Below are 144,179 nucleotides of genomic sequence, written 5' to 3'. Positions count from 1 at the left end.
GGGTGTAGGTTGTAGATTATGTATTAATGTATAATTGGATTGCAGGAGTTGGTAAGACGTGATCGGGGCTAAATAGGAAAAGTCACATCTGATTACCTTTGTGAAGTTGCAAACACAGAGATTTGAATAATTTTTTGTCTCTATTATGATCTTGTTTACGGTTAAGAATTCACAAACCGTCTTCAAACATACACAATCTTCGTCAATATATATAAGTACTGTTTTAGGATTTTCATTGGGATGGACCTCAAAGTGACAAATATTTTGTTCGGTATCTAAACAAATATCTTGTGCCTCAATTGTATTGTCTTCACAAATGAATCCTTGTTGTTCCCGTACAATGTAGGACTTTAGATTGACAGTTTGCCATTTTTCGTTTACCTTTTGGGTCCATACTCTATGCTCAGAAGGATAGAGTATGGTTCTGTTGTGATTCAGTCCTAATGCAATGATAGGATAAATTTGGTATATGGTGGTATTGTAAATAGTGAGTATAAAGGTAGTAGCTGTGTTTGTGATGGGGTCATAGGTAAAGTTTACCAGGTTCCACCAGGATTGGAGTTTCTTTTTAAAATTAGTAGCACTGTCTCAAATTATTCTCCGAATTTCAGTAGGAAGAATACCTTTTTCACCTTCTCTTATAATTGAGGCAGCTATCGACTGCATCCATATTTGAGCCTGGATGCAGCTGAGAGCTAAAGAGAGGTTATTTTGAAGCACACTGAGTGCATCTGTAATCAATTCATGATCCTTTATATTTACCTTTTCCCCTTTTGGTAATATATTCGACAACAGCTACTGGTTAGCCCTCAAAGTCAATAAGGAAGATCGCAAAGGTCTTTGTATATTAGTTAAATTACTAATTGAGGTAGCCAATTTGTTTATTATCACCTCCGAATTAATACTATTTAAAACTCCCAATCCTGTTCCCAAAGCACCGGTTAAGTCTCTCTGCGTTTTTTTTGTGTGAGGAGTTTGTTTTTGTAGCCAGGTTGTTCATTCCTCGTAAGAAGTCTTTAGGAAAGGTGAACATGCTGGTTGAATATTTGAAATATTATTTTGCATTAACAATTCAACTTGTTTGAGAGACCACGCCGGGTTAAACAGCATTTGTTGTTTACCTGTATTTCTAATTGCATATGGTTCAATTTTAAAAATTCTTGGGCTAAGCACGACTGTTGGTTGTGTTGGAACAGTATGAGTAGTCTGAGTAGTCTCTTTGGGAGTGTGGGTTGTGGTTGTTGTAGTTTCTTCCTGTATATTTAATGGAAATCGGAAAGATATAGTTTGATTTCCTGACCTGGTTTCTCCCAAACAAATTATGGACACCGGTTGGGTTGCAGTAAATGCATACTAACAGGTTTCTGACTTACAACGGGTTTGAGTTATTTTAGATTTCGTTTTGTTTTTGATAACGATTTGAGTAAAAGGGGGTTGACGGACGGTTTGAATTAAAGGGTGCTGACTTATTATCACATTTACATTGAATACTCTGCAGCCTATTTGTATCTCATCTCCTTTTTTAGCTGTCTAGGTATGGGATGAATTCTCCCATTTATATGTTTGGAGTGTTAGGTTATTGCTTAGTATGGCAGTTGTTAACTCTGTCCCATACAAATCTGTATCCATACTTCTTGTATGTCCATAATAAGCATCTGTCTAAGGCCATATAATTTGATTAGTTAGGGTATGTTCAAAAGGTTGGTGGGATTGGTTAGTCGTTCTAGCCCATCTTGGTAGTGTATTCATTGTAGCTAATACACCTAGTCAGACTATTCAATAGTTCCAATAGAAGGTTGACGGGATTTTATAGATTTGTATATTTTTTCTTAGTCTCTTTTGTATTGGGGTGTCTGACACTCTCGTCTGGCCCTTCTCCCTCAGAGGTCCTTTTTTCTTCAGAGTAGGGCAGTAAGGTTTTCCCCACTTTGATACGTCTCTGCCTTCTCTGCCTATTCTGTTGCTTAGAGCAGCAGGGTGTTCCATCTTCTCGGCAGCAGCCGTATTCTTCAGGGGTACGTTTGCCTCTACTCCGGGACACATAGGTCTCCCAGTTTTTATCTTTGACCTCGGGTTCACGACAGGGGACCCAGGGGATGTGCTTTCTACAGATCACCCTTAGGATCTGAGAGTGTTATTGAGTAGGTCAATTAGAGTGAGTGCACTCTCTTTCAGGATTTATCCCTTTAGTAAATATTTTCTACCAAGTTTTAGAATCTCCAGTTTTAGGGTCTGATTAGTTAATTTCTGTTCTCGTTAATAATACTGATTACAACTAGATTGAAGATTTATTTCATGTGTATTATGAATCCCCCAGCCTTCTTTATATACATTACACTTTACACTTTATGCATATAAAAGGAAAACAAATATAAGTTTCAATTGGACAAAAATATCAGGGTCTCACTCATCGAGTCCTTCGTAGGTTCTTATCTCACAATGTGTAGAGAGTTCTTTCAGGTTTTCCGAAGGGTGACTCGTAGATCCCCAGGAGGGCTGGTCACTTTCCAGGTCGGATCTTGTATAGGTCCCTTTATTCGGTTTGCGTGTGTCCACCCCTTCTCAGCAGTCTGAACAGCAGTTTCTGTAGTGATAAGAGCAACATAGGGTCCTTCCCAACGGGGGGTCAAAGAAGATTCTTTCCATGATTTGATTAGTACTTTATCTCCTGGTTGGATTTGATGTATGGCCACATCCAATGGAGGTCTTTGTACTACCATCCCCTGAGTCTGTAGTTGTTTTCTCTTTGTCATTAGCTGTATCAGGTAGGACTTTATCTTTAATTCTTCAAGTTGGGGGTGATCCGGTGGTATTTCTAAATCATAAGGCATCCCATATAGCATTTCAAAGGGAGAAATGCCTACATCAGTTCGGGGTTGAGTTCTGATATTTAACAAGGTTAAAGGGAGACACTTTACCCATGACATTTTAGTTTCTAACATTAGTTTGGTAAGTTGTTTTTTTATTTCTCCGTTCATACGTTCAACTTTCTCTGAGCTCTGTGGGTGTTACGGAGTATGGTATTGTCACTGTGTACCCAGGGCAGCCAAAGTCTCTTTGGTTACTCTGGATACAAAGTGTGGTCCTCTATCTGAGTCTATTGCTTCTATTGTTCCATACCGAGGTATAATTTCTTCAAGTAGTATCCTTGTTACTGTGTGAGTTGTGGTTCGGGTTGTGGGAAAGGTTTCTACGAATTGAGTTAAATGATCTATAATTACTAATAGGTATTTATACCTCCCTACCTTTGGTAATTCAGTAAAGTTTATTTGTATTTTTGCAAAAGGTTTATGAGTCAATTCTCATCCCCCATATACTCGTTTTCTTATTTGATGTTTATTTACTTTTTGACAAATGAGACATTCTTCTATCACTCGTTTGGTTATATCATATATTCCAATGTACATGTATTTAGTTGTAAATTGATCCACTAATGCCTGAGTTCTCCAATGAGTGTTTTTATGGAATTGTTGCATTATCTTGGTAGTTATGGGTTTTGGGAGAACTTCTCGGTCGTCCGGGAGTTCCCATTTTTCATTAGTTTTCTGTTTAATCCCCATTTGATTTAATTTTGCTTGTTCTTGAACAGTAAAACTTAAAAGTTCATAGGATTTTCCATGGAAAAAGTACCACTTAAACCCTGGTCTTTCACATACACATTCTATATTGTCTACTCCGTATTTTTTCCAGCAACCATAACAGGGGAGGTAATTATCTTCACAATTAACACACCGCTTTTTGTCCTTTATCGGATCATTCAAGTCCAGTGCTGATAGCGCTGCTCTCTTTGTCTCTTGATCAGTAAGGTTATTTCTCCGTACTAAAGGATTTAGCCCCCTTTGGTGTCCTTTTACGTGTACTACCGTAATTTCGTTGGGCTCTCGTATAGTTTGCAAAATTTGTGATATTAACTCCTGATGTACTAGGTTTTTCCCCCGAGAATTGATTAAACCTCTTTCTTCCCATATTTTCCCAAAGGTATGTACTATTCTGAAGGTATATCTAGAATCGGTGTATATAGTTCCCACTTTTCCATTTAGTAATTGTAAAGCCTTTAACACTGCATATAATTCACATGTCTGTGTTGACCAGCTGGGACTCAAGGGTCCTGATTCTATCACCTTAAAAGTTTTTCCATCAATTATGGCATACCCTGATTTTCTTTTCCCTTCTATCACTCGAGAGGATCCATCTATAAATAATTTTTCTCCTTTCCCTAATTCCTCTTCTTCCAAATCTGGTCTTATCTTAGTCTGCTTCTCGATGTTACGGAGGCAATCATGAAAAAGATCTTGACTAGGTTCTCCATACAAAAATTGGGTTGGATTTTGTAACGATGTTGTTTCAAGGGTCAGGTGGGGGGACGTAATGAGGATTGTCTTATATTTTACTAGTCTAGCATCGGTTATCCATTTTTCTGCTTTTTGCTGTAACACACCTCTAATATTATGGGGTGATAGTATCCTTAATTCACTACCAAAAGTTATTTTATGCGCTTCCTCAACTAACAAAGCAGCTGCCACCACAACTTGTAGGCACGTAGGCCATCCCCGACTTACGGGGTCCAGTAATTTTGAGATATATGCTACTGGTTTCTTTTTTCCTGTCCATTCCTGGGCTAATACTCCAAATGCAGTTCCTTCCTCTGTGTTGACAAATAAGAAAAATGGTCTTTTTAGGTCGGGCAAGCTCAGAACAGGAGTATTTACTAATTCAGTTTTTAGTTCTTTTAACTGTTGATCATCTTCCTGAGTCCATTTTAATAATCCATTTTTAGTTATTTTGGTGTATAAAAACTTTATCTTTCCACTATACCCTTCGATCCACTGCTTACAATATCCAAATAGTCTTAATAGCTGTCGGACTTGTTTTTTAGTTTTTGGACTTGGTAGGGAAAGTATTCCTTTTACCCTTTCTGGATCCAATTTCTTAGTTCCTTGATTTAATCGATGTCTTAGGTATTTAATTTCCTTTTCAACAAATTGTAATTTGGATTTTGACACTTTCAGTCCCTTTAAGCTCAGGAAATTCAATAACTTGATGCTTTCTTCCCGAACCCTTTCCTCATCTTCCCCTGCTATTAAAAGATCATCTATATACTGGACTAGGGTAAGGGTATCTCCTATCTGGTAATCCTGTAAAATTTGTTCTAAAGCTTGCCCAAACAGGTTTGGGGATTCAGTGAAACCTTGGGGTAGGACTGTCCACCGGAGTTGAGTTTTCCTGTGGGTGTCTGGGTCCTCCCACTCAAAAGCAAAATAGTTTCTACACTCCTCTTTTAAGGGACATGCCCAGAAAGTGTCCTTCAAGTCTATTATATTGTACCACCGGTTGTTTGGGCTTAATTGACTTAAGAGAGTGTGTGGGTTAGCTACTACAGGGAATCTAGTTACAGTCCTTTTGTTAATTTCCCTTAGGTCATGGACTAATCTATACCCACCATCTGCCTTCTTGACAGGTAAAATGGGAGTATTAAAAGGGGACATGCAGGGTTCCAATAATTCCTGCTTTATTAATCTCTGAATTTCTGGTTTTAATCCTTGCCTTCCCTCCAGAGGTATGGGATATTGTTTAATCTTCACCGGTACTTCAGGATTCCGGATGGTTATTATAAAAGGTTCAACATTTAATTTTCTCACCGTATCCGGAGTGTACCACACTTCAGGGTTGATTTTAGTCTCATCTTCAACCCGTAGGGGGCATAGTTTGATTTCAAGTTTGTGTTCTGTTACTTCTAAATTAATTCCTAATTCAATCATTAGATCTCTCCCCAGTAGGTTATAATTTGCCTCAGGTACTAACAATAAGGATTCCACCCCCACTTTAGAATCTGTTTCAAGGAGTACATTTTTAATTACCGGTACTCCGAATGGTTCTCCTTTCGCTCCAACTATTTGTACTTTTTCTGATGAAATCTTACATCCTTGGGGTAATGATTGAACAGTAGATCTCTCCGCTTCTGAATTTACTAAAAATTCTACCTTCTGTTGCTGAGGACCTACTTTTAACTTTATCAAGGGCTCAGTTCGTTCTCGGGTCCCCAGCAAATAGAGCCCCTGACACCCCTAATCTTCTTTAAACATTCTCTCATCCATCATTCTCCTTCTGCAGTTCTTCTTTGTGTGACCTTTTCTTCCGCAATAAAAGCAGATAATACTCCCTTTTTCTCTCTCTCTCTCCGGTTTCTTTGATCTATAGCCTGTTCTTTGACCTTCTTGTTTTCTCCCAGCACTGTTCACTCTCTGTCCTTCCCTTATCGCAGCTACCATCATTTTGGTATGTTTTTTTTGAGTCTCGTCCTCCCTTCGGACATAGACTTTCTGTGCTTCTCTCAGTAATTCATCCAACCCCCGATCCTGCCAATCTTTTATTTTTTCTAGCTTTTTTCTAATATCTATCCATGCTTTTGCCACAAATTGTGTCTTTAACAATGCTTGTCCCACTGGGGTATTAGGGTCTAGTCCTGAGTAAAGCTGAAGATTTTTCCTCAGTCTCTCTAATCACTCAGTAGGAGTTTCATCCTTTTTCTGATGTTCACTAAAGGCTTTATTTATATTTTGTCCTTTAGGGACTGATTCTCTTATATTCTGGATTACAATCGTTCTCAGGTCTTGCATATGACCTCTATCGATTTCATTTTGATTATTCCAATTAGGTCGATTTAGAGGTCATTTTACATCTGCTGCCGGACCTTGCTGATGCTGTTGATCCCAAATTCTCATTTTTGTTCTCCTGATCATATCCCTTTCTTCAACAGTGAATAGTATAGTTATTATGGTTTGTATTTCATTCCAGGTATAGATGTTTGGTCCTAAAAACTGATCCACCTGCTCCGCCACACCTAAGGGATTCTCCAATAGATTTCCCATCTCTTTTTTAAATTCTCTGACGTCCCCTGAATTAAGAGGGACAGTCACATATCTCATGCCAGGCTGGGGTCCTCCCATCGCAACCTCCCTTAGGGGGTACAAGCCACTATCACCCCACCCCATTCTAGTTTGACTACGGGTTATTCGTCTCGGTTCTTTCGGGGATTCAGGTGGGGAGTCTGAATTCTCTGGGTCCTCCGGCGCAGTCGGAGGAGGTGAAGGTGTCGGAGGTGGGGGTGGAGGTATGTAAGGAGGAGGAGAGGTGGGAGGTTCGTTCTCATCACGTACCTTCTTTTTCTTAACTTTTTCTTTTAGAGGATATAGATTTATTCGGGTATCTGATGCTATCCATATCTGTGTATATTCACTCTCCTCTAAATTAAAGGGTTCCCTTGAGTTGACATAAATGTTTAGGGCTTGGTAGACCCATTCTTCAAAGGATCCAAAAACAGGTCAATAGAGATGATCGCCTCTGATTTGTTTCCCTCCCCAAACTTCCATATAATAATAAATCATTTTTGCTTTGTCCTTACCCCGCCTAGAGGGGTAATCTTCTCAATGGTTTAACATTAAGCCTAAAGGGCTATCTGGTGGTATTTGGGGGTACCTCACCTCGGGTCCCAAATCACCCATGGGATCAGAAGGTTTGCTTTTCTTCTGTTCCATCTTCCGGAGCGCCTTCACACACTCACACAATTCGCTTCCCCCTTTTCGTGACCCAGTCCCTCGCGGGATATGGGAACTGTACTACCGAGGGGTCCGCACTCGCTTCGCCCTGCTGGGCGTCTCACACACCACGCTCCGGGAAACCCAACCCCAACCGAATGGTAACCGGCCTATATTCACGCAACCCTGCGTCTTCGTCCGGGGTTTCGTGTACAAAGATTACGGGGTTATCGGTATTTTTTTTTTGCTTGTTGTCGAGTTTTGGAGTTCGTCGGTAGAGGGCGTGATGTGATAGCACTCAGTCGGGGCCGCTGAACTCAGCGGGGTGCGCCTCCCCGTATGGGGCTTCTCACCAGATTGTCTCTATCCGAGTCACGGCACCAATTTTGTTATAGACTATCTTGCCAAAATGATGCAAGTTAGGACAAATTAGATTTCAATTATTTATTTTAGCAAGCGGCAATAAGCAAAACAGCGCTGGGCGGCCGGGGAGTCCCTGCTCCACCAACGGCGCGCACTCACTTCCCGAGGGTCCGTCTTTTTTATATCCTCCGCCTTCCGTTATCGGGTCTCTCTGAGAGGTGTATCCTGCGTCTGCGCACTTTGCAGCTAGGGGGTCGCTCCATCCGGGTCTTCCTCACGTCACCAGCTTCTCGTATTTCCTACTTTCCTGAGAGTGGCTCACAAAGTCTTTGTTTATATCTTACAGAATATAGACACTACCCCCTTTTTTTTTTCTTCTTCTCCCCTTTGTTTTTCTCCCCTTTGTCCTTCTTCCCTTTCTCCCTCTTTTCAGTCTTTTGCCTAGTAGAAGTCCTTGCTTCAGCATTTCAACTTAGATAAGCACTTACAGTCAGTTAGTCGTTACACAGTGTAATAGTTAAGATTAAGCTTAGGCCAACATAGTTTATGGAATAACATGTCACGAGCTCCCAGTATCTTCAATGGAATTTGATGAACAAACAGTTTACTGTCTATCACAGGCAGCAGGTCACTGGTGGCCATGTCACTATGGGGGCCATGTCACAGTGGGCAGCAGGTCAGTAGTGGCCACGTCACTGTGGGGCCATGTCAAAGTGTGCAGCAGGTCAGTGATGGCCATGTCACAGTGAGCAACAAGCCACTGGTTGCCATGTCACTGTGGGGGCTATGTCACAGTGGGCAGCAGGTCAGTGGTGGCCACATCACTGTGGGGCCATGTCACAGTGTGCAGCAGGTCAGTGATGGCCATGTCACAGTGAGTAACAGGCCACTGGTTGCCATGTCACTGTGGGGGCTATGTCATAGTGGGCAGCAGGTCAGTGCTGGTCATGTCACAATGGGGGCCATATCACAGTGGGCAGCAGGTCAGTGGTGGCCATGTCACTGTGAGGTCATGTCACAGTGTGCAGCATGTCAGTGAATGCCATGTCACAGTGAGCAACAGGCCACTGGTTGCCATGTCACTGTGCGGGCCGTGTCACAGTGGGCAGCAGGTCAGTTGTGGCCAAGTCTCTATGGGGGCCATGTCACAGTGGGCAGCATGTCAGTGGTGCCCGTGTCATTATGGGGGCCATATCACAGTGGTCAGCGGATCAGTGGTGGCCATGTCACTGTGGGGACCATGTCACAGTGGGCAGCAGGTCAGTGGTGGCCATGTCACTATGGGGGCCATATCACAGTGGGCAGCAGGTCAGTAGTGGCCACGTCACTGTGGGGCCATGTCAAAGTGTGCAGCAGTTCAGTGATGGCCATGTCACAGTGAGCAACAGGCCACTGGTTGCCATGTCACTGTGGGGTCTGTGTCACAGTGGGCAGCAGGTCAGTTGTGGCCAAGTCTCTATGGGGGCCATGTCACAGTGCGCAGCATGTCAGTGGTGCCCGTGTCATTATGGGGGCCATATCACAGTGGTCAGCGGATCAGTGGTGGCCATGTCACTGTGGGGGCCATGTCACAGTGGGCAGCAGGTCAGTTGTGGCCATGTCAATATGGGTCCATGTCACAGTGGGCAGCAGGTCAGTTGTGGCGATGTCACTATGGGTCCATGTCACAGTGTGATGCAGCTCAGTGATAGCCATGTCACAGTGAGTAACAGGCCACTGGTTGCCATGTCACTGTGGGGGCTATGTCACAGTGGGCAGCAGGTCAGTTGTGGCCATGTCACTATGACGGCGATGTCACAGTGGTCAGCGGATCAGTGGTGGCCATGTCACTGTGCGGACGATGTCACAGTAGGCAGCAGGTCAGTTGTGGCCATGTGACTATGGGTCCATGTCACAGTGGGCAGCAGGTCAGTGGTGGCCATGTCACTATGGGGGCTATGTCAGATTGGGCAGCAGGTCAATGGTGGCCATGTCACTGTGAGGTCATGTCACAGTGTGCAGCAGGTCAGTGGTGGCCATGTCACAGTGAGCAACAGGCCACTGGTTGCCATGTCACTGTGGGGGCTATGTCACAGTGGGCAGCATGTCAGTGGTGCCCATGTCATTATGGGGGTCATGTCACAGTGGGCAGCAGGTCAGTGGTGGCCATGTCACTGTGGGGACCATGTCACAGTGGGCAGCAGGTCAGTTGTGGCCATGTCACTATGGGTCCATGTCACAGTGTGCAGCAGGTCAGTGGTGGCCATGTCACTATGGGGGCTATGTCACATTGGGCAGCAGGTCAGTTGTGGCCATGTCACTATGGGTCCATGTCACAGTGGGCAGCAGGTCAGTGGTGGCCATGTCACTATGGGGGCTATGTCAGATTGGGCAGCAGGTCAGTTGTGGCGATGTCACTGTGAGGTCATGTCACAGTGTGCAGCAGGTCAGTGATGGCCATGTCACAGTGAGCAACAGGCCACTGGTTGCCATGTCACTGTGGGGGCAATGTCACAGTGGGCAGCAGGTCAGTTGTGGCCAAGTCTCTATGGGGGCCATGTCACAGTGGGCAGCATGTCAGTGGTGCCCATGTCATTATGGGGGTTATGTCACAGTGGGCAGCAGGTCAGTGGTCGCCATGTCACTGTGGGGACCATGTCACAGTGGGCAGCAGGTCAGTTGTGGCCATGTCACTATGGGTCCATGTCACAGTGTGCAGCAGCTCAGTGATAGCCATGTCACAGTGAGTAACAGGCCACTGGTTGCCATGTCACTGTGGGGGCTATGTCACAGTGGGCAGCAGGTCAGTGATGGCCATGTCACTATGGGGGCCATGTCACAGTGGGCAGCAGGTCAGTAGTGGCCACGTCATTGTGGGGCCATGTCAAAGTGTGCAGCAGGACAGTGATGGCCATGTCACAGTGGGCAGCAGGTCAGTGCTGGCCATGTCACTATGGGGGCCATGTCACAGTGGGCAGCAGGTCAGTGGTGGCCATGTCACTATGGGGGCCATGTCACAGTGGGCAGCAGGTCAGTAGTGGCCACGTCACTGTGGGGCCATGTCACAGTGTGCAGCAGGTCAGTGGTGGCCATGTCACTATGGGTCCATGTCACAGTGTGCAGCAGGTCAGTGGTGGCCTTGTCACTATGGGGGCTATGTCACATTGGGCAGCAGGTCAGTGGCGGCCATGTCACTGTGAGGTCATGTCACAGTGTGCAGCAGGTCAGTGGTGGCCATGTCACAGTGAGCAACAGGCCACTGGTTGCCATGTAACTGTGGGGGCTATGTCACAGTGGGCAGCAGGTCAGTGGTGGCCATGTCACTATGGGGGCCATGTCACAGTGGGCAGCAGGTCAGTGGTGGCCATGTCACTATGGGGGTCATATCACAGTGGGCAGCAGGTCAGTAGTGGCCACGTCACTGTGGGGCCATGTCACAGTGTGCAGCAGGTCAGTGGTGGCCATGTCACTATGGGGGCTATGTCAGATTGGGCAGCAGGTCAGTGGTGGCCATGTCACTGTGAGGTCATGTCACAGTGTGCAGCAGGTCAGTGGTGGCCATGTCACAGTGAGCAACAGGCCACTGGTTGCCATGTCACTGTGGGGGCTATGTCACAGTGGGCAGCATGTCAGTGGTGCCCATGTCATTATGGGGGTCATGTCACAGTGGGCAGCAGGTCAGTGGTGGCCATGTCACTGTGGGGACCATGTCACAGTGGGCAGCAGGTCAGTTGTGGCCATGTCACTATGGGTCCATGTCACAGTGTGCAGCAGGTCAGTGGTGGCCATGTCACTATGGGGGCTATGTCACATTGGGCAGCAGGTCAGTTGTGGCCATGTCACTATGGGTCCATGTCACAGTGGGCAGCAGGTCAGTGATGGCCATGTCACTATGGGGGCTATGTCAGATTGGGCAGCAGGTCAGTTGTGGCGATGTCACTGTGAGGTCATGTCACAGTGTGCAGCAGGTCAGTGATGGCCATGTCACAGTGAGCAACAGGCCACTGGTTGCCATGTCACTGTGGGGGCTATGTCACAGTGGGCAGCAGGTCAGTTGTGGCCAAGTCTCTATGGGGGCTATGTCACAGTGGGCAGCATGTCAGTGGTGCCCATGTCATTATGGGGGTCATGTCACAGTGGGCAGCAGGTCAGTGGTGGCAATGTCATTGTGGGGACCATGTCACAGTGGGCAGCAGGTCAGTTGTGGCCATGTCACTATGGGTCCATGTCACAGTGTGCAGCAGGTCAGTGGTGGCCATGTCACTATGGGGGCTATGTCACATTGGGCAGCAGGTCAGTTGTGGCCATGTCACTATGGGTCCATGTCACAGTGGGGAGCAGGTCAGTGATGGCCATGTCACTATGGGGGCTATGTCAGATTGGGCAGCAGGTCAGTTGTGGCGATGTCACTGTGAGGTCATGTCACAGTGTGCAGCAGGTCAGTGATGGCCATGTCACAGTGAGCAACAGGCCACTGGTTGCCATGTCACTGTGGGGGCTATGTCACAGTGGGCAGCAGGTCAGTTGTGGCCAAGTCTCTATGGGGGCTATGTCACAGTGGGCAGCATGTCAGTGGTGCCCATGTCATAATGGGGGTTATGTCACAGTGGGCAGCAGGTCAGTGGTGGCCATGTCACTGTGGGGACCATGTCACAGTGGGCAGCAGGTCAGTAGTGGCCACGTCACTGTGGGGCCATGTCAAAGTGTGCAGCAGGTCAGTGATGGCCATGTCACAGTGGGCAGCAGGTCAGTGCAGGCCATGTCACTATGGGGGCCATGTCACAGTGGGCAGCAGGTCAGTGGTGGCCATGTCACTGTGGGGGCCATGTCACAGTGGGCAGCAGGTCAGTAGTGGCCACGTCACTGTGGGGCCATGTCACAGTGTGCAGCAGGTCAGTGGTGGCCATGTCACTATGGGTCCATGTCACAGTGTGCAGCAGGTCAGTGGTGGCCTTGTCACTATGGGGGCTATGTCACATTGGGCAGCAGGTCAGTGGCGGCCATGTCACTGTGAGGTCATGTCACAGTGTGCAGCAGGTCAGTGGTGGCCATGTCACAGTGAGCAACAGGCCACTGGTTGCCATGTCATTGTGGGGGCTATGTCACAGTGGGCAGCAGGTCAGTTGTGGCCAAGTCTCTATGGGGGCCATGTCACAGTGCGCAGCATGTCAGTGGTGCCCGTGTCATTATGGGGGCCATATCACAGTGGTCAGCGGATCAGTGGTGGCCATGTCACTGTGGGGGCCATGTCACAGTGGGCAGCAGGTCAGTTGTGGCCATGTCAATATGGGTCCATGTCACAGTGGGCAGCAGGTCAGTTGTGGCGATGTCACTATGGGTCCATGTCACAGTGTGATGCAGCTCAGTGATAGCCATGTCACAGTGAGTAACAGGCCACTGGTTGCCATGTCACTGTGGGGGCTATGTCACAGTGGGCAGCAGGTCAGTTGTGGCCATGTCACTATGACGGCGATGTCACAGTGGTCAGCGGATCAGTGGTGGCCATGTCACTGTGCGGACGATGTCACAGTAGGCAGCAGGTCAGTTGTGGCCATGTGACTATGGGTCCATGTCACAGTGGGCAGCAGGTCAGTGGTGGCCATGTCACTATGGGGGCTATGTCAGATTGGGCAGCAGGTCAATGGTGGCCATGTCACTGTGAGGTCATGTAACAGTGTGCAGCAGGTCAGTGGTGGCCATGTCACAGTGAGCAACAGGCCACTGGTTGCCATGTCACTGTGGGGGCTATGTCACAGTGGGCAGCATGTCAGTGGTGCCCATGTCATTATGGGGGTCATGTCACAGTGGGCAGCAGGTCAGTGGTGGCCATGTCACTGTGGGGACCATGTCACAGTGGGCAGCAGGTCAGTTGTGGCCATGTCACTATGGGTCCATGTCACAGTGTGCAGCAGGTCAGTGGTGGCCATGTCACTATGGGGGCTATGTCACATTGGGCAGCAGGTCAGTTGTGGCCATGTCACTATGGGTCCATGTCACAGTGGGCAGCAGGTCAGTGGTGGCCATGTCACTATGGGGGCTATGTCAGATTGGGCAGCAGGTCAGTTGTGGCGATGTCACTGTGAGGTCATGTCACAGTGTGCAGCAGGTCAGTGATGGCCATGTCACAGTGAGCAACAGGCCACTGGTTGCCATGTCACTGTGGGGGCAATGTCACAGTGGGCAGCAGGTCAGTTGTGGCCAAGTCTCTATGGGGGCCATGTCACAGTGGGCAGCATGTCAGTGGTGCCCATGTCATTATGGGGGTTATGTCACAGTGGGCAGCAGGTCAGTGGTCGCCATGTCACTGTGGGGACCATGTCACAGTGGGCAGCAGGTCAGTTGTGGCCATGTCACTATGGGTCCATGTCACAGTGTGCAGCAGCTCAGTGATAGCCATGTCACAGTGAGTAACAGGCCACTGGTTGCCATGTCACTGTGGGGGCTATGTCACAGTGGGCAGCAGGTCAGTGATGGCCATGTCACTATGGGGGCCATGTCACAGTGGGCAGCAGGTCAGTAGTGGCCACGTCATTGTGGGGCCATGTCAAAGTGTGCAGCAGGACAGTGATGGCCATGTCACAGTGGGCAGCAGGTCAGTGCTGGCCATGTCACTATGGGGGCCATGTCACAGTGGGCAGGAGGTCAGTGGTGGCCATGTCACTGTGGGGGCCATGTCACAGTGGGCAGCAGGTCAGTAGTGGCCACGTCACTGTGGGGCCATGTCACAGTGTGCAGCAGGTCAGTGGTGGCCATGTCACTATGGGTCCATGTCACAGTGTGCAGCAGGTCAGTGGTGGCCTTGTCACTATGGGGGCTATGTCACATTGGGCAGCAGGTCAGTGGCGGCCATGTCACTGTGAGGTCATGTCACAGTGTGCAGCAGGTCAGTGGTGGCCATGTCACAGTGAGCAACAGGCCACTGGTTGCCATGTAACTGTGGGGGCTATGTCACAGTGGGCAGCAGGTCAGTGGTGGCCATGTCACTATGGGGGCCATGTCACAGTGGGCAGCAGGTCAGTGGTGGCCATGTCACTATGGGGGTCATATCACAGTGGGCAGCAGGTCAGTAGTGGCCACGTCACTGTGGGGCCATGTCACAGTGTGCAGCAGGTCAGTGGTGGCCATGTCACTATGGGGGCTATGTCAGATTGGGCAGCAGGTCAGTGGTGGCCATGTCACTGTGAGGTCATGTCACAGTGTGCAGCAGGTCAGTGGTGGCCATGTCACAGTGAGCAACAGGCCACTGGTTGCCATGTCACTGTGGGGGCTATGTCACAGTGGGCAGCATGTCAGTGGTGCCCATGTCATTATGGTGGTCATGTCACAGTGGGCAGCAGGTCAGTGGTGGCCATGTCACTGTGGGGACCATGTCACAGTGGGCAGCAGGTCAGTTGTGGCCATGTCACTATGGGTCCATGTCACAGTGTGCAGCAGGTCAGTGGTGGCCATGTCACTATGGGGGCTATGTCACATTGGGCAGCAGGTCAGTTGTGGCCATGTCACTATGGGTCCATGTCACAGTGGGCAGCAGGTCAGTGATGGCCATGTCACTATGGGGGCTATGTCAGATTGGGCAGCAGGTCAGTTGTGGCGATGTCACTGTGAGGTCATGTCACAGTGTGCAGCAGGTCAGTGATGGCCATGTCACAGTGAGCAACAGGCCACTGGTTGCCATGTCACTGTGGGGGCTATGTCACAGTGGGCAGCAGGTCAGTTGTGGCCAAGTCTCTATGGGGGCTATGTCACAGTGGGCAGCATGTCAGTGGTGCCCATGTCATTATGGGGGTCATGTCACAGTGGGCAGCAGGTCAGTGGTGGCAATGTCATTGTGGGGACCATGTCACAGTGGGCAGCAGGTCAGTTGTGGCCATGTCACTATGGGTCCATGTCACAGTGTGCAGCAGGTCAGTGGTGGCCATGTCACTATGGGGGCTATGTCACATTGGGCAGCAGGTCAGTTGTGGCCATGTCACTATGGGTCCATGTCACAGTGGGGAGCAGGTCAGTGATGGCCATGTCACTATGGGGGCTATGTCAGATTGGGCAGCAGGTCAGTTGTGGCGATGTCACTGTGAGGTCATGTCACAGTGTGCAGCAGGTCAGTGATGGCCATGTCACAGTGAGCAACAGGCCACTGGTTGCCATGTCACTGTGGGGGCTATGTCACAGTGGGCAGCAGGTCAGTTGTGGCCAAGTCTCTATGGGGGCTATGTCACAGTGGGCAGCATGTCAGTGGTGCCCATGTCATAATGGGGGTTATGTCACAGTGGGCAGCAGGTCAGTGGTCGCCATGTCACTGTGGGGACCATGTCACAGTGGGCAGCAGGTCAGTAGTGGCCACGTCACTGTGGGGCCATGTCAAAGTGTGCAGCAGGTCAGTGATGGCCATGTCACAGTGGGCAGCAGGTCAGTGCTGGCCATGTCACTATGGGGGCCATGTCACAGTGGGCAGCAGGTCAGTGGTGGCCATGTCACTGTGGGGGCCATGTCACAGTGGGCAGCAGGTCAGTAGTGGCCACGTCACTGTGGGGCCATGTCACAGTGTGCAGCAGGTCAGTGGTGGCCATGTCACTATGGGTCCATGTCACAGTGTGCAGCAGGTCAGTGGTGGCCTTGTCACTATGGGGGCTATGTCACATTGGGCAGCAGGTCAGTGGCGGCCATGTCACTGTGAGGTCATGTCACAGTGTGCAGCAGGTCAGTGGTGGCCATGTCACAGTGAGCAACAGGCCACTGGTTGCCATGTCATTGTGGGGGCTATGTCACAGTGGGCAGCAGGTCAGTGGTGGCCATGTCACTATGGGGGCCATGTCACAGTGGGCACCAGGTCAGTGGTGGCCATGTCACTATGGGGGCCATATCACAGTGGGCAGCAGGTCAGTAGTGGCCACGTCACTGTGGGGCCATGTCACAGTGTGCAGCAGGTCAGTGATGGCCATGTCACAGTGAGTAACAGGCCACTGGTTGCCATGTCACTGTGGGGGCTATGTCATAATGGGCAGCAGGTCAGTGCTGGTCATGTCACAATGGGGGCCATGTCACAGTGGGCAGCATATCAGTGGTGGCCATGTCACTATGGGGGCTATGTCACAGTGGGCAGCAGGTCAGTTGTGGCCATGTCACTATGGGTCCATGTCACAGTGTGCAGCAGGTCAGTGGTGGCCATGTCACTATGGGGGCTATGTCACATTGGGCAGCAGGTCAGTGGTGGCCATGTCACTATGGGTCCATGTCACAGTGTGCAGCAGCTCAGTGATAGCCATGTCACAGTGAGTAACAGGCCACTGGTTGCCATGTCACTGTGGGGGCTATGTCACAGTGGGCAGCAGGTCAGTGGTGGCCATGTCACTGTGGGGACCATGTCACAGTGGGCAGCAGGTCAGTAGTGGCCACGTCACTGTGGGGCCATGTCAAAGTGTGCAGCAGGTCAGTGATGGCCATGTCACAGTGGGCAGCAGGTCAGTGCTGGCCATGTCACTATGGGGGCCATGTCACAGTGGGCAGCAGGTCAGTGGTGGCCATGTCACTGTGGGGGCAATGTCACAGTGGGCAGCAGGTCAGTAGTGGCCACGTCACTGTGGGGCCATGTCACAGTGTACAGCAGGACAGTGATGGCCATGTCACAGTGAGTAACAGGCCACTGGTTGTCATGTCACTGTGGGGGCTATGTCACAGTGGGCAGCAGGTCAGTTGTGGCCATGTCACTATGGGGGCTATGTCACAGTGGGCAGCAGGTCAGTGGTGGCCATGTCAATATGTGGGCTATGTCACATTGGGCAGCTGGTCAGTGGTGGCCATGTCACTGTGAGGTCATGTCACAGTGTGCAGCAGTCAGTGGTGGCCATGTCACAGTGAGCAACAGGCCACTGGTTGCCATATCACTGTGGGATCTATTTCACAGTGGGCAGCAGGTCAGTGGTGGCCATGTCACTATGGGGGCCATATCACAGTGGTCAGCGGATCAGTGGTGGCCATGTCACTGTGGGGGCCATGTCACAGTGGGCAGCAGGTCAGTTTTGGCCATGTCAATATGGGTCCATGTCACAGTGGGCAGCAAGTCAGTTGTGGCGATGTCACTATGGGTCCATGTCACAGTGTGCAGCAGCTCAGTGATAGCCATGTCACAGTGAGTAACAGGCCACTGGTTGCCATGTCACTGTGGGGGCTATGTCACAGTGGGCAGCAGGTCAGTTGTGGCCATGTCACTATGAGGGCGATGTCACAGTGGTCAGCGGATCAGTGGTGGCCATGTCACTGTGCGGACGATGTCACAGTAGGCAGCAGGTCAGTTGTGGCCATGTCACTATGGGTCCATGTCACAGTGGGCAGCAGGTCAGTGGTGGCCATGTCACTATGGGGGCTATGTCAGATTGGGCAGCAGGTCAGTGGTGGCCATGTCACTGTGAGGTCATGTCACAGTGTGCAGCAGGTCAGTGGTGGCCATGTCACAGTGAGCAACAGGCCACTGGTTGCCATGTCACTGTGGGGGCTATGTCACAGTGGGCAGCAGCTCAGTTGTGGCCAAGTCTCTATGGGGGCCATGTCACAGTGGGCAGCATGTCAGTGGTGCCCATGTCATTATGGGGGCCATGTCACAGTGGGCAGCAGGTCAGTGGTGGCCATGTCACTGTGGGGAACATGTCACAGTGGGCAGCAGGTCAGTTGTGGCCATGTCACTATGGGTCCATGTCACAGTGTGCAGCAGGTCAGTGGTGGCCATGTCACTATGGGGGCTATGTCACATTGGGTAGCAGGTCAGTGGTGGCCATGTCACTATGGGTCCATGTCACAGTGTGCAGCAGGTCAGTGATGGCCATGTGACAGTGAGCAACAGGCCACTGGTTGACATGTCACTGTGGGGGCTATGTCACAGTGGGCAGCAGGTCAGTGCTGGCCATGTCACTATGGGGGCTATGTCACAGTGGGCAGCAGGTCAGTGGTGGCCATGTCACTGTGGGGGCCATGTCACAGTGGGCAGCAGGTCAGTAGTGGCCACGTCACTGTGGGGCCATGTCACAGTGTGCAGCAGCTCAGTGATGGCAATGTCACAGTGAGTAACAGGCCACTGGTTGCCATGTCACTGTGGGGTCTATGTCAGAGTGGGCAGCAGGTAGGTTGTGGTCAAGTCTCTATGGGGGCCATGTCACAGTGGGCAGCAGGTCAGTGGTGGCCATGTCACTATGGGGGCCATGTCACAGTGGGCAGCAGGTCAGTTGTGGCCATGTCACAGTGAGCAACAGGCCACTGGTTGCCATGTCACTGTGGGGGCTATGTCACAGTGGGCAGCATGTCAGTGGTGCCCATGTCACTGTGGGGGCCATGTCACAGTGGTCAGCGGACCAGTGGTGGCCATGTCACTGTGGGGAACATGTCACAGTAGGCAGCAGGTCAGTTGTGGCCATGTCACTATGGGGGCCATGTCACAGTGGGCAGCAGTTCAGTGGTGGCCATGTCACTATGGGGGCCATGTCACAGTGGGCAGCAGGTCAGTGGTGGCCATGTCACTATGGGGGCTATGTCACAGTGGGCAGCTGGTCAGTGGTGGCCATGTCACTGTGAGGTCATGTCACAGCGTGCAGCAGGTCAGTGGTGGCCATGTCACAGTGAGCAACAGGCCACTGGTTGCCATGTCACTGTGGGGGCTATGTCACAGTGGGAAGCAGGTCAGTGGTGGCCATGTCACAGTGAGAAACAGGCCAGTGGTTGCCATGTCACTGTGGGGGCTATGTCACAGTGGGCAGCAGGTCATTTGTGGCCAAGTCTGTATGGGGGCCATGTCACAGTGGTCAGCGGATCAGTGGTGGCCATGTCACTGTGGGGAGCTTGTCACAGTGGGCACCAAGTCAGTTGTGGCCATGTCACTACGAGTCCATGTCACAGTGGGCAGCAGGTCAGTGGTGGCCACGTCACTATGGGGCCATGTCACAGTCTGCAGCAGGTCAGTGATGGCCATGTCACAGTGAGCAACAGCACACTGGTGGCCATGTCACTGTGGGGGCTATGTCACAGTGGGCAGCAGGTCAGTGCTGGCCATGTCACTATGGGGGCCATATCACAGTGGGCAGCAGGTCAGTGGTGCTCATGTCACTGTGGGGGCCATGTCACAGTGGTCAGCGGATCAGTGGTGGCCATGTCACTGTGGGGACCATGTCACTGTGGGCAGCAGGTCACTAGTTGCCACGTCACTGTGGGGCCATGTCACAGTGTGCAGCAGGTCAGTGATGGCCATGTCACAGTGAGCAACAGGCCACTGGTTGCCATGTCACTGTGGGGGCTATGTCACAGTGGGCAGCAGGTCAGTTGTGGCCATGTCACTACGGGGGCCATTTCACAGTGGGCAGCAGGTCAGTAGTGGCCACGTCACTGTGGGGCCATGTCACAGTGTGCAGCAGCTCAGTGATGGCCATGTCACAGTGAGTAACAGGCCACTGGTTGCCATGTCACTGTGGGGGCTATGTCACAGTGGGCAGCAGGTCAGTGGTGGCCATGTCACTATGGGGGCCATGTCACAGTGGGCAGCAGGTCAGTGGTGGCCATGTCACTATGGGGGCTATGTCAGAGTGTGCAGCATGTCAGTTGTGGCCAAGTCTCTATGGGGGCCATGTCACAGTGGGCAGCATGTCAGTGGTGCCCATGTCATTATGGGGGCCATGTCACAGTGGGCAGCAGGTCAGTGGTGGCCATGTCACTGTGGGGGCTATGTCACAGTGTGCAGCAGGTCAGTAGTGGCCATGTCACTATGGGTCCATGTCACAGTGGGCAGCAGGTCAGAGGTGGCCATGTCACTATGGGGGCCATGTCACATTGGGCAGCAGGTCAGTGGAGGCCATGTTACTGTGAGGTCATGTCACAGTGTGCAGCAGGTCAGTGGTGGCCATGTCACAGTGAGCAACAGGCCACTGGTTGCCATGTCACAGTGGGGGCTATGTCACAGTGGGCAGGAGGTCAGTGGTTGCCTTGTCACTATGGGGGCCATGTCACAGTGGGCAGCAGGTCAGTGGTGGCCATGTCACTGTGGGGGCCATGTCACAGTGGGCAGCAGATCAGTGGTGGCCATGTCACTATGGGGGCCATGTCACAGTGGGCAGCAGGTCAGTGATGGCCATGTCACAGTGAGTAACAGGCCACTGGTTGCCATGTCACTGTGGGGGCTAAGTCACAGTGGGCAGCATGTCAGTGGTGCCCATGTCATTATGGGGGCCATGTCACAGTGGGCAGCAGGTCAGTGGTGGCCATGTCACTGTGGGGAACATGTCACAGTGGGCAGCAGGTCAGTTGTGGCCATGTCACTATGGGTCCATGTCACAGTGTGCAGCAGGTCAGTGGTGGCCATGTCACTATGGGGGCTATGTCACATTGGGTAGCAGGTCAGTGGTGGCCATGTCACTATGGGTCCATGTCACAGTGTGCAGCAGGTCAGTGATGGCAATGTGACAGTGAGCAACAGGCCACTGGTTGCCATGTCACTGTGGGGGCTATGTCACAGTGGGCAGCAGGTCAGTGCTGGCCATGTCACTATGGGGGCTATGTCACAGTGGGCAGCAGGTCAGTGGTGGCCATGTCACTGTGGGGGCCATGTCACAGTGGGCAGCAGGTCAGTAGTGGCCACGTCACTGTGGGGCCATGTCACAGTGTGCAGCAGCTCAGTGATGGCAATGTCACAGTGAGTAACAGGCCACTGGTTGCCATGTCACTGTGGGGTCTATGTCAGAGTGGGCAGCAGGTCAGTTGTGGTCAAGTCTCTATGGGGGCTATGTCACAGTGGGCAGCAGGTCAGTGGTGGCCATGTCACTGTGGGGGCCATGTCACAGTGGTCAGCGGACCAGTGGTGGCCATGTCACTGTGGGGACCATGTCACAGTAGGCAGCAGGTCAGTTGTGGCCATGTCACTATGGGGGCAATGTCACAGTGGGCAGCAGTTCAGTGGTGGCCATGTCACTATGGGGGCCATGTCACAGTGGGCAGCAGGTCAGTGGTGGCCATGTCACTATGGGGGCTATGTCACAGTGGGCAGCTGGTCAGTGGTGGCCATGTCACTGTGAGGTCATGTCACAGTGTGCAGCAGGACAGTGGTGGCCATGTCACAGTGAGCAACAGGCCACTGGTTGCCATGTCACTGTGGGGGCTATGTCACAGTGGGAAGCAGGTCAGTGGTGGCCATGTCACAGTGAGAAACAGGCCACTGGTTGCCATGTCACTGTGGGGGCTATGTCACAGTGGGCAGCAGGTCAGTGCTGGCCATGTCACTATGGGGGCTATGTCACAGTGGGCAGCAGGTCAGTGGTGGCCATGTCACTGTGGGGGCCATGTCACAGTGGGCAGCAGGTCAGTAGTGGCCACGTCACTGTGGGGCCATGTCACAGTGTGCAGCAGCTCAGTGATGGCAATGTCACAGTGAGTAACAGGCCACTGGTTGCCATGTCACTGTGGGGTCTATGTCAGAGTGGGCAGCAGGTAGGTTGTGGTCAAGTCTCTATGGGGGCCATGTCACAGTGGGCAGCAGGTCAGTGGTGGCCATGTCACTATGGGGGCCATGTCACAGTGGGCAGCAGGTCAGTTGTGGCCATGTCACAGTGAGCAACAGGCCACTGGTTGCCATGTCACTGTGGGGGCTATGTCACAGTGGGCAGCATGTCAGTGGTGCCCATGTCACTGTGGGGGCCATGTCACAGTGGTCAGCGGACCAGTGGTGGCCATGTCACTGTGGGGACCATGTCACAGTAGGCAGCAGGTCAGTTGTGGCCATGTCACTATGGGGGCCATGTCACAGTGGGCAGCAGTTCAGTGGTGGCCATGTCACTATGGGGGCCATGTCATAGTGGGCAGCAGGTCAGTGGTGGCCATGTCACTATGGGGGCTATGTCACAGTGGGCAGCTGGTCAGTGGTGGCCATGTCACTGTGAGGTCATGTCACAGCGTGCAGCAGGTCAGTGGTGGCCATGTCACAGTGAGCAACAGGCCACTGGTTGCCATGTCACTGTGGGGGCTATGTCACAGTGGGAAGCAGGTCAGTGGTGGCCATGTCACAGTGAGAAACAGGCCACTGGTTGCCATGTCACTGTGGGGGCTATGTCACAGTGGGCAGCAGGTCATTTGTGGTCAAGTCTGTATGGGGGCCATGTCACAGTGGTCAGCGGATCAGTGGTGGCCATGTCACTGTGGGGACCTTGTCACAGTGGGCAGCAAGTCAGTTGTGGCCATGTCACTACGAGTCCATGTCACAGTGGGCAGCAGGTCAGTGGTGGCCACGTCACTATGGGGCCATGTCACAGTCTGCAGCAGGTCAGTGATGGCCATGTCACAGTGAGCAACAGCACACTGGTGGCCATGTCACTGTGGGGGCTATGTCACAGTGTGCAGCAGGTCAGTGCTGGCCATGTCACTATGGGGGCCATATCACAGTGGGCAGCAGGTCAGTGGTGCTCATGTCACTGTGGGGGCCATGTCACAGTGGTCAGCGGATCAGTGGTGGCCATGTCACTGTGGGGACCATGTCACTGTGGGCAGCAGGTCACTAGTTGCCACGTCACTGTGGGGCCATGTCACAGTGTGCAGCAGGTCAGTGATGGCCATGTCACAGTGAGCAACAGGCCACTGGTTGCCATGTCACTGTGGGGGCTATGTCACAGTGGGCAGCAGGTCAGTTGTGGCCATGTCACTATGGGGGCCATGTCACAGTGGGCAGCAGGTCAGTAGTGGCCACGTCACTGTGGGGCCATGTCACAGTGTGCAGCAGCTCAGTGATGGCCATGTCACAGTGAGTAACAGGCCACTGGTTGCCATGTCACTGTGGGGGCTATGTCACAGTGGGCAGCAGGTCAGTTGTGGCCATGTCACTATGGGGGCGATGTCACAGTGGGCAGCAGGTCAGTGGTGGCCATGTCACTATGGGGGCTATGTCAGAGTGTGCAGCATGTCAGTTGTGGCCAAGTCTCTATGGGGGCCATGTCACAGTGGGCAGCATGTCAGTGGTGCCCATGTCATTATGGGGGCCATGTCACAGTGGGCAGCAGGTCAGTGGTGGCCATGTCACTGTGGGGGCTATGTCACAGTGTGCAGCAGGTCAGTAGTGGCCATGTCACTATGGGTCCATGTCACAGTGGGCAGCAGGTCAGAGGTGGCCATGTCACTATGGGGGCCATGTCACATTGGGCAGCAGGTCAGTGGAGGCCATGTTACTGTGAGGTCATGTCACAGTGTGCAGCAGGTCAGTGGTGGCCATGTCACAGTGAGCAACAGGCCACTGGTTGCCATGTCACAGTGGGGGCTATGTCACAGTGGGCAGGAGGTCAGTGGTTGCCTTGTCACTATGGGGGCCATGTCACAGTGGGCAGCAGGTCAGTGGTGGCCATGTCACTATGGGGGCCATGTCACAGTGGGCAGCAGGTCAGTGGTGGCCATGTCACTATGGGGGCCATGTCACAGTGGGCAGCAGGTCAGTGATGGCCATGTCACAGTGAGTAACAGGCCACTGGTTGCCATGTCACTGTGGGGGCTAAGTCACAGTGGGCAGCAGGTCAGTGGTGGCCATGTCACTATGGGGGCTATGTCACAGTGGGAAGCTGGTCAGTGGTGGCCATGTCACTGTGAGGTCATGTCACAGTGTGTAGCAGGTCAGTGGTAGCCATGTCACAGTGAGCAACAGGCCACTGGTTGCAATGTCACTGTGGGGGCCATATCACAGTGGGCAGCAGGTCAGTAGTGGCCACATCACTGTGGGGATATGTCACAGTGTGCAGCAGGTCAGTGATGGCCATGTCACAGTGAGCAACAGGCCACTGGTTGCCATGTCACTGTGGGGGCTATGTCACAGTGGGCAGCAGCTCAGTTGTGGCCAAGTCTCTATGGGGGCCATGTCACAGTGGGCAGCATGTCAGTGGTGCTCATGTCACTGTGGGGGCCATGTCACAGTGGTCAGCGTATCAGTGGTGGCCATGTCACTGTGGGGACCATGTCACTGTGGGCAGCAGGTCAGTTGTGGCCACGTCACTATGGGGGCCATGTCACAGTGGGCAGCAGGTCACTAGTTGCCACGTCACTGTGGGGCCAGGTCACAGTGTGCAGCAGGTCAGTGATGGCCATGTCACAGTGAGCAACAGGCCACTGGTTGCCATGTCACTGTGGGGGCTATGTCACAGTGGGCAGCAGGTCAGTTGTGGCCATGTCACTATGGGGGCCATGTCACAGTGGGCAGCAGGTCAGTAGTGGCCATGTCACTGTGAGGTCATGTCACAGTGTGCAGAAGGTCAGTGGTGGCCATGTCACAGTGAGCAACAGGCCACTGGTTGCCATGTCACTGTGGGGGCTATGTCACAGTGGGCAGCAGGTCAGTGCTGGCCATGTCACTATGGGGGCCATGTCACAGTGGGCAGCACGTCAGTGGTGGCCATGTCACGATGGGGGCCATGTCACAGTGGGCAGCAGGTCAGTGGTGGCCATGTCACTATGGGAGCCATGTCACAGTGTGCAGCAGGTCAGTGCTGGCCATGTCACTGTGACGTCATGTCACAGTGTGCAGCAGGTCAGTGGTGGCCATGTCACAGTGAGCAATAGGCCACTGGTTGCCATGTCACTGTGGGGGCTATGTCACAGTGGGAAGTAGGTCAGTGGTGGCCATGTCACAGTGAGAAACAGGCCACTGGTTGCCATGTCACTGTGGGGGCTATGTCACAGTGGGCAGCAGAACATTTGTGGCCAAGTCTGTATGGGGGCCATGTCACAGTGGGCAGCAAGTCAGTGGTGCCCATGTCACTATGGGGGACATGTCACAGTGGGTAGCAGGTCAGTGGTGGCCAGGTCACTGTGGGGCTATGTCACAGTGGTCAGCGGATCAGTGGTGGCCATGTCACTGTGGGGACCATGTCACAGTGGGCAACAGGTCAGTTGTGGCCATGTCACATGTGGCCATGTCACAGTGAGCAGCAGGTCACTTGTGGCCATGTCACTGTGGGCGACATTTCACAGTGGTCAGCGGGTCAGTGGTGGCCACGTCACTGTGGGGCCATGTCACAGTGTGCAGCAGGTCAGTGATGGCCATGTCACAGTGAGTAACAGGCCACTGGTTGCCATGGCACTGTGGGGTCTATGTCACAGTGGGCAGCAGGTCAGTTGTGGCCATGTCACTATGGGGGCCATGTCACAGTGGGCAGCAGGTCAGTGGTGGCCATGTCACTATGTGGGCTATGTCACATTGGGCAGCTGGTCAGTGGTGGCCATGTCACTATGAGGTCATTTCACAGTGTGCAGCAGGCCAGTGATGGCCATGTCACAGTGAGCAACAGGCCACTGGTTGCCATGTCACTGTGGGGGCTATGTCACAGTGGGCAGCAGATCAGTGGTGGCCATGTCACTATGGGGTCCATGTCACAGTGGGCAGCAGGTCAGTGATGGCCATGTCACAGTGAGCAACAGGCCACTGGTTGCCATGTCACTGTGGGGGCTATGTCACAATGGGCAGTAGGTCAGTGCTGGCCTTGTCACTATGGGGGCCATGTCACAGTGGGCAGCAGGTCAGTGGTGGCCATGTCACTATGAGGGCCATGTCACAGTGGGCAGCAGGTCAGTAGTTGCCACGTCACTGTGGGGCCATGTCACAGTGTGCCGCAGGTCAGTGATGGCCATGTCACAGTGAGCAACAGGCCACTGGTTGCCATGTCACTGTGGGGGCTATGTCACAATGGGCAGTAGGTCAGTGCTGGCCTTGTCACTATGGGGGCCATGTCACAGTGGGCAGCAGGTCAGTAGTGGCCACCTCACTGTGGGGCCATGTCACAGTGTGCAGCAGGTCAGTGATGGCCATGTCACAGTGAGCAACAGGCCACTGGTTGCCATGTCACTGTGGGGGCTATGTCACAGTGGGCAGCAGGTCAGTGCTGGCCATGTCACTATGGGGGCCATGTCACAGTGGGCAGCAGGTCAGTAGTGGCCATGTCACTATGGGGGCCATGTCACAGTGGGCAGCGGATCACTGGTGGCCATGTCACTGTGGGGACCATGTCACAGTGGGAAGCAGGTCAGTGGTGGCCATGTCACAGTGAGAAACAGGCCACTGGTTGCCATGTCACTGTGGGGGCTATGTCACAGTGGGCAGCAGGTCATTTGTGGCCAAGTCTGTATGGGGGCCATGTCACAGTGGGCAGCAAGTCAGTGGTGCCCATGTCACTATGGGGGCCATTTTACAGTGGGTAGCAGGTCAGTAGTGGCCAGGTCACTGTGGGGCTATGTCACAGTGGTCAGCGGATCAGTTGTGGCCATGTCACTGTGGGGACCATGTCACAGTGGGCAGCAGGTCAGTTGTGGCCATGTCACTATCAGTCCATGTCACAGTGGGCAGTAGGTCAGTGGTGGCCATGTCACTATGGGAGCTATGTCACATTCGGCAGCATGTCAGTGGTGGCCATGTCACTGCGAGGTCATGTCACAGTTTGCAGCAGGTCAGAGTTGGCCATGTCACAGTGAGCAACAGGCCACTGGTTGCCATATCTCTGTGGGGTCTATGTCACAGTGGGCAGCAGGTCAGTGGTGGCCATGTCACTATGGGGGCCATGTCACAGTGGGCAGCAGGTCAGTGCTGGCCTTGTCACTATGGGGGCCATGTCACAGCGGGCAGCAGGTCAGTGGTGGCCATGTCACAGTGAGAAACAGGCCACTGGTTGCCATGTCACTGTGGGGGCTATATCACAGTGGGCAGCAGGTCACTGGTGGCCATGTCACTATGGGGGCCATGTCACAGTGGGCAGCAGGTCAGTTGTGGCCAGGTCACTGAGGGGCTATATCACAGTGGTCAGCGGATCACTGGTGGCCATGTCACTGTGGGGACCATGTCACAGTGGGCAGCAGGTCAGTAGTGGCCACGTCACTGTGGGGCCATGTCACAGTGTGCAGCAGGTCAGTGATGGCCATGTCACTATGGGGGCCATGTCACAGTGGGCAGAAGGTCAGTGGTGGCCATGTCACAGTGAGCAACAGGCCACTGGTTGCCATGTCACTGTGGGGGCTATGTCACAGTGGGCAGCAGGTCAGTGCTGGCCATGCCACTGTGGGGGCCATGTCACAGTGGGTAGCAGGTAAGTGGTGGCCATGTCACTATGGGGGCCAAGTCACAGTGGGCAGCAGGTCACTGGTGGCCATGTCACTATGGGGGCTATGTCACAGTGGGTAGCAGGTCAGTGGTGGCCATGTCACTGTGGGGGCCATGTCACAGTGGTCAGCGGGTCAGTGGTGGCCACGTCACTGTGGGGCCAAGTGACAGTGGGCAGCATGTCAGTAGTGATCATGTTACTGTATGGGACATGTCACAGTGGGGAGCAGGACGGTGGTGACCATGTCACAGTGAGCAACAGGCCACTGGTTGCCATGTCACTGTGGGGGGTATGTCACAGTGGGCAGCAGGTCAGTGGTGGCCATGTCACTATGGGGGCCATGTCACAGTGGTCAGCGTTGCAGTGCTGGCCATGTCACTATGGGGGCCATGTCACAGTGGTCAGCGGGACAGTGGTGGCCATGTAACTGTGAGGTCATGTCACATTAGGCAGGAGATCAGTTTTGGCCATGTCTCAATGACCCTCATTCCACTGGTGGCCATGTCACTGTGGTGGCCAGTCTCAGTGGGCAGCAGGTCAGTGGTGGCCACGTCACTGTGGGGCCATGTGACAGTGGGCAGCATGTCAGTAGTAATCATGTTACTGTATGGGACCTGTCACAGTGTGCAGCAGGTCAGTGGTGGCCATGTCACAGTAAGCAACAGGCCACTGGTTGCCATGTCACTGTGGGGGCTATGTCACAGTGGGCAGCAGGTCAGAGGTGGCCATGTCACTATGGAGGCCATATCAAAGTGGGCAGCAGGTCAGTGGTGGCCATGTCACTTTGAGGTCATGTCACAGTGTGCAGCAGGTCAGTGGTGGGCGTGTCACAGTGAGCAACAGGCCACTGGTTGCCATGTCACTGTGGGGGCCATGTCACAGTGAGCAGCAGGTCAGTTGTGGCCATGTCACTATGGGGGCCACGTCACAGTGGGCAACAGGTCAGTGGTGGCCATGTCACTATGTGGGCCATGTCACAATGGGCAGCACGTCAGTGGTGGCCATGTCACTGTGGGGGCCATGTCACAGTGGGCAGCAGGTCAGTGGTGGCCATGTCACTGTGGGGGCCATGCCACAGTGGTGAGCGGGTCAGTGGTGGCGATGTCACTGTGGGGGCCATGTCACAGTGGGCAGCGTGTCAGTGGTAGCCATGTCACTGTGTGGTCATGTCACAGTGGGCAGCAGATCAGTTCTGGCCATGTCACAATGAGCAACAGTCCACTGGTGGACATGTCACTGTGGTGGCCAGTAACAGTGGGCAGCAGGTCAGTGGTGGCCATGTCACAGTGAGCAACAGGACACTGGTTGCCATGTCACTGTGGGGGGTATGTCACAGTGGGCAGCAGGTCAGTGGTGGCCATGTCAATATGTGGGCCATGTCACAATGGGCAGCAGGTCAGTGGTGGCCATGTCACTATGGGGACCATGTCACAGTGGGCAGCAGGTCAGTTGTGGCCATGTCACTATGGGGGCCATGTCACAGTGGGCAGCAGGTCAGTGGTGGCCAGGTCACTGTGGGGCTATGTCACAGTGGTCAGCGGATCAGTGGTGGCCATGTCACTGTGGGGACAATGTCACAGTGGGCAGCAGGTCAGTTGTGGCCATGTCACATGTGGCCATGTCGCAGTGAGCAGCAGGTCACTTGTGGCCATGTCACTGTGGGCGATATTTCACAGTGGTCAGCGGGTCAGTAGTGGCCACGTCACTGTGGGGCCATGTCACAGTGTGCAGCAGGTCAGTGATGGCCATGTCACAGTGAGTAACAGGCCACTGGTTGCCATGGCACTGTGGGGTCTATGTCACAGTGGGCAGCAGGTCAGTTGTGGCCATGTCACTATGGAGTCCATGTCACACTGGGCAGCAGGTCAGTGGTGGCCATGTCACTATGTGGGCTATGTCACATTGGGCAGCTGGTCAGTGGTGGCCATGTCACTGTGAGGTCATTTCACAGTGTGCAGCAGGTCAGTGATGGACATGTCACAGTGAGCAAAACGCCACTGATTGCCGTGTCACTGTGGGGGCTATGTCACAGTGGGCAGCAGGTCAGTGCTGGTCATGTCGCAATGGGGGCCATTTCAAAGTGGGCAGCAGGTCAGGGGTGCCGATGTCACTATGGGGGCTATGTCACAGTGGGTATCAGGTCAGTGATGGCCATGTCACTGTGGGGGCCATGTCACAGTGGGCAGTAGGTCAGTAGTGGCCATGTCACTGTGAGGTCATGTCACAGTGTGCAGAAGGTCAGTGGTGGCCATGTCACAGTGAGCAACAGGCCACTGGTTGCCATGTCACTGTGGGGGCTATGCCATAGTGGGCAGTAGGTCAGTGGTGGCCTTGTCACTATGGGGGCCATGTCACAGTGGGCAGCAGGTCAGTGGTGGCCATGTCACTATGGGGGCCATGTCACAGTGGGCAGCAGGTCAGTAGTGGCCACGTCACTGTGGGGCCATGTCACAGTGTGCAGCAGGTCAGTGATGGCCATGTCACAGTGAGCAACAGGCCACTGGTTGCCATGTCACTGTGGGGGCTATGTCACAGTGGGCAGCAGGTCAGTGCTGGCCATGTCACTATGGGGTCCATGTCACAGTGTGCAGCAGGTCAGTGGTGGCCATGTCACTATGGGTGCCATGTCACAGTGGGCAGCAGGTCAGTGGTGGCCATGTCACTATGGGGGCTATGTCACAGTGGGCAGCTGGTCAGTGGTGGCCATGTCACTGTCAGGTCATGTCACAGTGTGCAGCAGGTCAGTGGTGGCCATGTCACAGTGAGCAATAGGCCACTGGTTGCCATGTCACTGTGGGGGCTATGTCACAGTGGGCAGCAGGTCATTTGTGGCCAAGTCTGTATGGGGGCCATGTCACAGTGGGCAGCAAGTCAGTGGTGCCCATGTCACTATGGGGGACATGTCACAGTGGGTAGCAGGTCAGTGGTGGCCAGGTCACTGTGGGGCTATGTCACAGTGGTCAGCGGATCAGTGGTGGCCATGTCACTGTGGGGACCATGTCACAGTGGGCAGCAGGTCACTGTGGGGCCATGTCACTATGAGTCCATGTCACAGTGGGCAGCAGGTCAGTGGTGGCCATGTCACTATGGGAGCTATGTCACATTCGGCAGCATGTCAGTGGTGGCCATGTCACTGCGAGGTCATGTCACAGTTTGCAGCAGGTCAGTGTTGGCCATGTCACAGTGAGCAACAGGCCACTGGTTGCTATATCTCTGTGGGGTCTATGTCACAGTGGGCAGCAGGTCAGTGGTGGCCATGTCACTATGGGGACCATGTCACAGTGGGCAGCGGGTCAGTGGTGGCCATGTCACTATGGGGGCTATGTCACAGTGGGAAGCAGGTCAGTGGTGGCCATGTCAAAGTGAGAAACAGGCCACTGGTTGCCATGTCACTGTGGGGGCTATGTCACAGTGGGCAGCAGGTCATTTGTGGCCAAGTCTGTATGGGGGCCATGTCACAGTGGGTAGCAGGTCAGTGGTGGCCAGGTCACTGAGGGGCTATATCACAGTGGTCAGCGGATCAGTGGTGGCCATGTCACTGTGGGGACCATGTCACAGTGGGCAGCAGGTCAGTAGTGGCCACGTCACTGTGGGGCCATGTCACAGTGTGCAGCAGGTCAGTGATGGCCATGTCACTATGGGGGCCATGTCACAGTGGGCAGCATGTCAGTGGTGGCCATGTCTCTATGGGGGCCATGTCACAGTGGGCAGCATGTCAGTGGTGGCCACGTCACTATGGGGGCCATGTCACAGTGGGTAGCTGGTCAGTAGTTGCCACGTCACTGTGGGGCCATGTCACAGTGTGCAGCATGTCAGTGATGGCCATATCACTATGAGGGCTATGTCACATTGGGCAGCAGGTCAGTTGTGGCCATGTCACTGTGGGGGCCATGTCACAGTGGTCAGTGGGTCAGTGGTGGCCATGTCACTGTGGGGGCCATGTCACAGTGGCCAGCAGGTCAGTGGTGATCATGTTACTGTTTGGGACATGTCACAGTGGGGAGCAGGTCAGTTGTGGCCATTTCACTGTGGTGGCCAGTCACAGTTGGCATCGGGTCAGTGGTGGCCACGTCACTGTGGGGCCATGACATAGTGGGCAGCGGGCAGTGGTGATCATGTTACAGTTTCGTATATGTCACAGTGGGCAACAGGTCAGTGGTGGCCATGTCACTGTGGGTGCTACATCACAGTGTGCAGCAGGTCATTGGTGGCCATGGCACAGTGAGCAACAGGCCACTGGTTGCCATGTCACTGTGGGGGCTATGTCACAGTGGGCAGCAGGTCAGTGCTGGCCATGTCACTATGGGGGCCATGTCACAGTGGGCAGCAGCTCAGTGGTGGCCATGTCACTATGGGGGCTATGTCACAGTGGGCAGCAGGTCAGTGCTGGCCATGTCTCTGTGGGGGCCATGTCACAGTGTTCAGCAGGTCAGTAGTGCCCATGTCACTGTGGGGACCATGTCACAGTGGGCAGCAGGTCAGTAGTGGCCATGTCACTGTGGGGGCCATGTCACAGTGGTCAGCAGGTCAGTGGTGGCCATGTCACTGTGGGGGCCATGTCACAGTGGTCAGTGGGTCAGTGGTGGCCATGTCACTGTGGGGGCCATGTCACAGTGGGCAGCAGGTGAGTGGTGATCATGTTACTGTTTGGGACATGTCACAGTGGGGAGCAGGTCAGTTGTGGCCATGTCACTGTGGTGGCCAGTCACAGTTAGCATCGGGTCAGTGGTGGCCACGTCACTGTGGGGCCATGACATAGTGGGCAGCGGGCAGTGGTGATCATGTTACTGTTTCGGATATGTCACACTGGGCAACAGGTCAGTGGTGGCCATTTCACTGTGGGTGCTACATCAGAGTGTGCAGCAGGTCAGTGGTGGCCATGTCACAGTGAGCAACAGGCCACTGGTTGCCATGTCACTGTGGGGGCTATGTCACAGTGGGCAGCAGGTCAGTGCTGGCCATGTCACTGTGGGGGCCATGTCACAGTGGGCAGCGGGTCAGTGGTGGCCATGTCACTATGGGGGCCACGGTACAGTGGGCAGCAGTTAAGTGGTGGCCATGTCACTATGGGGGCCAAGTCACAGTGGGTAGCAGGTCAGTGGTGCCCATGTCACTGTGGGGGCCATGTCACAGTGGTCAGCGGGTCAGTGGTGGCCATGTCACTGTGGGGGCCATGTCACAGTGGTCAGCGGGTCAGTGGTGGCCATGTCACAATGAGCAACAGTCCACTGGTGGCCATGTCACTGTGGTGGCCAGTCACAGTGGGCAGACGGTCAGTGGTGGCCACTTCAATATGGGGCCATGTGACAGTGGGCAGCATGTCAGTAGTGATGATGTTACTGTATGGGACATGTCACAGTGGGGAGCAGGTCAGTGGTGGCCATGTCACAGTGAGCAACAGGCCACTGGTTGCCATGTCACTGTGGGGGGTATGTCACAGTGGGCAGCAGGTCAGTTATGGCCATGTCACTATGGGGGCCATGTCACAGTGGGCAGTAGGTCAGTGGTGGCCATATCACTATGGGGTCATGTCACAGTGGGCAGCAGGTCAGTGGTGGCCATGTCACTATGGGGTCTATGTCACAGTGGGCAGCAGGTCAGTGGTGGCCATGTCACTGTGGGGGGCATGTCACAATGAGCAACAGTCCACTGGTGTCCATGTCACTGTGGTGGCCAGTCACAGTGGGCAGCAGGGCAGTTGTGGCCACGTCACTATGGGGCCATGTGACAGTGGGCAGCATGTCAGTAGTGATCATGTTACTGTATGGGACATGTCACAGTGGGGAGCAGTTCAGTGGTGGCCATGTCACTGTGAGGTCATGTCACAGTGTGCAGCAGGTCAGTGGTGGCCATGTCACTATGGGGGCCATGTCACAGTGGGCAGCAGGTCAGTGGTGGCCATGTCACTGTGGGGGCCATGTCACAGTGGTCAGTGGGTCAGTGGTGGCCATGTCACTGTGGGGGCCATGTCACAGTGGTCAGCGGGTCAGTGGTGGCCAAGTCACTGTGAGGTCATGTCACAGTGTGCAGCAGGTCAGTGGTGGCCATGTCACAGTGAGCAACAGGACACTGGTTGCCATGTCACTGTGGGGGCCATGTCACAGTGGTCAGCGGGTCAGTGGTGGCCATATCAGTGTGAGGCCATGCCACATTGGGCAGCAGATCAGTTGTGGCCATGTCACAATTTGCAACAGTCCACTGGTGGCCATGTCACTGTGGTGGCCAGTCACAGTGGGCAGCAGGTCAGTGGTGGCCACGTCACTGTGGGGCCATGTGACAGTGGGCAGCATGTCAGTACTGATCATGTTACAGTATGGGACATGTCACAGTGGGGAGCAGGTCAGTGGTGGCCATGTCACAGTGAGAAACAGGCCAATGGTTGCCATGTCACTGTGGGGGCTATGTCACAGTGGGCAGCAGATTATTGTTGGCCATGTCACTGTGGGGGCCATGTCACAGTGGGCAGCAGGTCAGTGGTGACCATGTCACTATGTGGGCTATGTCACACTGGGCAGCAGATTATTGTTGGCCATGTCACTGTGGGGGCCATGTCACAGTGGGCAGCAGGTCAGTGGTGACCATGTCACTATGGGGGCCATGTCACAGTGGGCAGCAAGTCAGTAGTGGCCATGTCACTATGGGGGCCATGTCACAATGGGCAGCAGGTCAGTGGTGGCCATGTCACTGTGGGAGCCATGTCACAGTGGTCAGCGGGTCAGTTGTAGCCATGTCACTGTGGAACCATGTCACAGTGGTCAGCGGGTCAGTGGTGGCCATGTCACTGTGAGGTCATGTCACAGTGTGCAGCAGGTCAGTGGTGGCCATGTCACAGTGAGCAACAGGACACTGGTTGCCATGTCACTGTGGGGGCCATGTCACAGTGGTCAGCGGGTCAGTGGTGGCCATATCAGTGTGAGGCCATGCCACATTGGGCAGGAGATCAGTTGTGGCCATGTCACAATGAGCAACAGTCCACTAATGGCCATGTCACTGTGGTGGCCAATCACAGTGGGCAGCAGGTCAATGCTGGCCATGTCACTATGGGGGCCATTTCACAGTGGGCAGCAGGTCAGTGGTGATCATGTTACTGTATGGGACATGTCACAGTGGGGAGCAGAACAGTGGTGGCCATGTCACTGTGAGGTCATGTCACAGTGTGCAGCAGGTCAGTGGTGGCCATGTCACAGTGAGCAACTGGCCACTGGTTGCCATGTCACTGTGGGGGCTATGTCACAGTGGGCAGCAGGTCAGTTGTGGCCATGTCACTATGGGGGCCATGTCACAGTGGGCAGCAGGTCAGTGGTGGCCATATCACTATTGAGGCTATGTCACAGTGGGAAGCAGGTCAGTGGTGGCCATGTCACAGTGAGCAACAGGCCACTGGTGGCCATGTCACTGTGGCGGCTATGTCACAGTTGATAGCAGGTCACTGGTGGCCAATTCACTGTGGGGGCCATGTCACCGTGGGCAGCAGGTCAGTGGTGGCCATGTCACTATGGGGCCATGTCACATTGGGCAGCATGTCAGTGGTGATCATGTTACTGTTTGGGACATGTCACAGTGGGGAGCAGGTCAGTGGTGGCCATGTCACTGTGGGGGCCATGTCAAAGGTGTCATCGGGTCAGTGGTGGCCATGTCACTGTGAGGTCATTTCACAGTGGGCAGCAGATCAGTTGTGGCCATGTCACAATGAGCAACAGTCCACTGGTGGCCATGTCACTGTGGTGGCCAATCACAGTGGGCAGCAGGTCAGTGGTGGCCACGTCATTGTGGGGCCATGTGACAGTGGGCAGCATGTAAGTAGTGATGATGTTACTGTATGGGACATGTCACAGTGGGGAGCAGGTCAGAGGTGGCCATGTCACTGTGAGGTCATGTCCCAGTGGTCAGCAGGTCAGTGGTGGCCATGTCACTATGGGGGCCATGTCACAGTGGGCAGCAGTTCAGTGGTGGCCATGTCACTATTGGGGCTATGTCACAGTGGGCAGCAGGTCAGTGGTCGTCATGTCACTGAGGGGGCCATGTCACAGTGTGCAGCAGGTCAGTGGTGATAATGTTACTGTTTGGGACATGTCACAGTGGGGAGCAGGTCAGTGGTGGCCATGTCACTGTGGTGGCCAGTCACAGTGGGCAGCGGGTCAGTGGTGGCCACGTCACTGTGGGTCCATGTGACAGTTGGCAGCATGTCAGTAGTGATCATGTTACTGTATGGGACATGTCACAGTGGGGAGCAGGTCACTGGTGGCCATGTCACTGTGATGTCATGTAACAGTGTGCAGCAGGTCAGTGCTTGCCATGTCACAGTGAGCAACAGGCCACTGGTTGCCATGTCACTGTGGGGGCTATGTCACAGTGGGCAGCAGGTCAGTTGTAGCCATGTCTCTATGGGGGCCATGTCACAGTGGGCAGCAGGTCAGTGGTGGCGATGTCACTATGGGGGCCATGTCCCAGTGGGCAGCAGGTCAGTGGTGGCCATGTCACTGTGGGGGCCATGTCACAGTGGTCAGCGGGTCAGTGGTGGCCATGTCACAATGAGCAACAATCCACTGGTGGCCATGTCACTGTGGTGGCCAATCACAGTGGGCAGCAGGTCAGTGGTGGCCACATCACTGTGGGGCCATGTCACAGTGTGCAGCAGGTCAGTGATGGACATGTCACAGTGAGCAACAGGCCACCTGTTGCCATGTCACTGTGGGGGGTATGTCACAGTGGGCAGCAGGTCAGTGCTGGCCATGTCACTATGGGTGCTATGTCACAGTGTGCAGCAGGTCAGTGGTGGCCATGTCACTATGGGGGCCATGTCACAGTGGGCAGCAGGTCATTGGTGGCCATGTCACTATGGGGGCTATGTCACAGTGGGCAGCATGTCAGTGGTGGCCATGTCAATGTGGGGGCCATTTCACAGTGGTCAGCGGGTCAGTGGTAGCCATGTCACAGAGGGCAGCATGTCAGTGGTGATCATGTTACTATTTGGGACATGTCACAGTGGGGAGCAGGTCAGTGGTGGCCATGTCACTGTGGGGGCTATGTCACAGTTGATAGCAGGTCACTGGTGGCCATTTCACTGTGGGGGCCATGTCACATTAGGCAGCAGGTCAGTGGTGGCCATGTCTCTATGGGGTCCATGTCACAGTGGGAAGCATGTCAGTAGTGGCCACGTCACTGTGGGGCCATGTCACAGTGGGGAGCAGGTCAGTGATGGCCATGTCACAGTGAGCAACAGGCCACTGGTTGCCATGTCACTGTGGGGGCTATGTCATAGTGGACAGCAGGTCAGTGCTGGCCATGTCACTATGGGGGCCATGTCACAGTGGATAGCAGGTCAGTTGTGGCCATGTCACTGTGGGGCGATGTCACATTGGGCAGCAGGTCAGTAGTGGCCACGTCACTGTGGGGCCATGTCACAGTGTGCAGCAGGTCAGTGATGGCCATGTCACAGTGAGCAACAGGCCAGTGGTTGCCATGTCACTGTGGGGGCTATGTCACAGTGGGCAGCAGGTTCGTGGTGGCCATGTCAATGTGGGGGCTATGTCACAGTGGTCAGAGTGTCAGTTGTGGCCATGTCACTGTGGGGGCCATGTCACAGTGGGCAGCATGTCAGTGGTGATCATGTTACTGTTTGGGACATGTCACAGTGGGCAGCAGGTCAGTGCTGGCCATGTCACTGTGGGTGCTACATCACAGTGGGCAGCGGTTCAGTGGTGGCCATGTCACTGTGATGTCATGACACAGTGGGCAGCAGATCAGTTGTGGCCATGTCACAATGAGCAACAGGCCACTGGTTGCCATGTCACTGTGGGGGCTATGTCACAGTGGGCAGCAGGTCAGTGCTGGCCATGTCACTATGGGGGCCATGTCACAGTGGGCAGCAGGTCAGTGGTGGCCATGTCACTGTGGTGGCCATGTCAGAGTGGTCAGCGGGTCAGTGGTGGCCATGTCACTGTGGGGGCCATGTCACAGGTGTCATCGGGTCAGTGGTGGCCATGTCACTGTGAGGTCATTTCACAGTGGGCAGCAGATCAGTTGTGGCCATGTCACAATGAGCAACAGTCCACTGGTGGCCATGTCACTGTGGTGGCCAATCACGGTGGGCAGCAGGTCAGTGGTGGCCACGTCACTGTGGGGCCATGTGACAGTGGGCAGCATGTCAGTAGTGATGATATTACTGTATGGGACATGTCACAGTGAGCAACAGGCCACTGGTTGCCATGTCACTGTGGGGGCATGTCAGAGTGGGCAGCAGGTCACTTGTGGCCATGTCACTATTGGGGCCATGTCACAGTGGTCAGCAGGTCAGTGGTGGCCATGTCACTATGGGGGCCATGTCAGAGTGGGCAGCATGTCAGTGGTGGCCATGTCACTATTGGGGCTATGTCACAGTGGTTAGCAGTTCAGTGGTGGCCATGTCACTGTGGGGCCATGTCACAGTGGTCAGCGGATCGGTGTCGCCATGTCACTGAGGGGGCCATGTCACAGTGTGCAGCAGGTCAGTGGTGGCCATGTCACTGTGGGGGCTATGTCACAGTGGGCAGCAGGTCAGTGGTGGCCATGTCACTATGGGGGCCATGTCACAGTGGGCAGCAGGTCAGTGGTGGCCATGTCACTATGGGGGCTATGTCACATTGGGAAGCAGGTCAGTGGTGGCCATGTCACTATGGGGGCCATGTCACAGTGGGCAGCAGGTCAGTGGTGGCCACGTCTCTGTGGGGCCATGTGACAGTGGGCAGCATGTCAGTAGTGATCATGTTACTGTTTGGGACATGTCACAGTGGGGAGCAGGTCAATGGTGGCCATGTCACTGTGAGGTCATGTCACAGTGTGCAGAAGGTCAGTGGTGGCCATGTCACAGTGAGCAACAGGCCACTGGTTGCCATGTCACTGTGGGGGCTATGTCACAGAGGGCAGCAGGTCAGTTGTGGCCATGTCACTATGGGGGCCATGTCACAGTGGGCAGCATGTCAGTGGTGATCATGTTACTGTTTGGGACATGTCACAGTGCGGAGCAGGTCAGTGGTGGCCATGTCACTGTGGTGGCCAGTCACAGTGGGCAGCGAGTCAGTGGTGGCCACGTCACTGTGGGGCCATGTGACAGTGGACAGCATGTCAGTAGTGATCATGTTACTGTATGGGACATGTCACAGTGGGGAGCAGGTCACTGGTGGCCATGTCACTGTGATGTCATGTAACAGTGTGCAGCAGGTCAGTGGTTGCCATGTCACAGTGAGCAACAGGCCACTGGTTGCCATGTCACTGTGGGGGCTATGTCACAGTGGGCAGCAGGTCAGTTGTGGCCATGTCACTATGGGGGCCATGTCACAGTGGGCAGCAGGTCAGTGGTGGCCATGTCACTGTGGGGGCCATGTCACAGTGGTCAGCGGGTCAGTGGTGGCCATGTCACTGTGAGGTCATGTCACAGTGGGCAGCAGATCAGTTGTGGCCATGTCACAATGAGCAACAGTCCACTGGTGGCCATGTCACTGTGGTGGCCAATCACAGTGGGCAGCGGGTCAGTGGTAGCCATGTCACTGTGGGGACCATGTCACAGTGGGCAGCAGGTCAGTTGTGGCCATGTCACTATGGGGACCATGTCACAGTGGGCAGCGGGCCAGTGGTGGCCATGTCACTATGGGGGCTATGTCACATTGGGCAGCAGGTCAGTGGTGGCCATATCACTGTGAGGTCATGTCACAGTGTGCAGCAGGTCAGTGGTGGCCATGTCACAGTGAGCAACAGGCCACTGGTTTCCATGTCACTGTGGGGGCTATGTCACAGTGGGCAGCAGGTCAGTGCTTGCCATGTCACTATGGGGGCCATGTCACAGTGGGCAGCAGGTCAGTGGTGGCCATGTCAGTATGGGGGACATGTCACAGTGGGCAGCAGGTCAGTAGTGGCCACGTCATTGTGGGGCCATGTCACAGTGTGCAGCAGGTCAGTGATGGCCATGTCACAGTGAGCAACAGTCCACTGGTTGCCATGTCACTGTGGGGGCTATGTCACAGTGGGCAGCAGGTCAGTGGTGTCCATGTCACTGTGAGGTCATGTCACAGTGTGCAGCAGGTCAGTGGTGGCCATGTCACAGTGAGAAACAGGCCACTGTTTGCCATGTCACTGTGGGTGTTATGTCACAGTGGGCAGCAGGTCAGTTGTGGCCAAGTCTATGGGGGCCATGTCACAGTGGGCAGCAGGTCAGTGGTGCCCATGTCACTATGGGGGCCATGTCACAGTGGGTAGCAGGTCAGTGGTGGCCAGGTCACTGTGGGGACCATGTCACAGTGGGAAGCAGGTCAGTTGTGGCCATGTCACTATGGGTCCATGTCACAGTGGGCAGCAGGTCAGTGGTGGCCATGTCACTGTGAGGTCATGTCACAGTATGCAGCAGGTCAGTGGTGACCATGTCACTGTGGGGCTATGTCACAGTGGTCAGCGGATCAGTGGTGGCCATGTCACTGTGGGGACCATGTCACAGTGGGCAGCAGGTCAGTTGTGGCCATGTCACTATGGGTCCATGTCACAGTGTGCAGCAGGTCAGTTGTGGCCATGTCACTTGGGGCCATGTCACAGTGAGCAGCAGGTCAGTTGTGGCCATGTCACAGTGGGGGACATGTCACAGTGGTCAGCGGGTCAGTGGTGGCCATGTCACTGTAGGGGCCATGTCACATCGGGCAGCAGGTCAGTGGTGGCCATGTCACTGTGGGAGCCATGTCACAGTGGGCAGCGTGTCAGTTGTGGCCATGTCACTGTGAGGTCATGTCACAGTGTGCGGCAGGTCTGTGGTGGGCATGTCACAGTGAGCAACAGGCTACTGGTTGCCATTTCACTGTGGGGGCTATGTCACAGTGGGCAGCAGGTCAGTTGTCACCATGTCACTATGGGGGCCATGTCACAATGGGCAGCAGGTCATAGGTGGCCATTTCACTATGAGGGCTATGTCACAGTGGGTAGCAGGCCAGTGGTGGCCATGTCACTATGGGGGCTATGTCACAGTGGGCAGTGGGTCAGTTGTGGCCATGTCACTTGGGGCCATGTCACAGTGAGCAGCATGTCAGTGGTGGCCACGTCACTGTTGGGCCATGTCACAGTGCACCGCAGGTTAGTGGTGGCCATGTCACTGTGGGGGCCATGTCACAGTGGGCAGCGTCTCAGTGGTGGCCATGTCACTTCAGGTAATGTCACAGTGTGCAGCAGGTCAGTGGTGGCCATGTCACAGTGAGAAACAGGCCACTGGTTGCCATGTTACTGTGGGACTATGTCACAGTGGGCAGCAGGTCAGTGGTAGTCATCTCACTATGGGGCCATGTCACAGTGGGCAGCAGGTCATAGGTGGCCATGTCACTATGAGGGCTATGTCACAGTGGTAGCAGGTCAGTGGTGGCCATGTCACTATGGGGGCTATGTCACAGTGGGCAGCGGATAAGTGGTGGCCATTTCACTGTGGGGCCATGTCACAGCAGCAGGTCAGTTGTGGCCATGTCACTGTGGGGGCTATGTCACAGTTGGCAGCAGGTCAGTTGTGGCCATGCCTCTATGGGGGCCATGTCACAGTGGGCAGCAGGTCAGTGGTGGCCATGTCACTATGGGGGCCATGTCACAGTGAGCAGCAGGTCAGTTGTGGCCATGTCACTGTGGGGGCTATGTCACAGTGGGCAGCAGGTCCGTTGTGGCCATGCCTCTATGGGGGCCATGTCACAGTGGGGAGCAGTTCAGTGGTGGCCATGTCACTGTGGGGGCTATGTCACAGTGGGTAGCAGGTCAGTGGTGGCCATGTCACTGTGTGGGCTATGTCACAGTGGGCAGCAGGTCTGTGGTGGCCATGTCTCTGTGGGGGACATGTCACAGTGGGTAGCAGGTCAGTGGTAGCCATGTCACTGTGGGGGACATGTCACAGTGGGCAGCAGGTCAGTGGTGGCCATGTCACTGTGGGGCCATGTCACAGTGGGCAGCATGTCAGTGTTGATCATGTTACTGTATGGGACATGTCACAGTGGGGAGCAGGTCAGTGGTGGCCATGTCACTGTGAGGTCATTTCACAGTGTGCAGCAGGTCAGTGGCGGCCATGTCACTATGGGGGCCATGTCACAGTGGGCAGCGTGTCAGTTGTGGCCATGTCAATGTTGTGATAGACATTAAACTGTTTGTTCATCAAATTCCATAGAAGATACTGGGAGCTCGTGACATGTTATTCCATAAACTATGTAGGCCTAAGCTTAATCTTATCTATTACACTGTGTAACGACTAACAGACTGTAAGTGCTTATCTAAGTTGAAATGCTGAAGCAAGGACTCCTACTAGGCAAAAGACTGAAAAGAGGGAGAAAGGGGAGAAGGACAAAGGGGAGAACAAGAAGAAAAAAAAAGAGGGGTAGTGCTTATATTCTGTAAGATATAAACAAAAGCTTTGTGAGCCACTCTCAGGAAAGCAGGAAATACGAGGAGCTGGTGACGTGAGGAAGACCCGGATGGAGCGACCCCCTAGCTGCAAAGTGCGCAGACGCAGGGTACACCTCTCAGAGAGACCCGATAACGGAAGGCGGAGGATATAAAAAAGACGGACCCTCGGGGAGTGATTGCGCGCCGTTGGTGGAGCAGGGACTCCCCGGCCGCCCAGCGCTGTTTTGCTTATTGCCGCTTGCTAAATAAACAATTTAAATTTAATTAGTCCTAACTTGCATCATTTTGGCACGATAGTCTATAACAAAATTGGTGCCGTGACTCGGATAGAGGCAATCTGGTGGGAAGCCCCATACGGGGAGGCACGCCCACTGAGTTCAGCGGCCCCGGCTGAGTGCTATCACATCACGCCCTCTACCGACGAACTCCAAAACTCGGCAACAAGCAAAAAAATACCGGTAACCCCATAATCTTTGTGCACGAAGCCCCGGACGAAGACGCAGGGTTGCGTGAGTATAGGCCGGTTACCGTTCGGTTGGAGTTGAGTTTCCCGGAGCGTGGTGTGTGAGACGCCCAGCAGGGCGAAGCGAGTGCGGACCCCTCGGTAGTGCATTTCCCATATCCCGCGAGGGACTGGGTCACGAAAAGGGGGAAGCGAATTGTGTGAGTGTGTGAAGGCGCTCCGGAAGATGGGACAGAAGAAGAGCAAGCTTTCTGATCCCATGGGTGATTTGGGACCCGAGGTGAGGTACCCCCAAATACCACCAGATAGCCCTTTAGGCTTGATGTTAAACCATTGGGAAGATTACCCCTCTAGGCGGGGTAAGGACAAAGCAAAAATTATTTATTATTGTATGGAAGTTTGGGGAGGGAAACAAATCAGAGGCGACCATCTCTATTGGCCTGGTTTTGGGTCCTTTGAAGAATGGGTCTGCCAAGCCCTAAACATTTATGTCAACTCAAGGGAACCCTTTAATTTAGAGGAGAGTGAATATGCACAGGTATGGATAGCATCAGATACCCGAATAAATCTATATCCTCTAAAGGAAAATGTTAAGAAAAAGAAGGTACGTGATGAGGACGAACCTCCCACCTCTCCTCCTCCTTACATACCTCCACCCCCACCTCCGGCGCCTTCACCTCCTCCAACTGCGCCGGAGGACCCAGAGAATTCAGACTCTCCACCTGAATCCCCGAAAGAACCAAGACGAATAACCCATAGTCAGACTAGAATGGGGGGGGGTGACAGTAGCTTGTACCCCCTAAGGGAGGTTGCGATGGGAGGACCCGAGCCTGGCATGGGATATGTGACTGTCCCTCTTAATTCAGGGGACGTCAGAGAATTTAAAAAAGAGATGGGGAATCTATTGGAGGATCCTTTAGGTGTGGCAGAGCGGGTGGATCAATTTTTAGGACCAAACATCTATACCTGGGATGAAATACAAGCCATAATGGCTATACTATTCACTGTTGAAGAAAGGGATATGATCAGGAGAGCAGGAATGAGAATTTGGGATCAACAGCATCAGCAAGGTCCGGCAGCAGATGTAAAATGGCCTCTAAATCGACCTAATTGGAATAATCAAAATGAAATCAATAGAGGTCATATGCAAGACCTGAGGACGATTGTAATCCAGGGTATAAGAGAATCAGTCCCTAGAGGACAAAATATAAACAAAGCTTTTAGTGAACATCAGAAAAAAGATGAAACCCCTACCGAGTGGTTAGAGAGACTGAGAAAAAATCTTCAGCTTTACTCAGGACTGGACCCTAATACCCCAGTGGGACAGGCATTGTTAAAGACACAATTTGTGGCAAAAGCATGGATAGATATTAGAAAGAAGATAGAAAAAATAGAAGATTGGCAGGATCGGGGGTTGGATGAATTACTGAGGGAAGCACAGAAAGTCTATGTCCGAAGGGAGGACGAGACTCAAAAGAAACATACCAGAATGATGGTAGCTGCGATAAGGGAAGGACAGAGAGTGAACAGTGCTGGGAGAAAACAAGAAGGTCAAAGAACAGGCTATAGATCAAAGGAACCGGAGAGAGAGAGAGAAAAAGGGGGTATTGTCTGCTTTTATTGCGGAAGAAAAGGTCACACAAAGAAGAGCTGCAGAAGGAGAATGATGGATGAGAGAATGTTTAAAGAAGATTAGGGGTGTCAGGGGCTCTATTTGCTGGGGACCCGAGAACGAACTGAGCCCTTGATAAAGTTAAAAGTAGGTCCTCAGCAACAGGAGGTAGAATTTTTAGTAGATTCAGGAGCGGAGAGATCTACTGTTCAATCATTGCCCCAAGGATGTAAGATTTCATCAGAAAAAGTACAAGTAGTCGGGGCAAAAGGAGAACCATTCGGAGTACCGGTAATTAAAGATGTACTCCTTGAAACAGATTCTAAAGTGGGGGTGGGATCCTTATTGTTAGTACCTGAGGCAGATTATAACCTACTGGGGAGGGATCTAATGATTGAATTAGGAATTAGTTTGGAAGTAACAGAACACAAACTTGAAATCAAACTATGCCCCTTACGGGTTGAAGATGAGGCTAAAATCAACCCTGAAGTATGGTACACTCCAGATACGGTGGGAAAACTGAATGTTGAACCTTTTATGGTAACCATCCGGGATCCTGAGGTACCGGTGAGGATTAAGCAATATCCCATACCTCTGGAGGGAAGGCAAGGATTAAAACCAGAAATTCAGAGATTAATAAAGCAGGGATTATTGGAACCCTGCATGTCCCCTTTTAATACTCCCATTTTACCTGTCAAGAAGGCAGATGGGGGGTATAGATTAGTCCATGACCTAAGGGAAATTAACAAAAGGACTGTAACTAGATTCCCTGTAGTAGCTAACCCACACACTCTCTTAAGTCAATTAGGCCCGAATGACCGGTGGTACAGTGTAATAGACTTGAAGGACGCTTTCTGGGCCTGTCCCTTAAAAGAGGAATGCAGAAACTATTTTGCTTTTGAGTGGGAGGACCCAGATACCCACAGGAAAACTCAACTCCGGTGGACAGTCCTACCCCAAGGTTTCACTGAATCCCCAAACCTGTTTGGGCAAGCCTTAGAACAAATTTTGCAGGATTACCAGATAGGAGATACCCTTACCCTAGTCCAGTATGTAGATGATCTTTTAATAGCAGGGGAGGATGAGGAAAGGGTTCGGGAAGAAAGTATCAAATTGTTAAACTTCCTGAGCTTAAAGGAATTGAAGGTGTCAAAATCCAAATTGCAATTTGTTGAAAAGGAAGTTAAATACTTAGGGCATCGATTAAGTCAAGGAACTAAGAAATTAGATCCAGAAAGAGTTAAAGGGATACTTTCCCTACCAAGTCCAAAAACTAAAAAACAAGTCCGACAACTATTAGGGCTATTTGGATATTGTAAGCAGTGGATCGAAGGGTATAGTGGAAAGGTGAAGTTTTTATACACCAAAATAACTAAAAATGGATTATTAAAATGGACTCAGGAAGATGATCAACGGTTAAAAGAATTAAAAACTGAATTGGTAAATGCTCCTGTTCTGAGCTTGCCCGACCTAAAAAGACCATTTTTCTTATTTGTCAACACAGAGGAAGGAACTGCATTTGGAGTATTAGCCCAAGAATGGGCAGGAAAAAAGAAACCAGTAGCATATATCTCAAAATTACTGGACCCCGTAAGTCGGGGATGGCCTACATGCCTACAAGTTGTGGTGGCAGCTGCTTTGTTAGTTGAGGAAGCGCATAAAATAACTTTTGGTAGTGAATTAAGGGTACTATCACCCCATAATATTAGAGGTGTGTTACAGCAAAAAGCAGAAAAATGGATAACCGATGCTAGACTGGTAAAATATGAGGCAATCCTCATTACATCCCCCTACCTGACCCTTGAAACAACATCGTTACAAAATCCAGCCCAATTTTTGTATGGAGAACCTAGTCAAGATCTTTTTCATGATTGCCTCCGTAACATCGAGGAGCAGACTAAGATAAGACCAGATTTGGAAGAAGAGGAATTGGGGAAAGGAGAAAAATTATTTGTAGATGGATCCTCTCGAGTGGTAGAAGGAAAAAGAAAATCAGGGTATGCCATAATTGATGGAAAAACTTTTAAGGTAATAGAATCAGGACCCTTGAATCCCAGCTGGTCAGCACAGGCATGTGAATTATATGCAGTATTAAAGGCTTTACAATTACTAAATGGAAAAGTGGGAACTATATACACTGATTCTAGATATGCCTTCGGAGTAGTACATACCTTTGGGAAAATATGGGAAGAAAGAGGCTTAATCAATTCTCGGGGGAAAGGCCTAGTACATCAGGAATTAATATCACAAATTTTGCAAGCTATACGAGGGCCCAGTGAAATTGCGGTAGTACACTTAAAGGGACACCAGAGGGGGCTAAATCCTTTAGTACGGGGGAATAACCTTGCTGATCAAGAGGCAAAGAGAGCAGCGCTATTAGCACTGCACTTGGATGATCCGATAGAGGACAGAAAGCGGTGTGTTAATTGTGGAGATAATTACCTCCCCTGTTATGGTTGCTGGAAAGAATACGGAGTAGATGGCATAGAATGTGTATGTGAAAGACCAGGGTTTAAGTGGTGCTTTTTTCATGGAAAATCCTATGAACTTTTAAGTTTTACTGTTCAAGAACAAGCAAAATTAAATCAAATGGGGATTCAACAGAAAGCTAATGGAAAATGGGAACTCCCGGACGGCCGAGAAGTTCTCCCAAAACCCATAGCTACCAAAATAATGCAACAATTCCATAAAAACACTCATTGGGGAACTCAGGCATTAGTGGATCAATTTACAACTAAATACATGTGCATTGGGATATATGATATAGCCAAACGAGTGATAGGAGAATGTCTCGTTTGTCAAAAAGTAAATAAACATCAAATAAGAAAACGAATATATGGGGGGCGAGAATTGGCTCATAGACCTTTTGCAAGAATACAAATAGACTTTACTGAATTACCAAAGGTGGGGAGGTATAAATACTTATTAGTAATTATAGATCATTTAACTCAATTCGTAGAAGCCTTTCCCACAGCCCGAGCCACAGCTCACACAGTAACAAGGATACTACTTGAAGAAATTATACCTCGGTATGGAGCAATAGAAACAATAGATTCAGATAGGGGTCCACACTTTGTATCCAGAGTAGCCAAAGAGACTTTGGCTGCACTGGGTACACAGTGGCAGTACCACACTCCGTGGCACCCGCAGAGCTCAGGGAAAGTTGAACGTATGAACGGAGAAATAAAAAAACAACTTACCAAACTAATGTTAGAAACTAAAATGTCATGGGTAAAGTGTCTCCCTTTAGCATTGTTAAATATCAGAACTCAGCCCCGAACTGATGTAGGCATTTCTCCCTTTGAAATGCTATATGGGATGCCTTATGATTTAGAAATGCCACCGGATCACCCCCAAATTGAAGAATTAAAGATAAAATCCTACCTGATACAGCTAATGGCAAGGAGAAAACAACTGCAGGCCCGGGGGATGGTAGTACAAAGGCCTCCATTGGATGTGGCCATGCATCAAATCCAACCAGGAGATAAAGTACTAATCAAATCATGGAAAGAATCTTCTTTGAACCCCCGTTGGGAAGGACCCTATGTTGCTCTTATCACTACAGAAACTGCTGTTCGGACTGCTGAGAAGGGGTGGACACACGCAAGCCGAGTAAAGGGACCTATACAGGATTCGGCCTGGAAAGTGACCAGCCCTCCTGGGGATCTACGAGTCACCCTTCGGAAAACCTGAAAGAGCTCTCTACACATTGTGAGAAAAGAACCTACGAAGGACTCGATGAGTGAGACCCTAATATTTTGTCCAATTGAAACTTGTATTTGTTTTTCTTTTATATGCATAAAGTGTAATGTATGTAAAGAAGGCTGGGGGATTCATAATGCACATGGAATAAATCTCCGGTCTAGTTGTAATTAGTGTTATTAACGAGAACGGAGATTAACTAATCAGGCCCTAAAAATTGGAGTAAAAACAGGAAAATAATTGAAGATTTTAAAATTTGACAGAAAATATTTACTAAAAGGATAAATCTTGAAAGAGAGTGCACTCACCCTAATTGGCCTACTGAATAACACCCTCAGAACCTAAGGGTGATCTGTAGAAAGCACATCTCCTGGGTCCCCTATCGTGAACCCGAGGTCAAAGATAAAAACTGGGAAACCTATGTGTCCCGGGAATAGAGGCAAACGTACCCCTGAAGAATACGGCTGCTGCCAAGAAGATGGAACACCCTGCTGCTCTAAGCAACAGAGTAGGCAGAGGAGGCAGAGACGTACCAAAGTGGGGAAAACTTTACTGCCCTACTCTGAAGAAAAAAAGGCCTCTGAGGTAAAAGGGTCAGACGAGAGTGCCAGACACCCTGATACAAAAGAGACTAAGAAAAAATATGCTAATCAATAGAATCCCGCCAGTCTTCTATTGGAGCTATTGGATAGTCTGGCTAGGTGTATTAGCTACAATGAATACACTACCAGGATGGGCTAGAACGACTAACCAATCCCACCAACCTTTTGAACATACCCTAACTAATCAAATTATATGGCCTTGGACAGATGCTTATTATGGACATACAGGAAGTATGGGTGCAGATTTGTATGGGACAGAGTTAGCAACTGCCATACTAAGCAATAACCTAACACTCCAAACATATAAATGGGAGAATTCATCCCATACCTGGACAGCTAAAAAAGGAGATGAGATACAGATAGGCTGCAGAGTATTCAATGTAAATGTGATAATAAGTCGGCACCCTTTAATTCAAACCGTCCGTCAGCCCCCTTTTACTCAAATCGTTATCAGAGACAAAACGGAATCTAAAATAGCTCAAACCCATTGTGAGTCAGAGGTCTGTTGGTATGCATTTACTGCAACCCAACCGGTGTCCATAGTTTGTTTGGGAGGAACCAGGTCAAGAGATCAAGATATATCTTTCCGATTTCCATTGAATATACAGGAGAAAATTACAACAACCACATCCCACGCTTCCAAAGAGACTACTCGGACTACTCATACTGTTCCAACACAACCAACAGTCGTGCTTAGCCCAAGAATTTTTGAAATTGGACCATATGCAATTAGGAATACAGGTCAACAACAAATGCTGTTTAACCCGGCATGGTCTCTCAAACAAGTTAAATTGCTGATGCAAAATAATGTTTCAAATATTCAGCCAGCCTGTTCACCTTTCCTAAAGACTTCTTACGAAGGATGGACAACCTGGCTGCAAAAACAAATTCCTCGCGCAAAAAGAACGCAGAGAGACTTAACCGGTGCTTTGGGAACAGGATTGGGAGTTTTAAATAGTATTGATTCGGAGGTGATAATGAACAAATTGGCTACCTCAATTAGTGATTTAACTAATATACAAAGGCCTTTGCAATCTTCCTTATTGGCTTTGGGGGCTAACCAGTGGTTGTTGTCAAATGTATTACCAAAAGGGGAAAAGGTAAATATAAAGGATCATGAATTGATTACAGATGCACTCAGTGTGCTCCAAAATAACCTCTCTTTAGCTCTCAGCTGCATCCAGGCTCAAATATGGATGCAGTCGATAGCTGCCTCAATTATAAGAGAAGGTGAAGAAGGTATTCTTCCCACTGAAATTCGGAGAATAATTTGGAACAGTGCTACTAATTTTGAAAAGGAACTCCAATCCTGGTGGAACCTGGTAAACTTTACCTGTGATCCCATCACAAACACAGCTACTACCTTTATACTCACTATTTACAATGCCACCATATACCAAATTTATCCTATCATTGCATTAGGGCTGAATCACAACGGGACCATACTCTATCCTTTTGAGCATAGAGCATGGGCCCGAAAGGTAAACGAAAAATGGCAAACTGTCAATCTAGAGTCTTGCATTGTACGGGAACAACAAGGATTCATTTGTGAAGGCAATGCAATTGAGGCACAAGATATTTGTCTAGATACTGAACAAAATATTTGTCACTTTGAGGTCCATCCCAATGAAAATCCTAAAACAGTACTTATATATATTGGCAAAGGTTGTGTATGTTTGAGGACGGTTTGTGAATTCTTAACCGTAGACAAGATCATAGTAGAAACAAAAAAATTATTCAAATCTCTGTGTTTGCAATTTCACAAAGGTAATCAGATGTGACTTTTCCTATTTAGCCCCGGTCATGTCTTACGAATTCCTGCAATCCAATTATACATTAATACATAATTTACAACCTACACCCATTGGAATGAATCTCACTTTGGTTAGGCAGTTACTTCAACATAAAGACTTAATTAGAATTTTAGAGAAAATTAGAGAAAACGGACAGAAAACCTTAATAACTGTTCATCACAATGTGGAAGAAATACACCGAGTCTTGGAAAGAGCAAAAAAGAATGCAGAACATAACTGGTGGGACACCCTTTTTAGATGGTCACCTACTGCTACAGGCATCTTGAACAAGTTGTGTCACCCCATTGTGGTTCTCTTGATATTAATCTTAATCAGTTCGACTTTGTCAATAATATTATATGTCATAACTTGGAGAATGATGCAACGGGTAACATATCTGATATCTGTCACCCGTCCAATACTCATTAAAGCCAAAAACAACCAATTAGATGATGACTTTAGATTGAAAAAAACTCTCCTATTAAGTCAACAAGAATTGCAACGATTTGATGAACAAAATGATAAAAAGAAAAAGGGGGGATTGTGATAGACAGTAAACTGTTTGTTCATCAAATTCCATTGAAGATACTGGGAGCTCGTGACATGTTATTCCATAAACTATGTAGGCCTAAGCTTAATCTTAACTATTACACTGTGTAACGACTAACTGACTGTAAGTGCTTATCTAAGTTGAAATGCTGAAGCAAGGACTCCTACTAGGCAAAAGACTGAAAAGAGGGAGAAAGGGGAGAAGGACAAAGGGGAGAACAAGAAGAAAAAAAAAGAGGGGTAGTGCTTATATTCTGTAAGATATAAACAAAAGCTTTGTGAGCCACTCTCAGGAAAGCAGGAAATACGAGGAGCTGGTGACGTGAGGAAGACCCGGATGGAGCGACCCCCTAGCTGCAAAGTGCGCAGACGCAGGGTACACCTCTCAGAGAGACCCGATAACGGAAGGCGGAGGATATAAAAAAGACGGACCCTCGGGGAGTGATTGCGCGCCGTTGGTGGAGCAGGGACTCCCCGGCCGCCCAGCGCTGTTTTGCTTATTGCCGCTTGCTAAATAAACAATTTAAATTTAATTAGTCCTAACTTGCATCATTTTGGCACGATAGTCTATAACAAATGTGACGTCATGTCACAGTGTGCAGCAGGTCAGTGGTGGCCATGTCACAGTGAGCAACAAGCCACTCGTGGCCATGTCACTGTGGGGGCTATGTCACAGTGGGCAGCAGGTCAGTGGTGGCCATGTCACTGTGGGGGCCATGTCACAGTGGGCAGCGGGTCAGTGGTGGCCATGTCACTGTGAGGTCATTTCACAGTGGGCAGCAGGTCAGTGATGGCCATGTCACAGTGAGCAACAGGCCACTGGTTGCCATGTCACTGTGGGGGCTATGTCACAGTGGGCAGCAGGCCACTTGTGGCCATGTCACTATGGGGGCTATGTCACAGTGGGCAGCAGGTCAGTGGTGGCCATGTCACTATGGGGGCCATGTCAGTGTGGGCAGCAGGTCAGTGGTGGCCATGTCACTATGGGGGCCATGTCACAGTGGGCAACAAGTCAGTGGTTGCCATATCACTGTGGGGGCCATGTCACAGTGGGCAGCAGGTCAGTAGTGATCATGTTACTGTTTGGGACATGTCACAGTGGGGAGCAGGTCACTGGTGGCCATGTCAGTGTGGGTACACATCACATTGGGCAGCGGTTCAGAGGTGGCCATGTCACTGTGAGGTCATGTCACAGTGTGCAGCAGGTCAGTGTTTGCCATTTCACTGTGGGGCCATGTCACAGTGGGCAGCGTGTCAGTGGTGGCCATGTCACTGTGGGGCTATATCACAGTGTGCAGTGCGTCAGTGGTGGCCATGTCACTGTGGGGGCCATGTCACATTGGGCAGCAGGTCAGTGGTGGCCATGTCACTGTGGGGCCATGTCACAGTGGGCAGCAGGTCAGTGTTGGCCACTTCAGTGTGGGGACATGACATAGTGGGCAGCGGGTCAGTGGTGATCATGTTACTGTTTGGGACATGTCACAGTGGGCAGAGTGTCAGTGGTGGCCATGTCACTGTAGGTGCTACATCACAGTGTGCAGCAGGTCATTGGTGGCCATGTCACAGTGAGAAACAGGCCACTGGTGGCCATGTCACTGTGTTGGCCAGTCACAGTGGGCAGCAGGTCAGTGGTGGCCACGTCACTGTGGGGCAATGTCACAGTGGGCAGCATGTTAGTGGTGATCATGTTACTGTATGGGACATGTCACAGTGCGGAGCAGGTCAGTGGTGGCCATGTCACTGTGAGGTCATGTCACAATGTGCAGCAGGTCAGTGGTGGCCATGTCATAGTGAGTAACAGGCCACTGGTTGCCATGTCACTGTGGGGGCTATGTCACAGTGGGCAGCAGGTCAGTGGTGGCCATGTCACTGTGGGGCCATGTCACAGTGGGCAGCAGGTCAGTGGAGGCCATGTTACTGTGGGGCCCATATCACAGTGGGCAGCAGGTCAGTGGAGGCCATGTTACTGTGGGGGCCATGTCACAGTGGGCAACGTGTCAGTTGTGGCCATGTCACGGTGGGGGCCATGTCACAGTGGGTAGCAGGTCAGTGGTGGCCATGTCACTATTGGGGCCATGTCACAGTGGGCAGCAGGTCAGTGGTGGCCATGTCACTATGGGGGCCATGTCACAGTGGGCAGCAGGTCAGTGCTGGCCATATCACTGTGGCGGTCATGTCACAGCGGGCAGCGCGTCAATGGTGACCATGTCACTGTGGGTGCTAGGTCACAGTGGGCAGCAGGTGTAGTGGTGGCCATGTCACTGTGGAGGCCATGTCACAGAGGGCATCATGTCAGTGGTGGCCATGTGTAAGAGTCGGTCAGAAGATCAGCATTGTCTCAACATTGTCATCAGGGACATGGACATTGAGGGACCCGACAACGACCTTTTTGGAACACAGTTGTCGATCTCTGGATTGGAATGTGGTGCAAAGTCTCCTGAATGCAGAACTGTGTGGCACAGCCAGTGTTGTGCTGTTCTCCTGAGCACTGACCCGTGTGGTGCAGGCAGTGCCGTGCTGTTCTTTGGTGCCTGAGCCGTGTAATACAAAGAGTGTTGTGCTATTGTTCGGTACCTGGGCCTAGCCGGAGCTGTTAGAGTTAATTGCACAGCCCTTGTCAAAAAAGATGGATCGCGACTGTTGCCATAACATCGATGAAGAAATCATGAACCTTAGACTAACTTTGTTTCATTATAATACCAAAACACAACACCTGGTTGAAGGTTACCCACCTCCAAGACTGACCACGCCTCAGACAGTCCTCCCCGTGCATGCGTGGTAGCCTCACTCGAGAAGGGCGGAGACCCCTGAGGCAGAGGTGGAGCAAGGTGTGTTCCTGAGCATAAAAGATGACTTCTGGACAACGAAAATGAGAAGCTTCCCCACCAAGGACCACGACGATCGACGACGCAGCCTCAGCTGGACCCGGGACCGTTAGGACGTCGTGAGATCAGCGGTGGTAGCTATAACCTCTCTCTCCCCTCTCTCTAACCTTAACTTTACTTTTCTCCTTTCTTTCACCCATCTCAAACTATCACGTGCCGCTTCACAGGCAACACAATAAAGTTTCACTGTTTGATTACTGCTATCCCCTTTGGTGTTGGTCACCTTAATTTTGCACTTTCGAGATCGTAGCAAACGAACCATCACGAGTCCAACGAGTGGACCGTGACAGATGGTGGATGGTGGAGGGTGGATTGTGGAATGGTTGATGGTGAATGTTGGATTGTAGGACCGTGGATGGTGGATGGTTGGAGGGTGGATGGTGGATGGTGGGAAGGTGGATGGGGGATGTGGTGTCGTTGGAAGGAGGATGGTGATCTATTGTGAGATGGTGTATGTTCAATGGTGGATGTTGGGAAGTTGGATGGTGGATGCTGGATTTTGAGACGGTGGATGGTGGATGGTGTAAAGGTGGTTGGAGGATGGTGGATGGTTGATTGTGGGAAGGTGGATGGTGGATAGTCTGAAGGTTGTTGGTGGGTGGTGGGTGGTGGATGCTGGATTGTGATATGCTGGATGGTGGATGTTGGAAGCTGGATGTTCAATTGTGGATTGCGTGATGGCAGATGGTGGATTGTGGGAAGGTGGATGGTAGGAGGTTGGGTGGTGGATGGTGGATTGTGGGATGGTTGAGGTTGGGAAGGTGGATGGTGGATGTTGGACTGTGGTATGGTTGATTGTGGGAAGATGAATGGTGGATGTTGGATCGTAGGATGGTTGATGGTGGATTGTGGATGGTGAATGGTGGAAGGTGGGATGTTGCATGGTAGATTGTGGATTTTGGGATGGTGGATGGTGTGAAAGCTGTTGGTGGATGGTGGATTGTGAGAATGTGGATGGTGGATGGTGGATGTTCGATTCAGGGAAAAAGGATGGTGGATTGTGGATGGTGTATTTTGGGATGGGGAATGGTGGAAGGTGTGAAGGTGGTTGGATGATGGTGGATGGTGAATTGTGGGAAGGTGGATGATAAATTGTGGATTGTGGGATGGTGGATGGTTGGATGGTGGGTGGTGGATGGAAGAAAGTGGGATGGTGGATTGTGAATAATGAGCAGGTTGATGACTGACTGTGGATGGTGGGCAGTGGGATGGTGGATGGTGTGAAGGTGTTTGGAGGATGGGGGGTGGTGGAAGTTGGAAGGAGGATGGTTGATGGTGTATGGTGGGAACGTGGATGGTTGCCGATGCGGAAGTCTCGGACACAACTTAGATGACCAGTTTGATCAAGCTGATGTCACTTTATTAAAGGCTACACAGCAATTTATACTCTATCACAAGCTTCACGCGCCGCTATCTTATTGCTAATAGGCTAAAGCTACTTGTTCACGCGCCCTTTTGCCCCCTATGATTGGTCCCGGTGTGGCGTCCACGCACTGCTCTCCCCCCAGGTAGACCCCCTGTTTTCGACATTCCAACATCTTTATCTCTTGGGCAGGAATGTAGTTTCTCAGGCCATCTCGGCCTTGTTTATGTCCTTGAACACAGCTGCAGCTTGCTGTTACAGTGAGGCCCCTTGGTCTGGATCGCTCACAACATGTCCGTTGTTCTCCAGCGATGCCACAAATCCCCCTTTTTGTTTTTGAGCAATCCAGACCCCTCTGTGGTCCTGTGCTAAAAACATTGCACCGACAGTCCTCTGCAAGCCCCTTTGCAGAAGGCCTATAAGGCAAGGCAGCATTAAGAGCACAGTCACTACAATCAAAAGGACTACTCCGACAGTTTTGACTCATGTTATCAATCAACCAGATAATCCCCAACCTTTAAACATCCTTGTCAGCCAGTCCAAGCCATCATCTTCTGTTAAGCGTTTGAGTCCATCCTTCAATTGCTGAATGCTTTTAAAAATAGATTCTGAATGATCAGATAGATTCATACAGCACATTCCTTCAAATTCAGCACAACCACGTCCTTGCACTAGAAGCAAAAGTCAATCGCAGCTCTATTTTATAACGTAGCATGTCTGACACTATCAGCATCAGTTAAAAGACCACTTAAAGCCAAAGAAGTAGCATTAGTTTGTTTGCTAAGCCAAAACTGCAGTGGATTCGGCCATGTATCCACAGGTAATTCTACCAAGCACGTAGAGAACGGATTTTCAGGGCTTCCGGTGGCGTTTGGTTGTGAGACCACCCATCCTTCACCCTGAGACAGGTTCCAACACAGGCCAAACACCGAGCAGGAACCCAGCGAGAGCTGGCATCTGTGAAAACACAAACATAACCCTCGCTCCAAGTTAATATCTCATTCGGTTTCTGTTTCATCTTTCTTAACCCTTTTTCCAGGGTCGCACCCATCGACTCAGAACCCATCTAGTGCCAGTATCGGTAATAACGCAGGCATAGCCTTGACCCGTCATTTTTAGTTCCACAGGTCCTTTCCACTCTCCTATAGTAACATCTTTGTACTGAGCAAAAGCACCATCTCCACACCGGCTTATATCAGATTTCAGATCCATGCTATGTATTACTACTGGTGGTTCCTCCCTATCACCTGTGAGCCGTAAGTACTTTAACACATACACCGCTTTTGCAAATGGTTCTGCAGCAGCCAAGACCTCTCCCCCATTTTGTTTTTGCAAAAGCACTTTTAAAGTTTGATGCGCTCTCTCCACTATGGCTTGCCCCGTGGGGGAATGTGGTATACCTGTGATGTGACGTATACCCCAGAGTTGACAAAAAAGAGCAAATTTTTGAGAGGTATAGGCTGGTCCGTTATCAGTTTCACGGATCAATTGAACTAATTTCCCATATTCTCTGGCGCATTCTGCCCTACCACGATGGTAACTTCTCACAGCTTAGTACTTTTTCACAGTTCAGTGTTGCAGCTGTCCGCTGGTTTTGCCTGCTACCTTGACACATCTCAGCAGTTTCTTATCTATCTTCCAAGGCCTGTTCTTCATCAACCCTAGCTATTGCTTAGAGGCTGTGTAAGGCTGACAGGCCAATGCCTCCCACAACTCCCCTTTCTTTGTTTTGCAGCAGCACCTGCAAGACTTATTTCGAGACTTTATCAATTAAGGGTTAGGCAAACTTCAAAAAAAACCAGCATACTTAAAACAGCTTCACAGAATGCTAGAGACAATACAGCAGTTACAGTTATTAGGTAAAAAAGAGTAGGCTAATTTCAGTACCCATAACTAAGGGATATGACTAAATACTACAAAAATAAACAGTAAGGAAAATACGAAATAACACGCTTGCTTAATGGGGTGCTAACATTCAGATCCGCAATTGCTGGGGAACCCTGGATGCATCGAGAATTTAGAGTGCCCTTCCTCACAAACCAGAAATCCTACGCGATGCGTCCATCTGTAGGTGAGGCATCCAAAGTCGCTGCAAGCAGGTCCAGCCTCATATATCCAAATCAACAGGCCAAAATAACTGGCAATTTTCTTTGAGCGGAAATATCTGATTTCATCCTCCTGTTGGGTTCCACCCAGAGCCTGGCCACCACTCAAGGGGGAAAACCAAAGGAGTTTCTAATAAGGTTAAACACTTAAGTTCCTAATTCTTAATATTGCTAAAGAAAGAAAGTCAAATACACACATTCTTACAGCATTTCATCCTTATTAATAGCTACATTCTGTCTAAGCTACATCTTTCACTAGTGACTAGTAAGCCTATAAATTTCATCAAGGAGTTGCAATTACTGTTAGCATTTTCTCTTAAAAGAGTTGGCAACTGCAGTGTGATTAAGGACAGAGATAGTGTATTTTGTCCTATTGCAGCAGCAAGCATTACCCATACATTCTGCTTAAATGATCAGTTGAAGAGACCACAAACTGTCGACACAGGGGCATCCACAGCACACACAGCTGGCTCCTGAGTGTCCACCAAAAGCTGCCTCTCACGCCTCAGGTGTAGTTGCACACAGCTTGCTGGTAACCACCGGGACTGTAACCTGTGAAAACACAAGCATAACCTCTTCCCCAGGTTATTAAAGGATATGGTCCTTCCCAGTTACACTTTCCAGGACTTGAGCCTTGCCCTGGATTTCTTGTTGATCTGATATCTGTGATGAGAAGTGCTGCAATATTGACGGCACCTATTTTAACGATCCAAATGCAGCAAAGGGAGTGATGTCAGATTGCCATAATTCTGAGGAGTGAGTCCCCGAGGGTTGACACCACTAGCTGTTGAAGAGAAGGAGTCCTTCTGGCATTCAGGGCAAGTCGCAATGATGTCTTCAGCCTGATGCCTTGATAAAGAAAACTGGTTTTGTATTGCCCTGGCATTTTGGTGGAAAAATTGCATGTGAAAGCCGTGCTTACCGTGTTTCTGAGATGGCATTAGCCGCACGGTGGAGATCTTGTTTTTGCTTTCTCTGTAAGTACTCTGGGTGATGTCAGTGAAGGATCTCTTCTCAAAATATAAAGCAAGCTATGCACATCATCATTAGTTAGGCCCAACAACAGCTGTATCCAATTTATGGCTCCCAACAGTTTTTGTAAATCATTTAAAGTCTTAACATCAGTTTTAAGTTTAACCTGTTGCAGGACAATGGTCTGTTCACAAATTCTCCACCCCAGGTACAGCCACGGTGATGATATCTGTACCTTTTCAGGCACTATTTGCAACCCCACTTGAGATACTGAGTCTTTGGTTAAAGCAAGAGCCTTTTCCATGATCTCCTGTGTTTCTGCTGCTATAAGGATGTCACCCATATAATGATATATAACAGCCTGGGAGACCTGCATTGTGGCAGTATTCTTTATGCCTTATGGTAAAACAACCCAGTGGTACCGTGTTGCAGGTTCACTAACATTAATACTGGGAACAAAAAAGGGAAATTTAGATGCATCATCCAGATGCAAGGGAATGGAGAAAAAATCAATCTTTCAGATCATTTATTACAAGATGCCAGTTTAGGGGAATCAATGTGTTGGAGATCATGTAAAAGTCACCATTTACCACTTTTCTTTAAAATAACAAACACCAGGGGGTTCCAAGGACTGGTGGTAGGTACGATATGTCCTGCACTTAACTGTTCATGAATTAAATCATTCAGGTGGAACAACTTTTCCATTGGCAAGGGCCACTGACTCACCCACACAGATGATTCTGTTTTCCAGGTTAGTTTCAGGGTGGGTTTAGGGGTGGGTTGTGCTGCAGTGGCCCTTAAGACAAATTTCATCCAATTTGAGTTCCCCATGGAGCCATACAGTCACGACCCCATGATGTAATAGGTGTTTCCAATATAAATGGATGAATATTTGCTACCCAGTTTTCTGGGCCCCTTACATGGATGAGATCTCTGCTTTGAAACGTTACAACATGACCACCAACCCCGAAAAGCACTCGAGTTACCCGAGCTAACGGCCAATCTGCTCGCAGATATTACAGTCACATCCGCACCAGAATATAAAATGCCTGTCAGTGCAACAGATTCTTCTGCTTTAGTGAGGTTACATTTTATCAGAGGTCGACTTTGTCTTCCTGTCTGAGCTGAAAATACTTCGGGAGTACTTGCTGATCCAAATCCTGAGTCACCCCAGCCTCTCGGCATACTATTAGGAGGAGCTGTAGTAAAATAACAAGCTGAGTAATTTTTGACCCTTTTGTTACTGAACATGCGTCTATGACCTCTGGTAAAACGAACAACCCCTGTAAGGTTGTTGATGATTTTTATGACAATACCCTTCTCAGATAGATGGTACAAAGGTGCACTCTCCCCACAGAGTATGCACCTGAATTCAAGACAACAATTAATACAGAATTACTGCCTCCTGCTAGAGGAGTTATTTCAGCTATGACACTTCAAACACTGAGCCCAAACAAACAGGCAGCACCGATGACCCAGCGGGTACTATGGCACTCTGTCAAAGAAGTCTGCAGTCCGCAGCTGCCGCTGGGCTGCATCTCGCACACGCAAAGCAATCACACAAAGAGGCCTCTTACACTTATTACTCACACAACATAAAATGATAAACGCTGCAAACATCAAAACACTGTTAAGAATATATAAAGCCATTGCTTATTGATTATGTGGGGTGCTGCATGCCAGTGTCAGCAGCTTCTGTAAAAACTGCTGCTTTTGGCGGGGGGGGGGGGGGCGGGGGCGAGAGCGCAGTGCCGGTCTCGGCCACAGGCGGTTAAGACTGAAGACTCTTTCAGCCCTCCCATCAGCACCATCATAAGTAATGATAGTGATAAAACTAAGAAAGTCCCAAGCCCCCCAAGCATCATCATGTAACTCAGGATTAACATCAATAGCGGCATGTAGTCAGGCAATAAATTTTGGATAGGGCTCCGTGGGCCCCTGTCTTATTCCTGTAAATGCTGGCGCTGCTTTTTCATTGTTTTTAAGGCCAATTCTTCGGTTAACGGTAATGCTTCTGGTTGAAATCCGACTTCCCAGTTGGAGCTAGCAAAAGGGCCTGCACCTGTCAGCGTTTGAGCTTGCACCTCATATAGAGGATCTCCTTGCTGATGGGGTGTGGCTGCGGCAGCGTCACAGGCCACTTGCCAACGTTGGAAAAATTGCAATTGTTGGGAAGCTGTTAGTAAGATTTGTACAATCATGCGCACATCAAACGGAGTTAATAAATGTGCTGTAAAGATATGCGGAATTACTGAATTTGTATATGGTGATTTCAACCCATATTGTGTTACAGCTAATTTTGCCTCCTTAATCACTTTCCAATCTAAGGCTTCCCACTCCTTGCCTTGTGGGGTTACTGTTACCGGGAACGTCATTGGGCCAAGTTCGTTAAACTGCCCCTCTATTATAGAATCCCGAATAACTCCCAGCCATCGGCTTGCTGGATTATCATTACCACTCGCGCGTTCCAGTGCCCCCCCTCCCATTTGAGCCAGTGCCCCCCCTCCCATTTGAGCCAGTGGCCCCCCTCCCATGTGGGCCGACGATGGCAGCGACCCGATAGCCACCATTTCCCTCTGACCATCCCCCCCCCCGACCCGTGTCACGGAGGAAGGGGTTAATAGGAAGAGGGGGAGGTGGCGGTGCTGTAGGGGTGGGCTGAGCCACTTGCTGCATTCGGATTTCAAATTGCTCTAATTTTCTCGTGAGTTCTTGCAAGTGCTGATCTTGTAAATCATAACGAGATTGTTTCTGCACCGGGGTATCGGGGGCGAGGGCGGGGGCAGGGCTGGGTCAGCGCCGTCCTCTGGCGAGGTGGCGGCGGCGGCGGGGGGGTCGGGCGAGGGGCGGCGGGAGAAGGGCGGGGCCGTGCGCTCCGGTGATTGATCTTTTGGGCTTGAGGGGAGGGGGAGTCGATCTGGAGTAAATCTGTTGATTTTTGCTCTTGATTTTCCTGCCGCACGGGTGCTGCGCGTGAAGCGTCCCCGTCCCTCCTTTTAGGAGCCGCCTTGGGGAACAGGGATCCCACAAACGTCCCAGCAGTGACGGAATCCTGAGAGCCAGCGCGTTCTGCCTCTGCTGACCGGGCAGTGAAAGCAGAGGCGGGGGTCTGCAGTTCCGCTTTCAGTTCTTTCAGAGTGTCTAAGACCAATCTCCACACAGTGGAGAGTTTCCTACTGTCTTTAGAGCCTGAGCTAATGTCATCCCACAGCGCCGCAATGATCTTTTTCCAAGTAGCAGGTTCAAAGGCTGCGGTCACTGAGGGGATTAGTCCGCGCTGCCGAGCCCACAACAGCACCCTCCTCAGGTTCCCCTGATAAGATAATCCTCTCTTAGAGAGTATATGTTGGAGGAGCTTAACCACTGCTGCTTCTTCTTTACCCAGCGTGGACCCCATCTCCTCCCCAGCCGCTCACCTGATCAGGGCGAGATTCCCGACGATTGCGCGCGCGTCTTCCCAGGTGCCGGGGCAGCACCTGCTACGGCTGCTTCCGCCCCCTCCGGACCGTCTTCTCTTGCTCGGGCGAGCACCAACGGGAGGATCCCGATTCCCCAGGGCTTGAGTCCCGCGTATCTTCAATGAGGCTCCCTCGGGTCCCTGTTCGGGCGCCAGTTGCTGACGCGGAAGTCTCGGACACAACTTAGATGACCAATTTGATCAAGTTGATGTCACTTTATTAAAGGCTACACAGCAATTTATACTCTATCACAAGCTTCACGCGCCGCTATCTTATTGCTAATAGGCTAAAGCTACTTGTTCACGTGCCTTTCTGCCCTCTATGATTGGTCCCAGTGTGGTGTCCACGCGCTGCTCTCCCCCCAGGTAGACCCTCTGTTTTCCACATTCCAACATCTTTATCTCTTGGGCAGGAATGTAGTTTCTCAGGACATCTCGGCCTTGTTTTTGTCCTTGAACACAGCTGCAGCTTGCTGTTACAGTGAGGCCCCTTGGTCTGGATCACTCACAACATGTCCGTTGTTCTCCAGCGATGCCACAGTCCCCCAGGCTGCTATATATCATTATATGGATGACATCCTTATAGCAGCAGAAACACAGGAGATCATGGAAAAGGCTCTTGCTTTAACCAAAGACTCAGTATCTCAACTGGGGTTGCAAATAGCGCCTGAAAAGGTACAGATATCATCACTGTGGCTGTACCTGGGGTGGAGAATTTGTGAACAGACCATTGTCCTGCAACAGGTTAAACTTAAAACTGATGTTAAGACTTTAAATGATTTACAAAAACTGTTGGGAGCCATAAATTGGATACAGCTGTTGTTGGGCCTAACTAATGATGATGTGCATAGCTTGTTTTATATTTTGCGAGGAGATCCTTTACTGACATCACTCAGAGTACTTACAGAATCACAGATTCATCTAGGTTGGAAAGGACCTTGAAGATCATCTAGTCCAACCGTTAACCTAGCACTGACAGATCCCAACTACACCATATCCCTAAGTGCTATGTCGACCCGCCTCTTGAACACCTCCAGGGATGGGGACTCCACCACCTCCCTGGGCAGCCCATTCCAACGCCTAACTACCCGTTCTGTAAATACTTCCTAATATCTAGTCTAAACCTTCCCTGGTGCAACTTGAGGCCATTACCTCTTGTCCTATCACTTATTACTTGGTTAAAGAGGCTCATCCCCAGCTCTCTGCACCCTCCTTTCAGGTAGTTGTAGAGGGCGATGAGGTCTCCCCTCAGCCTCCTCTTCTCCAAACTAAACAACCCCAGTTCCCTCAGCCGCTTCTCGTACGACATGTGCTCCAGACCCTTCACCAGCTTCGTTGCCCTTCTCTGGACATACTCGAATAATTCAATGTCCTTTTTGTAGTGAGGGGCCCAAAACTGAACACAGTAATCGAGGTGCGGCCTTACCAGTGCCAAGTACAGGGGCAAGATCACTTCCCTGGCCCTGCTGGCCACGCTATTTCTGATACAAGCCAGGATACCATTGGCCTTCTTGGCCACCTGGGCACACTGCTGGCTCATGTTTATCCGGCTGTCAATCAACACCCCCAGGTCCCTCTCTGACTGGCAGCTCTCCAGCCACTCCTCCCCAAGCCTGTAGCGTTGCTGGGGGTTGTTGTGACCCAAGTGCAGCACCCGGCATTTGGCCTTATTGAAGCTCATACAGTTGGCCTTAGCCCATCGCTCCAGCCTGTCCAGATCTCTCTGCAGAGCCTCCCTATCCTTGAGCAGATCAACACTCCCACCCAACTTGGTGTCATCTGCAAACTTACTGAGGGTGCACTCGATCCCCTCATCTAGATCACCAATAAAGTTCTTAAACAGTAGTGGCCCCAAAACCGAGCCCTGCGGGACACCACTCGTGACCAGCCGCCAAGTGGATTTAACTCCATGCACCACAACTCTTTGGGCCCGGCCATCCAGCCAGTTTTTTACCCAGCAAAATGTGTGCCCATCCAAGCCGTGAGCATCCAGTTTTGCCAGGAGAATGCTGTGGGAAACGGTGTCAAAGGCCTTACTGAAGTCAGGTAAACTACATCCACAGCCTTTCCCTCATCCAATAAGCAGGTCTCCCTGTCGTAGAAGGAGATCAGGTTTGTCAAGCAGGACCTGCCTTTCATAAACCCATGCTGACTGGGCCTGATCATCTGGTTGTCCCGCACGTGTTGTGTGATGGTACTCTGGATGAGGTGCTCCATCAGCTTCCCGGGCACTGAAGTCAAGCTGACAGGCCTGTAATTTCCCGGATCATCCTTCTAACCCTTCTTATATATGGGTGTCACATGGGAATGGTGTATGGTGGGAAGTTGGATGGTGGATGGTGGGGAGATGGATGGTGGATTGTGTGATGGTGATTGTTGGATGGTGGATGTAAGAATGTGGGATGGTGTGTGGTGGAAGAGTGATGGTTGATGGTGGGATGGTGGATGTTGGGAAGGTGGATGGTGGAAAGTGGGATCGTGGACGGTGTATGGTGGATGTTGTATTGCGGGATGGTGCATGGTGGATGGTGGGTTGTGGGAAGTTCATTGTCGATGGTGGATGGTGTATTGTGGGATGGTGGATGGGGGATTCTGGATGGTGGATGGTGGGAAGGTGGTGGGAGGGTGGATGGTTGGAAAGAAGAATTTGAATGGTGGATGGTGTATTGTGGGATGGTTGACGGTGGGAAAATGGATGGTTGATGCTGGATTGCGGGATGGTTGATGGTGGATTGTGGATAGAGGATGGTTGATGGTGAGATGTTGGATGGTAGATTGTGGGATGGTGGATGATGTATGCTTGATGATTGATGGTAGATGGTGGATGGTGGATGTTGTATGGAGAATTGCGGGATGGTGGATTGTGGATGTTGGTAGGTTGATGATGGATGGTGGACTGGGCGATGGTGTATGGTGGAGGGTGGGAAAAAGATGGTGCATGGCCATGGTTGGATTGTGGTATTGTAGATGGTGGATTGTGGGATGGTGAAAGTTGGATGGTTGGAAGGTGGATGGTGCATTTTGGGATAGTGGATGGTGCACGGTGAACGGTGGGAAGGTGGATGATGGATGGTGGACTGTGGGATGGTGGACGATGTATGGTGCATGGTGTATGTTGTATTGTGTTTTGGGTAGAAGGAGGACGGTGTATGGTGAATTGTGGGATGGTGAATGGTGGAATGTGAATGTTAGACTGTGGAATGGTGGGTGGTGGGTGGGTGACAGTGGATGGTGGGAAGGTGGCTGGTGGATCTTGTATTGTGTGATGGTGGATGGTGTATTGTGGGATATTGGGTCGTGGATGGTCAGAAGGTAAATGGTGGATGGTGGGTTGGTGTAAGATGTATGGTGGAAGCTGTATTGCGTGATGGTGCATGGTGGATGGTGGGTGGTGGGAAGTTGCATTGTAGATGGTGGATGATGTAATGTGGGAAGGTGGATGGTGGGTGGTAGACAGTATTGTGGGATGGTTGATGGTGGGAAGTTGGATGGTGGATGTTGGATTCTAGTATGGTTGTTGGTGGGAAGATGGATGGTGGGTGTTGGATGGTGGGATGGAGGATCGTGCATGGTGTATAGTGGATGGTGTATGGTTTATGGTGCATGGTGGATATTGGATGGTGGGAAGGTGGATGGTGGGTTGTGGATGGTGGGTGGTGCATTGTGGATGGCTGATGGTGTGTCGCTGTTGAGACGGACACGACAAACACCAAATTGTGCAAAATGGCTACTTTATTGTTCTAACAAGCTTTTTTATAACTTTATTAAGAGTATGTATCCATATATGATTGGTTTAATTAGAGACTAACAGTTCATGATTGGATGACCTCTTCTCTGTTGCACCCTCAATAACCTTCCTTTCCTTGCGGTCAGGCAGTTCCGGTCTGGTAGTTCCTTACTCTTGTTTACTCAGCTCTTCTTGGGACTTTCAAGCCTCTTAAGGGTACACGTTTATCTGCTCAAGGTCAATATCAAACTTACATTCTGATCCCTCGGACCAGCCGAGGTCTCCCAAAGGTATTTTTTTTTTAAAAAGTGCTTCTGTGATGTAATAGCATATTATAAAATATTTGGTACAGGTGAAAGCTCTGTTAACGTCTCTTGTTCCAAGTTGTTCACTCTCACCCCTTCTGTGACTTTGCCTCTAATGTTACATGATCAATAACTTGAAGATTCCTTGAATGGAAATATTTGCTCAAGTAATTTGCAGATTGCAGTTAATCGGAGTCAGCTTCAATGGGCTCACCGACCATTTCAAGCTATAGTGTTTCATTTTTGCAATCTGACCCCGAGGCATTCTGCTGTCTACTGGAAGCATTTGCCCAGGTCTCATTAATACTGGAAGGAGATAACGGTTTTTATCTGATTGGATTCCTTTTTTCTAGGTACTTTTGCCTCCCGTGTTAATATTTTTTTGTCCTTTCCAATGCTATCCTAAAACCCAAACCAAAATAAGTAATATGGGATAGAAGTAATGTACACATTTCCCTGTGGAGTAAGACATTGCATGCATCTCCTTAGAGTAAGTCAAATAATACTTTTAAAACTAGTTTCTGCCAAACTTCAAACAATGTTATCTTGTAAATGTTATGTGTGGAACAGGTTAGCAAATTGTAAGAACAATCATTTCAAATGCATCTACTTCTATAACTTCCTTGTTTAGGTACTTGTGTAGTAGCTGTCTTGCCTGGGAGTCACGAATGCTGCGTTCCTCTTGAGATTGGCACTAACCTCCTCATCCAATAAGCAGGTCTCCCTGTCATAGAAGGAGATCAGGTTTGTCAAGCAGGACCTGCCTTTCATAAACCCATGCTGACTGGGCCTGATCATCTGGTTGTCCCGCACGTGTTGTGTGATGGTACTCTGGATGAGGTGCTCCATCAGCTTCCCGGGCACTGAAGTCAAGCTGACAGGCCTGTAATTTCCCGGATCATCCTTCTAACCCTTCTTATATATGGGTGTCACATGGGAATGGTGTATGGTGGGAAGTTGGATGGTGGATGGTGGGGAGATGGATGGTGGATTGTGTGATGGTGATTGTTGGATGGTGGATGTAAGAATGTGGGATGGTGTGTGGTGGAAGAGTGATGGTTGATGGTGGGATGGTGGATGTTGGGAAGGTGGATGGTGGAAAGTGGGATCGTGGACGGTGTATGGTGGATGTTGTATTGCGGGATGGTGCATGGTGGATGGTGGGTTGTGGGAAGTTCATTGTCGATGGTGGATGGTGTATTGTGGGATGGTGGATGGGGGATTCTGGATGGTGGATGGTGGGAAGGTGGGAAGGAAGCACAAGTTATTTGAAACTATGAAATATTGTATTTGATACGGGGAGCTATCAATCAGTAATTTCAGAGATGTCAAATGGCTGAAGATATTTCTATTACTTCCACACATTTGAATCAATAAAGAAATCCTACACGCAACAATCAAGTAATTCAGCATTCTTCCAATCCTGCGCTTATGTTGCAGATGTTTTTTGGTGAAATAAGAGCTATAAGGCCATTTGATGATTTAATAAGCAACCACGTGCAGATGCATCTGGCTAACACCAAGAAGTTAAACTTCCACAGCTGAAGTTTTTAATAAGGTAATTAAATATAAATACATATTTTATGTGGGTTTTTTCACCAATCATTTTCTCCAGAACACAAACCTGGATATCACAAGTCTACAAGCAAGGAAAAAGCTTATTTGTGCAGCAACAAATACTGTAATTCTGTCTTCTTCAGAAAATATAACCGTTCATTCTATTGCCAGCTGCTTTTAAGGCAATTCACTCCTGTCAAACACTCTCAAGTACTCACTCATGTCAGCTTCCTCCCATACTTCTATCCTTTGAGCAACTGAATCCATAGGAGATTGCATGGGGACATATTGCCAGCCAAGAACCTTTCAGCTGGGCTTGTCTGACTACACCCGAAGTTTGAAAGGTCACTCAGGGGAAGATTAGTCTTTGGGGTTTTGCACAGAGCCTGTGCAATCATTTTTGGTGCTGCTTTGAGGCAATAACACATGTCAGAGCAGAAGTACTATTTAAGGGTTATTGACCACAGATGACAAGAAAAGAACATCTAAATCTACCCTGGTCCGTCATGCACACAGGAGCATAGGTGGATAGCTTTCTCCATATGCAGTCAGAATTATCCACTTGACATGGGGTCTCCAAGACGAAGTATACCTGCTCGTAAGGTATGATACCTTCAGGAGATCTAAAATAGACATGCTGTTTAAGGTACTGAGTTATTTCATCTACACATGCTGCCTCTCCTTTATCCACTTCATTTATTTAGCCAGAACTTTCTATTCTTTCTAATCTGACATGAAACAGCACTGAAGCATCACATTAGCAATTCGTCTATGATTCAAAGGGACTCCTTGTTAAAAGCAAATCACACTTTAAACAGTTGAAAACGAAGTGAAAGAGGTGCAAGCTCATTTTACCCAAATCTAATTATTTAATGAATTGAAAAAGCTGATCTTTCAGTTAAACTCCCAAAAACTGTCTTTGTCCCCAGACAAGAGTTTCAGAACTCATTTTTCAGCAGCAATCTGTGAGCACATGGAGGCTTCAAGTGCCCAGCAGGGAAGGTACAATTTGGCATTACGTTCTGAAATAAGCCAAAGCTTGCTTCTCAGAATAATCCTTATTCTCATAGATAATTCAAAGATAAAACAATGTTATAGCACCTACATGAAATGCACCCCTATAGCAGAATACTGCTTTTGTTTAGTGTCAACATCTCTAGGCAGAAAAAAAAAAAAAAGAGTCCAACTTTATCCATCAATACAAAGACCTATAAATATTGAATCCAGGAACTCTGGAAACAAACTCTCCCTTAATGAATCTGATCTCATCCTTTTTCTCAAGCCTAGGAGGACCTCTAGTTCTGCCCAATGAATTTTACAACGGAAGTACCTTTTGTCTTTGTTAAAAGAGAGTATATAAACTCCTGTGAAACGTTCATGTGCAGCAATGGGTGAACAGGTTACAGTAGGCATCAGTGTATATAAACCAACACTTCGTCTCAGAATCCTGACCCAAGAAACAAAACCCTGTCCCAGGGCTATATATTCTAATCGCTTGTGTGCACGGGTAGTGTCAAGTGAATTTAGTCCAGCAGGGTCCCGTTCTGCACTTTTTATGCAGCTTGGCTAAACAGGCTGCAAAGTGCGTTAATTTAAAACAAAGCAAAACATTTCCACCCCCCTGCACCTCCCAGATAAAATTCCTGGTGTGGAGACCAGCTATCTCAAGCAGTGCCTCGGCGCCATGTCCTGGGGATTTTGCTGTCGTACGTGAGACATGGTAACCGACTGCAGAGACCCAAGTAAGCATGTTTTACTAAAAATATTTTCTTTTTCCTCTCTCACAGCCCTAATCAAGTTTCATTAACGTTCAAGTACTTACATTATCTATGGAAAGCTATTACTGAAAAATCACCCCAAAAATATTCCGCTCCCTTGTCTCACTCTCAACTCCAGAAACAGTTCCCCTCACTTTATGAGCTGTCTGATCAAATGGTGCCACTGTTCCTCCTTGTTTTCTCAAAGAGAAAAGTTTGACCTATATGAAGTAGTGTCCTCATATTTTCCTTCCAGAAAACTTCATTATGTCTGTAATTGGAGTGCCACGAGCATGGCAAAAGAGAAAGTGTTCACCCCAAACAAGCTGAAGTTGAGTAAGGAATAGTCTTTTCAAAATGAGGCTTAACCACTGGAAAAGTTGGAGCAGCTTGACACTAGTATAGGCTATTTTCTAAGAATTATCCCCAGCGTGACGTGCTCAAAAGGAACTCTTCAAAGACAGCGGTGTTGCTGTACCAGGCACTTTGCAGGATTCAGGTGTTACATACTACAGAAGACTTTCCTTCCTTGTGTGGGAAAACAAAACACCAAAGAAGTGAGGCCAAGTCTTAAGAGACTGTTATTAAAGTTATAAGGTTATAAGCTTATTCTGTTGGGAAACAGAAACTTTAAGTATCAAAAGTTTTCAGTGCATAGAAGAGATTGATACTGAACGAGGTTGTCCTATTGCAGATAGTTTCAGGAACTAGATTTACCCAAATGGGGGTGGGGGGCGGGGAGAGCAAACCAGTGGAAGTCACTGTTGGTACCCCAGGAGACTTTCCTTTGTGGGATTTGAGTTCTCTCAGCACACCAGCAGTGCATGACCAAAATCCATACACAGAAGCTTGTATTCCCCTCGTCAGCCAACGCTGCAGAGATACACGCATCACACAACACTGCTGGAGTACAACCTTCCTGCGGCCAAGGGAGTTCTGAAGAGAACAAGAAAAGTTTCAGTATTACCATGTGAAAACATAGGCCAAATTTCCATGAAATGGTGCTTGCCTTTGGTCTTTGCTGTTATAGATTAAAAGTAATTTAGCGGGAAATAACCACTTCTCAATTTTTAATGATCAATAATAAATTTATTAGCAAGCGGCGAGTGAGCAAAACAGCGCTGGGTGTGCCGGGAGTCTCTGCTCTACCAGGACACACACCTGACCCGGCAGAACCGAGTCCCTTTATAGTGTAGGCTTCATCCATATTCATGATGGGCGTACCCTGAGGGGTCTGCAAAGGTGTAAACAAGTTTTCCCGGGCTTTTCTCAGGTTTTCGCGGGCTTTTCTCAGGTTTCGGCGGGCTTGTCTCAGGTTTCCACAGAAGGGGGGGATGACTCAGCACAAGTGTTTTTGTAGTGGCTTGGAGATGGGGGCCATTTTAGCTCCCTTCTAACAACTGATTTTAACAATAGAAACTATATACATATATCTTATTTACATAAGAGAATTACAAAACTGTTCGGCCACAACATCCTGACTACAACTTCTTTTTTCCCCTTGAGATTTGAATAACAAATACCATATATGTTTTATTACATTTGCTAGGTAAAGAATTGAGCTCTCCTCCATTAATAGACTAACACTAATTCTCTGTGCTCTGCAAGCTGATTGATGAATCTTACACTAAGGTAAGACTAAATTAAAGAGTAGGCCTATTCATGCTCAGCTTTTAATCAGTTACAGCACTTATGAGAAAAAGTCAGAAGGCAAAAGGCAAATGATGTCCTAAAACACCTTTTTGCTTCGCTGTCCAGAGGAGCTGAAAGAATGACAATACCCAGCCAGTCTCAGTATTGACCAGGAAAAAAATTATTTCCCATTACTGCCAAAGAACTGAAAGTGACACCTTTATATGTGACAGTACCAAAAAAACCTTTTTGCTTGAATTCCTTTTTTTCCTTCCTATCACACCTGTGCTCTTCCTGCTCAGGAAATAATTGATAATCCTGACATAGACAAAGGTGGTACACAAAGTCTGACCCATTTTCTAGGCTTCCAACACACAGGCTCAAACTCCAAGAGCTGTAGGAAGTACAGAAATCACCATCCCTTGACCAAAGCAAAGGGAGCATGCTTTATTTCTGTATATATTCAAAATCAGTAACCATGGAGTTTGATAACCAAGTCTCCACCTGTGAAGGAAGTTAATTCAGTGCAATTCTTGCAAAGGCTACCTTAGGGACAGAAAAACAGGGTAAGGGAAACAGACAACATTTTTGTACATGTGTATATAGCTACTCTAATGCCCAGATTATATTGAAAACACCCATTCAAATGACTTCCAGAAAAAACAGGTTGTCATACAGCCTCCAGATAGCTCAGCAACACTGATAGAATTTTAGTAAATACAAGAACTTAGAAAAACTGGCAACACAGGTGGAAATACAGGGGCATCCCCGAGTGTCACAGTGGCTTGACTAATTTGAGAGATTCTTCTTCCTAGTTAGTTGCAGATAACTAAACTAAAATTTACCAGAGTCATTGAAATAAACTTTTAAATGTTTTGACACTTGTTATTTACCAACAAAATCAGAAAGAAGCACAAGTTATTTGAAACTATGAAATACTGTATTTGATACGGGGAGCTATCAATCAGTAATTTCAGAGATGTCAAATGGCTGAAGATATTTCTATTACTTCCACACATTTGAATCAATAAAGAAATCCTACACGCAACAATCAAGTAATTCAGCATTCTTCCAATCCTGCGCTTATGTTGCAGATGTTTTTTGGTGAAATAAGAGCTATAAGGCCATTTGATGATTTAATAAGCAATCAAACTGCCATTCAAGACAACACGATGACATATGAATTTCACTGCAGGCAAGTGCCAGGTTATACACAATGGAAGGAACAATCCAGCTAAACAGGCACATGCTGATGGGTTCTAAAATTAACTGAAACTGTTCAGAGAAAGCAACAAGGGTCAAGATGAACAGCTGACTGAGAACATCTGCTAAAAATGGAGAAAACCAGACAAAATGTTAAGAGAAAGACAAAGAATAACTATTCCAAGTACTGTCCTATTGTTTAAGACTGTTATATGACTTCACCTTGTATATTTACTGTCTCCAGCTACGAGACTTCTGTAAAATGAGCAATTAGCACCTACATGAGGCAAGAATCTTCACTGCTGTGCTCTTCTATAGCCCTGAAAGATCAATCCAGGTATCTGGACACGGATAGCAGAAAATGGAAGATCTCGGGAAGGACAGAGGGGCTCAAAGTATAAAATCCTGCCTGTAAAGAGATACTGCATTTATTTTTATTTAGAATTATCTGATCATCACCTGAATTTTACATCTTTCTTTTACAGAACGAAAAGAGGGAAGAAAGAAGATGTCAAGAGCAAGCTTGACAAGGAAATCTAAGTTCTCATTCACACAGACAGATGAAGACAAAAAGTTGAAGCAATGGAAGAACTGAATGATTGGTGGATCAGGCTCACTTTGTCACTTTCAAGTTAGAAAGAATAAAATATCAATCTTTCTTTGTTGAAGAGTATAGGGGTACAACTCCATTTTACAGCCATGAAACTAGAGAAAAGACAGTATGAGAATCTGATCTTACAAGTCAGGATCTACAGAACTGAACTATGCATTATCCTTATGAAAAGACATTTCATGCTCAGACAATCTACTGGATAACAGCAGAGAAAACCATGTCAGAATTTGTTGCCACTGAACTGACTCACAGCACATTTAAGTTACAGTCACATAAAGAGGAAAGGAAAACTACTTCTACTAAAGAAATACTAATGACCATTTTTACGTTGATTTGCATTTTTAAAGGTATCACATTTGTTAAAACAAAACTGCAACAGGTATTCAAAGTCCCTTTTTTTCCTCTCAAGAAAAACAACTTTAATCTCATGTTCAAGTCAATCTGATTCTTTTTGTCTTCAATCAAACAAAAGACAACAGAGAGCAGCAGTCCAAGAAAACAAACAGAAAACCCCACTTATAACTTAAATCATGGAATCATTTCAAAAGGACAGTAAAGTTGCAGCTGTACTATCAAAAATAAGCAGCACTTATCTGGCTGTATGAGCAAACTATCACTGCCTCTACAGACCAACTGGTTGTTGCTGATGAACCAGTATGGCTTGGAAGGAGGGAACAAAAAAAAAAATAAATCTCAGACTCAATGTTGACAGAGAATTTCTGAAAAATTTTTGTGGTCAAGACAATACCAAACCTCAAAATGCAATCCTGTAGACAAGATATTCTTCCTGTGGTGCTATACACGTGCAAAACAGACTGATAAGGAGTTCTTTAAACAAAGGCATCATAGAATCATATAGATGATGGGTGACAGACCAAAATGCAGTAATAATCAAAATAATCCAATAGTCCACGTAAAAACAGTGTTGTATGGTTGGCATTAATTCAAGAAAATAAAAATAAGAAAGCTGCATGAGCAACAAGTTAGAGTACCTGATCACTTACTGGGATTGTCTTGTTCCATCCATGCCAACAGCAGGTCCTTGTCAATGTAATTTCAGCTCTTTCTGAAAGGTGATCAGGACTGTTCCTCAAACAGTGCAAAATCCTACGAAATACAGTCACTGCCCGTGACTTAGGTAAATGCTACATTGGTGAAACCAAAAGGGTTTTAAATGTTTACTCAGTCACTGATTATAAGCTGAAACCTTACTACATATAGCTGTTCTAGTTGAGCAGAACTGGATGGTTGGAATAAAACGTCAAATGTCTGAGAGTGGGTCACTTTAATAGCAGATTATAATTATCTATGGATATTATAATCCCCAAAGAAATAATATTGTGCTTATAAATTCCTTTAGAAGAGTAAATAAAAGACAGTTAAACCACACCAGTGATAAAAAGCATATTTCTCCACATAGTGCCAATTCCTTTTTTTGTCACTTCACAGAATTTATTGCATACTCATATTTTTTTCATTAAAAGTTATGGTTGGTATATTGGCCAGCTGAAAAAAACAACTTAAACCATTCCACACAGGCATAGTTCTTACTGCACAATGGATAAATTATGAACACTTCCAGAGACACCATTCCTAAAAAAAAAAATATTCAGACACAAACTTCTTGAACAGTATTTCAACTTTAATGGAATCAGAACAGTAACCCATCAGAACAATTCTATACATCTCTATAAACACTTTGGAGCATGACTAAGTACCTATTACTTCCTATATACAATCACCTGAAACAATACACTGTAAATATGCCTTAACTAAGAAAATACAAACATGCTTTTGCAAGATTATTTAGCTCTTTTTGAGCGTAGCTGTCGCTTGATGATTAGCTGATCGCTTTCCTTCTCTTTTTTTCTATAAAGACCTGAAAAAGATGATATTTCAAGAGTTACTCAGCATTTCTTCAGTGACAAATGACATGCACTTCTAGACCCATGTAACCAACAACATGTTTTTTCCCAGAAGCTGTTTTCAGAATTCATTTTGCCTATTATCTTCTAGTCAGAGGTCTCCAGAACAGAGACACCATTTTAGTGCATCATAATAAGCAAAAAATACTGGGAACATATGAAATCCCTTTTTTTGCTGAAACAAATATCAAAGTCCAAAGAAAACAGTGATCTGAAAGCAGCTCTCACTTCTTATCTCTAATACTCATTTTGTGAAACAAGAAGCGTTCAGAAAACATATTTTTAGCTTAAATTTCTTTAGCTTTCTGACTTTCCCAGGATTCAGTCTTTAACTTTTTCTTCCACTTCCAAGCTCCTTAGCTTCTTTTGCCCTGCCTTCCTGTCATTTCCTTCAGCCTCCTGTGGACAGCATTTTGGTTACTGCTGCATCTATTCATACAGTTTACAGAAAAGTCAACAGAATAACTCAGTATGGGCAAATGCTCACCAGAGCGAATGAAAAAGGACTGAACAGAATGAAGAGATGTACTTCTAACAGCCAGAGCACGCTCAGCACTTTAGTTACTGACAAAACCATAAAGCTGGATTTCAGAAACAGTCCATCAAGCCCTGGCCTATAAGACTCTCTATAGGCTGGTTTAGACAGGGCAACGCAATTTAAGCACACGCAGAAGACTACTGAAACTGTGCTTTGAAAAGCATGGCTGTATCCAAATCCTAAAGTAACCCTAATAGCAGCTGGGCAGAAAAGGAATCGGAAATTACCTCAGATGCTCACTTGCCCTGCAAAGTTAATCGTACATGCAGACCTTTCTCTTCAGTGTTTCAATCATGCTATTCCAAATCTATGGATTCCTTAATGGTCTCTATTTCTGTTATCCCTTCATGCTACTCTTAAATGAACACCAACTACTGGAAAAACAAATTAAGACTCAACTGCTGTACTAGAGGAAAAAGTAACACTCCACATACCACAGCTAAGGTATCTAAGACTCCAAATGTGAAGATATCGCCATGACTGCTATATAGGTGATACAACAAGTCAGCAGTCACACACAGAGAAGATAAGCGAGAAAACAGAGAAAATTAAAGTAACACATCAGGAAGAAAAGACCAAAAGAAATAAGTCAGTACTTTCAAACCTCTTCTGCAACTTGACTCAATCAGGTTTGTTCTGTCCCCCCAATAGCTTATTTTAAGCCCAGATTACAGAAATAGATTACAGCGGACAGAACACTAACCCGTAATCACTTACCGAAGAATCAGGGATATCTAGAGGGCAAGAACTGTCCGTTGAACACAGCTTTCTCTTAGATCGTTTTGGCTTGAGCTTTCCTTTGACATTTTCTGGTTCTGCAGACTTGGGAGAGCTTATTGTTGCCATCAGCTTCTTTGCTACAAGAAAAAATTTATTGTAAATCAATGTCTTATTGGTTTTATGAGCCTCAAAATTAATGAATAAAGGTTTAATGAATAAAGGTTTATTAAAATCAGTTTAAAAATGAAACAGATGTAGTCTGAAATTTAAACATAAAAATTCAGAAGTGGTATGTATTTGACTACCACAGTCTTCTATATCCTGAAACAGTTTTCTATAGCTTCAAATGCAAAAGCTTAAAGGACACATTTAAATAGCACCAAAAAAATCAATTGGGATTCAGATTTCACTGGATGTTAAATACAACAGGAATTGAAAACCAGGCTTAACTTCTTTGTACTGACAGAAGCACAAGGTTGAGTCAATTTTCTCTATGTACTTGTATAGTTTTATCAAACTAGTACCAGCTCTATGAAGAGATGAGTGTGTGCATCTTATGAGCTAGAAGGAAAGAAGAGATCCCAATCAATACTAAGTTATGCAAAGGAGGGAAAAAATACAGGACATGGTAATAAAGGTTACAAATTAGACCTCATTTGCTCAAATAAAGTATTTCCAGGGTGAAATTTTGATTACTCTGAATTTGGCTTCCATTGATAATGACATGTTGTCCTCATGGAACCACTCTGACAAATGTGAAAAATGTTAGAAATCCCACTATCTTAACTGTGCATCGTGAATAATGACTAACCTTGTTTTAACCAGCCAAATAGTAGTGTCTTTTAGAATTTAACACTGGTGATTCTTTGTGCCCTCTGCTAATTTTAATCTTTTTTTTTAAAAAAAAACCCAGTAACTCAGAAATCATGTCTTACTGTAGGAAAGAATAAAAATATATTCTTCAATGGAAGGTCCTAGCAGTTAATTTTCCCAAGGCTATACTTAAACTTGAAATCCATTAACTGCTTCAGAGCTAGTTTATTGAACTCTTCCACATATTTTCTGGAGATACTGGCTTTCAGATTCTGTAGAACTAATCTTCCTCTCCTACATACATACTTCAAAAAACATTAATACAATTTCCACAGAAACAAAACAGGAAGAGGGGGGGAGATTGCTTATAGAACAAGGTCAGATCTGGGTTTGAATTCAACTCTTGATTTTTTTAGATCAACAGGTCAAGTTTCTGAAATTGCCTTTAACTGTTTTACTGTAAGCAAGAACAAAGTAACTCAGACATTTTGAGCTTATCATTGCTTTTATGATAAATTTATACGCACATAGTCCACACTGCATCCTTTCGCTCTACCTGGCTTACCTTTCACACTTAACCTAAACTTTAGAACCATGTGGTCCTTGTAATCCAGTCGGCCTCTTCTACTCTGCAAGATTCAGCAGAGCAGGCCCCAGCTCAGACTCCATTGTTTCATAAATGAAAGAACAACTGGATGCAGCAGACGTGGCCTTTAACAGCACATACATTAACAGATTACAGTAGAAAAAAGCTATTCTACAATACCCAGATAACATGGAATAAGCCTTATTTATTCTGTACAAACCTTTAGAGTGAAAAATAACAGGAGAACTTTGGAAAAAATCTCCAATTTTTTGTAGTGTTCCATCTTTCTTTTTAGCTGACTTTTTACGTGAAGTAGATTCTTGCTTTCTTAAGGGGTATTCTTTTCTTTTCTTCTGTGTAGAAGACATCTGTACAGAAATACACAGTCATTGTTTAAGTCAAAAAGTTGACTTATCTTCAAGTTTAATTCCATTTTGTTTGGCTTCAATGTTATTTTCAAGCTGACATTTTGAGCTTTGCTACCGAAACCTCTGCTCATTAATGATACTGCCGCAGCAAGCAATGTAGACAACCTTATTTTATACCCAAAAGAAAAAAAATTGTCAGTTTCACAGAATACATCTAAGGGCATGAGTAATATAGGAAACAAATAGTTTCTTTTAAAAAAGTAGATTCAAAGTTTTAGAGTATTTCATTAGACTAGCTGTTCTAGTTATAAAACAGAAGAAAACTGATGGTGAAAATAAATCTACTGTCCACCCTTTGAGCCTGCCCAGGTTACTACTAAGGCCTAAAATCATATTTTTATAGTTGTCATGCATATAGATGACACAAACCTTAGTTTTACTTCAAAAGGAATTGCCTATAACATGACATATGCTAAGAGTATGCTCAAACTAGTCTTCATAACTACTCAGCATGCAACATCCTTCCCTGGGAATCCCTGTACGCTGCAGCCAGTACACGTTCTGGGCAAATACAGACTGACTCTCCTTGGTTAGCTTAGAAAGTTTAGTAGGAAGACAACGTACGTGTTTAAGAATCCTATTAAAATACATAGATAAGGATTAAGATACTGCTGCATAAGAATGTTTGCTCCTTTCACAAGTCCACCTTTACAGAAAAGGTGGACTTATGAAAGGAGAAACTAACTTCAAAATTGAACAAAACCAAACTATTTTCTTGTTGCTTGTAGAAGGTGAATTAGTCATAGCAGGTTTTGCATTTTCTTGTTCTCACTTTTCACAAAATCCTAAGAAAATAAACATGACAAATTTTAACTAGGATTCTTCCGGAAAGAATAATGATTACCTATATTACAGAAGCAGCCACTATTTAAATGCTATGACTAACAGTAGGGAGGCATTGACTACTGCTGGATAGAGGTAACTATTCAAACGTGAAATAAACACTAAACAAACTTGTGGAAGGGAACTAGAAATGCCTGTAGTCAAACCATTCTGACATTTACTATTTTCTTCTCTCTGTTATTTCCTATACTTTTGACTTTAAGAGATTTGACAAGCCAACACCCAAATTGAAATTAATAAATCTAAGTGTAAATTTGGATTTATGGTGACAAGTATATAAAAAACAGGTTGGTAGCACAGTGCCATTGTTAAGCTGTCTTTTAATGACATCTTCTATCTTGTGAAGTGGTGCTGAGAGATTTCAGATAACCGACAGCCATACCAACTGATAACAGCATCAGAAAATGGAAAGAGGATTTTGTTCTTTAATTAGAAGGGAGCCTCTGAAAAAGATTTGGTTTTGTTTGTTTCTAAAACACCAGGGAGTTTGTTTCATTTTTAAAAAAATTTGACATGAGCAGTATGTGGTTATTTTAGCACTACAGGTTTCCCCTCAGTTTTAGTTTTCACAATGCTTTTCAGTTTTAGGAAATTTAAAAAAACAAACTGTGTCTTCAGTAGACTTGTAACAGTTAAAGTTACTGAATCATTTTATAATCTGTTTGGCATATGTAACATGAAGATAAATATTTAAATATTTAAATATGGGTACAGAAGGCCCCATATGCAGACCGGACCCGCTTCATAGGGAAGTCTGCTGCCTCCCTGGGGGCCGCGTCAATGACCTCAAGGCAAAACTCCCCACTCTAGTGAGACCCAAGGACTACTACCCTCTCCTGGTTTTTCAGGTAGGTAGTGACGACATTACTAGGAGAAGTCCTAAAGCAATGAAGAGAGATTTCAGGTCCTTGGGGAAAGTGATTAAGGGGTCGGGGGCACAAATTGTGTTCTCCTCCATCCCTTCAGTTGGAGGGATGGATGAAGAAGAACACAGGAGAACTCAACAGATGAGCTTGTGGCTCCAAGACTGGTGTTACAGTCAGGGCTTTGGATTTTTCAATCATGGGTTGGTATACAGGGCGCCAGACCTTTTGGCATTAGATGGAATGCACCTGTCCCAGAGGGGGAAGAGGATCATGGGACAGGAGTTAGCTGGGCTCATTGACAGAGCTTTAAACTAGATTTGAAGGGGGGAGGGGGAAAACATCAGCCCATCTGAAGTACATGTATACCAATGCACACAGTATGGGTAACAAACAGGAGGAGCTTGAAGCCATGATGAAACAGGAAAATTATGATGTTGTGGCTATTACAGAAACATGGTGGGATGTCTCCCATGACTGGAGTGCGCCTGTTGATGGCTACAAGCTCTTTAGAAGGGACAGACAAGGAAGGAGAGGTGGTGGGGTGGCGCTGTATGTTAGGGACTGTTATGATTGCCTTGAGCACAAGTGTAGCGAAGACAGGGTAGAGTGTCTTTGCGTTAGAATCAGGGGGAAGGCCAACAGGGCAGATGTTGTAGTAGGAGTCTACTAGAGGCCACCCACCCAGGACAGAGAGGTGGATGAAATATTCTATAAGTATTTAGAAGAAATCTCATGATCGCTTGCCCTTGTTCTTGTGGGAGACTTCAACTTCCCAGACATCTGCTGGAAGTACAGTACAGCAGAGCGAGACCAGTCCCGGAGATTCCTGGAATGTGTGGGAGACAACTTCCTGACGCAACTGGTGAGAGAACCAACCAGAGAAGGTGCCCTGCTGGATCTCCTCTTTGTGAACAGAGAAGGACTGGTGGACAATGTGGCAGCTGGAGGCCGACTAGGGCACAGTGATCATGAAATAATAGAGTTCTCTATTCTTAGAGAGGCCAGGAGAGGGCTAAGCAGAACTGACATCCTGGACTTCAAAAGGGCTGACTTTGTATTGATTAGGCACCTGCTTGAAAGGATCCCTTGGGAGACAATCCTGAACAGTATAGGGGTCCAGGAAGGCTGGGCACTCTTTAAGAAGGAAGTGTTAATGGCTCAGGAACAGGCAGTCCCCAGGTGCTGTAAGAGAAGCCAGCGACAGAGAAGACCAACCTGGCTGAACAGGGAGCTTTGGCTGCAACTCAGGGAGAAAAGGAAAGTTTACAGCCTTTGGATGAAGGGACTAGCCACTCACAGTGATTACAAAGACACAGTGAGGCTATGCAGGGCAGAAATCAGGAGGTCTAAAAGCCCAGCTGGAAATTACCCTGGCTTCAGCAATCAAGGATAACAAGAAATGTTTCTATAAGTATGTCAACAGCAAAAGAAAGACCAGGGAGAGTCTCCATCCCCTGCTGGATGCGGGGGGAAACATGGTAACAAGTGATGAGGAGAAGGCTGAGGTCCTTAATGCCTTCTTTGCCTCAGTCTTTAATAACAAGACTAGTTGGACTGAGGGAATCCAGCCTCCTCAGCCAGAGGACAGAGACTGGGAGAACGACCCCCCTGCAATCCAGGAGACAGTCAGTGACCTACTGCATCACATAGACACACACAAGTCTATGGGACCTGATGGGATACACCCGAGGGTGCTGAAGGAGCTGGCTGGGGTGCTCGCCAAGCCACTTTCCATCATTATCAGCAGTCCTGGCTGACCGGGGAGGTCCCGACAGATTGGAAACTGGCCAATGTGACGCCCATCTATAAGAAGAGTCGGAAGGATGATCCAGGAAATTACAGGCCTGTCAGCTTGACTTCAGTGCCCGGGAAGCTGATGGAGCACCTCATCCAGAGTACCATCACACAACACATGCGGGACAACCAGATGATCAGGCCCAGTCAGCATGGGTTTATGAAAGGCAGGTCCTGCTTGACAAACCTGATCTCCTTCTATGACAGGGTTGACCTGCTTATTGGATGAGGGAAAGGCTGTGGATGTAGTTTACCTCGACTTGAGTAGGGTCTTTGACACCGTTTCCCACAGCATTCTCCTGGCGAAATTGGCTGCTCGAGGCTTGGATGGTCGCACACGCTTTGCTGGGTAAAAAACTGGCTGGATGGCCAGGCCCAAAGAGTTGTGGTGCATGGAGTTAAATCCACTTGGTGGCTGGTCACGAGTGGTGTCCCGCAGGGCTCAGTTTTGGGGCCACTACTGTTTAAGATCTTTATTGATGATCTAGACGAGGGGATCGAGTGCACCCTCAGTAAGTCTGCAGATGACACCAAGTTGGGTGGGAGTGTTGATCTGCTTGAGGGTAGGGAGGCTCTGCAGAGAGATCTGGACAGGCTGGAGCGATGGGCTAAGGCCAACTGTATGAGCTTCAATAAGGCCAAATGCCGGGTGCTGCACTTGGGTCACAACAACCCCCAGCAACGCTACAGGCTTGGGGAGGAGTGGCTGGAGAGCTGCCAGTCAGAGAGGGACCTGGGGGTGTTGATTGACAGCCGGATAAACATGAGCCAGCAGTGTGCCCAGGTGGCCAAGAAGGCCAATGGTATCCTGGCTTGTATCAGAAATAGCGTGGCCAGCAGGGCCAGGGAAGTGATCTTGCCCCTGTACTTGGCACTGGTAAGGCCGCACCTCGATTACTGTGTTCAGTTTTGGGCCCCTCACTACAAAAAGGACATTGAATTATTCGAGTATGTCCAGAGAAGGGCAACGAAGCTGGTGAAGGGTCTGGAGCACATGTCGTACGAGAAGCGGCTGAGGGAACTGGGGTTGTTTAGTTTGGAGAAGAGGAGGCTGAGGGGAGACCTCATCGCCCTCTACAACTACCTGAAAGGAGGGTGCAGAGAGCTGGGGATGAGCCTCTTTAACCAAGTAATAAGTGATAGGACAAGAGGTAATGGCCTCAAGTTGCACCAGGGAAGGTTTAGACTGGATATTAGGAAGTATTTCTTTCCAGAACGGGTTGTTGGGCATTGGAATGGGCTGCCCAGGGAAGTGGTGGAGTCCCCATCCCTGGAGGTGTTTAAGAGTAGGGTCGACATAGCGCTGGGGGATACGGTGTAGTTGGGATCTGTCAGTGCTAGGTTAACGGTTGGACTAGATGATCTTCAAGGTCCTTTCCAACCTAGATGATTCTGTGATTTAAGAGTAACATTCAGGTGAATAAAACAGCAATAAGATACTTCTAAAATTAGTTCCATGTTATTGAAAAATTACTTAGCTAAATGTTATCCCATCAGGATATGAACATCTACGCTATGAAAGGATTTATAAATGGATTGGTAAAACAGTCTTCTCAAAACATGGATAACTATGTTAGATGAAATATATTCATCTGTAGATAAGGTTCAGTACTTTTCCAGTGCCTTCAGAAGGATGGTTATTTTTACACTTACTTTTCCAGCAGCCTAAGAGAATACTCCTCTCAAAGAAAATTGGTTCAAGACATAGGAAGTTTAAATCAAATCTGGACATTATTCCAGAATGAAGCGTTCAATTCCAGATGAATTAACTTACACAACTTTTAACAGTTACTTTTGTAATCCAAGTTTAACAAAATGAGTTTATTGAAGTACTGTTGAACACTAATCACTGAAGTGACCGTTTCTCTTAACTATTTTACTAAGAGATTAAAAAAACATCACTTGAGAACACTTGAATGAGAATGCTAGAAAACCATCAGACACTTCACTCTCCAGCTGAGACAAACTCAGAGTGATCACTTGCCACTTATGCAAATGACCCACAGGTCATCTCCCTATACTCACCTGTCAGCTTCAGAAGTCCTTAGAAGTACAGAGATTCATAAGCCCCACAAGTAGGATTACAAGTAAGTACCACCACAATGAGGTATTAGGGTTTCATAGTCTTTGTGTCTTAGAAATAGCTCTGTTCATGCTAATGTTGATAAAAGTCAGAGGAAAGAAATGTGCGGTTCAAGTAGGAGCAGTGAAGATTTTTACCACCCTGAACTGCTGTGAAGCCTTAGTCTCGCACATAAACACCACAGCACACTAAGAACGCTGGCACATATAACCTAGCACAACTGAAGGAATTAAAGAGGAATTAAGTTCTACAGAAAACAGGGAGGTTCAGGTGCTCGTGCAATTAGTTCTGTATATTCCCTTTAAATACAAAAAGATCAAAGAAAACACAGACTGGACAAAAAGTCAAAGGAAGTGGTCTTGAAACTCTGAAATGCAATGATTAAGCCCAGAGGCTTAACTTTTAATTGCCTATTAGAAGAGGTTATAGTTGATACCAATGATTGCTTAAACCAAAAGAAGCAGTTCTATTGAACTGGTCTCTAATCCTGCAGATCACAGCTACAGACAGAAGCAAATAGTAAGAGCAAGGAGAGAGAAATGTAAAAGGTGAAGAGGAAGTACATATCAGGGACAAGCGTCCAGAGTCTGGATAAATTGAAATCTATGACTTTATTCAACATAGGCCAGAGATCCACACCTTGGCAGGAGGTGGGGGGTGGGGGGGAAAGAGGTTTAAATATTCTCTGTATATATCCTTAGGATCTCAGTGAGAATCAAAAGGATAGGATTTTAACAAATGATCAGAGTAATAAATTGAAAGACTACACAACACATTTTGTCAGTTGGTCTAGGTCATACCTCATCCCTCTCTTCACTTGTCCTTTTCTTTCTTGGCTTGAGCACTTTAACTGTAGCTGGTAAGGTGCTGCCCTGGTGTTTCACCTCCATCTTATCGGGTTCCAGAGGTGTGAACTGAATTTCCATCTCTGGTTTTGGGAACCAACTAGTATTTCCACTTTCTGTGGACACTTCTGAAGAGTCAAGGACAATTTCTGAATGCTCCTGCAAATACATGGAAATTTTAAGAACACAAGTTTTAAAATAACTGAGTTAAAAAACCCATAATACACATCTTTCCCCAACGGATTGCAAAGTAAGCATTCCATTTCCCAGCTTTCACTTTCAGAACACTTCTAATTGAAGGAATCTACTTCAACCATAGCAGAGTTTAACCCTTACTTTCTAAAACTTTTTTGTTACATTTTAAAAAGTTAACGTTTCTATCTACAGTGACAGAACTTGAACTCAGCCTGATACTTTGTTTCCAAGTCATTTTGCTCAAGGGCAGAGACAGTCACAGTTTTCACAAGTAGCAGTAGTAGAATGGACATGACTTTCATCTTAACTCTGCTGCTCCTTAGGAGCTAGGCAGTGATAGCAGCTTTTGAGAGAAAAGTATAACCTTTCTCTAGCCTAGCTTTAAGGAATTTTCCCTTCCCCTTCTACACCAGAGAAGTTGTGTAAGTAACAAGGTCCAACTAGCAAGCTACAAGCCAAATTCAACCTGTGAGAGGCTTCTACATCACTACCTGTTCTCTGGAGGAAGAGCAGGCATTAAGGCAGCCCGCAGCCCACAAGCTGAAAACCTTGTCTTGTACCTGCTCACAGCCAAACTGCAAGAACTGCACAGTGAGGGTGGGATGGAAAAATCAGTTTGACAATTCTTCTTCCTCAGCAGCACTTACCTTCCACCATCCACCCAACCTGTTTTTCTTAGCAAAACCAGCAAGTGAGAGCTGTGGTCCTCCCAGCTCCTGCATCTCTGTGGCAGCAGTTCAGCTGTTGGCTAGCATACAGGAATGGATTCAGCAGCTGTTTGAATGAAACCTGAAAGACAGGCTGCTGGGGTGGTTGGTGCTTAGAAACTGCAGGTGGCTGCTACTACTGCTGCTGGTGGGGTCCCAAACAGAGCAGCTGCTGTGGCTTCTCGAAGGGCACTCTCCTCCTCTCAAAAAGGAAAGTGATCAAAGCTCATGGAAAGCCCAGAGATAGTCACATTCTGCAACAGGCTCTGCTGGGATTCTGAGTAAGAATACAAGCACCACTGCATTCCCAAGAATGGAGTTGGCTAATATAAACATTTTTCTTTATAACTGCTACTTCATGAGAGTTAGCCATCAAAAAGTTACACAGGAATGGCTAGTGTCATTAGCTAACACAGCTACACACAAGAATCCTGTAGTGGAAGAAAGCAAATCCAATTTGCCCTGCTACTGCTCATCCATTTAAAAGGGTTTATATATTTGTTTCAAGTGACTTATCTAATAATCAGCCACTTCATAAGCATTGGTGAGAGGTAGGATTTCAAGAGCATGCAGCTGAAGTCAGATATAGCTATTCACATGATTATGTTATACATCTTTTATTTCTACCAAAAGCCACTAAAATGAGGTGATCTGATCACCAAGAAAGGTATTTGCAGAATAAAACTTTAGAATTATTCAGACAACAGGATACATTTTCTTCCCTATTCTGCATTTAGCAAAACCCATACAACTGCATAAAATTTTTAAATTTCAGTTTTGTACCAACCTCACTTAATGAAGAGGCACTGCTAGGACATTGAGATAATGAATAATTCCCTTTAACTGCGTCATATCTAACTGAAATACTTGACAAAGTATAGGATTAGTCCTGCTTTGTTTTTCTATAAACTGTAAATATTTAGAACGAGAAGAGATTATGCTAAACTGTAAACCTCAAAATATTTTGATTTTTCTAAAGCTACAATGTAAAAGCTCAAGTGCAGACAGCTAATGAACACCTGGGCTGAGAGACAACACAAGTTTAAGGCAGTAACCTCTACTCACGATGCCATCATGAGATGTGCCCTGCTGGGTCTCACCAACAGTCCGTCTAGTTCAATATTCTGCCCCAAGAGTGGCAAAGGGAGATGCTATTTAAGGATAACATGGTGATCCTGGTCACCTTGTCATCTGTCCTCTCCATACTCTCCCAGCATTCTTAGCTGTGCATTACAATTGTCAGAGTCTACACCACTGTCTAACCCTCAGAGTATCCATTTAAAAATATATTGATGGATTTCTACTACAAAATTTTTCTAATCCCTGCTGACAGTAACTGTTTCCACCACCTCCAGAAAATTACTAGCTGCTTCATATAGGAATATGTTATTTTAGCTGTCTTAAAATTATTTCCTATTAGTTTCACGAAGTGCTGCCCAGTTCTTGCAGGATTTTAACAAGGACAGTTCTGCCTTCTGTTTACCCACCGCAACCATGATTTTGTAAACCTCAGCCCCACAACCCTCTGGTGGCCTTAACCTCTCCTAATCACAGTGCCAGCTTCTTAGCCTCTCCTCACAAGGCAGGAGACACACATCGTCTTGATCACCTTAGATTTTCTTCTTTATCTCCACTGTATCTTTCCTGAGAATTATTTGACTTCCCCCCAAAACTCCACCCCATTCACTTCACACCATAACAGTTTATCACATGATAATCCTGGTAGTAGCCTCTCCTTATTCATAACATCAAGTACTGTGGCTACTGGCTTGAGGTAAATACTTCAGCACCAACTGTTCACAACAATTCTTCTCTGTAACTAATTTTATAGCAAAAATAACTAACTTTATGGTGTTCTCTTAGCTGCCATTACAAAGCTGTATAAAGCAATAACCATTCTGAGAGCTCCTCTCTACTCCCTCATACATCACAAGCTTTATCTATACGGCACCAGCTGAATTGATGAAGTAGCAAGAAACTGGCCAGTCTTATTTGGCAGTAGACAGGAGAGAGATGAAGAGATGCATTTCATCATTCAGTCCAGTTCTGCCACAAGAGGAGAATCGCATCTTCTAGCAGCCAGGGGAGGGTCTGCTAGGAAATCCATGTTCAGCTCTCTTCATTACTAGTTAGCAATGGAGTCACGGAGCATTAATTCAGTTTGGGAGGAAAACTACCTCACTGAATACTGCTCACGTAGCACACAGGGATTTGGTCAGAATCAGAAGGCTCAGTACAGGTGCAAGCCTTTCAATTTTTGTTCAGGAAATATGCAAAGTCGATCTTTTCTTTGTGTAAACTTCAAATATTGTTTTGTTTTTAAGTAAGATGCAAGATACCGTTCTGTTCTTGTGAACCCCATACGGGCTGGCAGCTCTAATTACAGAACCATCTCTACTACCACACTATAGGTGGTATCAGGAAAGTTGTCTGAGCTGAAATCCCCTTAGCACTGACATAACCAAACAGAGGTGACATCACAAATATTATGTCTTCAAATCTCTAGAATCTGGATTAGTTAACTAGTTTTTCCCTCAGGTACAGAAGTTTTATAGTGTATAGAGAGGTGGTATTCTCTTAACTAAAGTACTTCTTTTTCTGAGAGGGAACTTGAAAGAGGGAGAGAGAAGAATAAACAAGAACTCAGAATTAATGATATAGTTAAAGTACGAAGAACTACAGAAAGTAACTTTTGGGAGATTCCCCACATTGCTGAAATATATACTGAGAAAACAACAAAACAAAGATGTTACTAACAACATATCATTAGTACATACTTTCTATAAATATAACAAACATACCTCTTTGTTTACAGACTGATCTATTTTATCTTGTCCTTCAGGTAAAGGTACTTCTGCCAAAGACTGAAGACTTTTATGGTTAACGCCTTGTTTCAATTCCTTTATAAAGTCATCTTTCTCAGCCAGCTGTTTTCTTAGTTCTTCTGTATCAGTTCCCTCATCCTAATAAACATAGCAAAAATTGCCACAAATTGCAGGATTGGCAAAAGAAATTAACATGTGCATGAGCATCATTACAATTACTCAGTAGCACCAGTTTTAGAATTGCAGGCTCAAACAGCCAGCTGTCCAACAAAAAGCCAACAACTTCATGTATGAGTGGCCTCTACTTAAAGCCAAGAAAGGTCATACAACAGCCTGGGAAGATGCAATGCAAAATTTTTATTTTAATCTAGTTATGTAGGGTTATAAATTTCACCTCCCATTGTTTGTGAAGTTCTTGGTTCTGTGCAAAAGGCAGCTGATGTGATAGTTGTTTCAGATTTCCAGTCTAATCAAATTGCAATCAAATGATCAAATAGACTTGAGTGTTTATTTGAACTACTAAGTTTTTTGAAACTTCAGTTACTGTTACAAATTCAGTTTCAGAAAAGCATAAAGCTTTTTTTTTTTGTATTAGCTGCAAACAATTTCAATATATTTGGAATAGAGCCAAAACATAGTGTTTTGCAGAGTTAGTGAATAACAAAAGAAAAATCACAAAAACAACTAAAAAAAAAATCCCACAGAAACGACAGAAAGAATGAGAGAGGACCTTTCCTGAATCATTTACTGCAGCTTGTTTCAGTTCTGCTATTTCTTTATCTTTTTGTATGGTGATAGAAGCCAAAGTCTTGAGCTGTACTTCCAAAGCTTCTATTAATTTATTTCTTTCTTCACGCCACTTTTGAAGATTGTTGTCCTTTTCTACCAGCTGTGCAGCAAGTCTTTCCTGAATGGGGGAAAAAATAGGTTAGAATTGAACACCACTTCTACAAACCATCTGAACTGTTCTGACAGCTTAGTTTGGCATAGTCAGTACTATTTTATGGCCTCAGTAGACTTGAGAGCCTATGTAGATCTTAAAAAGCTCACACAGAACTAGTTTCACTACAAATATACAAAAGCAAACCATGCTTCAAATGAGAAAAAACTGTATCTATATTTATACTGTTTGTGAAGAGAATTTTTGTCAAGAACCACCACTCCTGCTTGCCCACTTACTGATTTTATTACTGGAAAGTCTCAGGCAAGCAAAGTCACAGACAAAGTGAAAGTAGTCCCAAGCTCCTAACATCCCCCTGTACTGATTGCAGGTCCAGAAGGTCATTGCTAACTACTTCTAGATGCAAGTACAGTTTTAGATTGCACAGATTCATACAATAATTTCATATGCTTAAGAAATTACAACCTTGATACAGCCCAGTGACCAGGCAGGGTATCCACCTTGTTATTAACTATCAGTCACTCTACTTTGAAAGTGGTATGGGAGCAAAACCACTAGCATTTTGACCAAGTATTTTTACTGGAAAGATCTGGAAAGAGGCTTTTTTTGTCAACTACTGCTTGCTTCTTCTCTTCCTTCTAAAGCCTCATAGGCTTCTCCCCCCCCCCCCTTTTTTTTTTTTTCAGAAAAGCCAAGCAACAAATCTTGTTTTTCAAAGTATGTTTTCTTAGCTTCATTAAGTAGCAATTCATTTAAGCATAGGTTACTTATTGGTGTTTTACACACAAGATGAAGTTTGAAGAAGGTGGTGGTGGTGATAGGATAGAAAGGAACAGGCACACTAACTTCCATTACGTATCACGCTTTTTCATTTTGTGACACTCTTATTCTTCCCTTTCACATTGAGATGATCTCATGTAGGCTTTGTCATGTGATAAATGAGGGGACTTTGACAAAGGCCAGCTCCCCTCAAGCACCCACACTGTTAACACTTGACACGAGATCTGCTCTGTACTAACGACTTATGCTAGAGGACTCTGACGAGACCTCCAGTCACTTACAATTTCTGCTTGCTGCTCTACATAACGTTCTCTGTCATCCGCAAATTTTCTCATTTCTCTGTTGTGATGGCTCTCAGCTTCTTTCACTTCACTCATGAGTCTCATTTTTTCCTCCAGCCAATTCTTTTTATCAGTTTGATACTTTGTCTCACTTTCCTATTTTAGTGGAACCAGAAATAAAGCCATAGGCAGAGATTAAGCAACAAAAAAAAGAAGTCTTAAAATCCAGATTACCATTAAACTCATTAATTTCAAAAAGATAACAGAAATACTAGCACAGTTTTACTCCAGCATATTCCCAAGTGCAAGTATTATATTCTCATTTGTTCCTTTCCAGTTAAAAAAATTGTTCAGCAGTTCTCAGAACTTATTATTCGGACTGGCACATCTTCAGGGAACAGACTTTTTTCCCTCTAAAAAATGCTCTGGGTAGGTCACAAACACTATTAAAGTTACACCAAAGGTAATGGCAAAAAGACCCTTTTTACTTACAAATTCCCAATCTTTTATACTTGCAGAACATGTTAAAAAACCTACTTCAAGACTGAAAGGCAAAAAAATGCAGCAAAATTTGAATGGTAAACAGAGAGAGTGTGTAACTAAGAATGTCGCTTCAATCACAGCAACTTTGCCTCCTTCTCTGCCACAATCAAACCTCTTGTCAGACATTCTCCCACATAGGACCTGAAAAGCTGCTTGAGAAAAAAGTCTACTTTCTAATCCAAGGAGAATTAAGAGGTAAATCCTTAGTCTAACAGGAAGGACTTACAGGTCACACAGCAAGCACAAGATCTTTAAACAGTCTGATTTATTTGCCCAAGCAACTGACGGGAAAAAGGCTTGAAACAATCCAACTCTTGACATCTGTTCAAGACAATTTTAAGAGGAGCCCAGCTAGAGAAGCACCGTCCATGGTAGCATAACATAGTGAAGGGTGCACTCCATTACGGAGCATCAGTGATGCTGTATATTACAAAGACACCACATCCAGACTTTGCTGCACTGATGCACGGCAGTTTTTAGAGGAGGTTTCCTTTACCAGAACTTGCCACATTGTGCCCTAGTTCTTGAAGATAGCAACACAAAAAAAATGTAGACTCCTAAATGAAAGTTATGGCTTTAAACCTAAGTATGAATTACATCACCATGTTTTACCTTCAGTTCTTTTCGCAGCTTTATTAATTCCTCATTTTCATCTATGTTTTTTTCTGTGGTTTTGCTCATCTTTTGCTGCCAGTCACTATTGCTCTGGTTATCCAGCTCTCTATATCTCTGCTTCCATGCTTCCAGTTCTAGTCAGCACACAAAATGAGGTTATATAACATAGTCTTAAATGCATATTTGACCACATTCACATCCTTCTACTAAAGTTACTTGGATTTATCAGCCATGACCACAGAGGGACAACAGAAGCCTTTAACTGTTAGAAGTTTGTTATGTACTATATAAAATTAATGCCTAAATAACACTCAGCAAATCAAAACAGAGATTTAAAGCAGCTATCACAATACATCCAAAACAATTTTGTCTCCTTGCTCCCTTTCCATGGAGAGATTACCCCAAACTAATCTGTTGGTCTCTTCTAATTTGGTTTCAATCACTTGATCTTGTTTAATATGAGTCTGTTCTTGTTCTTCTAATGTCATCCGCATATCTTCAATTATTTTTTCCTTTGCACACAGATCTGAAAATATATTTACAGATGAGCCCCCATCCTAGTTCCCACCATTCTCTCCCAAAGTGCCTTCATCACAAGTAATTTCCCCCATTTCCTGAGATCTAAAGCTCTATTAGAAAGAAATAGAGTATCTCTACTAAACTTTCCAAATCCAAAATTCTGAAGTGATTCTCATCAACTTGATTTAGGTGAGCATTTCATTGTTAATGTCAGACTAAGGCTTGTATTATACGAAAACCTAACTATTGTTCCACTGCTAAATGTTTATCAAACCTGCAAAAACTGTTATTGTGCTAGTTCATGTTTCAGGGTTTGACTTTTTCCACAATAGGCTTACTTTCAGAGCAACGTTTTCTTCCCACTTTCAATAGAGTCTCCTCACAATCCTTGAATTGGCTGCTTTCAATCAGTTCATTAGAGTTCTTTTCTGCCAATTTTCTTTTAATGGTAGTTACAGTGTTGTCCTGTGTTAAAATAAGATAAATTACTTTGAAGTTTTACAAAGTGAGCACTTAATAGGCTTAGTAATCTTTTAGATGCAAATATTTTTACAAATCTATCTGCGTAACCTGTATATGGGTTGTCAGAAGAACAAGTCAGTTACAGATCAGTTGCTTAAACAAAAAGCAGGTACACCTTCAGACAGTAATAAGCACAATGCTTTGCACTGTACAGAAAGTAGAGCAAGAGACTAGGAAACTACAAAATGCAAAAGGAGTTTACCACCTGAAGTATCCAGTGTCAAAAGAGTTGAGGAAATCCATGATTTGCTCAAAGGGCCAATGGTCAGCTCTACAAGTTCATCACTTTCTTGTCATAGTTGGTAGAGCTGGGAGTCTTAACCACCTTCAGCAAAGCCACAGATCATTTTTATCATGAAAGATCTGATGCAATTTGAAAGCCTAGTCAGTTCTGTCATACATACTTTAGACTATGTATTTGACCAAGAATAAAGTTTCTTTACTCACAAGATGACACAAGTGGCAAGCCATGCTGGTTGCCAAGGACCAATCACTCATCTAAGTAATTCATTAAAAAAAATAATGATCTATAGAACAGACTTGAGGTTTGTTGTCACATTTTAAGTTTCATCCCACACAGTCTCATAGAAACACTGGACAGAGCTAGAGCCTGTCTCTTGGAAGGAGCAGTGATAGGAAGCAGTCATCACAACTGTTACCACTCTGAGCATTAATACTATTGAAAAGCTAAGTCGCTCAGAGGCAGAGAGGGAATAGAAGATTAAGTATGGTCAAAGCTTTAAGTTCACAGTGGAAGAGAAAAATGGATCAGAGCGCTGCCTAAGTTTAACTTAAAATGTTCTCAGAACTACATTTCAGGTTACAGGGCATCAGGCTCAAAAAAACACCTAACCGCATGTTTTGATTTTTTTTTTTTTTAACCTGTGTACATGTAGCCAAGCCAGCCTTTTGGCATTCAGCAGCCAGCAGCAGACTAGCCAGCTGCAAATTTTATTGATCGCATCAAAAGCAGAGATACCCTGGCCATCCACTCTTAGATCAAACTCTGCTCAATACATTCATATCATTGCTCTGCCTTAGAAAGTTTGTGTGCATCATGGTAGTAGGTGGGACACACTGATTTTTGTTGCCAATTTACACAACCACTGTCCTTCTCACACTAACTTCTAACTTCAATTAAATTTGAGCTTTTGCTGCAGCAAAACCTCCTTTCCTTCCTCTTCCATTCAGGCAAAAATAAAAAAGACAGTGACATAATCCCTCTCTTCCCACAGCTGGAGTCCTCCCAGTTTGAGTGTTGTTTTTTTCTTTAGAGTGGCTCTTCATAGTCTCGACAGTCCTCCAATAGTAACTCCAGATCACTGCTTCCAGAAATCCTATTTTCCACACACACCTCTGCACACATTTTGCCGTAACTTCAGTTGTAATGCCAACTTCGCCTGCTACCATTTCAAGAAAGTAGCAATTACTTACAGAAAATTTCAATTTTCCAAAATAGTCAAGTCCGTTATAAGCACAGATTTAATTTTTTTGTAAACAGAAAATTGAGATGTCTAAGACTTACATAGTCTTTTATGGTTTCTTCTAAACAGGATATCAAATCTTGCAGTCTCGTGATAGCATCATCTTTTTGCTCTGCGATGTCCATTAGTTCTTGAATCCTTTTATTCTGCGTATTCATTTTCTTAGAAAAGAAAGTAGTTCAGTCAATGCTAAATTCTTGAACTATACAATGCATTTAGAAGCAAGATCAGTTAAGCTAAGCTTGATATAAAAAAAGCTAGAAACATACTACAATAGCATTTTAAGCTACTGAAATTTTGTACTAAAGCAAGTAATTTTGCACAAGTTTTTTTTGAGAAAGTTACCTCAGTTGCTTCTTTAAGCTGCTCAGCAGCCTCATCCGATTTAATCATCTGCATTTCAAAGTCTGTAACAGGAAGAGAAGCCTGCATCAAATAAGTGGCTATTACATAGTTTACTCAGTAATCCATTTTTCCAGATCTTCTGGTACTTTAGTAGCTTTTGAATAGACTCATTTATTTTTGTGTTGGCTTCTACTTACAGGACACATTTCAAAAGTTCAGGTTTTTTTGAACAGAATTGGGCCCTGTAACCCGTATAAAATATAGATCATGTCAAGAGACTTCTGCTGAAATCATATTATGAGGTATTGATACTTTTATCTATGAATGTTCCACAGAATACCTGAAAACACTGCATCAGCAAAATGTGAAGTGCTGGGATCACAATATAACCATGAAATCAAGAATAAATAATGTTGACATGTTACCCCCACAATTCAGAAGTCTTCAACTGACAGTTTTAAGTTTTGTCTTAAAAATGAAATAATCAAGGCCTGTGGAATTGTTCAACCCAAACATACACAAAACAATTGATTACCACCTATAGAGGTAACATACGATTTGGTTCCAAAATCCTGCTCAACTGGATTATTTCTATTTTACAGTGTCATTTCTTTTTTCTTTCACATCACACACACACCCAGCTCACCTTTGGTTTTCTGTGTCAGCTGTTCTTCAATTTTGATTAGTTCATTTGTTTTCTCTGTCAGCTTTTCTTTGGTCTGAGTTAGTTCAGTGCTAGTTTTTCCCAGTCACTTTTCAAGCCAACCTATAGCTTCCTGTGGGTCCTCCAGAGACACAATGTATCTGTATGTTTCTTCCGCCTGCTTTTTGGTATCAACGACATCATTCTGCAGAGAATCAGTAACATCCTCAAGATCAATGTAGGTGCCTGGCCCTATGCCATGTTCTCCATCCTGAAAGATAATTTATATCCATTTAGAAGTAGCAAATAGTTACACAATATCCATTATTTCTACTGAAAATTTCAAAGAACGTTATGTACTCAAACATCTAAGTACAGTTAATTCTGACTTCAAAGCCATCTTGTAGGTTCACAGGCAATTTGATTGCCAGTTTCTCTCTACCTTCACACAGAATTCTCCAGCATCAAGTAACAGCTACCTTATTTTTAAAGCATTTAACGGCCCACCATCACATTCCCTTTTATACCACCACAAAAGCATCCCCTCCAAATTTAATATAAAAGCTAGCATTTTTACCCGATGAGAACACTGAATGAACACAGCAAGCAAACAGTTTTAGAAGGAATACATCTGAAATTTTCAAATATCAGTAAAAGTTTGTGAGGTCAAATAAGTTTGTGGTAACTTATCAAATTAAGCTGTACTTAAAACACTGACTTTCTTTCCTCCTTGTTTTTTTAAAAACAAAGGGTTCGAAACTCACAAGAACCAGCCTCAACTTCAGAGTTTAGTTATGCTTAAGTGTATATACAATTATCATTGCTTCAGTTGTAGCCACAATAGCCTTAAGAGGAAAGAAGTCTCTGGGACCACTCCAGTACCATCCATATATGGGGTCTTAGAAGTCAGCTTCAAATACCTTAAACAGGCACTCAATGCAACAGTTTATAGCATAATTGCAGCTTTTCCCCCAGTTTCTTTGTACACAGTAATTCTCACTTTGTGTTGCAGAAATGCAGAAAACCCCAGATTCCTAAATGCATATCCGAGGCACAGCAACTACTCCTATTGAACATGATAAATATATCTTGCTGAGGATACAGTTAGGCAGCATGCAATTCCTTGAAACCATTCTTCTAATTCTTGAGACGTACCATCACCATAACAGGTAGTTAGTGAAAGGGATGTTATCAGGGGCATAATACCAGAGGTCCAGCTTGTTCACTGCGAGGCTTATCCTTTAGTTCATTTTCTTCATCCATGTCTTCAAGATCACCATTTACAAGTTCCTTGAAGATTTCCAGGCGTCTGTCAGAATCTTCTTGAAGCCGTTCTCGTTCATAAGAAAGGAACTCACTATAGTAGGAAAAATAAGTCAGATAAAAGCTAGCTAGTATGAGCCGCTACAAAGTTATTAGTACAGCTGCCTATAAACAAAGATGTTTTTTTCTTTATTTTGGCACAATAAAACAATACACAAAATGGTGTTGCTACACCAGAGTACGCACACTCCTGAAGAATGAGGGGGAGACATATATACACAGATATGGCTAACACTTGACTACAAGCATTTTTTCTAAGCTTCTTGAGCCAGAATACCCATCTGAAGTATCACTAAGACTGCAGTAACCAAAGAATTTGCAAGTGTCACTCTTTCTACAGACATCCTATCAAAGCTCTTCTGTTAGGGAGAGCTCTACAGGAACACTGCTGACAGATTACACACACACACACACACCCCATGCCCCCCAAATCAAAGCCTTTCCTACACAGTATTTTTCCTGAACTCATAGTCCAAACAGAAACTGATCTATTAACAGAGGCAGTAAGTCTAGCAGAAGAGTGTGGTCTCTTATAGCCAAGAGACAGATTTAAGAAATAAATGAATGGAATTTAATTTTTTTTAATCATTAACTTTAAAAACCACTTAAAGCTAACTTACTTGAAATATATTTCCTGCTCAGCAAAATATTGGGCAAATTCCTGCATCACCTCTTCACGAATCTTTAGTTCCAGCAGTAACTTATTCTTCTTTTCAGCAATAAGTTTGTTCTTCAACTCTTCTATGAGATTCAGCAGCATCTAGAATTACCATTAGTATTAAGTTTTTCATAACGACATGGTTTCCCATAAGTGAGATTTTTCTCATTCCTCAAACACTACAACACCACTTTACCCTTCCACCTGACAAAATTTCTTCCAGTTCTTTTATTAGCTTATTCATAAACAGAAAGATTTATGAGTAGATCAGAAGATCTCTTTGGTACTAACACAGCAGTTTATAAGTTTGCACAGAGCAGGCATTTGTAAAGAACATTCATTTTATTACAAGAATTCTTGAAGTTGTCTTAAACAGGCTTAAGCTCCACAGGATTTGGCTCTTGTTTTCCAGGTGCTCATTTTTGGGACAATATTAATGAAACCTCCACAAAACAGTTTCTAGTCCTCAGTTCCCTCCTCATCTTCCCTAGAAGTGACTAAATTTGCTGTTCCTTAAGGAACAGTTTTCAGCATTTTCTTGTACACAGAATACAGAGAAACAGTCTTCTGTATTGCTAAAAGCAGGTAATACTTGCTGTGCATTGACCACAGGCTACCAAAAGGAGAGAAAGCCAAATCTGCAATTCTTACTGCTTGGTCTATATTCAGACACATTATAGAGTTTTCCCACAACAGGCATCATCACATCATGAGTAATCCCACTTTTAGTTCTTAATGCTGGATTTAGATAAAATAAGGGTGATCAGAAAAAAAGGTGAGAGGGGGGAAAACCAGAATAATACCTTGCTTCAAGACTCCATGCTACGCTAATTCTTAACATACCCCTGGCACATACCATGTACTCTTTTTTTCCCATAATAACTTTATTATCTTCATGTTTCTGCACTGCTTCTTCTCCTGACATATGCTGTTCCTCCATCTCATTATCATCTTCAATCACATCTTCTAAGCTCCTGTCCCATAGGACAGTAACTCTTTTCCTTGAAATTGGCATTTTAATGTGACTAAGTAGTGATGATGTTGTTGATTTCTGGTCAAATGACTGATCTTGGACAAAAACAGATGTGTCCATAGCTAAAACCTACCCAGAAAACAAAGAATAAAGTCTTCAGTATTTTTTAATCCTCTACTGGCACTTCCAAGATATACCCGCTGCACTTCCCTATAGGTCTCCTGAGCACAGTACTCCCCCAGTCTATCATCTGTTCAGAGTCACTACTTCAACTGGTTTCCAGCTAGAGTATAAAGGAGTCACTTTAGAGTCTAACCCTTCTTTTGATTGCAGGAACACCAAGTTTCACTAGCTTGACAACGTACAAGAGGGTTGCCACCTCATGCACCTTCAGATTTCTGTATTTCCTATACTTTGAGTTTCTAGTTGCATTACACAAATGCCATCCAACAAATTCTGTTTGTTTTAGTGTTGTACTTAACCCATTTAGATGAGCCCACATTCTAATGGCCTGGATCTCTTGTCCTTTGAACATATTTAACTGTCAACAGAAGTTTTCCATGGTTTCCATTAAGGCTGCAGCACTGATCCCCAATACTTTTGTCTTCCAACTCCACCAGGGTTCTATCCCTGCACTTACTCCTACTCATTCTGCTTAACCTCCACCTTCCCACTGAAGCTCCTGAGGACATAAAGACAACCTTTCAAATTCTCTTTGGTGCTCAACCTACATACCTCAGGTGAGCAATATTCCACATTAAGAGAGTAGTAGTATATGGGGCAGCTAGACTTGCTACTAGGTGAGAGCATGCTATGACTACAGAAGAAAAATTCACCCAGATCTCATGGAATTTCTTCCAAATATAGCAAGTGTCTTGTCAGGCTGGATATTTTATGGGAATTACGGATTTTTAATAGGAAATATATGTCCCAACAAAGCCTTTTTAAAAGCTTTACAAGGAAATAAAGCCTGACTAGGAGCAATCAGAAAATACGATTGCAACATGAGACAGAAAAACCCAGTCACTAAATTCATATTCTTAGGAGTGAGGGAACCTGCTCTTTAAAGGCAAATCAGAAGTACTGATCAAGATAAACTGCAACACACTTACTTTTTGTGCAATGGCCGAGAACTTTAACACATGGAGTGTTTCATCATACGTTGAAGCACATTGGCTTATGTTTACTATCATGTATACACTCCCCTTTCCACTGAAGAATCCTTGAAGGAAATGAGTTAGTTTACTTTCCCGAAAGGGTATGTGCTGCTGCGACCTTTAAAGACAAAAGAACAGATGACCAGATGTTTAATAATTTCCAGTCAGTGTAAAAGCTACCCAGCATGAAGACTTAAAAATATTTATTAAAGTAGTAGTCATTAAATAAATTAAAATTGTTTTGGACTAGATGCAGCTGTTTGTAGAGAGACCATGTGGCTGTTGTGACTGTGGCTTTAGCCATTATCTTAGATAGGCTATAGCAATATAACCAATGGGAGCACTTAAATTGAAAGTGTTCAACGTTTAGCCTTGGGCAGGTCACACAGCCTCATGCTACACCAAACTATACCCCAACCTCTCTCTTCCCTTCCACATTAATGAAGAGAATATATCTAGTTCTAGGCATGCAGTATCCAACATCATCAGAGATCTCTCTCACTCAGTATCCGGCCTCTGAGAATGGACAAGAGCAAGTGCCTAGGCAAGAAAATGAGTATACACCAAACATATGGAGATACTTTTCAGAACTTTCTTCCTAATCTCCCAGCAGTTTGGCACTTCCTAAAAAAAAAAAAAAAATAAATCACAATTTGTGCCCTTGAATTTAACAGCTGGGGATGTAGTTTTTGATGCTTATAGGAAATTTTATGAGAATTCCTAAAACATGACTGAACGCACACTTGCCACCAAATAGGTTGCCTGCATTTTGGACACATAACAGCTATTCAGTTACATGGACAGTGCTACAGAACTCAGGAAGGCAGCGACACTCCTACCAGAGTACATAGACAGCTCATAAATAGCTTTGCTGCAGGACTGGTAGTCCAAAATAATTTTAAGAAAGTTTCTATTTCCTATTCAACTTGCAAAGGGCATGTATTAACACTTTAACAATATAGAAGAAATGCTCTGAAGCATGATCTCTTAAAATTCCAAGTTATTGGGATCAGAAGAAGTCATTCTGAATACATTAACAGCCCTCTAAGCAGCCGCTAGTTTTAATGCATCCTTCCTATCTGGAAAGAACAGAAAAATAAGACAGACTGTAAATTCACAGAACATAATCAGGAACACACGCTAGCAAAGCTTCTTCATCTTAAGGTGTTACAGACTTTGAACAGGCTGTCAGGAAGAGTGCTACGGGGTAAGTGAATTTGGCAAAGCACATCCATCAGCAGACTGGGTTCATTTAACTTCTGGGACAGAAATAGAGCTGCAAATGAGAACATGTGGAGAAAGCAGTTCCTGGACAGTTATATCCAGCTGTGACTATGTATTGTACTGTTTTTTAGACAACTAGCTTCTTGTATTATTTCACTCTTATTTAGATCCCCAAGGTAGGGCATAAATAGCAGGAAGGCTTTCTTTTGTCTGCATATGGTTAGCTGGATCAGGAGGAGAGTGTTAAAAGTTATGTCAGTATTTATTAAAAAACAGACAAATTTTGTCAAATGGTGCACAGTTATGATAGCACAGCAATGTTCTGCTGATGAAAAAATGTTACACTAGAAGTATTAGACAGTTGAGTTAGTTCGTAAGGAGTAATAAAAGGCTAAAAATTTGACACTTACTATGACACTGGTGAAAAGGGGGGTTTAAACTTATTCCAAAGTTTGATTTTTTGATAAACCAAGCTCAGAGGAGTAAAGTTAAATTGCTAAAATATACAATAGCATGCTTAAAGGAGATTAGAATTGATGATTTAAAGAGCAGAACAAGGCAAGTTTAAGATGACTTTGGTAGATCAACAAGTCTATACATCATTTCCACCAAAAACTTAGTATTAGCATTGCATATTTTAAACATTGTAGGTAATACCTAAAAGCCACAACCAGTTTGCAATTCGTACAAGGACTTACTTTGACTGTTGAGAATTCTTGAGTGCGTTAATACACTTGCCTAGAATCAGAAGAGAGGTGTTTATATTTCCACTCTCTTTCAATCTATGACCTTCACTGTGGGTCTTGGCATATCTTTCTGAACCAGCAAGATCACACAGTGACAATCTGAAAATAGATAAGGAAAACTCCCTTTATTTACCTTAGAACATGCACAAATTATTCACTTTTTAAAATGATCACTGTTTTTAGAGGAAGAATTTCTTGATCTTCATCTGCACAAACACTTCCATTCTTTTCAGTGTTGCTTTCCCAATCAAATTTTACATTACTTCCTGACAAATCTTTTCCCAACACACTTCTTATTTCCCCTCCCCCCCCCCGCCATCCTCTTCCTTTTGAGGACTTAGACGAGTTCAGGTATATAGCAGGCTAACAGAAACTTGTGCTGAACAGAGGGGACAAGATATAGAACAGCACTGCAACCTGATGGCTGGAGATAGAGGGCCAAGTACTGCATGATTGTAGAAAGTGGGGAAAAGGAGTGGGAAGTGGGTAGAAAGTGCATGAGCTTCTACCAGGAAGCACTGGGTATATAGTCAGTACCAGTACACCAACACAGAAGATAACTGACAACTTCATCACAAAAGAAGAGAGGGTCTCTGCTCTGAACTTACTCATTGACTCGGGTCACTTGTGGGGCTCCTGAATCTTCAATTTTTAGTATCTTAACTGTGAATATGCTGTGACTAAAAGGAAAAGTTTAAATCAGCAGAGAAGATAAAGTAGACTAATACCTTCAAAATATTTTTAGCCTCCACAACATCTGTTCAAAACACTGTTGAATCTGTCAACTTGTCTCAGCATATACTCTATCAGATACAAACTTTTAAAGAGATGCTGGTGTAGCCTTTATTTTGCTTTTTCCTCAGACATTTAGATGGAATAAAGCTAAGTGCTTTTGCTTGAAGGACAGTATTTGATAAATCTGTTAGCTTTTGTACAGGTTCATCTTACTGACGGATTGAATCCTTTTGACTAAAAACATTGGGTCACACAGTGCTAAAGGATGCCAAACCTAGATATCTAGACCCTGTTAAAGCCTCTTCCCCTCCTAAAAGTCACAATCCATATTTTAGTTCCCCCTTCCTCCCAGACACCATCCTATGCCCAGTGCTATTCAAAAAGTTTCTCACCTTCTGCTGGAGAAAGTATTTAGCTTCGTGCTTGCGATACTCTGGTGTTTCAACCCCAGTTTTAGAAGTCTAAAAGCTTCTTTAGAATCAGAAATCTGAACCCACTGCAGACCTTTAGGAAGAACAAACACAGTAATCTTGTAAATATCATTATCAAAAAGAAAGAAGGGATTAGGGGATAACGTATGCACACCAAGAATAATACGTTTATTTGAGACAAAAACATTTTACTAAGCATGCTTCAGACAGAAATTATGTGACAACAAAATCAAGATTCTTCCTTCCATGGGAAAGGAAGGGCACATATCTCTCATCATTTCATCCTATTAGCACACAGAAATATGCTCCATCCAAATTAAGTGAGCAACCTTAGCCTCCACTCTGAAAAGCCAAAGCACAGGGTCTAATATGAGCATGAACGCCCTATGTTCATACTCATCAAGGCAGAATTCTACCTGGACAGCTTCTCTGGTTTAGCCTACGATTTTGAGGGTGCGGGGGGAAAATCACCTAGACATCTTTCAGGGCCATCAAGTTAAAAAAAAAAAAAAAAAAAAAGAAAATCAGTGAAGAATTTTGTCTGCAATATGATGACTGTATATCACCTTGGTATGGGCTAGAGTAAATACCTACAACCCTACTAATGGAACTTAGAATATGAACATTATGGCCTCTGTTAAACTAGAGGTCACCAAAATTGTACTAGCAAAAATACCAGCTGTGACGAAGAAAAATAAGAAAATCATCAGCTGGTTTTCCTCAAGAACATCAGGAACAGCCTTATACCTCCAAATGTTATAAAAAGAGATTATGCTGAAGCATAGCTCAAAGCAGACTATTTCCTACTTCACACCTCTTCTAGTCTTTGAAGAAATGAAGGAGTTGGGTTTATCATCTGATTCAGCTTTTTGAATTATAATTTGGCATATAAAAGATAAAAGGAGCAGGCCAAACACCTCCAAAAAAGCCTTTAATCTAGAATTGGTGTCTTGATTTTCCAAAGAACCTATAAATCAAATAGGATTTGAAACCTGTTATTTCCATGGCCAGAAACAAACACTGAACTGTTAGAGTTCTGCTAACCCCCCGCCTCCCCCAACCCACAACAAATCACATCACAGGCTTCATTAGAGTACTGTAAAATGTAATTTGCAGTCAGACTGAACTTTCTCACATATTCTCTGAAAATACTAAAAAAATAGAACTGTTGAGCCAATTATAACTATAGGTAAGAATTTGGAGTCTTTTTTAAGAAAATGGAAAAAACCAAAACACTAAAAAATTTGTCAATTGTTCTCAATATTTCTCCCATTTCAGAGAAATATCAAGTCAGTGGAGTGCACGTAGGCTTTTAAGAGTTACAGTTAACAACAGAGAGAAAACACTATTAAAGGTACAGATACTTCTGTGTATGTAGATTGTTGCCTTTCATACCCAAGGCAGACATTTCTAGTGCCACAGTGAATACAGTTAGGAGTTTTCTAATCTAGAAATAAATATTATTACAGGAAGACTGACTTCTCAAATTACACGTTTGGCAATTTGCAATGTATTCTAATCACCTTTTACATAAGAACATCCCTTGACGTCTTGAGCAAGGCGTAGTGTTTTTCTTTTCTTGTCATTTGACATAGGAATCAGTAGATCATAAAAACATTCATTGTAAATCTCACAAAATGAAACCCAAAGAGAAAATTTCACGTGATTTTTCGCAGTTGTGCTAGATTGTTCTGAGCCTTTTAAGAGTTCTTCCAAATCTGTCAAGTACAAAATATTACAAGTCAGTATAGACCTTGTAAAATAAACTTTATTCAAAAAATTAGTAAGTGAAGACTGATATTACAGCAGCCTTCTAAAAAGCACTTACCCCAGACAAAAATCCCTTGAAACTTTTCTCCCCTTTCTTAAATATCTGGAAGTCACATGCTTACCCTACATATCTGCCAGACACCTCATCTACCACTTCCTTTCCCACTTGCAAATTCTATCAAAAACATGCAGCTTTGTTAGAATTATTCAAGTCTCTTCAATGTCTTTAAAAGAATCAAACTGACAAGTACATATCATTCTAACATTTTAAAGCAAACCTAGTATTTAGGTAGTTTTTAAATGCTAGAATTAGGTTTATCTAATTACATACAGGGTCAGGATACCACTAGAGACCATAGCATAAGTAGTACTATTTTTCCTTGCCATAGTTTCATCTCATTTAATGTCTGTTCAGGTAAACTTCTAACCATTTTATCCTTGTGTTTTCTGGCCAGATAAATTGATCACTATCCAATTCACAGGCATATAAAAATGCCAAGCAGTCATTTTATTATTAACATAGGCCAGAAGTCAGTTGTTGACTTTAAGAAAGCTTCTTTGCCTGCTTTAATTGCAATTCTTTAATATAAAACATACCCTTACAACCAACTGGTGCTTTGCTGTTAGTGCTATCTTGATGGTCTACCTACAAAAGAGAACAGAGGCTTTACGATACATCGTTGACAGTAGATCACCAGTTCCTTTTGTAACAGCTCCTACTAGACAGTAATACAGTGTAGTTGCAATATGCCAATACAAAGATCCTGACTAGGCATCATGTCTAGTTCAATGCACCTGTTCACTCCTATTGAAAGGATTGTTCTTACCTTAATACTCATCCCTGACACTTCCCTTACATCAGGCCCTATCACAGTACAGAGCACTTCAGCTCCCTGAGCCAGAGGAAAACTAGCCACAGAAAAATAGAGGGGTGGGACCCCACAGAGAAACAGGGTGATTTAACAGGATGATTTGCGGAACTCCAGTTGTAGTTTACACGTTATTCTTAACCTGGTGAATCTAGAGAGTCTGGAAATTTTTTAGTATTGGTATTTTGCTAATTCAGGATTCCGTATCTTACAGCTTCCTAGGTCAACTCTCAGAAATAGAGGTAAATGTAGAACACTTGTTCACTTAAGAAATTAAGTGAACAACTTACTACTACATGATACAGGCTGTATCACAGTTGAAATAAAGCCCAGGTTTTAGAAAGAGAAGGAAAACTTCCTTCTGCTGAATTCTTAAAAAAAAAAACCAAAAAAAAAAAAAACAAAGTAAAACAAATCCCTACAGATAGAGGTTAATACACACACACTCCATTCCCACTCTTAGTTTTGGTTGTTTGGTTTTTTTAGGCACAGAACTGCAAAGAAGTGCAACTCGTCTACCAAAACCAGTATGCTTAAGAGAAGAAACATGGATTAAAACACAGGTGTGATTTGGGTTGGGTTTTTTTAATGTTTTGTCAAGAGCATATGTCATATGTCATATGTCAAGAGCATATGTCATATAAAGCTGGGATTCCATAAAGCAATTCCTGAAATAGTTAAATACGTGTGTAATCAAAACTTTCAGGTTTAAGCTTTACGCATATAAAACACCCACCCACCCTCTGTTGAAGTAGGTGCAAACTTTGAAAACTGTTGTTATAAGAACAATACTTCAGCTTAGAGATTTAGTGGCAAAACTACAGGGGACACATACATGATTGTTTTTTCTGAAGCCCTTAAAGACTGCTAGAGCTAGATAGAACATACGCCTGTGCTTTTGAAGTGAAGTCTTGAAGAATTCTGCTGCCACCTGCCTTCCACACTGGAGAATTCTAGTTAAGTAACTCGGATAAAAATCAAGGTAACAGATAGATTCCATCCCACAACAGCCACACCACTGTATTATAACCCAGCATACCACTAGGCAGATAATTCTTTTCACTAAAAATAAAAAATGCACTGCAATCCATTTCTAGTTCCAATTCCTAGCATATGCTCAGTTTTCTTACATTATTGCATTCATTTCAGAGTTAAAGACACCAGGAAAAAGGTATGCTTATACAAAATACAAATCCCCACAACTGTAATTGGACTAAACAGCTTTAGAGTTCCAAGCAATTCATGAAACTGAAGTGTATTTCTGGACTACTCAACAGTGAACTGTTTAAGAATAAAGTCCAGCAGAAACCTGTTTGAATTCAAATCTTTAGAAATCCAACAGCTTTATAGCTCTGCTGTTCCAAAAAACCCTTTGCTTCCTTTGAGGTTATTGGCATAGACTGGAAGAGGGGAACAACCTCAAAATCATTCATTTCTTTCAAGTATCCTGGAAGAGAGTAAATTGTTTAAAGGAGCAGACCTACTAGCATCCCCGCAGATGGCAAGACTATTTGCATTCCATCCTTATTAAGCACCAGTAACCCCAGAGGATAAATTATCAGATGCTCAAACTATAGAAAAAAACCTTAGTGTTTACATTCTGTAAAGTATTCAGCCACAAGGCAGAAATTCACAGAACAGGGTTCATCAGCAATATTGCTCACTTTGCTGCTCATCTGAAGAGCTACCTGACAGCAAAGACACGTCCATACTTAAATACAGAGAGTTGCTTCCCATTGAAAAATGAACATGGTAACATTGAGCTATCTAAAGATGCATGTACTCGTCAGTACAGAAGGAAGTGCTCCTCTACCTCTTTTGTTAGGCGAAGTATTGAATTTTTAATAGCAGTTTCTTCTTTCACTTGGTCTCTAGTCAGCCTTATATAATCTCTGCACCGATGGGGTTTGAAATCCATTGCTGTGTATAGCCTCCCTTGAATACTTTTAAACAACATATCCATAGTCCTTGGCAGAATACCGATGTCATCTTCTGTCCCTGAAAGCAACATACCAAAGAAAGACCCTAATTATTACTGTGAACAAGATATACAAATAAACAAAGACAGAAAGATAAGCAACTCTAATCTCAAGGCATACATGATGGATTTGGAGGCCACTTACAGCACGAAGCAGTGGGTTTTTTATTCTCAAGGTAATAGCAATGTCATTAGTGTTCTGAAAGGTATTTGGCTTTCAGCAACAGCTCATGCTCTACCCCTTAGACAGTAAGGGGCAGAACATAAAAACTGATGGGGTGTTCTGCATAAACTTAGCCTTAAGGAAAAAAAACAAAAAACAGACCAACCACAACCAACACACATTCAATAGAGATTTGCAGTTTTTCAATTGCATTTCATAGGCTGCCTTCACTCTCTCTCTCAAGGAAGTAATCTGCAAATACAACTGATGACTCCTCTCTCAGCTGCAGTCCTGTACTAATTCCACAGACCCTACCAAAAAAGTTCTAGAAGCCTTGTGAAGACTCACTCCTTTCCCTGTCCCAGACCCTTTCCTACCAAAGCATCCTACTTTTGCACATGAAAGGCAAAAAGTAGTCAGATAAAAGCCTCAGTGAACACTTGATCTTTCTGAATCCAGATGCAAGTTTAAAAAGGGTTCACTTAACTTTGATTTCTAAACCAGAGAGGAGAGGAAAGAGGGGAGAATGGAAGAGAAACAACTATCCTGTCTCAGACTGACAGCATTATCTTCCAGCCTCTGATAACTCCTACCGCTCCTGAGACAGATGGGCTTTCACCAGTTACAGCACTAGCTGTGTTGCCCAAGTCAGAACCTATGTAAAATCTAGCTGGCACTCAAACACCAAGCTAGGAACCAAATAACATACTAAAGTACTGTTGGATTACATTTGTTTCTCCTCATCTACTCGTAATTTTTTGTTTCTCGTAATGCCACTTGTAATTCAACCTCACATGAACAAAGTAGCAGTCACTGGCAAACAACAAACAGTCCTAAAAAACTGTTGCATCTTTCACTTAAGTCCCTTGCCATTGACTGAATACAGACTGCCATGTACTGCCAGAAAGGAAAGGCTATATTGACAATACTGGGAATAACAGAAGAGGAAATCATGGCACCCCGTAGGCAACATTCTGCCCTGACAGTTCTTATCACAAGTTGATAGTTAAGTCCTAGAAAAATATAATAGCATGAAAAAGTCTGCAGAGTCTGAAAAGACATGAATCAAAAAGTCTTGAAAACCCACACAATATAGCCCAAACTAGCCAAGCATGCGGGACTGTACACTTTAGGAATTTTGGGGGGTTGTTATTTACCTATTATTTATTAGGACAGAGCATGCCATCATTGCCCCAGATTAATGATAACTGAAAATACTGGCAGTAGTCTTTAGTTATAATCTACCTAACAGAAGATCACTTAGAAGACAATGTCACTTCAATAAAGATCAATTTCATATGGCATAAGACATATTGTCCTTCTACTACTTCTGTGTATAAAATAAGCATTATAGAATCTAGAACTGCCATTTTATTACAGGAGAAATTGTTTCCATCTAAATCAAGCCACCTTATTTGTTAAAATGTTTTGGAAAATAATTAAAGAATGACATCTTCCAACCAGAAAGGATATTGAGCTTTAACAGTACAGAAACAGTACATCAGGAGACAAGGTCTCCTAGGATATTATTGATAAACTCAGAAACTCGAGACAAGACAGAAATACTTGGAAGTACTCAAATATGTTTCAAAACATTTATGCTCTGCCTGTAATAATTGAAACGGACTCAAATACTATTCCTTATTTGGAGACAATGCATATAAGATGCATATGACCTTTATAATAATGATTAAGAAAATATGAGTCTGGACTTACACACTTTTCACATTCTGATATACAGAACACATATTTTCTTAACTCCCCCCTCCACCCTCTAGATACTTGGAGGAAAAAAGAAGTCACGTACACCTGGTTGAAATTATTACAGCCTTACAAAGCAATACCACTGTATGTTTACGTAAACTCTGGCAGTGACTGTCAGTTGGCAGTTTAGTGATATTGGTTATGGAAGGAGACTTTCAAAGGCTATTTATTATTATTCAAGAGAAGCCAATGTACAGGGCCTACAGCTTAAATAAAGGAGAGAGTTATAATATTTCTGCTAGAAGTAATCCTCTCAAAAAAAAAAAAAAAAAAAAAAGGAATTTCATTCAAGAACACATTTCTACTTATACCTTGGAATGTGTAGGTTTTCCCAGCATTTGTAACGCCATATGTAAAAATAAGACGATTATATCCATCTAAGAAGTCTTGCACTGGTTTCTTCATGGTGCCTTCAAAAAATTCTTCTTGAGTTGTTTCAGGGGCAAACACCTGAGCATTACCAAGAAACATCTTTATTTTGTTTCAGCAATCATTAGAGACTTTTAAAGAATCCTTTAAATTCTGTATGTTTATAATCTTAAAGACTATTGACAGTTTAAAAATCTAGTTGGATTGCTATTTAATAATATAAAGTTAAACAAATTTTTCCAGGAAAAGATTAAAAATTTTTAAAGACAATTCATTTACTTGTGAAAAAGTGAACTTCTGTCCAACAGTTTTTTCACTCAGTCGACTCAAAGAATATTGGGGTGGCTTCAGTATGACACTTGTTGAATCTTCAATCGAAACACAGCTCTATTAAAAGGAACCAGAAACAATGCAGGCATGAAAAGTGTATGAAAAGCTCAGCTTAGAGGAAAAAACAAACCAAAAACCCCAAGCATACATTTAAGGTATTTTCAAGCTATATAAATGTCACACCTGCAATTCATTTTCTCTCTCCAACGATGTAAATGGCCTAATACGCAGGCAAACTTGTATGTGTCCCTTAGGCTCCAAAACGTTCCTCTTAAATAAAAAAAAAATAAGGAAGTTAGAAATTTGACTAGCTTCTTTGTTGGATAGCTAGCATCTTAAGGCAGTTTTATTTTCACCAGGCTACTTTGAACAGACTTATTTGATGACAAGAGAAGCAAAAGTAATTCACTACATCAGTTTTCACAAGTGCTTAGGCCTCTGCAGAAGTTCGCTGTGATAACTTAAGAGTTCATAATCTTGCAGCATATATATATATATACACACACACACGACACTAAGGCAATGAGAAATCAAGAATGAAACCCACAAAAACATTCTATGATTAAGCTGCTCCAAGACTGATGCGCCCAATAAGGTATCAATGCAGTGCCACACAACTTAGTCTAATCCTATCTATCTCCTCCAAATTAAAAACATACTAAATATGCTTTTCATCTTCTCTGTAAAATTCTGATTATTCGTATTGATGAAAAGACTAAGCTTATTAAAAAATATCCAAACAATGCAAACGTTAAAGCTTTCTTACCTGGCTTGTGTCCGAGTCTGAAGAAACCAAAGAAAAATCACCAGAGAGATCTGTTTTAAGGTCTTCCACACTTACTGGCCCTGTTCTTTGAAGTGGCTCAGCACTAGCAATATAGGATGGTCTGAAAAATTCCTCTTTATCCAAATTTGGTTCCATCCTGCGAGATAAAATAAAATCCTTCTTTTGTTTTCTGATCACATAACATAGAGCTTCTGAAGTCTCTTATATAAGACAAGCCAATTTGAAACTGATAGCTGCAGTTTCTTTAAGGAGAAAGCTTTCTTTATCCTATTCAAAATTTACACAGCAAGTTTCTGATAGCTGGGGAGAGGGTCTGCAATGGAGTTCACATCACGATGAAACAAGACCAACCATTCTTCTTTCAATGCAAAGCAACTGTTTATGAGGGAAAAAGCCTTACACATATACCACAACCTTGCTAAAACCCATGTTTGACAAGGAAGATAGAATTAAAAAATAAAAACACCAAACAATCATATTGTTCCACATCCGTTTCTCCATCATCCCATTATTGTGTCCATTTAGAATAAAAGTTCATTGCAAGAGTAACCCAGACTTCATGGTTATCTCTGCAGGACCTGATAAATAATTGGTATTATAAATATAACACAATGTAGCTTAATGCATGACAGAGTTCAGAAAAATTCTGAAGACTAGCATATAGTTTTAGCTATTAAGGGGACACTAGAAAATTAGACCTCATGCCAGAGGGCAAGTTACAGAATTGCTTTTTAGTAACTTTTTCAGTCATTTTATAGATCAGCAATTCATCTATTAATCCAAAATTTAATGATTTTTGTGCATCTCAGAATCTGGGCAGTGAAAATTTGCTATAGAAAATGAAAGTAAATTGATTCAGCGTTGATAGTAGACAGGTAGATTTCAAAATAATCTTTAAAAAGTGCATTTTATTTCAAAATATTAGCATATTTTGTCTGCCCTTCACTCTCCAGTTGCTTTTTCCTGTGATGTTACAGACGTGGCTTGGCAGCTTTTGTTATGAATTAAGTTTAACTCATTGGGCTCACAGACTATGACAGCAACTCACTGGGCTCATAGACTATGGCAGCAAGCATTCCAGCAATTAGACATCTACCACATGGTCTCCTACAGTTTTGAAGCTTTGGACATGATGAGTCAATGGTCTAATACTACATTCCCATGTCTATGCTACAGCCACGTATATATATTTTGTCTCTAAATACTAATGGAGAACACACAGCATTCATTAAAACAGTGGACAGACCAGGGCTGGTTCAGAAAAGGTGTTGCCTATTAAGCAGTCGTAATATTTTTGTTCCGCCCAGCAAAAAACCTGAAATATGCCAGCACTTTGGTGTCAAAACATTTAACAGTTCAGCCTGACTATCTAGCTTGTAAAAGGCAGATACAAGGCTTCATGAAGCCAGACAAACTTCACCAAGAGGCAAATGAGGTAAAGCTATACATAAACTAAGCAGCAATGTTTAGTTTAATCTACAGTTCTTATTTTTGTCAGACAACTATATGAAAACCAGGAAAAACTTGGCCTGAAATACTGACAAAGCTTGAACAAACACCAAGTTGGGAATAAGCTACTACTGGAAAGAAACATACCTGTGCTGTCACGATCTAGAAGTCTTCCTCATCAGCTACACAAAGTCACAGGGCAAAACTCTTACCAGACCTTGACAGGAAACATAGTTGTTAGGTAACTGACAGTTTAGTTGTTTTAAATATAAGCTTATTTTAAAGTGTGATTTGTCGAGATTATGCTCTCACTCTGTGCTTTTTTACCTAAGGGGCAAAATACAAACATTAAGCTATGTATGCAAAGCTGGAATTCAAAGCATTCATATGAGCCCAGCATTCAGATAAGTCAGGTTGAACCACTAATAGCATGTAAAACACAAGATGCAAACTGTCCATCTGTCTGCACATTGTGTCATACAGCACTGTAATTACCTTAGATGTTCTGGGGTAAACAGGTATACTGCCCGGCTGTAGCCTCTAAAATGTACTTGTATACTGGGATACGTTATTCTAATTCTGCTTATCGTGACAACAGAGTTTAGAGCTGCAGACACCTTAAGAGAAGGGTATCCAGAATGGCACACAAAGCAAAACCTGGTCACGGTACACACACAACCTGTAGCACTGTCAGACAGCACAAGGGTTGAAAAGGCTCCAAACCTCACAGCTGGCAGCTTATAAAGAAACATAACGCATCAGTACTTACACTTTAAAAAATTTAAAAGAAAAGTTTTCCTCCGCAATTACCAATCTCTCACTGCAAGGCTTCGCAGTGTTGTCCCGTTCTTACGGGACACTGCCGCATGGCCTGGTCATAGCCCTGGACGCTACCCGTGACTTGCACGCCCCTCAGCAGTACCTAAAAGTTTTCACACACACATCCCCCGCTCCACAAGTTTTCACCCACCGTAGTGCCAGGGGAGAAGCGAGGGGAAGAGGCCTCAGCACCGCCTGCCACGCAGACCCCTCAGCACCGCCCGCCACGCAGACCCCCCCAGCACCGCTTCCCAGCTCCGCGACCCCGAGGTCGAAACCGCCGCCTCCTTCCCTCCTCTAGCGAGCGGCCGGCAGCCCGACAGCCCCACAACCCCTTACCGGAGAGCGCACGGCAGGCTGAGCGAGCCCAGCCACCGACCTCCGCCAGGCGAGAGCCGCTCGGCTCTGCTGAGCGGCCCTAGCAACCGTTGCGACTCACCAACAAAACTAAGGCACGGCCGCAATTCTTTTCAAATCTGACCAATGGCAGAGCTCGGCGCCGTCACGCGACCGCCGGCAAGGGAGGGCGGACGTTGCCGCGGCGAAAGGCTCGGCGGGAAATGTAGTCTGGGGGGGGGCACGCGGCGGGGCCGGGCCGGGCCGGGCAGCCCGGCTGGCGGTGCGGGGGGGAGGTTTCCTCTGAGGCGGCGGCTGGGCTTCGCAGTGGGGGCACGCTGCGCTGCGAGGGGTGTTCTCTGAGGCTTCTGTGTTGCAGGCACCCAGAGCCGCCAGGGCCCGCCCTCTCAGCGGCAGCACGACCTCGACTGCCCCGGGAAGGCGCCCTGGCCTTGCCGGGCCTGCCCCGCAGCCTGCCCTCACCTGCCTGCCTCGCCGTCTGCAGTGCCCGGGCTTTGGTCCCTCAGGTCTGGCAGAAGGATGTATGTAAGTTCGAGCTTGTCGATACTCTGGGTGATGAAAGTGATGCTATTTCCACAGGCGTTCTGCAGGCTGAGAGGCAAGCTGAGGCTTTGCAGTCTGTATATAATCACTGTTTGCAGGCAGTGAAAGGGAAGAGGCCAGGTGACGTGCTCAAGCTGCAGATGCCCTATATCGGAGCAGGGATCAGCACAATTGGGAAACTCCAATTTTAAATTCAGGCTGTCTTGTTCCTCATCCTGGATTACAATACTGACAGAGTGACAGCTGTAGAAAACACTTTGTAAGGTATCTTTGTTTAAAACTTTCCCCAGGTGGAAATTACTGTTTGGTACCAGGTTTGCATGATAGGGATTTAATTTCTTAAACATCAGTAAGAGAAATCCTTTGGCTTCATTTTCAAAACAGTATCATAATGCCAAACAGATCATCCTTTTCTAGAATGTCAGGGTATGGAAATGTACGGATTTAGGTAACAAAAATCACCATAAGTTTCTCTTTAGACTCAGACAGGAATTCTTTGAACTTTAATAAAGAATGTCTGCCTGTTTTAAATTGAAATAAAAGGAAAAGTAACTTGAAAGTAGTCAATAACTACCAAAACCAAACGTTTGTCTTTCATTTGAAGAAAATGCCAGCTAGTGCAAGCAATTCTGTAAAAGAATAATTCTACACAGATCCTGTATCAGCTGCTTTGATGAGGTTGTCTTTAAGATTATATCCCATCTTTCGTTAAACAGAGGTTGTGTCGTATCAGTAAAAGATGTGTGCTTGATTTCAGTTCAGATGCAGGCCATGTTGCAAGAGTCGGTGTGTTTTAACAGCAGAAAGTGATGCGATTTTGGATTTGAAATTGCTTGCCAAACAAAACCGAAAAGCTCTTGTAGACATTCTTTAAGACTTAGGCTAACTTTTTAAAAAGTATTTTAGTTTCTATCCTGAACAGAACAGTGAATTCAAACTACTGAACTAACCTAATGCCAAACCACCTTTTTCATACCAGGAAGGGACTGAGAATGGTTCTCAAATAAAGGGGAAAATTAGCTCCTGCGAGCAAACCTGAAAGTTGTTCTCTTCTACTTGTTGAAAAGGAAAACTGAAGATCTTCTCGGAATATTTTTCAAGGTATATTCCTAAAAATGTTGGGTGCTGTTTTCTGCAGAACTTGGGGCATAACAAAGCTCATAGTACACGCAGTATTTTGGTTTTGTTTGAATATTAGATTTCTGAAACTGATTTTAAAATACTGCACATGCTGCGTAATTTAAACTAGTATCTCAAAGGACTACCATCAACATACTAAAAGAGCAAAACACAATCTAACATGTGCTCCTAGCCTCACACAAACCATGATAAAGAAAACATTACATCAGCATAACCAACCCAGCCTGTTTTGGAGTGGGAGATGATGAAACTCTATCTATGTAAATAACCTATATGGCTTTTCACCAATATATTCTCCTTAAAGTAGTTTGTGCAAGGACAGCCAGTTGCAACAAAAATATCTGCTGCCAAAAGTGTTAACTCATTAGCTCCTGAAATTTGATTATGTTTCTTTTTAAGTCCTCTATAACTTGTGGAGCAAGGGTGCCACTCTGCAAGGGGAAAAGATTTTTTTTATGAATTACTTGTTACAGCTCTCGTCATTACCCTTAGAAACTTATGCTCCTTATATTTGGGACAGGATTGAAAAGTTGTGGATAGTCTCCTCATCAGAGTGATGAGATGATGCCCTCTGAGACAGCGTATCTCGGGTAGCTTTTACACTGCTGTCAGAAGAAATTAGAGACACAGTCAACACTTCTGGGACTTGGCCCAGCATCCTTCAGCACATCTGAGCAGCAGCCAAACCAGAACTGGCTTCAGCGTCTTTGTACTCAACTCATCTTCCCCGGGGAACTGACAAAGCACTTCAGTTTCCCCTCAGCACTCCTGGTTCTGCTGCGCTTCCCTGTGCCCTGACAGCGCTGCCTTCCCATCCTGGTTGGAGGAGAGTCCTTCTTCTGCAGGGCTTGTTTGGAGCTGACTGGCAGGAAAGCTCCCGTTCCTTGTCACAGAGGTGCCTTGGAGGAAAATGGTGTGCTGCGTTACCTTCTTGGTAGTCTGCCATATCAGCCCCTTTTCACCTGTCTTTCAGGGCAGTGCGTGTCATTTGTCTTGTGATTTGCACAGTCCTGTGGGTGCATTTCACACTGCCTTTAATTTGAACCTATATAGTGGTACCCTCGTTGGCCCAGTGCCATCAATTGCCTTCAGGTGACATTATTTCTAAGTCATATACAGCTGATTTTGTGAACTCATGACTTTGCAGGCTGTTGATTTGTGCATTCTTCTTTACTGATATAGGTATATTTTCCTTTATGTCTTTTAAGCAATAAGCTGCTTCTTCAGTGTCACATTTCCCAGTTCATCCAATATATTTTTTCCACAGCTGACTTTCAATTCTTCAACTATTTGCTTGTTTCCTGCTCAAGATTAGCTTTAAAGGCACAAACTTAAGAGAAAAATGACTTGAGTTTGTCCGTGTAATTGTTGTGCATCAGCGTGCATACGTTCAAGCCTTCCCTTGAACCGAGGGGCGCAGAGGCAGTCACTGGCAAGCAGACGATATTCACGTTGCGGTCCGGTGTCAGTCGGCCAGCACAGCGTCTCTTCCTTCAAAGGGACCTGAACTTACGTCAAATTAACGACGGGAGACAAGGTGACGGGGCCCGGAGCGCGAGGCCCGCCGTAACGTCCAGCCGTAGCACCTCGGCCCCACCGTCAAGGCCCCACCGGCCCCGCTGGCCCGGCAGCGCTGGCGGAAGCCGCCTCGGCGCGAAGCGAGGCCACAGCCCACCCGCCGCCGCCCCGACCCCGCCGGGCCCTCGCGCCCAGCCCCGGCAGAAGGCGCCCAGCCTGGGGGCTGCCGCGGGCGCTCCCCAGCTCGGGAGGCGTCACCCCGGGGGCAGGTGACAGCGTCGAGGCCCGGGAGATCCGAGCGGGGCTGGGCGTCCCCGGCCTGGAGCAGGCGGGGTCTGGCCCTGCAGGGTGGGGGGTGGCTGGCTGGAGCCCCGCGGCGGTGTGGGGCCGGAGCCGCAGCCGTCCCCGGCGGTATCTGTAGTCGGGGCCCTTTCCCCAGGGGCAGGGGCTTTCTGCCAGCCGCCAGCCTCCAAATGCTGCGGCTGTTTCGTGGGTAATTTGGTTAACTGAGTAATTGCGGGAGTTCGGGCAGGGTGGGAGGAAGGAGTTGGCGGATGGTCATGAGGCCGCTCCCTTGAGGTGCTCTGGAAGCATAAAATACAGTCTGGAAAATGAATCCCAGACCCACCGGCAAAGAGGGGGCTTGAGCAGCACATGGCAGTGTGAAATAGCCAGCCGGGGGCCTGGGGAGGAAGGAGGGGATCGCTGATGGGCTGCTGGAGGCAAGCCATAGCGCCTGGTGCTGGACGCGGGCCTTGACACTTGGCCTCTGGCGGCTTCCCAGCGCCAGGGCTGGCTGCTGTGGCAAGTAAGGTGTTGGGGTTGCCTGTTGCCCTGTGGTCGTTTAAAGTCATTCACTGAGAAGAGAAGAGACAGGGAGCTCACAGCTGGAGGCATGGTTGTGTTAAGGCATGTTTAGGTACTGCTGCATGTGTGCTTTTCATAGATGCATGGAGGCCACCTGGTCCCATGACAGGGTTTTGTGTTATAAAAATGTGCTACATGTGCTCAGCATATAATTTTCAAATCTTCATAGCTTCATTTGAAAGCATGTACATGGCAAACATAGTATTACTCCTTGAGCAGGAGCTGTATTGTTTTACATAGGAGAAGATTTGAACTATATTTACTAAGATGTATGTTGTTCAATTTGAATAACTCAAGACTTAGTCCTTGGAAAGAGTGCAACTGAGACAAAAAAGCTATTGCTGTTTCTCCCTCCACCCTGGTTATTCATTCTACCCTTTGATTTATTGCATAATTCTCTGATGAGCTAAAGAGATCATTTCAGCTTTAACCAACCTTTTAATCTTGTAATTAAACCAAATAGTTTCAAAATCGATTATTCTCTGCAATACGGTAATATAAATGATTACTGTTTTGAAGGTCAGATCTAGCATTTTGAAATCAGAAACTTCTATCTCTCATCAACAGGCTTAAAAATGTACCTGAAAACATAATTGTGTGTCTTGGATCATTACGCTTACCAAGTGTATGAGTGTACTTAGGTTCTCAGGTTACTTTAATTCGAACAGCTCTTAAAGAAGCGTGTGTAACCAAGTGCCTCACAGTAATAGTGTTCTATACTGGCTCTAGCAACTAAAATAAGTGAATGGCTTGGATATTTTGAGGAATTAGTAATGCAGTTTTTTTCAGTATTAGTGTGCTGTATATTTTTTACATCCATCCATCCATCCATCCATCCATCCATCCATCCATCCATCCATCCATTTAAATCTTTTGTTACTATGATTAGGAAGCTTTTCAAGGCAGGATCATTAGGGCCTTCCATTAGCGCAGTTGTACTCATGTTTGCCTAATACAGTGCATTCTTAACCTCACAGGAGCTTTTTAACATCATCACAGCATAAATGATGATAAAGTATGTTTCTTAAATGTTTCTGTGACATACCCTACTCATTTAAACTGCCAATCTGGAGTAAAATTTAATAGACTCTCAAGATGAATAATAATTGAGAAATATTTTGTGTGTGTATGTGCGTATATATATATTTATATGTTTTACTACCAAAGGAAACTGAAGCTTTACTAACTGGAGGGGAAAAAAACCCAACTTTTATTTTTCTTCTGCGTTTTCTAGGGTCTTTCTGTAACTCTGGCACAGATGCTGTAAGACCACCAGTGATGGCTAAGTATTTTACTTCTTTATTGCTGAAAGGGGCTGAAGCATTTAGACAGGAGTTGGCTGATCAGGCCAAACAACACAGTATCACAGTAGTCAATGTAACAGCAAAAGTGGCCTCCGTTGGAGAAAATGGTAAGAACTGTTTTCACATTGTGACACAAGTATTTGTCCTGTAAATGTTTTGTCTGTTTGATTCATTTTGTTTGTCAGTGTCAATGTCTGATGCAATTTGTTGTCAAATGTCAAAACATTCAGTCTGTTTTGTCTGACTGATTCATAGTCATGTAGCAAATAGCTTAGCTATCAGGTATTTAAGATACATGTTGTGAATAGTAAAACTATTGTTTAAAAAATATACGGTCAAAGGTTTTTTTGTGAAAGTGTATTTATACAAGAAAAGATGACTGCTCTTAAATTGCGTGCTGTCTTATTTTTAAGAAAAGTCTGCATAGATGGCTTTTCCGTAGAACTGGTTGCTAAATATAGTTTCTGGGGCATTTGTGATGTGCCCCAGAAAATTAACTCCATCCCAGCCAGAGCCGGTACACTGTCTCACTTTGGGTTGTGATCATGCTGAATCATGTAAACCAGGCATTTTTGAGTTACTGGTAATCACATAACTGAAAACCTTGCCATAGAAAGCACAAGCAGAAAGAGTGACGGTTGGTATCAACTAGGTGTGTAATATTCTTCTCTCCTAGTCGACATTCTACTGATGTCTCAGGACATACTGTTAGAAATGGCTATACAGCTGGAATAATAAATCGAATCCTGTACTTAGAGAAGTCAGTATGAGCTTTGCCGCTGTTTTCACACAGCCATCTTAGTTTTCCTATGGGTTTCAAGGTTACATCCTTTGGACATAAAAATAGAGTGGTATGGTTAATGCAGAAGGACAGATACAGTACAGGAACACTGGCTACTTCAGAAAATGTTTTTTATATGTGCTGCTTATATTTCATGAAGGGTGTTTGAACTGTGTATCCAAATATTGTTTGGTTCCCTAAAATGTCCCCTTTTTTCTTTTTCTTTTTTTTTTTTTTTAATTTCTAAACCTGTGCCTATGTTCTGCAAATATTTGCATAATGTCTTTTTATCTCTAAGTCTGGGACTAGGCCTGTTTTGCACTTTTTGCCATACATGATGTTAATTATTTTTTTTTGCAGACAGTATGTTAGCTTGAAACCTCCAGGTTAAGGGCTGGGCATGAATTCCAAATCTTACTAGTAAAACTATTTCTCTCCATGTGTTGTTGATTCTTTTTCAATCATCCACAGAGCTGTGTAAATACCAACATGGGTAACCATTATTTAAAGGTAAAAATCTCAGGATTGACTTTCCTGAAATGAAACATATGTTTGAATTTTATTTCAACTGAGGTTTCAGAAGTTTTATTTCAGTTCCAGGCTGCTTATGGAAATTCTTCATGGTGTAAGAAATTCAAGCTTTAATCCTTAGGATTACTTTTTTGAGAATACTGTTTCTTCTTTTGTAGTGTTATGTAAAACAGAGGCTGTAAATAGCTGTCTAATGGTCCCAGAGCCCTCAGAACAGCCCAGAAAACTTTACCAAAGGCATTCTGTTGCTCATTACGTTCTCAACTGTTGCTGTCCTCTTACTAGAAGCTTAACAAGGTAAATAAATTGGAACATGAAGTCAATACATATCTAGAGTCATGCCATTCTGAAATGGGGAAACTGGCCAAGATACCAAGATATATCTAAATAAATATCAGATATTTATCTGATAGCTGAAGAAACTGAAAGATCTCCACTAAAGGGGGGGGTGTGTGTACATATATATATGTATATATAGTTCTGTGTAGAAGCCAGAAGACTGGACACTTCTGTGTCTCAAAAATATAAGGTGCCTCAAAAAGATGTGGTTCAAGAGTAAGAAGCTTACTGCTCATGTAACATGGGCTAAATCCAAGGAGCAGGATATGTTACAGTGCAGCCATTACAGTATTTCAGTGTAGTATTACTCATCTTTCTGGCTCTGACACCCAAGACAGAGCTTCTTTTATCCTTGGCAAGTGTCAACTGTCTGTCTTGACCTCAGAAACTAGTGCCATTCTCTGATGTTATGTACCATTCCTCGGAATGTCATCATGGTTTTGGGCACTCAGGGCTTCTCCTTGAACTTAAGTGAAGATGTGACTGGAGTGGGATAGTCATGCCACTGACCTTCAGATGTTTTAACTTGGGCTTCCTGTAGAGCCAGTGGTGAGAAATGCTCAGAATAGTTTCAGGCCTAAGTTAAACTCTTGTTCTTTCCAGTTATGCTACATGGTACAGCTAAGCAATATAACCATAACCTGAATTGCCCCCTGGAGGAACCTTGCTTTCTAGCCTCTTAGTTTAGATGTTAAATTTAATGTCTAATATTGGGTAACACAGTTATCCTAAAGCATGATAAAAGGGCAAGGAATTAACATTTAGAAAACAAATTTCTTAACCAGTCACATCTTTAAAGGACTTGAAAATAATGGCTCTTTGACAATAACAAATGGCCCAGGGCATTTCCTGTTTTGGTCTGAGCTCATCTTCCTTTTTTTTTCTTTTGTAAGCTTATATTTTAGTAGTATTTCAGGCTGGCCATTGCCCATCCTGTAGGAAAAACAGAAGGCAGGGAGCTTAATACACACTAGACATCTGCCCTGCATAGAATGAAGTCATACTCCTGAAAAGAAGAGCCTGTATTTGTGCCATGCGATGGGACTACAGTGTTCTTTGCAGTCCTTGAAGAGAAGCACAGTCTTCTTCCCTGAAAGTGCACCAGCAGATGAAAGATGATGAAAACTCATGAAGTCTCTGTTGCTTCTCAAAGGGTTGATTAATGAGCAGCTAGTTTTTTAAACATGTTTTTATACCATTATTTTCAGCCAAATCAGCAAGTAGATCCATGTGGCCAAACAGGTGCTGGGACAGCAGAAGAGCAGGCAGAAATGCTGGTGGGACAAAAGAGCAGGGCTGCTTCTCATCTATTAGGCAGTCTTAGATTGGCTAAATTGCTTCTGAAGTTGCATCTTTGGCAATTCTTCAGCAAGGAGTCAAATATGCAGGAGGCTGGCTGGATTGCAGCCTTTGGGCATATCCAGACTTGCAGAGTTAGAGAGAGTATTTCCAAATGTTGTTCAGCATAAAGTTCTCCATTTAATGCTGCCCTGATGTTGTCACAACATGCTGCAGCCAAGGATGAGAAGAGTTTTGAAGCAGGCCAGGCTTCCTTACTGAAAGTTTGCTCACAGCTGAAATCTGAAGAAATTGAAAGGTTTCCACTGAAATGATGAGTGTTACCAAGCACTGGCTGATCTGACCCTCTGTAGTCAGAATAAACCCCATTTTGCAAAAACTGAGCTGTAAACAGCAAAATTCTGTTGTTAGTAATTCAGTTTTGTGCATCTGAGTTTCCCTTTGCTGTTTCAACAGATTATAGGATCTGACTGCAGTTCCAGTCAGGTGCTTTTGTATAGTGTTGCCAAGTACTGTCATGTACTGCATCATGTATGGGGGTGCACTGAAGAATACACAGACATTTATAAAGCACCGTAAGATCTTTCTGGGTGAATGGTGTTATAAACCTAAGATAATTATTCCAACAATCCAAAAATTCTGTATAAAGCAGATTTTGGCATTGTGAAAAGAAACAAAACATGCAATAATTTAGGGGTAAGGGAGGAATCCTTTTATTTTAAGGATAATATTAGTATAAAGTTAGAAATGAGTAATTTTCTAACTCATTTCTAACTGGGTGACTCATGCTCTTGGCAAATTAATTATCCAAGACAAATGATTCAGAAATAGATGCTATAGTTTTATTATTTTTTTAATCAGATGGCTATTGCTGTTACAAATAAACATGAGGCTTGATTTCAGGTATAACAAATGTAGCTATACGCTGCAAATTATGCCACAGTGCTGCTTGAGTATGTGTTACACATGCCAATTTTTCTTATCTGATGTTTTGGTTTCAGTTTTAGGTGAATGCTGTAGTAGCTACTGGGTGTCTAAAGCAGCTGTGGCCACCAAGAATCTCAGCAGTGAACTTTGACAAGGGAAGTCTAATGTGGTATGTATTTCTTTCCATACAGGAACTGTGATTTATTAAAGCCTCATCACAGGAACATTCCTATGAACAAACTTTTCACCTCAGAATTCTTAATAAATTGTTTGATGAATATTATTGAGAACATTGACATGGGGATGATGGAAGATCCATGCCATCTTTGTTTGGGATGGATATATTGTATTGTTGGCTGTAACCCCCTGTCTCTGTTCTCTTTCTTTTTTTCTCCCTGCCCTGCCCCTCCTCCTTGGCTGCAGTTTGTAAGGGAATATCACAATGCAGGTCTGATCTGTTGAAACCACAGCTAATGCCCATGCCTGCCTCTGATGGGAAGAGAACACAGACCACAAGTTTGGGATTTCTGGCCTCTTTTTAGGCAAGTCTGTTGCTTATCTTCCCCTTTGCCCCCCAGTTCCCTTTGTTCCTGCCCTTCCTCTGTATCATTAATTCATATCAAAGTTCAGTGTTATTGGTTGCTGGGAACGCAGTTTCATTTGGCTATACGTACACTCTTCCCTAAAAAAAGTCAGATACTACCTCCACATTGCATGTTCATCGTGCAGTGAAAATATGGAGCATGATTTTATTGTAGTAGTTCTGAATGATTTTCAGCTGAAGTAATGAAGAGGAAAGTCAGGCACATTTTTGTGAGGGGTTCATGTTTCTCAACTATGATTCTTAAATTGGAAGTTTTGAGTTTTTAATAACATTAGAAATTATTCATGTTCATTGCAGATACCTATACATCCTTATTCTTAAAAGGTAGGATATTTGCTAGCATAGCTGAAATTATTCCTGTAGTGAGACAGGAGAATGTCTAAGGAAAACTGCATTGAGTAATAGTTTCTATTCTCTTTATTTTGTTCAGTTGTAAATATAGTAGACAACAGATGAAATAGCTATTGACGTAGAGAATAACACAAATTATGTCAAACAAGGACTTCAAACAGTGTGTTTTGAGGTCAGTAACCTGTGTGCCTAGAACTTTGGTCACACTGGTGACAGCCAGCTGACATAACTTATGTGGATGTACATGCAAAGATAAATAGGTAGCTTTTTGCTGAATTTTCCAAGCAGAACAGCAAGATGTCAGTGAAGGTGTATGTTTCTAATAGGCTCAAGGTGCTTCAACAAAGGAAACTGTTATAGGTAAATTCTCAAATTGATGTGAGACAGGGCCAATAAAAATTCCAATTGTTTATTTAGCAAGCGGCAACAAGCAAAACAGCGCTGGGCGGCCGGGGAGTTCAACTCCACCAATGGCGCGCACTTTCGAAGTTTTTTTGTCTTGCTTATGTGTTACAAAGTGATGTATATTAATGAAACTCTCATATATATTCATAATCTATCCCCGCCTACCCCCGCTTCATATTTTAATGAGGTTTCTCTGCGCAGTAAACTTCAACAGTTCTGGGCGGTGGTCGCAGAGTCCTGAATAGTGGTCGTAGAGATGAAGTATCTCCTCTTCCTCGCCGTTGAACTTTTCACCCCAAGGTTCTGCGCAGCCTCTGTAGTTCTCTGACATGTCTCTGCTTGCCTCTTGTCTCTACATGTCTCTGTTAAAGCTCTGATAAGGACGCACCACTATATCTTCTACCTACCCCCTACACAGCCTTGATTTATTATGTTAGTTAAGCTAAGCGCTTGCTGTTAGTCGGTTAGTTTTATACAATGTAGCAATATTAGCTTTACACAGCTCAGGTGGTGATTTACTTCTCCATTGTTTTAACTGAATTTGATGAATAAATAGTTTACTATCTATCACAGAAGCCAATACTGATGAGTTAACTTGCTGAAACTGCAAGAGGGTTTTTTTGCTTGTTTGTTTGGTTTTTATACCTAAATGGATCCTGTTTTCAATAAACAGCATGAAGGAGGAGTCTTTCCAGGGCTCTGCCATATCAAATAGAAGACAGCATGTTCTGTCTGATGAAATGTAGGTTTGACTGCTAATCGGCCAACGCAAAGCACTGCTAAATTAATAGCCAATTTTGCTGAGAATTCAACTTCTCAGGAACTGAAGGTGTTTCCTGAATCTGTGACTGGCTGAGAAAAATGGGAATTCCTTTTAAGAAAATCAGGATATTCTGATTTTTTTCAAACAGAAGTCTTTCATATTTCCATGTCAGCACTGATCCTGCCTAGGCAAATGAGTTAAAAATCGGAGAATGACTCTGGAATACTGCAACTGAATTTTCCAGTTGGGGGCATGGATATTTTAATTTTCATTTTGGGTCAAACTGATCCAAATACGTGTTTCGGTTTGGAGGTGAGACCTGTCTGCAAGTCCTTTCTCAGCTCTCTCACTACTTTTTGTTTTAGCATTGTTGCTTTTGTTTCTTTAAATGGGAGATGAGCAGTTATTCACACTTTATGAAGTGTCTGAAGACCTGTGGGTACAGAGCACTCCATTAGTGCAAAGTATTTAAATGTAGAACTATGTCTTCTTCCTTTTTCCTTATGCCAGTCTGTGCTGTGACTGAAATCAGTCTGCTTACAATCAAATTTAATAGGGACAGAGAATATTTTTTTTATGTTTTAACCACAGACTTTCTCATTCAGTGAAAGTAGGGTTCCAGCCTATTTCTCTCTGCAGGAAATTCATATATATTTTTTTTTTTAATGTTTTAATTGATTAGGTAGTTTTTGCTACTCCTATGAAAACAGTCATGATGTGTCTATCCAGTGCTGTTTGCATTTGCTTCAAAATGTGGGAATTAATCCATGCTAAAAATTACTTGGTTTATGTGTGCGTTGTTTAGTTTATATGTTCTGGGAGGATCTAAGGACTGAAAACTGGCAATAATAAGGAGGTCATAAATCAGGCAGCTTTTCTTGGTTTAGGATTTTAGGTCAGGCGTATCAATTCCAGCTTATGCTAGATTGCAGCTGTGCTTGTGAATGGAGACTAGATCATGTCATGTAATTTGTGGGGATTTTCTCACTTGCAATCCATGACCACTGATGCCTCATAACCACTGCAGCAGGGGTAGCTGTACCTTCCTGTCTGGTTTGTGTGCTTGTTCTCTTTCTTTTTTTTCTTTCTTTCTTTTTTTTTTTTTTTTTTTCCTTCTAAGAGGAAATGAAATTAAGATAGATGTCTCCTTTGGTATTTTAAGTAAATTTTATAAAGGGAGGAAACGCAAATCAGTTGGTGCTTGCCACATATAGAGCAGTCAGACAAAAAGTATGAGGGGTTGATGTCTTAGCACTATCAGTTCTCTTTTCAGTGGATATACAGAGGTTTTGTAAACAAAAAAGGTATGTCTGTCTCCTGTTGTACAGGAGTTACACAATGCTTTTGTTTTCTTTTCCCGTGTGTGAAATGTCTGGCACCAAAGTAACTCCGAGGCTTCTTTATCTGACTTCTCTGTCAAAATTAAGGATAAATACAGCAAATTTGATTAGCAGTGTTCATGAGATCAAGGAGTCTGTTTTACCATTCTGGGTTAAAAAGAATGATAAATGTGTATAATTAGGACTTTATGTGTGTCAAAATAATGCTTTGGTCCCAAGGTGTTCAGTCATACGTTGTGAGATAATAGAACATCATCTATGCTCTGTGGTACTTGGCATATATGTTTCTTAGACCCTTTCAGGTTAATCATTGATTCAAAGAAATTGTTTCAATGACCCAGATGGTCTCTTTGAGTCTTAAATTCCCATTAGACCAAGTGTGTGTATTAGTTATGTTTTATTGCAAGAAAACAAAGATTTTGGTGACACTAAAGTTCCTGCAGTGAAATGCAAATTGCCTTCTGTGTGGGAGAGATCCTGGAAGTTCCTTTCTATTGTTTTGGGTTTTTTTCACAGTGTATCTAATGAAAAGACAGAAGTCTGTGTAGTTCTGTTTTTCTTTTTTTGTGTGTACATAGATTGTATTGACCTTGTGAAAACCTGAAAGCACTAAATTGGCCTCTTGAACAAAATGAAATGCATTTCACAGAACAGACTATTCCCTGTAGTATTTATTCTGAAAGGTCACCAGTCACAGAAACATCAGAGGATGTAACTATGGCAAACCAACCCAATGTTAGCATAATGTTTGGTTATTTCCCTTCTTTGTTACTAGGTAATTGGAGCCTTTAGGAACACATTTGTCATTTATAGCACAGCCCCTTCCTACACAAGACTCTGATTCTTTGCAAACATGGATAAAAAAGGTATTTTTAAAAAGATTAGCATTTGAGTTTTATTGTCTGTGGTTTCAGCTTAATTTCACAAGGACATATTAAATGTTGTTCAGCATCAAAAACCTAAGCAAATGTTTGTTTTATCTATCAGAAAGCAAAGTCATGTTGTTCAAGTACTAAAGTCTTAACTCTAGATTAGTTGTGGTGTTTGGACTTAACTCTGTGCTTAAATGCTCTTTCAGACATACACTTCCCTGCTACTGAAGGTGATTGAGGAGCAAAACCAAAGGTGTGGTGTGTTTCTGTTTTGCACCGATTCCCATCTGTGGACTAGTTTGGAAGAAGGAAAATAGAAGCTCTGTGACCTTTCTAGCCTCTGATGGACACTGTGTGTTCCCTCCTGGGTTAGAGGAGTAAGCCAGTTTTGTCTGGTTTGGAGGTATGTATGTCTAGCTAGAATAGTTGAGAGAGATGCTTTTTTTCCCTCTTCCACATACAGACATAGAAAGTCTGGTTCCCTGTTGTAATAAAACATATATGGTATTTGTTATTCAAATCTCAAGGGGAAAAAGAAGTTGTAGTCAGGATGTTGTGGCCGAACAGTTTTGTAATTCTCTTATGTAAATAAGAAATAAGATATATGTATATAGTTTCTATTGTTAAAATCAGTTGTTAGAAGGGACCTAAAATGGCCCCCATCTCCAAGCCACTACAAAAACACTTGTGCTGAGTCATCCCCCCTTCTGTGACGGAAACCTGAGAAAAGCCCGGGAAAACAGGAGAAAAGCCCGGGAAACTTGTTTACAACTTTGCAGACCCCTCAGGGTACGCCCATCATGAATATGGATGAAGCCTACACTATAAAGGGACTCAGTGCTGTCCTGTAAGGTGTGTGTCTTGGTAGAGCAGAGACTCCCGGCACACCCAGCGCTGTTTTGCTCACTCGCCGCTTGCTAATAAAATTTTATTCATCACTAAAAATTGAGAAGTGGTTATTTCCCACTAAATTACAATTAATCAATAACAAATTTAGTGCCGTGACTCGGATCCAGATCTTTTGGTGCGAAACCCCAGATAGGGGAGGCGCCCTATCTTCGGATACCCCCAGTCTGAGGATCTCGTGGCCAAAACGCTGGATATCTGAACCCCTTTTAATTCGGACTCGGGAGTGAGCAAAAGAATCTGCAGAACCCCTTAAATTTTGTGCACGAAGACCGATCGAAGACTCCGGGGAGGAGTAAGTATTTGCGTTTGTGCAGTTATCCGTTCGGTTGGGGTTGGTAATCCCAGAGTGCGAATGAGTGAGAGGTCTCGAAGAGATCACCTGAGTGCGGACCCTTTAGTAGTGCAGTTCTCGTAGCCTGCGAAGGAGCGAGTCACGAATAAGGGGAGCGTGTGTGTGTGTGAAAGAAGGCACTCTGGAAGATGGGACAGAGGGAAAGCAAGCCCTCTGGATCCATGGGTGGGGGCAAGGAAGAATTGCCGGATATCCCACTAGGAGGTTGATAATCCCAGAGTGCGAGCGAGTGGCACTCTGGAAGATGGGACAGAGGGAAAGCAAGCCCTCTGGATCCATGGGAGGGGGCAGCTGAACTCCTCCCGCTGCTGGCTCCAGCTGGGACAGGGCTTGTTCCCGGGGCGCCACAGGCCCGACCCGAGCAGCTTGCCCAAGCCGAGCCCTGGAGCAGTGTCGCGGAGCCTGGCCCAGCGTGGGGGAGGGGGGAGGGGGCAGAGCTGCCCACTCCCCAGCCGGGAGGGCCTGTCCTGAGCACCCAGCTGCCCCGGGGGGGGGGGGGGTTGGGGCTGGGGCAGGGGGCACCGAGGGGCCCCAAATTAGCGTTTAGGCTTCTGCTCAGAGACAGGCTGCAGTAAACTGTCTCGAGGGGGCTCTGTGCTGAGCACCCCCCCCCCTTCTAACCCGCTCATACTTGTAACCAATGATTCTGACCCCGAATCTTCCGGACCCCCTCAGCGGGTTACCCGAAGCAAAGTTAAGGAAGGAAGATTATACCCCCTTAGAGAAATGCTTGTGCCAGGAGTGGGGGCACAAGGGGAACCGGGAGCAGGGTATGTCGCTGTTCCCCTCAACACTGGAGATGTGAGAGATTTTAAAAAAGAAATGGGGAACTTATTAGAGGACCCGCTTGGCGTAGCCAAACAGGTGGACCAGTTTCTTGGCCCAAATTTATATACCTGGGATAAATTACAATCTATCCTAGGAATTCTATTTACTATGGAGGAACGAGATATGATCAGGAGGGCAGGTACGAGACTTTGGGACCAGCAACATCAAGTGGGTCCCACAGCAGATCAGAAGTGGCTGTTGGTAAAACCCAACTGGAATAATCAAGACCCAGGCCACCAAACCCACATGGCAGATTTAAGAATGATCATAATTCAAGGAATTAGAGAGTCAGTTCCCCGAGGGCAGAATATTAATAACAGTTGTACTCGGGAATAGATCCTGCCATCCCTGTGGGGCAGGCATTATTAAAGAGTCAGTTTGTGGCTAAGTCTTGGGCGAATATTAGGAAGAAGCTAGAAAAGATAGAAGATTGGCAAGGGAGAGGAATTGCTGAGAGAAGCTCAGAAAGTTTAGGTGGATTCCTACTTGAAGTGGTGGTACTGTTCTTGTTATCAATTTGGATACCCAGATAATGATCTACTTAAATGTCGTTTCACTTCTTCCTGACTCGTTTATTATTCAGTATACCTTTGCCTGCTTGACTTGGTGATCAGAAGGTGACAGCTTAGAACTTTCTATCCTCTTGGTATTTTAAGGACTGTAGACAAGGATCAAAAGATCACTGTGATAGATACAAGCCCTTGGCTAGCTTCAGCAGCTTTTTTTTTTTTTCTTAACAGTGATGAATCAATTTAAATAAGAAAATCGGAGTAAAACATTATCAGAGTGAAAGCAATAGTCCAAGAGGGAAAAAAGTGAGCAGATCTGCAGCTTAATCTGGCTGCCTGTTCTTCAAGCAGGCAGCTCTCTTACATCATTGGCAGGAGTTGAAAAAAAAAAAAAAAAAGAGAATCAGGGTTCTAGCATACAGGCAGGTATATGGGCTGGGGAGCCAAGTTCAAGCTAATTTGCTCCCAGACCACATTCTTTTGGAGCTGCTAATCTGGTTTGTACTTCTTAGCCAAAAGACAGGGAACTGACATAATTGTAGCGCACTGACTAGGCAGCTCATAAATGTTGTGTCTTTTCCAAAGAAGGAGGATGCTGCTGTGCCCTTTGCAGACTTTCTCCTCAACAGGCCGTGGCCTAGAGCTTACCAGTTTTGTAATTTGTGATGTGCTATGTAAACACCGTGCAGCGCGTGTGTGGTATAGCTGCCCAGATGCTTTATTTGATTGCATCTGGAAGTACATGGGCAACAGTCTCGGTAGATTTAAACTACCCTTGCTCTAAATGTCTAGACCCAGGAGTAGGAGTTTCAGGTTGAGAGGAGGCAATGCAGAGTGTGTAACAACTCAAACATGCAGCAAACTGCATTATTTTAGCCTGAAAACTGTTCTGTGCATTCCCCAGTACCTGCATGTAATAAAGCTGTGCAGAACATGGATGTTTTATGTGATGATTACCTGGAGACTATGGTTTCTTTGGGATCAGAGATTTTCATTCATTGAATGGTTCTGCCTGCTTTAATATGAAGGAAGTGGAATGTTTTTATTGCAAAAGGAAGGGGCATGTGAAGAAGGTTTGCTGGAGAAGAATCCAAGATGAGAAAATGTTTTCTGAAGATTAGTGGGGTCAGGGGCTCTATGTGCTGGGGACCCAAAGAACAAAGAGCCCTTGATAAAACTTAAAGTGGGTCCTCAGCGACAAGAGGTAGAGTTCCTTGTGGACTCAGGAGCCGAAATATCTACCATTCAGGCTCTGCCTCCAGGCTGTAAAGTATCATCAGAAAAAAATCAGTGTAATAGGGGCTAAAGGTGAACCATTTGAGGCCCTGGTTCTTCATGATGTGATTGTTGAATCAAAATGCAAATATGTGATTAGAACATTTTTATTATTACCAGAAGCAGATTATAATTTACTTGGATCTGATTATAGAATTGAGAATTAATCTGAAAGTAGAAGAAAAAGAACTCAAAGTCAGATTATGCCCCCTCACAGTGGCGGATGAAGAAAAGATTAACCCAGAAGTATGGTATACCCCAGAGACAGTGGGTAGATTGGATATCACCCCCTTTGAAGTCACCATTAGAAACCCAGAGATCCCGACTAGAATCAAACAGTATCACTTGCCACAAGAAGGCAGGAGAGGCTTAAAGCCTGAAATAGAGAGACTCCTTAATCAGGGGCTATTAGAACCTTGTATGTCACCTTTTAATACTCCAATATTGCCCGTTAAGAAGGCAGATGGGAGTTATAGATTAGTGCATGACTTAAGAGAAATCAACAAAAGAACTGTAACCAGATTTCCTGTAGTAGCAAACCCCCATAACTTTACTTAAATCAATTGAATCCTGAAAATCAGTGGTATAGCGTAATAGACTTGAAAGATACTTTTTGGACATGTCCTCTAAAAGAGGAGTGTAGAAATTATTTTGCTTTTGAATGGGAAGACCCAGATACCTTTAGGAAACAATAGCTGAGGTGGACAGTTTTGCCTCAGGGTTTTACTGAGTCCCTTAACCTCTTTGGACAAGCCCTCGAACACATCTTAAAAGATTATAACTTGGGGGAAGGTGTTACTTTAGTATGGTACGAAAGGAAAACATTAAGTTGTTAAATTTCTTAAGCCTCCAAGGATTAAAAGTATCCAAATCTAAATTGCAATTTGTAGAAGAAGAGGTGAAGTATTTAGGTCACTGGATCAGTAAAGAAAGCAAGAAATTAGACCCAGGGAGGGTAAATGGAATTCTTTCTCTCCAGGCTCCCAAAAACAAACAACAGGTTAGGCAGCTCCTTGAACTACCTGATGGGAGGAAGGTTCTCCTGAAGACAGTGGCTTGGAGACTTATGAAAGATTTCCATACTAAAACTCACTGGGGAGTACAAACGTTAGTAGATCAGTTTGCTATTAAATACATGTGCATAGAGATTTATAATGTTGCTAAGGAAATAATAAAAAGCTGTTTAACGTGCCAGAAAATTAATAAGCACCAACTAAGAGAAAAGATTCAAGGGGGACGGGATATGGCATACAGACCATTTGGAAGAATTCAAATCGATTTTACAGAACTACCAAAAGTAGGACGGTACAAATACCTCACTCATTATGTGGAGGCCTTTCCCACCGCTCGAGCTACAGCAAATACTGTGGTAAAAAAATACTCTTAGAAAACATCATCCCTAGGTATGGAAATATAGAAGTAATCGATTCGGACAGGGGTCCCCACTTTGTGTCTAAAATAATCAGAGAGACATTGACTTCCTTGGGGACCAAGTGGGAATTCCACACTCCCTGGCATCCAAAAAACCTCAGAAAAAGTAGAAAGAATGAATGGGGAAATCAAGAAACAACTTACCAAATTCATGTTAGAAACAAAGATGTCTTGGGTTAAGTGCTTACCCCTAGCACTTCTGAATATCCGGACCCAACCCCGAACTGATACTGGAATATCCCCATTCCAAATGCTATATGGTATGCCCTATGATATGGAATTTCCCACTGATCACCCAGTATTGGAAAAAGACAATTTGCAACCATACTTAATAAACCTCATGAATAGGAGGAAAGAACTACGCAAAAAAGGGATGGTAATACAGAGACCTCCATTAGAAATTTGTATGTCGTCGTCTGTCTTGGGGGGGGGGGGGGGGCGAGGTCATCATCTGTCTTGGGGGGGGTCGAGGTCTTGGGGGGGGGGGCGATGTCGCCTGTCTTGGTGGGGGGGGGCGTGGGGGGCAAGCTCGACGCCTGTCTTGGGGGGGGGTGGGGGTGAGGTCGTCGTCTGTCTTGGGGGGGGGGCACCGATGTCGTTTGTCTTTTGGGGGGGCGGGGGCGATGTCGTCACCTGTCTTGGGGGGGGGGAAGGCGATGTCGTCGCTTGTCTTTGGGGGGGGGGGCAAAGTTGCCTCTCTTCCGGGGGGGTCAAGGTCACGTGTCTTCGGGGGGGGGTGGGCGAGGTCGTCGCATTTCTTGGGGGGGAGGGGGCGCTGTCCTCTGTCTTGGGGGGGGGGTCGATGTCGCCTCTCTTGGGGGGGGGGGGGGCGATGTCGTCGTCTGTCTTGCGGGGGAGGGGGGGATGTCGTCGCCTGTCTTGGGGCGGGGGCGAGGTCGTCGCCTGTCTTGGGGGGTGAAGGTGATGTCGTCGTCTGTCTTGGGTGGGGGGGTCGAGGTCGTCGTCTGTCGTGGGGGGGGTGGGGGGGCGAGGTCGTCGCCTGTCTTGGGCGGGGGGCGAGGTCGTCATCTGTCTTGGGGGGGGCGAGGTCATCGTCTGTCTTGGGGGCGGGGACGAGGTCGTCGTCTGTGTTGGGGAGGGGGCGCCGATGTCGTCGTCTGTCTGGGGTGGGGGGGGGGGGCGATGTCGTTGCCTGTCTTGGGGGGGGGAGGGCGATGTCGCCTGTCTTGGGGGGCGGGCGATGTCGTAGTCTGTCTTTGGGGAGGGGCAAGGTCGTCGCCCGTCTTGGGGGGGGGGCGAGGTCATCGCCTTTCGGGGGTGGGCGGGGGGAGCGCGACGTCGTCGCCTCTCTTGGGGCGGGGGGGCGATGTCGTCGCCTGTCGGGGGGGGGGGGGGGGGGGGGCGTGGGCCCATGTCATCGTCTATGTTGTGGCGGTGCTGTCGTTGTCATCTCTCTTAGGGGGGTGATGTCGGGAAGTAGTTGGCTACATGCAATAGCAATATCATTATCCTAAACGATGTGCTTTAGTTTCCTGTGAAAAACAAAAATGCTACTGGGTTCGCTTCTTTTCTAGCAAGACCACGCACGCGACCTAACTTCTAACAAAACCATGTTCTAGATAGGAGTAAAGAACAAAGCAGAATTAGATCCTATAAGATTTCCTTCTCAGAAATACCACAGGCTGCAATATAAATTATTTACTGTACATTACCAACAATTCAGAGTGACCTTGACATTCTGACTAACTCCCCTAAGAGTCCCAAAGGACAGAATAGACAAAAAACCACGGAATTGCATGACATGTATCAGAAACTGTATGAACCAGCCTAACTAACACCTAAGTTGATAGAACAAAAATAAATTGCAAAACATGACAAACACCCCCACAGGAGATTTATTGATAACATATGAAGGTGATCCTCTTCTCTGAAAAACTCCGGAAGAGATCTAAGCTGATGACACACGTCTTTGGGATACCAGATACCAAATAAGACATGTGATAAGATGGAAAACAAATAGATGGCTCTGGAGCACAAAGATGGTTTCAGAAAAGGTTCTGGCAAAACGAGAGGCATTGTCACGGGGATTAGAGAGACCAAAGAAGTCTCGGGGATGCAACGAGTTCAAAAGGGAATCAAACAAAGTAGAGATGTCCTCAGGGGGCCGGGGAACTGAATGGAGGTGCACCGAATGGATGGGAGGACAGAAAGACCGACTGGGGTAACAGATGCGGATGCAGGAAGGGTTCCAAATGGAAAAAAGGAGCTCAAAGAGCCCTCACGAGAGCTCGGCAATGGGAGCGGAGGAGTCCTGAGCGGGCCTTGGAGACCAAAGAAACCTTGGAGATAACAAAGGGGAACTGCAAAGGGGATTTCAACAAAGTACAGATGTCATCAGGGGATGAATGAAGGCATGCTCAACGGTTAAAAGTGTGACTCAAATTCTTCCTTGTATTCATGATACAAGTCTGGGACTTCACAATGAAAACACCAAAGTCAAACAAACAAACAAAAAAAAATCATACCTTCAGCATGAAAGAGATTGCTATTACCATCTAAAGCTAGGATTTAGCCAGTGTAAGCACAACACCCAGTGTTTCCAGTGCCAAGCTCTACACTGCGTGTCAGCTGTCAGAGAGGCAAGGGGGGCTGGAGCTCGATGCGCCAACTGTCAAATCAAATAGACGAAAACACCAACTTTTCAGTTTATTTTTTAAATAAATTTCACTCATGGATGACTAGCAAGAAATGCATGTTCATACATTAACTATAAGCTATTGAACAATCCTCTCTGTTTTCTAAGTAATTTGAGGCAAACTAATGCCTTATTATGAAAGACAAGACCTACTAGATCTTTCCTCGAGATAATTTTTTGGTTGTAAGTTAGGGCATCAGTTCTGAAACACTCCTTCCTATTATGGGAGGATTTTATAGTTACCACTGCAATTAAAAAAAAAAAAACAACAAAACCCTTTTCCCCCATAAAGTTTGTGGCTATATGGCATTCTCCTAGGAGACTTTCATAGGTCTTCGTGTTCCACAAAAGTTCTTGTCAAAGCTAAAAATTTTGATGGTGGTAGGTCAAGGCAAGGTTTCCACGATGAAATTTTCAGTGAACTTTGCCTAATGATCACTGATTTATTCCATCTTAAGAAAGAATAACTGGGGTTTTTTCCCCTTAAACATAAATAGATCCAAGTACATGTTACATCAATTTCCTTCCTTTTACAGCCAGGCAATCTCAATAAAGCTGAACTGTGAATCGTACAGTATCTGTGGTCTAAATTCAACTTAGAAATGGTTTCACCACTTCTTTTTGAAACATAGTACACATTTATCTTGGACCAGTTTGTTAATGTGTAGAAATTAATATTTTGGTTTTAACAACCAAGTCAAATATGACACTAAATCAAAATTTTTGAAAAGTACAAAGGAGGAGTTACCTGTTCACCAATTCTAACTTTACAATGAACACTGAAAATGCAGTCAGTGTGGCTGTTGCTTAACAATCACAAATTTTACCGGTGAGTCTGAAAACTAGCAGGCTCTGCTGCAAACGTTTGGTTCTCTGAGATGCTGATCTATGAAAGACCTCTAACAAACTACCGCAGCTTAACAGACACTTAGTTTACAGTTTAACACCTGTAACAATAAAATAATTAAAACAGGACTTTCAACAACATAGGTAATGGCACATAACTTGGAATTATAAAGTGACTTTAACCCCTTACAATGACATCTTAAAAAGTATTTGGATACAGAACTTCCAAGCTCACCTTAAGAGGTCAACACATTAACTCTTAGAGAAGTCATTCGCCGTTGACAAACCTTGTACTACTCACCCTTAAGACTCACTGCAGTATCAGTTACATTAACTATGAAAAACACATCTCCTTGTCTTTCCAATGAACTGTTCCATTTGAAGTTTTTGACAGCCAAGATACACGGGAAGTGAAAAGAAAGTGAAAGTCAGTCAGCATTGTTCAACATCATTTTAATCTCCACCAAGGGAAAATAATATAAACATGTTAACACAAACAGAAAATGTTTTGGAAAAGACCATATGGTACTATGACAGGGTTTTAGTTTATAGAAATGTAATTTATAATTTTATAAAAAATATATGAAAGAATAACATCTTTCAGTAACATCAGACAGTATAGAAAAAATAAATCTCAACATTAGTTGTACTCTGATGGTCCTTCTAGTAAGAAATTTAAAAGTGCTTTTCAATAACAGTGTTACAACTCAAGATTCGTGCAATATGTCAAATCTGTTTTAAAGCAGATATTTATAGCAATTATGCAAGTTCTTACAATCAACAAAGCCCAATCTAAAAATTAACACTAAGTGAGGTAAGTATTCTAATTAGAATTAAACATTCCTTAAACAGCTTACACACCAATTCTACTGCAAGGAAAATACTGGTGCTCCTTCATAGAAAGGCTCAAACCTAAATATGATGTGAAACTTACACTACAAACCAGTGAATACTTGGAATTTAAAAAAGCTCTTGAAAAATATACAGTTTAGTATGTTTACAACCCAATGCTAGAAACAGTACCTAATGCAAAATATACCAGCTTAAATAAACCCAAACTTTACAGTTAGTGTACTGAATTTGCTTTTGAATACACTATTTTGTTCCGAAGTCCTCCTAGAAGCTCCCATATAAAGTTAGCACATTAACTTAATGTAGAAATTTCACTGTATTTTTATCTGTAAATATGAACAATTTGGTTACAAACTATGACTGCAACTATGAGTACCGTTACTCTTCAGGCAAGTGAAAAACACAGCACTAGTTGGGGGAAAAAAAAAAAAAAAAAATCAAGATTTACTCTTCCCTGTTTTATACATGACAAGCTGGCAATAATAAAAGATACCCTATAGTTCTACAGGTTTTCTGCAGGAATTTGCAGAACTCTAAAACCAGTTTTCATTTTATTGTAGTTTCTTTACTCTGTGATTTACAAGTAACTATTGCCTTTTATATGCAGGAGGCAAAAACTAGACTGCTAATGCTGAGCCCTTATGGCTCATTTGCATATGGAGCCAAAGGCAGTTCATATTTTATTTCTCAAGGTGTTTATAAGCAGGATTTAAGTCACTATCAACAACAGGAATAAAGTATAAATTAATGAACTTTCATTCTAATAGGCTATGGCTTAAAAAGCCTACCAACTGAACTGTTTTTTATAGTATTGCACTGAACTTTAGTATTGAACTGACAGTTGAAGCCCGCACAGAACCCATTTTATAACAATATTGCAATAAAAAAAGCAATAAATAAAATGCAGTATCTAAAAAAAATGCCAGTAGTTTAGTCCTTTCTGCCACCACAGTCTGAACTGCATCATCTGAAATAGGTCTGGGACAGTCTTTGGATACCAGCTACGTAGTTCTTTCAACATAACAGACAACCCATAACAATAAGAGAAGCAATCAGAGTTTTCTACAGTAATATTATAAACTGAAAGACAGTACCCCTGAGTGTATGTCTCAAATACCTTAGAAGGACTTGTTGCCTTTGCTCAAGATAGCTTCAGAAATTAGACACAATTATTCTGTGACTGCATATTATCTCTACTCTGTTATTTTACTGGCACGTTGAGTCCTTTTTAAATATGTTATATTAACCCTGATAATGATATGGAGACTTCCTGCTCCTAAACCAGGAAGCTGCTTCCTAAAATGCAGTAAGTTGTCATTGCAGTGACAAGTTGCTTAAGGCTTTAGTAGAGTCTCTAATCATCTGTTCTACCTTGGGATTTCCAGCTCCACTGGTTGCCAGCTCCTTGTCAATAAGCCCCAGGTCAGGCAAGTCGGGGATGGAATCGGCAACAATCCGCACTGTCCTCTTCTGGTCACCTCCAGGTGTTCCCATCAGGATTGGGATTCTGCGGCTTCTGGCAGCCTCGAACACAACTTCACCTCTCTTCACAATTCCCTGTGAATTTACAACAGTTAAAAAAAAAGTAGTGATACAAATACAGTATTTTAGTTCTAGCCTGTAGTTTACAAATATGTACTGAACGCTTGATAACGGATTAAGCCCTACATTTTACAAGGCAAATAAAAAAATCATTTAGAAGTCCTGTTAGCAGATTTACATGCATAATCATTAAAAAAAAAAAGGGAAAAATCAGCAAATCAAAAATCCTTGAATTGGTTTTAGAGGACACAACAGATGTATAAATTTAGTATAAATTCCTAGAAGAATTCTTGCTTAAAAGCCATAAAGTCTAAACTGACTACAAAGTTTAGAAATACTCACCCTATTTTACAGGTGAGGAATTAAGACTAAGAAAGATCGTCTGAATTCAAAGTGCTTTAGTTTGTGCTCAACTTGCATAGCACCCTCTGACAAGTTTAGCAATTTGATCCAAGATTTCACAAACCTACAGAAGAACCAAAAATTCAAATCAGAGTTTACATGTTCACAATTGCTAGCTGAATTCTAAGCTTTCAGTTTCTTTAATAAAAAGGCTAATACTGAAAGAATCTAATATAAGTATGGTAAATCCATAAAAAGGAAAATAAATTCTAAATAACCTCTTACTAATAGAGAAAGGTATGGAATTGAAAAGTAACAAAGGTTGCTGACCAAGAGATACTGTACTGTCATTGAACCCATACAACAGAAGACTTTGAGCCTCTTGGATTTCAAGTACATGTGGGGAAAATAATTCAGAAATAAGTGAAAACAGAATTCAAATCTACTTCTGTGAAAAAAGTAGAAGCAGAGAGTCCCATAGATACATAGGAGGCATAAATAATCCATTACAGCTCCTCAAAAACAAAAGACTAACAACATAATAGACAACTGTTTACAACGGACAGCTCAAAATTTAAATAACATCAAAAGCTGGACAAAGGGAAAGGGATTAAAATGCAATCAAAAACAAAAAAATTAAGGAAGCAGAGCAAAAGCGTTACAACAAAATGAATATGCGCTACTCTGACTGGTTAGAGGAGGACTGTTAATACATCAAGAAATATTACCCTGCCATTAAAAAAAATTAGACCACAAACAAATGGTAGAAGGAAAGAATAAAATTCAAATGTAGCTGAAAAAATATTTTGTAAAACCATACAACAGTAATGGGTTTTGTATAGTTTGACACAGCCCTGTAAAAGAACAATGAGAATAAGGAATAATAACTGAAAAATAAGAGAAAGGGAACTGAAGAATTATCTTAGGAACAGATCCTTAAAGGAAGTAACAGCACTACAGAATGAGCCGTGTGTCCCTTGGGAACCATGGCGGGAGGCAGCAGACATGGTACCACACAAGGACTGGAAGCAGTCACCGTTCACAGGAGCCTGACCGCCTCATCCCTGCTCCAGCATCTTTAGTGGCTGAGCCTGGACGAGCTGAGGGGAAAACATGCGGGCTTATTCCAGCATCTGCCTGTTACCAAGAAAGAAAATACATCAAGTGACAATGACAGCCCGACACCATTCCCACTTACAAACAAAGGGAGACTTACCTGCTACACCTCAAGTTTTCTGGCTATAGCCTCAAGCACCAAGAAACTATCACTCATAGCACTCTGAGGAGGCATAATTTTGAGTAGAATTAACCCTGTGGCGTCCATCTTGCCATTTTATTCCCAAGAACTGAATCTCCTGTGCTGGTCCCTTGATCTTGCTTTTCTTTATGGCAAACCCAGCTCTCAGAAGAATCTCAATTACTTTTCGTCCTTTCTCGAACACTTCTTCTGCCTTGTTGCCCCACACAATGATGTCATCGATGTACTGTAGATGTTCAGGGGCATCACCCTTTTCCAGTGCAGTTTGAATTAGTCCATGACAAATAGTGGGGCTGTGCTTCCACCCCTGGGGCAGTCGATTCCAGGTATATTGGACACCCCTCCACGTGAAAGCAAACTGTGGCCTGCACTCTTCTGCCAAAGGAATTGAAAAGAATGCATTGGCAGTGTCGATTGTGGCGTACCACTTGGCTGCCTTTGACTCCAGTTCATATTGGAGCTCTAACATATCTGGTACAGCAGCACTCAGTGGTGGCGTCACTTCGTTCAGGCCACGATAGTCTACTGTCAACCTCCACCCTCCGTCAGACTTTCGCACTGGCCATATTGGGCTATTAAAAGGTGAATGTGTCTTACTGATGACACCTTGGTCTCCAGTTGATGGATCAGTTCTTGGATGGGAGCCAGAGAGTCTCAGTTCGTGCGATACTGCCGTCGGTGCATGGTCCTCGTAGCAATTGGCACCTGTTGTTCTTCAACTCGCAACAGTCCTACAACAAAAGGATCTTCCGAGAGGCCAGGCAGATTAGACAACTGTTTGACTTTCTCTGTGTTCACACTGGCCACACCAAAAGCCCATCGGTATCCTTTTGGGTCTTTGAAATACCCCCTCTTGAGGTAGTCAATGCCCAAGATACAAGGGGCTTCTGGGCCAGTTACAATGGGACGTTTTTCCCACTCGTCCCCGGTCAAGCTAACCTCGGCCTCCAGTACTGACAGTTCTTGACATCCGCCTGTCACTCCTGAGATCCAGATAGGTTCTGCCCCTCTATAGCCTGATGGCATTAATGTACACTGTGCCCCGGTGTCGATTAAAGCCTGGTACTTCTGTGGATTTGATGTGCCAGGCCATCGAATCCACACTGTCCAATACACCCGATCATCCCTTTCCTCCTCCTGGCTGGAGGCAGGGGCCCTCTATTCCTGTTCTTGGTCAGAGTATTCACTGTCTGACCCTTGCCGTGCCAGGCCGGAGAGTCCTTCATCAGGGCCAAGGGAGGTGATCTCAGTCTTCCTGTATCTGGGAGATCGCTGATTACTTTCTTGCGGTTTCACACCAGCTACATTAACAACCTTCTTGGATGTCTTCTTGGCAGGGGTCTTTCCTCGCAATTCATGTACACGAGCTTCCAACTTGAAGGTGGGTTGACCATCCCACTTCCTCATGTTCTCCCCCTGGTCACGCAGGAAGAACCAAAGTTCGCCACGTGTCATGCGCCTAGGTTTCCCTTTCCCTCTGACTGGGGTGGAAGAGAACTGATTTCTTGGGGTGCTCCTGACATTTAAGGCATTCGCCCGTAGAGATGAGGAGGTACCAAGACTCTCTTCAAAGTTCTGAAGCCAGGAAGAGACTGCCTCCACAGTTGGCGTACATCTTAGTCCTTCTCCCACATCCATTTCTGGATAGTACATCGCAGCCAAGCCAGCAGAATACGAGGATGGTGCACCTTTAATCACCTTCCTCCACATGGCCCGTGTGCACAGGACATCCTCTGGATTTTTAGGGGCTTCATCATTATCTGGATCACCATAGATGACTTCCAGCACTGCTAATTCTCTCAGGTACTGCACACCTTCATCTGCAGTAGTCCACTTCCCTGGGGAGTTGTCCGTAAGATCTTCCTTGAAGGGATATCTTACTTTAACACTTGAAAGGAACCGTCTCAACAGACTGCAAATTCCTGTTTCTTTTCCAATTCCCCTTTCAATTCCTCGATCTCTAGCAAGGGAACCCAGCTGTTGGGCTTCCTTACCTTCCAGCTGCTGAGCATCAGCCCCATTATCCCAGCATTGAAGCAGCCAGGCAGCAATCCGCTCACCCGGCTGGCGGCGATAGTCTTTCTGCAGATCTCGCAGTTCTGATGATGTCAGGGACCGGGTAGTTTCTGCCTCCTGTTTGAGCTCTGTTATTCCCTCTTCTGACCCCTTTGCTGAAGGACCCGCTTCTTCCTCTTCTTTTTCGTCCCTTATTAATCGAGGGTATGGACCTGTTGTTCTCCTTGTCCACTGTTTCTTTTTTACTACTGGGGCAATCTCTGCTGTTATTGTTTTTGTTTGAGTTCCCGTTTCCACCACAGTCCTTTGAGAGCACTGAACTGCAGCTCGATAAGCATAAGCCAGGCCCCAGTACAGCGCTAGGAGTTGCTGATTTTCATCGGGATAGACAAGGCACCCTTCTATCAGGTGTTGTGTCAATTTTGCGGGGTTGCTTGCCTGTTCAGGGGTAAGATCCCAGGCTACAGGAGGTGATAACCGTCCTAGGAATCTGCCCAAATCCTTCCACTCCCCCTGCCACCCAGGGACAGGCCACCTCAGGGCACATTTTGGTATTCTCTCACCCAAAATTTGCCTTCTCTTACACCAAAAACCTAACGAGCTCCACACAGCCCACAATAGGCAAATAGCATCAATGAACAGTATCAAAGAGCTAACATAAGAATTAATAAGTACTTCGGGAGCTTGCAGAATAAAACCACTCATGATGTTCCCAATTTCTTCCAGCATGTTCCCGAGCTTAGCAAAATAAAGAAAAGCAGAGCAATAAACAAACCCGTGACCAGCACAAGAGCTTGTCGCTTACTAACTGCTATAGCTATAGCACAATTAATATAAACTGCTGTTGTCCCGCCCCACGTTGGGCGCCAAAAAAGACTCTGGTGGTTTGACCTTGGCTAAATGCCAGGTACCCACCAAGTCGCTCTATCACTTCCCCCCCCCTTCCCCTTTTTTTCTCAACAGGGCAAAGACGGGAAAGAAAATAAGAAAGGAAAAAAAAAATCCAACCCTTGTGGGTAAAACAACAGCAGTTTTAATATAAGCAAAGCAAAGCAAAGGTCCGCGCGCGGAAGCAAAAAAAGGAAAACAGATTTATTCTCTACTTCCCATTAACAGGCGATGTCGGGCCTTCTCAGGAAGCAGGGCTCCGATACGCGTAGTGGTTGCCTTGGAGGACGAAGGGTGACCCCACCCCCTTCCTCCTTTCTCCCAGCTTTATACTGAGCAGACGTCATATGGTCTGGAATATCCCTTTGGTCAGTTCGGGTCAGCTGTCCTGGTTGTGTCCCCTCCCAAGATCTTGCCCACCCCGTCCCACTGTGGGGGGGGGAAATGTCAGAAAGAGCCTTGGTGCTGTGTAAGCACCACTCAGCAGTAGCCACAACACCAGTGTGCTATCAACACCCTGCCAGCTCCCAACATAAAACACAGCACCATGAGGGCTGTTACAGGGGAAAACCAATTCTGGCTCAGCCAGACCTGGTACACTCACAAAGCAGGACAGAAAAGCAGCACTTGGCACTCTACTTAACCCTTGCCATCTAAAAATGCAGAATTGCTTTAAATAGGATGGTATGCTTTGATTTGTCACAATGATTATGATTACATTTATTTTCTGCTTGCAGATATTATTATTAAAAAAGACATTTCATTTCAATGTACATATAAAATCAAAGGAGAAAAGAAAGGCAGTGTGCCTGATTTAATTACTGTCCTGGTTCTTTCAGTAAACGATGGCTGAGCATACCAATATGAATAAGGATTTGTAACTAAACGTCACACTGTAATTATGAAAGAGCAGGAAACTGAGATACAGACTGTGATCCTAACTGCTCCATGATAACCATATGAACGCATCTCACTCCAAGTATTCTTTCATGACCCCGGACTGCTCTTTTGCCCTTCTTGTCTATTTATGAAGGAAAAACCTCTTGGCATCTAAATGATGGCTGTGATGTTCTGTGATGCTGATCTTCTAACTGCTCCATTTACCCGAACAGGATTTACAAGTACGTGTCATTAATAAAATCTGTGTCAGCCAGAAAGGAATCTAACTTATACCCAGCATTGGAACATAGCAGTCCTTCACCTCTCTTCACACCAAAAAAAGAGCCAAAAATACTAATTTGCTCAGGAAACAGTATTTTCCTTGACCCACTGAGAATACACAGCACGGGCCAATCATCTGTATCTCAAACACGTTTTAAACACGTTCTGAAGGACGCACAGCCAGAAGCTAGTGTTACACGCCTCCTGCAGCTCACCAGCCAGGCTCCTTCGCAACTCAACTTTTCAGGTAAAACACACTAAGACTTTCAAGATAAAGTTAAATTGGTAGCAGTTCTGGAGGTTTCTTCCCTCATTTAAAATTGGATTAAGATACACCATTCACTTACATAAATAACAGAACAGAAACAGGACTCGGACTCTCAGTTTAGTAGGACTTTTCCAGAATGCTGGAGGACTAACTTTATAGTAGCCTATGATTTCTGTTTAGTTTCATTCCAATTTAATACTAACTTCTTCTCTAGTCATTACTTCTTCTTCTCCTTCCTTTCAGTGACTTAAGCATCAATCCTCCTAAGAACACGCCTAGCCACAAGCATGCAATGGTTATTTTTGACCAACACAAACACGCTCTTTTCATTTGATAATGCTACCTATTCTTTCACTGCAAAGCCCACAAAAATCCGTTTCCCCCGTCCCCAGTGCTCTTTCAGAAGCTGTAGATCAGGGTTTAAAGAGTTTAAAAGATGACAAGTTTTATTTCATTTCCCTGCAGACCTTAAGTTACTCCATTAGTGTGTCAGATTTATCAAACAATGCTTTGGGGAAAATGTGTAGCTTAGTACAAGAGGTCATTCTGAAAATACAGAAATCCCTCTGTTTCTAACTTTTCTAGCTATGGAGAAACCAGCTGCATGTGACTCTCCGTTCTACACTTCGAAGCCACGATGGAAGTTGGATGTACATGTGAAATCAGGCCACAGTTCTGGCTCGTGCTGCTCTCCCTTCACAAGAAGTTTCACAGAGGAATAGCGAGCATTTACTCAGTGAGTCTTTTTCCCTTGCAAAATTAAAAACTACCATGAACTTCCCACTTTAATTGCTATTAGGATATCTATAGAGTGGTGTTATTGATCAGTTTTTGCTATGGTCATTATTAGTACTGCTTACTTTTTTATTATGTCCAAAATCTGTAGTGACAATGCAAGATGCTACTGAGTGCCTTTTTGGCAGAGAGACAAAGCTCTGTTACTTACCATCACAACCTTTATATTTACAGGTTTTGAACAAAATAAACTGAACTGTTATGACACATTTCAAGCAGAAAACTGAAGGGGCAGTTTAACCTGTTCTGTAATGTGTACATCTCTGAAGGTGGCATTTGGGAATGGTGAAGCTTTCAAAAAACCTCAAGGAGTTGCGTGCC

General features: G+C 45.4%; 2 protein-coding genes and 2 long non-coding RNA genes across 4 annotated transcripts; 1 reads left to right on the top strand and 3 right to left on the bottom strand.

Annotated features, from left to right (window-relative positions):
- Positions 1 to 74,264: 74,264 nt before the first annotated feature.
- Positions 74,265 to 84,165, bottom strand: LOC141938570 (kinesin-like protein KIF20B). The gene is made up of 4 exons (XM_074857442.1): positions 84,040 to 84,165; positions 77,446 to 77,593; positions 75,824 to 75,963; positions 74,265 to 74,522 (listed from the first exon to the last, which is right to left on the bottom strand). Exons 1-4 carry the CDS (start codon positions 84,163 to 84,165, stop codon positions 74,484 to 74,486), a joined length of 453 nt encoding a protein of 150 aa, XP_074713543.1. The 3' UTR covers positions 74,265 to 74,483.
- Positions 84,166 to 86,845: 2,680 nt separating this feature from the next.
- Positions 86,846 to 112,399, bottom strand: LOC141938569 (kinesin-like protein KIF20B). Its single transcript, XM_074857440.1, has 26 exons — positions 112,329 to 112,399; positions 111,318 to 111,387; positions 109,701 to 109,857; positions 109,118 to 109,204; positions 108,884 to 108,991; positions 108,547 to 108,685; positions 106,144 to 106,328; positions 104,059 to 104,107; positions 103,215 to 103,409; positions 101,653 to 101,764; positions 101,134 to 101,205; positions 100,478 to 100,624; positions 98,511 to 98,673; positions 97,282 to 97,527; positions 96,388 to 96,527; positions 95,714 to 95,801; positions 94,448 to 94,508; positions 93,802 to 93,863; positions 93,498 to 93,617; positions 91,789 to 91,915; positions 91,332 to 91,457; positions 90,929 to 91,065; positions 89,774 to 89,929; positions 88,542 to 88,718; positions 87,788 to 87,949; positions 86,846 to 86,863 (listed from the first exon to the last, which is right to left on the bottom strand). The coding sequence occupies exons 3-26, from the start codon at positions 109,854 to 109,856 to the stop codon at positions 86,846 to 86,848; spliced, it is 3,033 nt and encodes a 1,010-aa protein (XP_074713541.1). The 5' UTR covers position 109,857; positions 111,318 to 111,387; positions 112,329 to 112,399.
- A 1,475-nt stretch (positions 112,400 to 113,874) lies between these two features.
- LOC141938568 (uncharacterized) lies at positions 113,875 to 126,870 on the top strand. Its single transcript, XR_012627331.1, has 5 exons — positions 113,875 to 113,990; positions 117,649 to 117,825; positions 121,670 to 121,764; positions 122,019 to 122,137; positions 126,137 to 126,870. It is a non-coding gene; the product is annotated as an uncharacterized LOC141938568 (long non-coding RNA).
- Positions 126,871 to 133,430: 6,560 nt separating this feature from the next.
- On the bottom strand, positions 133,431 to 137,245 carry LOC141938571 (uncharacterized). The gene is made up of 3 exons (XR_012627332.1): positions 136,960 to 137,245; positions 135,038 to 135,105; positions 133,431 to 133,863 (listed from the first exon to the last, which is right to left on the bottom strand). It is a non-coding gene; the product is annotated as an uncharacterized LOC141938571 (long non-coding RNA).
- Positions 137,246 to 144,179: the final 6,934 nt, after the last annotated feature.

This window comes from Strix uralensis, unplaced genomic scaffold (genome assembly GCF_047716275.1).
Source record: "Strix uralensis isolate ZFMK-TIS-50842 unplaced genomic scaffold, bStrUra1 scaffold_163, whole genome shotgun sequence".
Lineage (NCBI taxonomy): Eukaryota > Metazoa > Chordata > Aves > Strigiformes > Strigidae > Strix > Strix uralensis.
This window is presented reverse-complemented; position numbering and strand designations above follow the sequence as displayed.

What these genes read in the sequence shown, in the direction of transcription:
- LOC141938569 (XM_074857440.1), bottom strand. Translation starts at nt 109,856, where the DNA reads ATGGAACCAAATTTGGATAAAGAGGAATTTTTCAGACCATCCTATATT. An exon ending in AGAAGTTCACTTTTTCACAA is followed by an intron (nt 108,686 to 108,883) that starts GTAAATGAATTG and finishes GGTAATGCTCAG; the next exon opens with GTGTTTGCCCCTGAAACAAC. An exon ending in CAAGTGACCCGAGTCAATGA is followed by an intron (nt 100,625 to 101,133) that starts GTAAGTTCAGAG and finishes ATCTATTTTCAG; the next exon opens with ATTGTCACTGTGTGATCTTG.
- LOC141938570 (XM_074857442.1), bottom strand. Translation starts at nt 84,165, where the DNA reads ATGGAAATTCAGTTCACACCTCTGGAACCCGATAAGATGGAGGTGAAA. An exon ending in TGTTATTTTTCACTCTAAAG is followed by an intron (nt 75,964 to 77,445) that starts GTTTGTACAGAA and finishes TTTTTCTTGTAG; the next exon opens with CAAAGAAGCTGATGGCAACA. An exon ending in TAGATATCCCTGATTCTTCG is followed by an intron (nt 74,523 to 75,823) that starts GTAAGTGATTAC and finishes CATCTTTTTCAG; the next exon opens with GTCTTTATAGAAAAAAAGAG.